A 142000-nucleotide genomic window follows, 5' to 3' on the forward strand; every position below is an offset into this window, starting at 1 on the left:
AATATAAGTATGGAGAACTTATAGGGGAATTCCCTGGTGGCCCATTGGTTAGAAATGGGCTTCCTGGGAAGAATTCTCAGTGGTAAAGAATCTGCCTGCCAATGCAGAAGGCTTGGGTTTGATTCCTAGTCTGGGAAGATCCCCTGGGGAAAGAAATGCCAACCCACTCCGGTATTCTTGCTTGGGAAATCCCATGGACAGAGGAGGCTGGCAGGCTACATACAGTCCACGGGGTCACAAAAGCCTTAGCAACATGGACAACAACAACCAGTGGTTAGGACTCTGTGCTTTCACTGCCCAGGGTCTGGGTTCCATCCCAGGTTGGGGAACTAACATTCCATGGGTCACAGTCACACAGCCAAAGGAAAAAAGTATGGGGAACTTTTAGATATTGATTTTTCTTGAACAGAAGCTTATCTGATTTAAATGTAAATGTATGTAGACTACATGAGAAGCGTGAGGTCATTTTCCTTATGTTTTATTTTGTCTTTACCCCCCTGTCGGTTGTGCCCTCTTTATGGTGCAAAATAAATAAATAAAAAGAATAATTTCTATTTACATTTATTCCCCATTTCATACTCTACAAAATGGTTCCCCATCTGCTATCTCCAGTCTCATCTTCACAGCAGCCTGGGGAGGGAGACAGAGCCAGACTTATCATCCCCATTTTGCGGTGTGGCCCAGTTTAAGGAAAGTGTCTTTTCTGAGCTCACAAAGCTGGTTAGTGTTGACACTGGTGAAGGAACCCCTGACTCCAGCCCCTTTTCTCTGCCTCTGACCAACTTCCAGTTGCTGCTTTTTTTTTCATTAATTAACTTATTCATTTAGCTTCCCTGATAGCTCAGTTGGTAAAGAATCCGCCTGCAATGAAGGAGATCTCAGTTCAATCCCTGTGTCAGGAAGATCCTCTGGAGAAGGGATAGGCTACCCACTCCAGGATTCTTGGGCTTCCCTGGTGGCTCAGCTGGTAAAGAATCCACCTGCAATGTGGGAGACCTGGGTTCAATCTCTGGGTTGGGAAGATCTCCTGGAGAAAGGAAAGGCTACCCACTCCAGTATTCTGGCCTGGAGAATTCCATGAACTGTATAGTCCATGGGGTCACAAAGAGTCACACACGACTGAGAGACTTTCACAACTTATTTATTTGACTGCAACGCGTTTTAGTTGCAGCCATCGGGATCTTCAGTCTTCGTTGGGGCATACAGGATCTTTAGTTTAGACATATGGGACCTAGTTCTTGACCAGGGATTGAACCTGGACCCCCTGCACTGGGAATACAGACATTTAGCCACTGGACCTCCAGGGAAGTCCTGAGGATTTTTCATTCTCTTTTTTTGTTTTTTAAACAAATGAAATTTTTTTTTTTTTTGGCTGTTCTGAGTCTTCATTGCAGCACTTCTCTCATTGTGACACATAGACTTAGCTGCCCTGTGGCACGTGGGGTCTTAATTCCAAGACCAGGGATGGAACCTAGGCCCGCTGCATTGGGCACTCGGAGTCTCAGCCACTGGACCACTTTGGAAAGTCCCAAAGTTGCAGCTTTTTGTTTTCATTTTGATCTCTCTCTCTTTCAGTATTTCTGAATTAGTCTCTCTGTTTTCCTCTATTTCAATTTTCCTCTCCCTCTTGCCTCAGACTATAGTCAGCTTTGCAAGTCCAAACTTTTTCTCACTTCTAAAATCCACCATCAATAGCCCAACCCCTGCCCCAGGCCACTTGGAGCTCAGCGTCTCTGCAGAAAACAAACCCTTTCTTGATGCCAGAGTACAGATTACCTCCGGGTGACACCTCCAGCTCTCCACCTGGCCTCAGATAAGATAAGGGTGGGGATCGGCACTATAAACAGGCCCCCATCAATCCCTGGCCCAGGCCCCAGCTCCCTCAGGCCACACAGCCCAGGATCAGCATGGCTGCCCGCCTGTGGATAGTTGCCCTGGCCTTGGCTGTTCTCTTCCTTGTGGACAGGGGTGAGTAGACAGAGCCTGGATTCTCTGTGGCTTGGTGTTGGTAGGTGAGCTTGGAGTAGGGCAGAGGCAGGACTTGGGTCACCTTGTGAGGCCTTGGCTTTCTGCATAAACCTTCTTTCTGCACCCTGGGCTAGGAGAAAAGAAACCCGAGTTCCAATCTTACCTCTGGCTCAGGATTGCGAAAGTCCTCTCCCCTCATGGCTCAGATGGTAAAGAATCCACTTGCAATATGGGAAACCTGGGTTCCATCCCTGGATTGGGAAGGTCTCCTGGAGGAGGGCATGGCAACCCACTCCAGTATTCTTGATGGGAGACTCCCATGGACAGAGGAGCCTGGAGGGCTACAGCCCATAAAATTGCAAAGAGTTGGACATAACTGAGCAACTAAGCACACACAGACACACACCCCTCCTCACTTGGGACCTCTGTTTCTCCAGTTGTGACATAGGAGGTTGTTCTAGTTCAAAGCGACCCTGAGCAGCTACTAGGCTAGAGATTGGGGAGGCAGAGGGAGACAGCCTGTCTCTAGGGAGATTGACAAGTCTACTGGCTGCAGGGTGCTGGGTGCTGAAGGAAGCCTGGCCAGGTCGTCTGGGCTCTCATCTACTCTGATAGGCTGTGGCTGTGGGGCTGAGGCAGTCATGTGAGCACAAGGGAGCCCTCGCTCTGGGCTGAACACATGCTGCTGGAGTGGGGCCTGCTCAGAGGCTGGGTACCTCTGCAGTCTCACTTCTGCTGGGTATCAGGCCTTGTTCTGGGCCCTTAAAACTTATCAGCAAGCAAAACAGAAAAAGAGCTGCCCTGATAGATATTAAGTTTAATGGGGTAGGACGGGGAGAATCAACAACCAATAAGATAGGTGCAATGTATGTTAAACAATATATATTAAACAGTATTTAGATGGTGATAAAGGCTAAGAAAAAAAATATTGGGCAGCGTGATAGGGATTGAGAGGGGGTTGAAATGTTAATGCAGGGGACTTCTCTCTGAGAGGCTGATGTCTGAGCAATACTTGAAGGAGGTGGAGGTGTGAGCCATGGGTATATCTGAGAGAAGTGGTTTCCAGGCAGAGGCAAGAGGCAGTGCAAAGGCCCTGAGGTAGAAGCATGTGTGGAATATGTGGAGTATGGCAAGGAAGCCAGTGGGACTCGAAAGGAGTGAGGTGCAGAGAGGGCAAGGTGCAGAGAGGGCAAGGTGCAGAGAGACAGGAGATGAGATGATACAGGCAACTGTGAACTGTAATGGATAAAGCCTTGAAAGTCAATGTAAGAACTTGGATTTTCCTGTGAGTGAAGTGGGAGGTACTAAAGGGTGATGAGCAGGGTCACATGTTAAAAGGATTGCTCAGGTTGCTACCCTGAGAACAGAGTCAAAGGAGAAGCAGGGAGACTCCTTAGGACATACCCAGACAAAGTCATGATGTTACAGGGTGGGTCTGAGCAGAACATCAGGAACACTGACATCAGAGTCAGTCTCACAACCACTTCCCTGGCTGGGGACATAGGCTAGAGACTGAAGCAATAGAGAATGGATCTGGAGACTCTGGCCCAGCAACAGCCAGGTTACTCCCAGCCTGGCATCAGTTCCCTGAGCAGTTCTGTTGTTGGGAACACTGAAGAGGCTGCCCTAAAGGGAGTCCTTTTGCCCATTTCAGATTCCTGCCTGGGCTATGAGGAAGGGAGAAGGAAACTTGGGCCAAGGTCAAGGGCAGTTGGGGGTAAATGCAACTTCCCACATCATCCAGAAAGAAACTGACACCACAGAGGGACCAGCATAAGCTGAGAGAGCCTGTTTCAGAAGAGTGAGCAGAGAGGAATGGCGGGGGCAGAGGGACAGAACAGGAGGTGGATGAGGAAGTGGCCCAGGGGAAGTTTGGGATCATCTCACACAGTGCCCGCAACATAAGATGAAGAGTCTTAGTGGTCATGACACGGAGCCCTGGAAGGGCTTTATTCATTTTTTTTAATGCTTTCCCCCACCAACAATTACATACCATGAAATGCACACATCTTATCACTCAGCAAATCCTATTCAATGAGTTTTGATGAGGCATATACCTGTGTAACCCAGACCCCTATCAACAAACAGAACATTTCCATCACTCCAGAAATTTCCCTCATGCCAGTTCATCCCTGCCCCCACCCCACTCCCACCCCAGAGGCAACCCTGGCTCTGACATTTTTCCACCATAGATTAGTTTGCCTCCTCTAGAATGTCGCACAGATGAAACCATACAGGATGCTGTCTTTTGTGTCTGGCTTCTTTGGCTCAGCGAGTTGTTGAGATTCAGCCATGTTGTTGCATGTTATCAGTTATTGCTTTGTTTTTACTGTTGAGTTGAGTCACACTGTATGTGTATATCAGGGTTCATTCACTCACCTGTTGGAGGACATTTGGACAATTTCCAGATTGGGTAATTATGACCTGGAGGCTTTTGAGCAGTGTGATGACAAGACTGGATTTGGATGTTGATGCCTAAACAGTGTACCAGTGGTCAATCTTGGTTCCCTTCTTCCTCTCCACCTTGAAAATCTCTTGTAATAGCATCTCCAGAAAAACCTAAAACCAAGGGATGGTCACCCACCTCCAGGGATGGAGAACTCTCCACTTCTGGAGACAGCTTCTTTCATTAATGCACAGCTCCCATTGAGAGAACATTCTGGAATCCACACCTGCCTCTTTGCAGCCTCTTAGTGCAGATGGGCTCTGCCTTGTGAAGTTAAGAAGAGTTCTCTCTCCTTGGGCCTCAGGACAGCCCTTTAGAGACTTCAGGAAGCAGCCTGCCCTTCTTGAGTTTTTATAGACTCTTTCCCTACACCTGTGGCCTTAGATCCAGCTCCATTCCATTCCCTCCTCCACCCGTCACGCTCACCAGTCACATCGAAATTTGCTGAGGTCTTGTAAACAGTTCATCCAGACCTCAAAGGGCTGTGGGGCACAACTGCATGTGTGGAGTGATAGAGCCATGGGAAAATCCCAGCTCTGCCCTTAACAAACTGTGTTGCCTTACCTATGAACCTTTTTCACAGATTGGCCGAGTTCTCCGGGAAGCAGACTCTGGGATCTGTGTGTAGTCTGCTGGAGAGTGCTCGGTGTGTGTGTGGGGGGGGGGGGGAACACCTGGGAGGGGAGAGGGACAGTGACTGCCCTGCAGAGGACCTGGGGTGGCCCTGGAGCATTGTTCTGAGACGAGGACTTCAGACCATTGTACCCAAATCACCCTGACATTGGATGTGGGTTGTTCCTGGGTAGGAAGGCCACTTTGGGCAAGGCAGCTCCATTCTCTGAGGGTAATTCCTAGGAAAGCACTCACTGTGAGCAGCCCATGCTCTTGGCAGCTGAGGAAATGTGTGCCTCAGTCCTGTGGTGGGATCCAGGTCATAGACCTCGGCCTCCTCTCCTCCCTGTTCCACAGCAGTGAGAAAGCTCTGAACAGTAGTCAAGATCATGTATTATCAAGGCCTGGTACATAGTAACTGAATTATTTTCTTTTTCTTCTTTTCAATATTTGTCCTTCGGTTAATTTATTTTTGGCTGTGCTGGGTTTTCATTGCTGTGCGTGGGTTTTCTCTAGGGAGGCCACCCTTCGTTGTGGTGGGCAGGCTTCTTGTTGCAGTAGCTTCTCTTGTTGCAGAGCACAGGCTCTAGGTGCGGAGCTCATTAGCATCAGCTTGCAGACTCTAGGGTGCACGGGCTTCAGTAGTTATGGTCCTCGGACAAGCCCATTGGGATCTTACTAATGAGAAACAGACTAGACTTTAATCTCCCTAATTCTAGGCTTTCTGTCCCAGTTCTGACAATGTCATGTGAGCTTTCTGGGAGCCCTGTCTGTGACTCACTCACTACCTTTCGCTGAGGAATTCCAGACTGGGTGGTGGCTGGGATAGGTCCCTGAAGAAAGTGTCCTCAGACTCTGGTACCTGGGGCCTAGAGCCAACATACCCTAATTCTTGCTTCTTTGCCTTTCAGAGGTGTCCGTGTCGGCAGAAAAGTTGGTTTTCTGGAGAATGGTAAGGCAGCTGCTCTTTCTGGCCTCAGGGCTGCTGTCCCGGCCTTCCTTCTCAAAGGGGAGCCCTCTCATTCATACTGGGAGACAAGGGATTTTCTTCTTTACGCTCCTTCTCAGACACCTTCAATGGTGCCACAGTGGCCAGGGCGGCCTCCTGAGGCTGCATGCTCCCTAGCTTAGCTCTTCCAGGCTGAGCAGGCCCAGCCAAAGTCTACACAGCTAATCAGTGCAGAATGCACGTCTCTCAGGCCTGGGGCCTTCACTGCTGCACAGCACTGCCCCCCTCACTCCCCACCCCTACCCAGGCCCCCATCCTAGTCCTGACCCTCAGGGCTGGCCTGAAACCCTTTTAGACAGAGCCTCAATTAGGCCTCCAGCCTCCTCATACCGGGGGCCTGATAGTCATGCAGGCCAGGGTGAGTTCAGGAGCCTCCAGGGAGGCAGGCTTCCTAGGAATGATGGCTGGTTCTCTTCTCAGGTCCTCAATAAGACCAGAATTTCTGTTAGACCCTGTGAAGAGTTGTGAGCCCATGAAGACAGGTATTCACCTGGCAGCCTGCATACTTGGGCTCAGCAGATACAGGTACATCCTTATGCACACAGCCACAGGCACACATGATCAGGCACACACACACATACACACACAAGCAAGCATGCCATGGGGCCCTGCATGCTTGGTTTCATGTTCTTTGGACCCATACTGGGGCCTTCTTGAATCTGGCTCCTCCCTGGAGCCCCCTCAGCCCTGTTCCAAGCAGAACCCCTTGGTACTTCCTGCCTCCGAATCCCTGAGTGTTTCTCTCTCCCACAGCCCATCTGTGAACACATGGCAGAGTCTCCAGCCTGCCCCCAGACATATGACCCGGTCTGTGGCACTGATGGGGTCACGTATGAGAGTGAATGCAAGCTCTGCTTGGCTCGGATGTAAGTCCACCCCTGCATTCCCCTGGGCTATCTTGGGTGGGCTCCATCTGTGGTGCATGCGAGTATGAAAGGAGCAGGACCTGACTTGTCTCCTCCTTTACTCATGCTTGGCCTGGGACAAGTCCTCCAACATTTGCTCGTAACAGAATGAGTGCAAGTAAAATCAAAAGAAGGCACGTGGTTCCAAGCAGAAAGCCCACTAGTGGGGCATTGGGGTAAGGGCGGAAACCCTGGGTCCTTTTCCTTGTTCTGCCCCCTGACTAGGTGACCTCACTTGTTCATTTATTCCTCCAGCCAACAATTATTTATTGAACACTTATTCTGCTCTAGGCACTGGGGATACAATAGGATATAAAAAGCTAGACAGCATTACCAGCTCCTGGGGGCAATGGTCAGTCTAAGGCAGAAGCCAAGCTGACATTCAGCCAATCGCAGCACAGAATGCTAAAGGCTCAGATGGGGGTGCACAGGGTACTGTGGGTGCCAGGCCAAGGGCAGGGAAGACTTCCTAGGACAAGGGACATCTCAGCTTGCCCCTGAGGGATAAGTAGGAACTAGGTTGGAGAAAGAATAAACAAGGAAAGGTAATTCCAAGTAGAAAAATGAGTTTGGAAAGATCTAGAAGAAAGTTTATATTGGAGGAAAAATAAGAAGTTGGATACGCTAGAGTATAGAAGAGATAAGAAATGAGTCTAGAGTGAGAAGGCCAGAACATGACCTTGGTCATCAGATCTCCTATTTGGTTTCATTTCTTCATTCATTGGAGAAGGCAGCAGCAAACTACTCCAATATTCTTGCCTTGAGAATCCCATGGACAAAGCATCCTGGCCAGCTACAGTCCGTGGGGTTGCAAAGAGTCAGACACGACTGAGCGACTAACGCACTTCATTCATAAGATCTTGTGCTGTCCAGCACTAAGTGAGATCACAGAAGAGAAGTTGCTGACAGTTGCAACACTCTAGAGAGATGGGCAGGAGAGCAGCAAGGACACTGTCCTAACTTAGAAAAAGATCATGATAATTAAAGACTCATGCTACCATTGGGAGTAGAACCCACAGGCTGTGAGATTGGATGTGAGGGGTCAGGGTGGGTGGTGGGCAGGAAGGAAGCAAGAGCAACATGCTGGTTTCTAACTTGTAGGCTGGGGCAGCTGGGGATGCTATGTTGGTGGGGGCTGGGGGTGTGCAGCAGGCTTGTGGGGCAATGATGTTTGTGGACAGTGGAGCCTCTGGGACATCCCAGAGGTGATACACAGTCAACAATTGCATGAACAGGCCTGAAGTTGAAGACAGAGGTCCAGGCCAGACAAGATATGCAGTCAGCAGCACGTAGAGTTGGTTGAAAGCCCAGGCAGCTGAAACCTCCCAGGGGGAGGGTTTACAGAGTGAGAAACAGTAGAAGGATATGCCCAGGGAGACCTGGGATCTCCCCTGCACTGTACACTGAGTGGGCAGAGCTCAGCAGGGAGTCGGGACAGACCGGGCCGGGGTTCCTGAAGGGTATGTTACGCGTCCTGAGGAGCTGACCTCATTCTCGTCTGCTGTGACCCTAGAAAAAACAGACAGGACATCCAGATCCTGAAGAATGGGAAATGCTGACCCCTCCAGAGCCTCTTAAGCCGTGAAGCTTCAGGCTAGAGAACCGTGGTGGGTGTGCAGGATGAGACATGAAATAAAGATTCAGTTCAACCCAGCCAATGGCTCAGTGTTTTGGGGGAGTGTTTTGGGGGATTCTGGGGAGGCGGAATTCTGGGGATTCTGGGAAGGCGGATCCTGTCTTCCCTACTCTGAATCTGATGTCCTCTCTATCTCTGATGCTCCTCAACCTTGTCACATGTTCCCCTGGAAGTCCCAGGTATCTTCTGCCTTCTTGAGGGGGTCAGGACGGTGTACAGTGCTCCTGTGAGCCCACTCTGGCCTGTCACTTAGGTCAAGAACCTAACTGAAATCTGTACTCTCTGCCACTGCAAGGCCCAGCCTCAGCCTTTGAGAGGCTCCTACACCCCTCACAGCTTTCTCCCTGGGCTATACCAGCACCCCGAATCTTACTCACACACATACATACCGACCCACACATGTCAACACTACCATGGCTGACATTCAGGTGGTGTTCACCATACACCTGACTGCTTATTACAGTATTGATCTAGGTCTATAACTGATGACAACAGATGCTCCCCAAGCCCTGGAGTGTCCTCCTGCTCCCTGACCACCCACAGCAAGAGGACTTCCAGACCCTGTCTGCTCTCTTGGTCAACACCCACTCTGACTGGTTGTTAAATATGTTGACACTGGACACACTGCACACAGGGCTCACAGGGACAAGCAGCTTTCAGGAATCCACCATAGACAGATCCCAGCCAGTGGGACATGTCAGGTACCCCCACTCTCTTGGCCAAAGCTTATAGGAGGAGCCTCTGGTAGAGGTGGTGGTGGTGGAAGAAGGGTCGAAAGGGGCTTGGTCAAGCAGGAGTAGCATCACACAGAACCTGATTCCTGCTCTAGGGTAGGCGGCAAGAGCAGGAAACGCTCAGTGGGAAATCCACACTGCGAGGAGAGTGGGGGCAGGGAAGACGGGACCCATCAATTCCTGGACCACTAAAATGGGCACCTAGGCAGGAATTGTTGATCGGTCTGCAGGGGCCGGGGCCCCAAGAGGCCATCTGTAAGGTCCTTCTACTGCTGGTAACATAAACTCATTTCCTACCTGCACAGGGATGGTATAGGATGAAGTTTGGCTGTGACAGACCAAAAAGCCAAAATAACAGTGGTTTCAACAGAGAGTTTTCTCTCACACACAGACCTAGGTAGTATGCTGATTTCATGTTGCTTGTATACTGTTACTCTGCCATCCGTATCAGTTTCCACCCCACTGCTCCAATTCCAGTAATCATGTCTACACACAGGCTGGAGAGGTGGGGAAGGGCACTCTATGCCTCTGACGATGCTTCCCATAAGATGCATGCTGGGGACTTCCCTGGTGGTCCAGTGGTTAAGACTCCACACTTCCAAAGCAGGCAGAGCAGGTTTGACCCCTGGTTGGCAAAATAAGATCCCTCATGTCAAGTGGTGCAGCCAAAACATCATTAAGAAAAAAAAAAAAAGATGCACACACTGTCTACAACCCACTGGGTCAAATGTACCCTCTTGGCCATACTAGTGCAAAAAAGACTGGGAAATACTATTTTCTCTGGTTGGCCATGTGCTAAGCTGAAAATTAGTTCCCTCAGTGTAGGAAGAGAGTGGATACTGTAAGTCTCTACCCTAAGTGACATGTAAGTCTCTACCCTAAGTGGGAAGCCCCTCTTACACTCAGGTGATGGATCTCAGCCAAGCTTCTCCCTAGTGACCCTCTCCTCCCTTAGGTTTCCACTCACAGGATGAGGAATCACAAAGGTTAAGCAATGTGCCAGGACATCACACAGAAAGACCTAACTCCCCGCTTTCAGTTCAGTTCAGTTCAGTCGCTCAGTCATGTTTGACTCTTTGTGACCCCATGAATCGCAGCACGCCAGGCCTCCCTGTCCATCACCAACTCCCGGAGTTCACTCAGACTCATGTCCATTGAGTCAGTGATGCCATCCAGCTATCTCATCCTCGGTCGTCCCCTTCTCCTCCTGCCCCCAATCCCTCCCAGCATCAGAGTCTTTGCCAATGAGTCAACTCTTCGCATGAGGTGGCCAAAGTACTGGAGTTTCAGCTTTAGCATCATTCCTTCCAAAGAAATCCTAGGGCTGATTTCCTTTAGAATGGACTGGTTGGATCTCCTTGCAGTCCAAGGGACTCTCAAGAGTCTTCTCCAACACCACAGTTCAAAAGCATCAGTTCTTCGGCACTCAGCCTTCTTCACAGTCCAACTCTCACATCCATACATGACCACTGGAAAAACCATAGCCTTGACTAGATGGACCTTTGTTGGCAAAGTAATGTCTCTGTTTTTCAATGTGCCATCTAGGTTGGTCATAACTTTCCTTCCAAGGAGTAAGCGTCTTTTAATTTCATGGCCGCAGTCACCATCTGCAGTGATTTTGGAGCCCCCCAAAATAAAGTCTGACACTGTTTCCACTGTTTCCCCATTTATTTCCCATGAAGTGATGGGACCAGAGGCCATGATCTTCGTTTTCTGAATGTTGAGCTTTAAGCCAACTTTTTCACTCTCCTCTTTCACTTTCATCAAGAGGCTTTTGAGTTCCTCTTCACTTTCTGCCATAAGGGTGGTGTCATCTGCATATCTGAGGTTATTGATATTTCTCCCGGCAATCTTGATTCCAGCTTGTGTTTCTTCCAGCCCAGCGTTTCTCATGATGTATTCTGCATATAAGTTAAATAAGCAGGGTGACAATATACAGCCTTGATGTACTCCTTTTCCTATTTGGAACCAGTCTGTTGTTCCATGTCCAGTTCTAACTGTTGCTTCCTGACCTGCATATAGGTTTCTCAAGAGGCAGGTCCGGTGCTCTGGTATTCCCATCTCTTTCAGAATTTTCCACAGTTTATTGTGATCCACACAGTCAAAGGCTTTGGCATAGTCAATAAAGCAGAATAGATGTTTTTCTGGAACTCTCTTGCTTTTTCCATGATCCAGCAGATGTTGGCAATTTGATCTCTGGTTCCTCTGCCTTTTCTAAAACAAGCTTGAACATCTGGAAGTTCATGGTTCACGTATTGCTGAAGTCTGGCTTGGAGAATTTTCAGCATTACTTTACTAGCATGTGAGATGAGTGCAATTGTGCGGTAGTTTGAGCATTCTTTGGCATTACCTTTCTTTGGGATTGGAATGAAAACTGACCTTTTCCAGTCCTGTGCCCACTGCTGAGTTTTCCAAACTTGCTGGCATATTGCAGCACTTTCACAGCATCATCTTTCAGGATTTGAAAAATAGCTCAACTGGAATTCCATCACCTCCACTAGCTTTGTTTGTAGTGATGCTTTCTAAGGCCCACTTCACTTCACATTCCAGGATGTCTGGCTCTAGGTGAGTGATCACACCATCGTGAATATCTTGGTCATGAAGATCTTTTTTGTACAGTTCTTCTGTGTATTCTTGCCACCTCTTCTTAATATCTTCTGCTTCTGTTAGGTCCATACCATTTGTCCTTTATTGAGCCCATCTTTGCATGAAATGTTCCCTTGGTATCTCTAATTTTCTTGAAGAGATCTCCAGTCCTTCCCATTCTGTTGTTTTCCTCTATTTCTTTGTATTGATTGCTGAGGAGGGCTTTCTTATCTCTTTTTGCTATTCTCTGGAACTCTGCATTCAGATGCTTATATCTTTCCTTTTCTCCTTGGCTTTTCGCTTCTCTTCTTTTCACAGCTATTTGTAAGGCCTCCTCAGACAGCCGTTTTACTTTTTTTGCATTTCTTTTCCATGGGGATGGTCTTGATCCCTGTCTCCTGTACAATGTCACGAACCTCCATCCATAGTTCATCAGGCACTCTGCCTATCACCCTTAAATCTATTTCTCACTTCCACTGTATAATCATAAGGGATTTGATTTAGATCATACCTGAATGGTCTAGTGTTTTTCCCTACTTTCTTCAATTTAAGTCTGAATTTGGCAATAAGGAGTTCATGAGCTGAGCCACAGTCAGCTCCTGGTCTTGTTTTTGTTGACTGTATAGAGTTTCTCCAGCTTTGGCTGCAAAGAATATAATCAATCTGATTTCGGTGTTGACCATCTGGTGATGTCCATGTGTAGAGTCTTCTCTTGTGTTGTTGGAAGAGGGTGTTTGCTATGACCAGTGCATTTTCTTGGCAAAACTCTATTAGTCTTTGCCCTGCTTCATTCCGCATTCCAAGGCCAAATTTGCCTGTTACTCCAGGTGTTTCTTGATGTCCTACTTTTGCATTCCAGTCCCCTATGATGAAAAGGATATCTTTTGTGGGAGTTAGTTCTAAAAGGTCTTGTAGGTCTTCACAGCACCGTTCAACTTCAGCTTCTTCAGTGTTACTGGTTGGGGCATAGACTTGGATAACTGTGATATTGAATGGTTTGCCTTGGAGACGAACAATCATTCTGTCGTTTTTGAGATTGCATCCAAGTACTGCATTTTGGACTCTTTTGTTGACCATGATGGCTACTCCATTTCTTCTAAGGGATTCCTGCCTGCAGTAGTAGATATAATGGTCATCTGAGTTAAATTCACCCATTCCAGTCCATTTTAGTTCGCTGATTCCTAGAACGTCGACGTTCACTCTTGCCATCTCCTGTTTGACCACTGCCAATTTGCCTTGATTCATGGACCTGACATTACAGGTTCCTATGCAATATTGCTCTTTACAGCATTGGGACCTTGCTTCTATCACCAGTCACATCCACACCTGGGTATTGTTTTTGCTTTGGCTCCATCCCTTCATTCTTTCTGGAGTTATTTCTCCACTGATCTCCAGTAGCATATTGGGCACCTACTGACCTGGGGAGTTCCTCTTTCAGTATCCTATCATTTTGCCTTTTCATACTGTTCATGGGGTTCTCAAGGCAAGAGTACTGAAGTGGTTTGCCATTCCCTTCTCCAGTGGACCACATTCTGTCAGACCTCTCCACCATGACCCGCCTGTCTTGGGTGGCCCCACATGGCATGGCTTAGTTTCATTGAGTTAGACAAGGCTGTGGTCCTAGTGTGATTAGACTAGTTTTCTGTGATTATGGTTTCAGTATGTCTGGCCTCTGATGCCCTCTTGCAACACCTACAGTCTCACTTCGGTTTCTCTTACCTTGGACGTGGGGTATCTCTTCATGGCTGCTCCAGCAAAGCGCAGCTGTTGCTCCTTACCTTGGATGAGGGGTATCTCCTCACTGCCACCCCTCCCGACCTTGAAAGTGGAATAGCTCCTCTAGGCCCTCCGGCGCCCTCGCAGCCACTGCTCCTTGGACTGCTCCTTGGACGCTGGGTCGCTCCTCCCAGCCGCCGCCCCTGGCCTCAGGCGTGGGGCAGCTCCTCCTGGCTGCCGCCCCTGGCCTCGGATGAGGGGTATCTCCTCACCGCCCCCCCCCCCAGACCTTGAATGTGGAATAGCTCCTCTAGGCCCTCTGGCGGCCTTGCAGCCACCGCTCCTTGGACGTGGGGTCGCTCCTCCCGGCTGCCACCCTTGGCCTCGGGCGGGGGTAGCTCCTCTCAGCTGCTCCTGCGATGTCGCTGTCGCAGCCTGGCACTCTCGGCCGCCGGCCCTGACCTCGGACGCCGGATAATTCCTCTCAGCTGCTGCCCCTGACCTCGGACGTGGGGTAGCTCCTCTCGGCCGCCACCCCTCGGGCATGGGGTCCTCCTGGCTTCTGCTTTACAGATGTGGAAACTGTGGGCCCGTCTCTGGGAACCACCCTGCAACCTAAGTGTGGACTCCTAAAGCCCCGTTTGCAGCATGTGACCCTGCTGCCCTGGCCACTGCTCACTGGCCAGATTCTTCTCTAGGTTTTTTAAGTCAGAAATCAGGGAACAGAGGCAGTTCCTCTCTGGTAGCGAAGTTGTAAAATACGCCAAGTGGGGACTGCTGGCAGCCATGTTTCCTACTTTGTGGGAGAAGCAGGACTGAGTGAATGATGCTGACGTGCAGAGAGATACAGACAAGGATTTCAGGCAGCATTTGTATTCCTGAAGTCCAGCCGCCCTTGAATTTTCCAAAGTTACATGAGATAACATCCTAGCAACACATTTTCTATTTCGACAATCTCTTTGGAACAGGTTTCTGGTATTTTCAACTATGGCTTCCCTGTGGGCTCAGTCAAGAATCCACCCGCCAATGCCAGAGACCCAGGTTCGATCTCTGCATCGGGAAGATTCCCCTGGAGAAGGAAATGGCAATCCACTTCAGTATTCCCTGGTAGCTCAGTTGGTAAAGAACCCGCCTGCAATGCAGGAGACCCAGGTTCAATTCCTGAGTTGGGAAGATCTACTGGAGAAGGGAAAGACTACTCACTCTAGTATTCTGGCCTAGAGAATTTCATGGACTGTATAGTCCATGGGGTCGCAAAGAGTCGGACATGACTGACTGACTGAACAACAGTTTTCAACTAAAAGAGTCCTGACTACCAGATGAAGGGCTTCTCACAGGGAGTAGCCTTTAAGCTGTGCCTTAAAGGATAAGTAGAAATAACTGACTGAATAATGTACAGGAGAATCCTTCCAACTCTGTGAGGCTGAACAATGTCCATGGGATCACAGAGCTGCATCTGTTTCCCTATAGCAGGACTGATCATGTCCTGGGGAAATGGGCAACTGACAAGTACTCTCCCTGGGCAGCGATGCCCTGCAGATGTGCAGGTCTATGTGAGTGGGCCATGTCAGTACCCTGCATGTCTGCTGGGCAGCTCATCCTCAAAGAATACAAGGACTACCGGATGCTGTAAATCCCTGTGCTGATGGAGCCTCAGTGGGCGAGTGCAGCAGTGGAAATGTCACTATTAATATGTGTGGTTAACATTCATTCAGTCTCCAAATATTTACTGAGCACCTAATATAAGCCTTGGAGAAGTCAATGGCACCCCACTCTAGTACTCTTGCCTGGAAAATCCCATGGATGGAGGAGCCTGGTGGGCTGCAGTCCATGGGGTTGTTAAGAGTCAGACACGACTGAGCGACTTCCCTTTCACTTTTCCCTTTCACGCATTGGAGAAGGAAATGGCAACCCACTCCAGTGTTCTTGCCTGGAGAATCCCAGGGACTGGGGAGCCTGGTGGGCTGCCGTCTATGGGGTCGCACAGAGTCGGACACGACTGAAGCGACTTAGCAGCAATATAAACCTAACAATGTGCTTGAAATACACTGTGAACAAACAAAGAAGTTCCTTAATCCAAGGAACTAGAGTTAAAAGGCAAATATTAATCAAATAATCCCACAAATAAATCATCATAGACCATGATAAATGCTGTTTAAATAAATAGTCACAAGCTGTGAGAGGACATCACCTGGGGGCTTGACATTCTCAGACAGACTATCAGAAACATCAGTAGGTGAGGTTTCTCTATGGAAGAGAGATTTACATTCTGAAGGATAAACAGCAGTCGCCTAGGACAGCGGCAGGGGTAGGGGTAAGGGAAGGATGGTGGGGAAATGTCCAAGCAGAAGAAGAGCGTGTGCGAAGACCCCAGGGCGAGAGAGGGCTCAGAGCACCTGAGGACCTGAACTAGCCCAGAGTGGCTGATGGCACAGAGTGACAGGAGAGCGGGTCAAGATGAAAAGGGCAAGGATCTTGGCCTTTATCCTATGAGAATGGGGGCCACTGAGATTTTTAGGCACAGGACTGACATGACGAGATCATCATCATGATCACTCAGCTGCTCTATGGAGAATGAATAGAGAGGACCAGAGAGGAAGCACACAGGCCAACCCAGGAGATAAACAGAAAGAGAAGAGAAAATGAGAAGGTGTGAGCAACCCCATGTCAGTTGGGACAAAAATCAGTAAAGATTAAGAACATTGGCTTGGAATCAAGCCGCCTAGTTTGTGTCCTGGCTTTGTCACTTACTCTATGATCCTGAGCAAATCACCTAAGCTCATCTCTAAAACAGGGGGAGTATCTATCTACCTCCTGGACTGTGTGAGGATTAAATGACTAACACACCTGAAGAACTTAGAATGGTATCTGGCACACAGGAACTTGCTGTGGCCCAAGACCACACAGCTACTACATATAAACAGGTAAATACTGAACTACTCTGGTTCAAAGTTGGGGGTGGGCCAATGGGACCCTGAGCCTCGGCCACTTGCTACCACTTTGTCCTAGGCCCCATCCACACAGCCCTAAATTACTGGGGTTTCACCGACTCCTTCTCTGCCAGATAAGACTGGCCTCAGAGTGGCCTTTAGGAGTTATTCTCCTGGGCACTGTGTGAAAAAATGGGGGTAACATCAGCTGACCCATTTAGGAGGCCATTGAAGTACACAGACCACCCCTGACTTCTAGACTAGACTCTCAGAAGGCTTCTGTTTTTCATACTTGATCAACAAAAAAAAGTTTAAACACTCTTCTGGGATTTCCCTGGTGGAGCAGTGGTTACAACTCCATGCAGGAGCATGGGTTAGATCCCTGGTCAGGAACTAAGATCCCACATGCTGTATGGTAAGTCCCAAAAAAAAAAAAAAAAAAGTTTTAACACTCTTCTGTTTGCTGATGTGTATATAAACTGCTTTATTTTTTAAATAACAAATGAAGGGGGAAAGGACCACAAAACAGACAAAAACAACCTCAAAGTAACTTGAAGAAAATGTAGATCTCAGAAGGGGATGGCTCGTAACGCCTTTGAAGGAACTCCTGAGAGGTTTATGGCTGCCCTCACTACCTGCCTGCTGCATTTACTCTGGCCCCCTCACTGCCCCTCGTAAGCCAGGGTCTGACCTGGTTGCAAGCAGAGATTTAGTCAACTCTGGGTTCTAACCTTCTAGAGGTGTGCTTGGGAGCAAGGCAGTCCATATATCAACCACAGGCCCCACTCCAGGAATGAATCAGAGATCTCATGACCTATGGCTGATCAGGGTCACTGGGAGCTGAGGACAGGGTCATGAACCCACAACCAGCCAGCTGTTTCAGAATCAGGTCACATGAGAGACACTCGGGCTACCTCTTCTGACCCATTCCCGACTTTCCTCACCAGACACGGGCTCCTGGTGATTCTGGTTTACACAGATAGGTTTATGGGATCATAAGCACAAAAAGGCCTCATGGATCTGAAGACCAAAATGGCCGATAAACTCAGAACTACTTCAGGATACATAAGAGCTCTCACCAGCCCAAAGAAAGCATCCAAAGGTCCACAGCTGGGAAGACTTGGTCATGGGGGCTCTCTCCAGACAAGGTGGGCTGCTGGACAGCACAGATCCACAGAGACAGAACGAGAAGCTGACAGGAGGCTAAAGATTGTACGGACGACACTTGTTCATTGAGAGCGGGTTGTAAAGAGAAGGAAAAGGCAACGGGCCGATTGCCCCCAGCAGCCCTGGGGAAGGCAAGTAACTTCTGTTCCAGAGATGGCAGAGCTGGTGGGGCTGTTCTTCAGCGCAGCATGGCCTTCTCCCCCCGACCTCAGTCAGCGAGGGCCAAGTTTGTGGACTGCAGTCGCTCTGTCTCCTGACAGATGTTCTGCTCCACTGTGTCACACTCAGCTAAGAAGTCCTAAAAGATAAATGCAGAGTAGTGAGGGCCACTGGAGGCCAGCCAACCCATGCCAACCTTAGCCACAAGAGGTTCTCTGCCAAGCCACTCTGGGGAACCCCTGGGTGACTGACTCAGGCTAAATGGGTGTGTGGGGATGGAGACAGCTCAGGCCCCAGACTCAGGAGAGGGAAGTGACAGCGCTCTCGGTTAACAACCTCCAAAGGGTGCTGAGAGGAGAGGAAGCCCTGCCACTGAAACGGCACGATTTCAGAGGACCCTGTTCCACAGGAATGGCACCTCCTAGAACTGCATAACATGTCAGCCCTGTCTGCTCCCCAGCAAACTTCTTTCCCGATCAGGTTAATCCAAATTCAATTACAGGGACATGAAAGGAGCTCTTGTGTTCTGGGTTCATACTGAGAAGTAACAACTGAACAGAACCCCCACCACACATGTACTCTGCCCTACTTTGAAGAGATACATGCACTTATGCACGACACTTTGTGATGCCCTACCACACAACTCACCTGAATCCTTTTCACCAAACCCTTCCTTTTCATTCTACTGTCTTTGAAATTTTCTGGCAGAATCTATGGAAGAATAAGTTGACATATAAATAATCTGAGTAAGTGAAAATGACATAGGAACACGTCAGAAACACCCATAGCACATCAAGCTGGCCACAGGTCACCAATGTGGATGAAAGGCATTTTCAGGAGTCACTTCCCTGGATCTCTGTCCTACACATCCCTTTCCATGGCTCTCACTCCATAAACTCTCCTTAGCTCTCAAGGTCTGGATCATAGACCTATAGCATGGACTTTGTCCTTTCATCGTTTTCTGTGCATGGATACTGTGTCCTGGCTGGGCCACAAGCTCACTGTGGCATGAAAAGCATAGTGCTTTTCTGCTCTTCTTTACCACCCCCTATACCACCTCCCCTCAAGAATCCCAAGCAAAATAGTTCACCCTAAGAATGAGGTATCAGGGGAGAGACATTATCTCTCAAAGGGAACATGGCATCAGTGATTCCTAACCTTACAGGAAACCTAATAGGAAACATCAATGATTCCTATTCCTAGCCTCCCAAGAGGTGGGTCTGACTGTTTTCTGTACAGGTAATGGGCCCAGTGGAATGTCAGACACAAGAGTGTCAGGAAAGTGACACCCTGTACTTCTCTGACCCTGAGACCATGGATCACTTCGGTCCCTGCTTTGGGAGGATTAGATGCTACTGTACGTGTGTGCTCAGTTATGCCCGGCTCTTTGTGTGCAACCCCATGGATTGTAGTCTACCAGGCTCCTCAGTCCATGGGAATTTCCAGGTAAGAATACTGGCATGGCTTGCTGTTTCCTAGAAAACTTGTCTCCTGCATTGGCAGGCAGATTCTTTACCACTGCACCACTTGGGAAGCCCCTTAGATGCTACTATTACACATAAATAAAAATGACAAAAGCCCCATGTCAGTGAGATAGGGGAAATCAGGAACTGTCTTATCTTTCTGCATATTCACCAAAGACTTAGCAGTGTCTGGTACACTGCCCAATAGGTGCCCAGTACCCTCAGGCAATGAGTGTGATACCGAGACAGTGAAACTGACTAAAAAGCCATCAAAGGAAATTAGCTCTTCTCAGCTGAGTATTTACTTACTAGTGTGTCAATCTCCTCCAAGATCTTCATAAACTGCTCGATCGTGGCTTTTACTCTCCTATCAAGTTTGCAGAGAGCTTCAGCTTGCAAATCCTTGGCCAGAAAACCCTGTGGAGGAATGATGCATTATTCCAAGTGTTTCTTTGAGGCTGACAGAAAACTCCAAGCCCAGGCACTGATGAAGCAGCCACACCCTGAGTCCACGTTCCCCAACAGGCTGGGCCAAATTGCAGGCCCATAACTCTACCTCTTGGGAAAACCGAAAAGCCAGCCCTGGGCCTCCTCAAGCACTGTAATAGGCTGCAGGCCCCTCTATCTCACGTGGCCTACTGGGGCCACAAATGCCTCCAGAGGCCTGGCTCTGCTAAAGCCCCCAGTCACCAGTGAATACCTGTACATAAGAGGCAGATATTAAGAGCACAGGGTTTAGAGTTTGATAGGCCTGGGCTTCAATTCTGACTGCTGTGTACTGGCTGGTAAGCTTGAGCAAGTTCCTTAACCTATCTGTGCCTTGCTGTCCTCATTTTTAAAATGGAGATCAAGGCATTTCCTTGGCAGTCCAGTAGTTAAGATTCCATGCTTCTGTGCAGGGGGCACGGGTTCCATCCCACATTGGGGAATAAGATCCCACATGCTGAGCAGGCTGGCCAAATTAAATAAATAAAATAATACAATGGAAGACTTCCCTGGCGGTCCAATGGTTAAGAATCTGCCTTGGGGAGGAAAAAAAAAAAAAAAAAAGAATCCACCTTGGGCTTCCCTATTGGCTCAGTGGTAAAGAATCCACCTGCCAATGCAGGAGACACAGGTTTGATCCCTGATCCCAGAAGATCCCACATGCCAGGGAGCAACGAAGCCCATGGGCTACAACTATTGAGACTGTGCTCTAGAGCTCGGGAGCCACAACTACTGAAGCCTGTGCTCCCTAGAGCCTATGCTCTGCAGCAAGAGAAGCCACTGCAATGAGAAGCTCAAGTACCGCAGCTAGAGAGCCACCTCCAAGCACCCAACTAGACAAAAGCCCACACAGCAACGAAGACCCAGCACAGACAAAAATACATAAAAAGAAATGTATATGTATATATAAAAAAGAATCCACCTTGCAATGCAGGGGACGAGGATTCCATTCCTGGTCAGGGAACTAAGATCCCACATGCTGCTGGGCAACAAAGCCCATGTGCTGTAACTACTGAGCCTTTGCACTCCAATTAGAGAGTCCATGCGCCCCAATGATAGATCCCACGTGATACAATGAGGATCCTGCGTGAGGCAACTAAGACCCAAATAAACAAGCAGCCAAATAAACAAAGGCAAAAAGAAAAAAGCAAAAAAAATAAAATAAAATGGAGACCATACATACACATCCCAAAGGGTTACCATGAGGATAAAGGGAAATATAAGACCTTTAATATGAGTCCTGACACAGACATATTGCTAACAAATGGCAGCACTTACTTAATTGTTTTTATTGAATTATCTGTTTATTCCTGTTACTTAGCCTAATGATCAGTTAGCTGGTGACAACAGGTGGACAGCAGGGATCTCTGAGGATGTTTTCATCAAAATCAAAAGCTACAGATGCAGATTTCACAACAAGTAATAAAATAAGCTACTGATTCCAACCGAAAGAATTTACTCTACCAAAAAATGAGAAATGGCCAAAAAAGATTTAAGAGGACATTCAAAGCAGCATTACGCATAATGTTAAATAACATTAGGTGATAAATAATAAATAATTGGTTAGGTAAACCATGATCCACTCATGTGATGCAATATTATACGAGTTTTGAAAAGGATGATCTTTTTTTTTTCCAGTCAAGACATTTTTTCTTTATTGAAGTATAGTTGATTTATAATACTGTGTTAGTTTCAGGTATACTAAGTATGATCATTTTTAATGACATGGGAAAGTGTTCAATTCCTTAAACCAAAGAAAGAACTATTTACAAAGTATACCTAACATTATACCAATTTTTTTAAGATTAAAAAAAACAGATTCCAGGTTTCAGTAATGGTTATCTTTGAGTTAGAGGTCTTAAAGGTAATTATTATTTTTCATATTGGCGCCCACATGTCTTCTTAAAAATTGTGTACAATCAGTATGCAGTACTTTAGTAATTAAAACACAATCATACATCCATTAATGTTATAAAATGAAGAGATCAAAAATAAATACATGGTTTGAGGCCATAAGTAATTCTAATTTGGTTTCAGTACTATAAGGAATTGAATAGGATGACCCCTCGCCAATATCATGCTCAACTTGGACATGCTATGAATCAGTGTTCTTTGCCTTGCCAAATACATTATAACTGACTAGACTGAGAGAAGCTATTTATTCTATTTAAGACAACACATTATCCTAGCATGGCAGGTGTTCTCATAGGAACACAAATGGATGCTGGCTGGGGTTTGTAAATAACAATGATGTGCTTACAAAGCACTTAGAATGTGTCAGCCTTAAACTATGTAATTGAATCCTCATAACAGCCCAAGAGGGAGTTACCATCATCACTCCCTTTATTACAGAAGAACTTGAGACAAAGGCAAACTTGCCCAGTTACAGAATGGGAAGTCAGGGTCTGAACCCAGCGGGGGCTGAAAACAAAGTTTGCCCTCAAAACCACGCATTTGTGTCTCTAGAGAATTCTTACAGAAGGCAGAAAGTCAAGTCTACCAGGAGAGTTACCTGCTGGATTCCAGCAAGGTCTTTATTCAGTTCTTCCAGCTGGTCAGCTATCTTCTCCACAGATTTCTCCAAATCTTTCAGCTTCTTTAGTTCAGCTTCTTCCTCCAGACTGTTCTAAAATGTTAAGAATAAAAATAAGTGAATAATCACCAAAAATAGTAGCTTCTGTCAGGAAAAAAAAAAAAAAAATCTGACCATAAGTGGCCAAACCACTCCCCTAGGAAAACATCATCTTAAACTTGCTGCTTCTTGGAAAGCAAGCTGGAGGATTATACACTAACGTTTTCTATCTACAAAGACACTAGAGGAGATAGAAGGTACCAGGTACATGTTCTGGTGAGAGAGCCCGACAGCTTGGGTTCAGAGAACAAAGCTGATCCATGAGCCAGATCTGACCTTAGCCTGGGGCTGACTACCAACTGCCTCCAGACTGAAGCCCAGAGTGTTAACTAATTATAGTGAACACCTAGCATGTGAGGAGTCCAGAAAGGTGAGACAGGCGGAATTTTATCCTTTCCTTAAGTGGAATTCCTGAGCTCTCTCATTCAATATGACCATGATGACGATGCATACTCTCATTGAGCATCCTCTTTATGCCGGGCATCATCCTAAGCACTCTACCTGCATTATTATTTAAGCCTTACCACAATCCAATGATGAAATTGAGGTAACTGTAAAGTAACCTAAGGTCACACAGCCCAAAGAGGTAAAGCTGAGACCTGAATGGGATTTGGCTTCTCACACCCCAGGACAACTCCAGCTGAGGGTCCTAAAGTTTCCTCAAACTCAGCCCTTGGGTTGCGCTCATTTTTCCATCACCGTTCTTCCTGGCCCTTGAGCAAGAAATCTATACTATTTCCCCTTCTTTCAGCTTCATTGGTAGCTAGCAGCTTTCTGCTTTTACACTGTCTCCCATTGTTCCTGCTGTCTCGCCTTGGTGGCCATATCCTGAGTGCCAGTCTCCTGGCAGTTCTAAGTCTGCACTAGACTTTCCTTGCCTCCACATTGCTAACCTGTGCCTTCTCTCCACTCCTGAATCAGCCACACCTAGCTTGAAGTAAGAGAACTTCATTTGACCAACAACTCCAATGTGTCACAATGTATTGCTGGCCCCAGGGTCTACTGTCAACAACCCTTTTTGTCACCAACTGACTCTTTTTCTCCCTCACTTCTAGTCTGAACCTTTCTTTCCAGCCAAAGAGGATTTAACCTCACGGGAGATTTTAGCAAAAAGAATGGTTAAAGGAAGAGAGGCTCCTGAAATTTGCAGAGTACTTATTTTTAAAATTTACAGGTCTGACAGTCTCTTGCAAATTCCTCTCCAAGTGAGCAGCGACTGCTTCAGACACCATTTTATCCAGACTGAAATTCCACCACCAGCACAAAACCCACATAATTGAGGCAATACAACCACTCCTAATTCCCAGGGTGAAAACCCTAAAGAACAGAAGCTGAAGGAAATGAGAACAATAAAACTGGTAACTCCACTAAACAAACAGTAACTACATTTGTGTGGCAAGCACTACTTCACCAGTGCCAAATCTGAGCCCCCAATTTGGCCTTCTAAACAGACACTCATGTATAACACCTTAGTCATTTGGCTCTGAGGTATTTCTGGTAGAAAAAGCAATCTACCTTTTTCCCAATTAACATAACCCGGCAACCATTTTGTATTCCAAGTGCTGACAATGGCATCTCCATTTCCTTCAGAGATTTTCCTGAAAAAAGAAGACAGTTATGTCAAATGTAACTTGTCTAACAGTGAAAATAGACTTCAGCAAGGGTATAGGAAATAGTATGTTCACTACTGAGAAGAGGATGAGTTGGTGTAACATTTTTAGAAGGTTTCTTGACCCAATAACTTCACTTCAGATATTGATCCTAACAAATAACTGGACATGTGCCTGAACAATAACTGTTACACAATTATTATTATTCCTAACAGTGAGAAACTGGAAAGTCAAAAACTCAGGAATAGGGTACTGATTACTATACATCATAACAACGGAAGACTTTGTAGGCACTAAAGCTCATTTTTCAGGAAACTTCAAAGCCACAATATGTGCTGATGACCAAGTGTTATAAGAAGATCACAAGAAATGATCCTAGTTTTATCCACTACAGAGACAAAAAAAAGCCACAAATGAGAACCCACACTTCAGGATGCCAGGACAAACAAACAAAGGCTGGACAGAAATATACTGAATTGTTATGAGGGGTTTTATCCAGGAGAACATTTTCTTTTTTGTGTTTTCCTCTATTTAGAAACATGAATTTCTATTGTCTTTATAATTGTAAAATGAAATGCTTTTAAAAAGAAAAGACAAGGAATTACAATATGAAGTATAAAAGTAAATGCTTCCCATCACTAAATTCTTCATGATTGGTACCAAATGGGATGAATTTAGCTTCATCAGATACAAAATAATGGGTTCTCATGGGAATGAGAAGACCAGAGAATGGGGATGGGAGTAGGTGTGTCCTGGCAGAAATCACCATATTCCACTGGGCCTGCTACATCCAGGTCCTTTAAACTAGTCTGCTCAGTACCTTCTGTGTCAGAACTAGGCCAAGCACTGAAAACACAAGTATCTCTGCCCTCATGTATTGTACCAGAGAAACCAGATGTTTGGTGACTATGGAAATAATTATTTAATAGTAGTTTCAATACAAGCTATGCAGAAGTGGAGGGAGTGCCACAAGAATATACACTGGGAAGAGGATCTAACTTAGCCAGGGAAGACTGCCCGTGTGCCTCATCAAAAATGGTAAGGTTTCCGCCACCCTCATGTGACTTCAACTCTAATACCTGTGCATGTGTTTACAAGTGTCCACTGCATAGTAGGTACTCAACAAATATTTGTTGAAGGAATGACAGAATTAACAAGCAAATAACTGTCCTAGATTGAAAACCTAACCTTACTGTTAGGTAAGGTTAAATAGTTTTAAATAGGCTCAGAGCTGGAAGAGAAAGGCTTACCCTTAAATATGAGTTTCTGAAAAGGCAGCGGAACCCCTGTAGCCTCTTCAACAACCTGGGCCAGGTCTTGGACAATTGGCTCGCTATTGCCTTCTTGTGGGGTAACTTGAAGATCGTGCTTCTCATTGCCTGGGAAGAGAAAAGTGTTGAAGAAAACACAAACCAATAAACAGAGGCTGACACTTCATTTTCCCAGCCTTTAAGACCTGCTCAAGGATTTTTGTTTCCTTGGGAATTGTTATAGGAACTAACAATATCAGTGATATCAGCTAACATTTTAAGCATTTAACATGTGTAAGGGGCTGACTAGACTTATTTTGGAGAAGGAAATGGCAACCCACTCCAGTATTCTTGCCTAGAGAATCCTGTGGACGGAGGAACCTAGTGGGCTGTTGTCCATAGGGTCGCACAGATTCAGACACAACTGAAGCAACTTAGCGTGCATGCATGCATTGGAAAAGGGAATGGCAACCCACTGCAGTATTCTTGCCTGGAGAATCTCAGGGACAGAGGAGCCTGGTGGGCTCCTGTCTATGGGGTCGCACAGAGTCAGACATGACTGAAAGGACTTAGCAGTAGCAGCAGCAGCAGGCTTATTTTATGCATAATCTTAATTAATCCTCAGAACAACCCCATGAAGTACCCATGAAGCCGGTATTACCTATTATTCCCCATTTCACAAATAAGCAAAATGTGAGATCAGTCCAGTTAAGACTTGCCTAGTGATACCCATCTCTACAATCAGAACTTAACCTCAGATCTATCTGATTTCAAATTCTGTGCTTTTCTTTACAAGCCATCTGCCTCCTCTGACCTGACTGTCCTTCTCCTCTGTGTTGTACTGGGCGAGGAACTGTTTCTATCTCCTTTGCTATAATGGGCAAGGAACTGCTTTTCTTCCAGGTCTCTCCCACTGGACACACCTGGACACATATGGTTGGTGCCCAGAAAATAAATAAGGGGGACTTCCCTGGTGGTGCTGTGGATAAGAATCTACCTGCCAAGGCAGGGGACACAGGTCCAATCCCCGGTCCTACAGGTCCAATCCCCAGTCCTGGATGATTCCACATGCCATGGAGCAACTAAGCTCATGTCCACAACTACTGAGGCTGTATGCTGCAACTACTGATACCCGCATGCCTAGAGCCACCCCAGTGAGAAGCCCGCACATCTCAAGGAAGAGTAGCCCCTGCACGCTGCAACTAGAAAAAGCCCGAGCAAAGCAATGAAGACCTAGTGTGGCCAATAAATAAACAAATGAGTGAAAAAACTCAAACAGCAGAAATTTCTTTTTGGAGCAGAGGTGCCAACGCTTTTCTGGACATGTGGACAGCAAGGGCGTGGCCTGTGTCCAGTGCATCACGCCAAGCCTTAAGCCTACTCAACAGCCATGAAGTCAGCGGGACAGGTGTTACCAACTCTATTTCGCATAGAAGAAACCAGATGCCTAGAAAGAAGACATCCCAAGGTCACCCAAATGTGCAGAATTCTGGTCTCCAGATTCTTGAGGCCCTGGGGTCTCCCCTAGTTGGTCCTGAGGAAACCTTATGGACTCAGCTCCCTGGAGAACCGTCTTTGCCTAGTTCTGTGTCAACTCCAACAGCAGACAGACCCCAGGGGTACCCAGAGTGTACGCTGGAACCCACGCCTCACTCAAACAGCACACATGAGTTTTGACTCCTGCACACAAGTAGATGTCCAGATACACAGCAGTCATAGACAACATGGCTAAATACAAGCCAGGCACAAAGGCCCACAACAACTGTGCAGGCACACCCTAAGACATACAACCAGGACCACGACGTGAAGCATCAAGGATCTAACAAATGGCCTGAGACAAAATACACCTGCCACGTGGAAAGGTGTGTTGACAGGAGACCAGCAAAAAAAAGAAAAAGCCGGTCCCACAAGATCCCACTCTTCTGGACTCCAAATACAAGGACATACACTTCGGGAGGGCACGCGACCAAACCCAGAGACCCCACCGGACTTTCGCGGCCCAGCACGGAGCCCACCCGGCAGCCCACGCTCACTGTGGGTGACGGTCACGCTGAGCCCGGCTGCCGCCATTTCCTCGCTCCGGGCCACCTCTTGGCTCCGGGCCACTTCTTCGCTCAGGACCACCTCTTCGCTCGGGGCCACTTCTTCGCTCAGGACCACCTCTTCGCTCGGGGCCACCTCTTCGCTCCGGGACACCTCTTCGCTCCGGGACACCTCTTCGCTCCGGGCCGAGCGAGGCCGTGCTTTCTTTTTCACCCGCGGCCTGCGAGCGCAGGCGGCGGCGCCTCTGGTGGATCCGGCATGCCCTCTGGTCACGCTCCGGACGGCTGATTTCTGGGAGGGAGGCGGACCTCGCTCGGCTGGGGGCACCGACTGGCGCGGCTCCCGGCCCGGCCGAGGCGCGCGCCGCCGGGGACCCAGCCGCTCCCGGTCGCCTCGCGGTCTTCGCGCGCCGCCGCGCTCCGCCAGACCCGCGCTTGTCGCCCGCCCAGCGATGGTAGCTAGCTTGGGGCCCTCCACCCCAGTTCGGCTACTTCCCCGCCCCTCCCGGGCCTACCGGCTCCGCCCCTTGGAGCAGCCCGGCTGCTGCCGGGCTCTATTCCTCTGAAGCCGCCCCCTACCCCACCCACTCAGCCGAGGCCCCGCCTGGCTTATCTGGGGCCACGCCCACGCCCGCCACCGGAGCCACGCCCCCTGCTGACTCTCTGTCCCTCACCTCCAACTTCCCGGAGCTCCCCTTCCCCGGAAGATCAGGCTGAAAATCCGGAAAAAGGATCGGGAAACGCCGATAGGCACATTGCGCTTGCGCATGGGGGGCCGGAAGTCAAGTCGGAGAGGGAGGTGACTCTGCTTCCGTTTCTGGTTTTGCTCCAGTGTTTAGGTTTTCTTAGTGGCCGCCCAAGATGAACCGATTCTTCGGGAAAGCGAAACCCAAGGCTCCGCCGCCCAGCTTGACTGACTGCATTGGCACGGTGGGCACTTAGACTTGCTAACTAGGCTCAGGAACCCTGACACCCCTTAACCCGTCCACCCCCGACTTCGGCGTCGACTCTTGGCTCCCGGGCCCATTACAGCTTAGCTCTCTCCCCCCGACTTTCGTTCCTGTTACCCAAGTCATTGCTGACGCCACAAACCAGGGACCCCTAACCCATCATTGTTTAACCCTACTTGCGCCCCACCCCCTCTGGTGCTCAGTGCCGCGTCCACTCGGCCTAGACACCCTTCCCACCTCATCCACCCCTACTCCTCCCTCCTCTTCCGTCCCTCATCCTTTTCCGACGTCAGGAATCTCGGCTTGATATCTTAGCTCAGTATATCTGTAACCCAATCCTGGATCTGTTACACAAAATTCAGAACTCTAGCCCCTGTCATTAGGCCACCACCTTCTAGCCAAGTGAATGGCGTTAGCTCTACAGCCCTAGCCGAGGTCCATTGGGCAGTAACTCATTTCACACACTTTCTGATTGAGCCCTCTGCTGGCCTAGTCTCCAATTCTTGGGAAATTGCGACTCAGTCGAGTGATTCTCAAATTCTTTTTCTGCTCAAACACTTGAAGACGCCCCTGGAATATTAGAATCTAGGGGGGTGGAATACAGTTTAAACCCCGCCCCCCCAGGATTTCTGAGAATCTCGCCTCCCCACAATTAGGAATTGCTGTTTTCAACCTTCACCATATGCTCTTTGTTTTTCCTTTCTTCCTCTATTCATTCCTCTCCTACCACTTTTCATGTCAATGTATTGCAATAACTTCCACTGCCTTTGATGTTTTTCCGCTGAAGGTGGACAGCAGAGCAGAATCCATTGACAAGAAGATTTCTCGGCTGGATGCTGAACTAGTGAAGTATAAGGATCAAATCAAGAAGATGAGGGAGGGACCTGCAAAGGTAAGGTAGACAGCTCCTGCAGAAGTTGTGACTCCTTGATTTGAGTACCTGTGGAAGTAGGGCCTGGTGGTAACAGCTGGTGAGAAATATAGAAGAGATGCTCACAGTCTGGTAAAGCGAAAACATATGTGATGGTGTGTCCTTCAGGGAGGAGAGTTTGCAGCCGGATATGAGAAGAAAACTGGGCCTTGACCTGGTGGAGAGATGTTGATCACACATCCAGAAACATGTATGTGGGAATTAGCATATTCTACTGAGAAGGTGGCAATCTGGACAGGACAGGCTGGGCCTGCTCAGGCTAATGAGTTGCTTGGCTGGTCAGGTTAGGTAAATATAATAGACTGGTTAAGGAATAGCATGTTGGGGAAAAGTACGAGTATTCTATTAATACCATCACTACCTACTAGCTGTGACCTTTATAAAGTTACTTAATTCCTTCCTTTCCTCTTCTGTTAGGAAGAAACATAGAGTGGTGTATGTATGTGCATGGATTTGAGCTGCTTTTTTTCTCCCACCCCATCTCTGTAACTTATTAGGCATTTAAGTGAGAGCAAGTTACTTAGCATCACTGAACCTCAGTTTTCCAATCTGTAAAATGATAATATCTACTTTATAGCGTGAGATTAAAGTAATTCATGCGACCTATGTCAAGGTAATTCATAGCACTATGTCTAGTACATAGAAGGAGTCAGTAAATGTTAGGTATTATTATCATCTGTGAAGTAATAATACCTGCTTTTCTGTCTTCATTGGAGGAGACAAAGTGATTTATGAAACAGTATAGAAAGCGAAGTGACCAGAGGATTTTCTCTGCCATCGTAGTTGGATGGCATGGAGTGAAGAGTGACCAGAGGCAGGACAGCCCACCTAGACTTGAGGAGATGAAAGCCTAAACCGTGGTGGTAGTCATGAGAATGACATGAGAGGAATCAATTTGAAAGTGAGTTCTGAAAATCTAACACGATGACAGTGCATGAGGAGACAACAGAGAGAGGAAAGGTAAGGTTGGTATAACAGTTTTCAGCCTAGAGAACTGAGAGACTGGTGGGGCCGTTGTTAGTCGTTTCCAAGGTGATAGCAGGTTGAAGAGATTGGGCATGTAAGTTTGAGTGGAGAGCAGACTGTCCAAATTTGGAATCTCTCTAAGGCACCTGAATATACAAAACTGGCCCTCTTGGAGTAGAAATAATATGCCCTAGAAAAGGAAATGTACTGAGATGTGGGATGAAAAGACAGACGGGCTGGAGCTTAGAGCCCGCTTGGGAGGTAAACCGTCCGGGAGCCACCATGTCTACTGCTTTGAAGATGAGAGGAAGTAGGTATGTGAGTTTGAGGATATGGGAGGTTTCTTTTACCATTTGTATATTTTCTACTTCCTTTCATTAAAATCTATTTTTCTTCCTAGAATATGGTCAAGCAGAAAGCCTTGAGGGTTTTAAAGCAAAAGCGGATGTAAGTTACATAAGTATAATCTCCTTTCCTCTAACAGGTTTAACCAAAAGGGAAATGGTCTTCCATTCCTTTAGATTTTCATACCGTTTTATAAGGGCTTCCCAAGTGGCACAGTAGTAAAGGACCCACCTGCCAGAGAGGTAAACATAAGAGATGGGGGTTCGATCCCTGGGTTGGGAAGATCCCCTGGAGGAGGGCACAGCAACTCACTGCGGTATCCTTGTCTGGAGGATCCCAGGTACAGAGGAGCCTGGCAGGCTATAGTCTATAAGGTTGCAAAGAGTTGGACACAGCTGAAGCAACTTAGCACATATGCACCACTTTATAAGCATTCTTCAGTTAATTACAAATTTCATTTACACAGTTAACTAGAATTTCTCCCCCTGCATGTTCAGCAACATCTGTTGCACCACTGTCCATTTAAATAGAACTTTTTGCTGTGATAGGAGATGTTTTCTGTCTGTGCTCATCAGTACAATAGCTGTTAGCCATGTGTGCCTATTGAGCACTTGAAACGTGGCTAGTATGACTAAGGAACTCAAAGTCCAGTTTTATTTAATTTTAACAATTTAAGTAGCCATGTATGTCTAGTGACTTCCGTATAGACTTCCCAGATCTGTAGAGGTTGATTCTCCCATTTATGTAATTAGAATGTGCCTTTTAAAGTTTCATTTGTTTGCCTGTAAAATTGGGAAACTTAAATATTTGTTCCCTCCCTTCAGAAGATTTAGCAGTCCTTAATTTGTTTTAGGTGACTATGTCCCAGTGTTTGAGCAGAAATCCAGCATTATCTTTGGTTCTTAACCTTGTGGGCTCTCCAGCTGATGAGACCTTCTGCAGGAGTGCAGAGGTCAGGTGGAATCAGCTGATAAAGAGCAGAAAGATTGTTGGTATCTCTATTCTTGTTTACAAAATGACTTCATATAAATCATCAGATACCATCTTACTCCTTTCAGATTAGACAGAGTTAGAAAATTATGATGCCTAGAGCAATGAGAGTGTGTAGTAAAACTGTTAACTCCTAAATTGGTAGCATCGCAATTTTTTAATTTAAAAATTTTTATTAAAAAAATAAAATTTATTTATTTTTGGCTGCACCAAAAATAAATAATAAAACAAACACCAGAAGGGTCTTTGTTACTTTGTGTGGGCTTTCTCTAGTTGCGGAGAGTGGGGGCTTCTTTTCCGTGCAGCGCGTGGGCTTCCCATTGCAGTGGCTTCTCTTGTTGTGGAGCACAGGCTCTAGGCATGAAGACTCAGTAGTTTCAGCTCACAGGTTCTATAGCAGTGGCTCAGTACTTGTGATGCATGGGCTTAGCTGCTCCACAGCATGTGGGATCTTCCTGGATCAGAGTTTAAACCCAAGTCCCCTGCATTGGCAGGTGGATTCTTATCCACTGGGCCACCAGGGAAGTCCAGCATTGCAATTTTTAAATAGCTTTTTTTTTTTAAAATAAAAGAATACATGTTCATTGTGGAAATTTGGCAAGTACATAAACCTGAGTAGAAGAGAAAATTCACCAAGATTCCTACTGCCAGAAATAACCACCTTTAAAATGCTAATGTCTTACAATTTCTTTCTCTGCTTGTGCATATAATCTTCTAGAAGAAAACAAATGGCATGTATTACATCAGTTATCCTTTTCTACTTAATGTTGTATCACAAGTATTTTTGTGTTTTTGGAAACAGATTTTTTTAATGGTGTGATAATATTCCACCACCATTTGCCTACATTATTGACCATTTTTCTTCTGGTTGAATGGTTAGATGGTTTTCAAAGATGGTATAAAGACTATTGTGATGTAAGTTTTTGAGACAGTATTATCAGTTGATATAAAACTTCATTAAAAAAAATAGTTGGAGTGCCAAACAATATATTAGTTTTAGATAAATTACCTATTTATGGATACAAGATTAATAAAATACCAGTCCTCAAGCAGTTCAGTCTACTGGAACAAGTTTCACCTTATATACAAAGAACCTTAAATAGAGTCTTGCTCCTTCCCCCTAAGAATTCTACTTCTGAGAATTTAGCATTGAAAATAATCTAAAACATAGAAACATATATTAAGACTTCTTAGCAATGTAGAAAACAGCAGTAATAATGTTAAGTGGAAAATAGTGTTATAGTTACAGTACATTCCAAGGAAGAAGATTGGAGGAACGTCAAATGGTATTTAAGATGGATTAAGTTGTTTTTCTCATTTTTTCTGTATATTTGTTAAGGTTTGTTGTTGTCTTTAAGAAGATTCTTTTATCTAGCATAAAAGATACTTTCTTCCTGAAGAGTTCTATCTGCTTCACATTACTGTTTTCATTTGACTGTGCAAAGGTACGAGCAACAGCGGGACAATCTTGCCCAACAGTCATTTAATATGGAGCAAGCCAACTACACCATCCAGTCATTGAAGGACACCAAGACCACGGTACTCCCAAAGCACTTTTTCCCATGGTTTCATTTTATTTTTGTACTCCTGTGCTCTTTTTCCTATAGTTTTTAAAAGACAGTTAAACTATCATGGCTTCTTAAGAAATGGTATGTTCTCTTTCCTTTTTTTAGGTTGATGCTATGAAATTGGGAGTAAAGGAAATGAAGAAAGCATACAAGCAAGTGAAAATTGACCAGATTGAGGTGAGATGTGTGCTGGTTTCTGTAAGGATGTACACTGGTTTCTCAAAGCATCCAAATGAATATGTATGTGATAGGAAGAGCCCAGGAAAGGGACAGAATCTTGGGCCTCCCGTTTACTAATGGAGCAACTTTGGGAAAGAGCATCAGAGGTCCTCACTGTTAACCTAAGGATCCTAATACCACATGCAGTTATTATGCTGCTGCTGCTAAGTTACTTCAGTCATGTCCAACTCTGTGCGACCCCATAGACGGCAGCCCACCAGGGTCCTCTGTCCCTGGGATTCTCCAGGCAAGAATACTGGAGTGGGTTGCCATTCCCTTCTCCAACGTATGCATGCATGCTAAGTCGCTTCAGTCGTGTCCGACTCTATGCTACCCTGTGGACAGCAGCCCACCAGGCTCCTCTTTCCACAGGATTCTCTAATCATTATGAGAGTGAAATAAATGAGCTGGTGTATCTAAATGCACAATGACTGGCACGTAATAAACACCCAATGAATAAACGCCCAGTTTCCTTTTACTACTAACTCATTTAATGATTTTTAGTCTTGTTGCCTCAATTATAAAGTAGTGATGTTGCTGCTCATCTCCCAGGATTGTCCCCAAGTAACACTTGGGACAATATATATATTGACAATATATGTAAAGTGCTTAGCATGGTTCCTGGTATAGAATTGGTTCCCTTTTCTAGTAATTCTCTCTAGATTCCCTGCCCACCCCCACCCCAAGTTTTATTGAGATACACTTGCTATAGAATATAGTGTAAGTTGAATGTGTACAGTGGGGTGATTTGAAATATATAGTGAAATGGTTACCACTGTAAAATCACCTCACATAATTACTATTACTTTTGTGATGAGAATATTTAAGGTTTACTCTCCTAGCAACTTTCAAGTATTATTAAAGATAGCCACCATACTGTACTTTAGATCCCCAGAACTTAGTCATCTTCTTTTTCAAGGTTATATTTCATTTATAGTTATTATAAAATATTGACTGTGTTCCCTGTGTTGTGCAATATATCCTGATAGCTTATTTATTTTATACATAGTAGTTTGTGCCTCTTGATCACCTCCCCCCAATCTCTTCAGGTTTTTAATAATAATGTCCCTAAAATTAACATTTCTTTTTTGAGATCATGTTTTAGCTGGGGTGGTGAACCCTAGGAGCTCGGCATCTCTTAACTCTGTCAGTTGAGCAGCCCAGATGGCAGACAGGATTAGCAGAGGGAGTGGTGATGGTCAGAGGAGAAGGCGTCTCTGCACATATGATAGTGGTCTTTCCCCCTAAACACTAAGTAGAATGTCTCTTTCTAAGAGGGCAGGGACTCAGTTTTGTTCACTATTCCCAAGTGCCCCAAACAGTACCTGGCCTTCAGTTTATTTAATGATTGGTGAACAAATGAAGGAGAGGCTATTCAGTGCCATAAAGCAGTTCTGCCCCATTTAATCAGGGTTTGTTAGTTGAGTTCTTAGTGTGTCTGCAGCATCTTACTGATTCTGCACGGTGTTCCCTGATAGTTCCTGTCTTCAGTAAGTGAAGGTGTTCTTCCCATCTTGCTGTTTTCCAGCACCCCTCCTTATACTGCTGGGACCCTCTCTAATCCTCCATCAGTTTCTGCTTCCAAGAATTCAGGCTTAGTGATAGAGATTCACTGAGAAAAATGTTCTGAGTATGCTTGCCTTATTTGTATCATATTATTTGATAATCAAACACAATGAACTGAATTTTATTTTCTACTTTCAGGGTTCCTTGTGTTTTAATTAGTGCTGTTTAATGAACAAAACAGAAATTTTGGTATTTCTAGTTTTCTCTATGTTTCTTCATCTTTCACTTGTGGTTGTCTGGCTGTTTTGCCACCTGATTTTCCTTCTCCTGTCCCCTAATACAGCAGTCCCCAACCTTTTTGGCACCAGGGACCGGTTTTGTGGAAGACAGTTTTTCCACAGACTGGGTGGTGGGCAGTGGTTTCAGGATGATACAAGCACATTAAATTTATTGTGCACTTTATTTCTATTATTATTACATTGTGATGTATGATGAAATAATTATACAGCTCACCATAATGCAGAATCCATGGGAGCCCTGAGCTTGTTTTCTGCAACTAGATGGTCCCATCTGGGGGTTTTGATATGAGTCTGCAAGCAATTGATTTATTATGGTCTCTGGGCAGTCAAACTTCTCTGCTAATGATACTCTGTATTTGAAGCCACTTGCCAGCCCTAGCATCACCACCTTAGCTCTACCTCAGATCATCAGGCATTAGATTGTCATAAGGAGCATGCAACCTAGATCCCTTGCATGCACGGTTCACAGTAGGGTTCATGCTCCTATGAGAATCTAATGCTGCTGCCACTGATCTGACAGGAGGTGGAGCTCAGGCAATAAAGTGAGTGATGGGGAACAACTAAAAATACAGATGAAACGTCGCTTACTCACAGCTCACCTACTGTGAGGCCCAGTTCCTAACAGGCCATGGACCAGTACTAGTCTGTAGCCTGAGGGTTGGGGACCCCTGCCCTAATAGACTTGCTTGCATAATAGGTGGAGAGCCTATTTCTTTCTTAACTTTTTTGATGTGTATGGGTGTGTGTCTTTGACTGGGCTGGATAGTTTGAATCCCATTTGTTTTCCTAAAATATTTCACTTGAAAAGCATTTTTATTGTTTTCTAGTGCTCATTTTGGAGAAGGAAATGGCAACCCACTCCAGTATTCTTGCCGGGAGAATCCCAGGGATGGAGGAGCCTGGTGGGCTGCTGTCTATGGGGTCGCACAGTCGGACACGACTAACGCGACTTAGCAGCAGCAGCAGCAGTGCTCATTTTAAAACTTTGCCTCTACATGTGTGTTCTCCTATTTCTTTTTTATTTCCCAATTTCTGTGGTCCAGTCTAGTGCTTGTATTTGTTTTGTATTGCTTTTGTTTTTGCAGAATTGAACCTCCTAATTCGTTGTGATGATTTTTTTCCTGTGCCTATCCTGGAGTCTTGCTAGAAATCCTACTCTTTCTAATAGGATTATAAGATCCTATTAGATATAAAAAAATTTCAGATCACTCTGAAATTTTGGGTGACTTATCTCGATATGTAAAAGTCTAAATAAGTTCAACTTGATTAGTTGTGTTATTTTCACCCTCTTAATTATTGTTTCAGCCAGTGCTTCTCTGTGTAGCAGACTGTTAAAGTATATGCAATGTGGTAGTTTGGTACTTGGAAACAGAAAGCATTTTCTTTTTAAAAAAGTATTTTCCTCCATTTTATTTTCTATCCCTTATATGGAAAAACAAACCTCTAATTTGGGGGTGAAGGAGTTTTAAAAATGTTTTGCATTGCTCTGGAAATTCTGAAGAATAAGCAATGTTATTTAGAACCTCTGCGTTATCAGCAAGAGTCCATTCCCCTCTGTGTGGAATTTTCAGCATATGAAAAAAAGATTGTTCTGCACATCCTAAACATAAGAGACAATATATAATATGAAGTGTTTAGTGTTTGACACATATTATGACATGTTATTACAATAAATCATTACCTATGAAGAATGACTATTAATAACCTCATTTTATAGATGAGCAAATTAAGCCTAAGAGACATTACTTTTTATTGCATATTAAATAAAACTTTTGAATATTGAATAAAACTTTAGCTTGGTTATGTTTAACCACAGTCTGCTCCTCTTACCATTGTACTAATTGTCCTTTATTACGTTGGACCACTTCTCAAATGGGTTTTACATTCTTTGTGGCCCTTTAGTTGGAGAAGGCAATGACACCCCACTCCAGTACTCTTGCCTGGAAAATCCCATGGACGGAGGAGCCTGGAAGGCTGCAGTCCATGGGGTCGCTGAGGGTCGGACATGACTGAGTGACTTCACTTTCACTTTTCACTTTCATGCATTGGAGAAGGAAATGGCAACCCACTCCAGTGTTCTTGCCTGGAGAATCCCAGGGATGGGGGAGCCTGGTGGGCTGCCGTCTCTGGGGTCGCACAGAATCGGACACAACTAAGTGACTTAGCAGCGGCCCTTTAGTAGTTTCCTAGTTAAGTACAGACAGATTATTCCCAGATGATTTATGCCCTCAGTTTTTTTCACCATCCTTGTCTCAGATACCAAGCCTATCCTGGCCCACTTTTGTTTCGCCACGTAGGGTGGGCCCAGCACAACTTGTTGCACTATCCAGTTGTTTCTGCTACTGATTCCCTACCCTCCACAGTGCAGTCAGTTTTTGGCTGACTCGAGAAGCATAATTTGCTTGTCTCAGTTACCTTCTTTTCTTTTAACTTGAAGATTTTTGATAATGTAAATGTGGCTTGATTTCCTGTTTCAAGCAAACTTTCTGTAAAGAGAGAGATGGGCATCTCTTCTTACAATAGCAGTTTGATTTTCCACGAAACATCTTAAATTCAAATGCAAGGTTAGTAATTCTGTTCTTTATTTTTCAAGTTTACACTTTTACCACCAAAAATAGGGGAAGATTATGTGGTCCCTGGCTTGTTTCTAAGATTCAGGGGAGAGAATAGAGATGGGGGTAGTTAGAGAAAAATGGTAATAGCAGTTTGATTTTCCACTAAACATCTTAAATTCAAATGCAAGGTTAGTAATTCTGTTCTTTATTTTTCAAGTTTACATTTTTACCACCAAAAATAGGGGAAGATTATGTGGTCCATGGCTTGTTTCTAAGATTCAGGGGAGAGAATAGAGACAGGGGTAGTTAGAGAAAAATGGTAAGAACTGAATAAAAATCTTGTCATCTATATTTTTGTAGGATCTACAAGACCAGCTAGAGGATATGATGGAAGATGCAAATGAAATCCAAGAAGCACTGAGTCGTAGTTACGGCACCCCAGAATTAGATGAAGATGACCTTGAAGCAGGTAAGTTACAGGAAAAGCAACGTATATGTAGCCTAGCATCTGAAAGGAACAACTGTCAGGGATTTTTTTCTCCCAAGCATTAGAGAAAATTTTTGTGAGGGTTCCCCGGAAGTTTGTCTGTGGTACAGGCTCTGGACACAGAGCTTGGGCGGCAGCCACATCAGACCGGCATACCTCACCAACTCTGAGGTGGACAAGCTCTGAAGGAACATCTGGGCAAAGGCCTCCGCTGACCTGGTGCTTGGTAACCAAACACTGTCATTCCCTGCCATTTTCCTTTTGATCTTTTTCTCTTCATTTTCCTGCTTGAGTCCTCTTCCTCCGAACAGTAAAGCCGATCAAGAAACAGTAGTTGGCAGATACTGATACTTAGTGTGCACCAGTTACTATATGCCAGGCCCTGTGTTAGATGCTGGGGATTCAGCATTGAAGAAAACAAACACCATCCCTGCACTCCTGAACCTTCTCCTCTAGTTTCTAGTAAGAAACTGCATGAGTTACAAGAGCACAGACTGACGGAAAGTAGTAGTATGGGGTACCATAGGAACATAGAGGAATCCAACCTAGTTGGGAGTCAGGGACAGGCATAGGACCCGAAGGATTAGCAGAGGTTAGCAAGATGAAATGGAAGGGGTTGTTAAGAAGTGGCCTCATGGAGAGTTGTTTAGAAACTGTTGCTGTAGTCCATTTAAGACATAATGGTGCCTGAGACTAAGGCGGTGGCAGCAAAGACAGGGAGAGGTGGACATACTGAAGAAATTTTAGAAGGTTGAATGGACCTAATGATTGATTGATTGGATGTGGAGAGAGAGGGAGATGTCAAAGATGTTTGTCAGTTTCTAGCACGAGTAACTGGGTTTTCTGTTGGATGATTGCCTGTCCCATTACTACCAATCTCCGTGTTCGTTTTGACTAGACCTCCCCTGCCCCTTCTCTCCCCCAATCCTGTTTATTTCTGTTTCCTTATTTCTCATCTTGGGTTTCCTCTGATGAGTTTCTGCCTGCTGTTGCTATTCCCCTGGTCACTTCCGACTTTGCCATGGACTTATTTTTAAAGCCTGATCTCATGGCATGGTCACTCCCTTTACAACAGTCTCATGCCTTCTCTCACTGGCTGTTTTCAAGTTCATCAGTAAATGGAAAAGAATTTTTTACATTTGTTATTGTCAGGATTTTCTAATTTGAATTGGCCTACTAATAACTATACAGTCTTCTCATGAATACTAGGGCCTTATAAACCTGTGGGAAATAGTTGTTTTATTTTTGTTTTTCATGGACTTTTACCATCCCAGTTTCCTTGAAATAGCCATCTTTTATTTTGAAAATAGAAATTAATAATCCCTTCTCTGTTTTTCCATTTTCATCTTATTTCCAATCATTTGGCTGACTTTCTTAACATTAACTGCCAATTTTCTTTTTTTCTTAAATTATTTATTTTTTTAATTAAAGAAATTTTTTTTTGGCTGCACTGTGTCTTCATTGCAGTGCACAGGCTCTTCATTGCTGAGCGTGGGCTTTCTCATTGTAGTGAACAGGAGCTACTCTGGTTGTGGTGCACGGGCTTCTCATCGTGGGGGCTTCTCATTGCTGGCCACGTGGGCTCAGTGGTTGTGGCGCATTGGCTTAGTTGCCCTGTGGCGTGTGGACTCTTAGTTCTGAGACCAGGGATCAAACCCGCGTCCTCTGCATTGGCAGACGAATTCTTAACCACTGGGCCACCAAGGAAGTCATCCCTAGCCTCCAATTTTTTGCTTACATTTTTTTGAAATGTTGACTGTTTTAACTTAGAGTTGGATGCACTGGGCGATGAGCTTCTGGCTGATGAAGACAGTTCTTATTTGGATGAAGCAGCAGCTGCGCCTGCAATTCCAGAAGGTGTTCCCACTGACACGAAGAACAAGGTGAAAGCTTTTTCTGTTCATATTTTCTATGCAAAATGGTAAAGACCTTATGCTTAACCATCGGCCTGGGAATCTAAAAGGTATTTAGAACAAGGAAAGACTCTGTCATTATTTTGGGAACCCTTTAAAGCCCAGTTTTCTATGTTGGACTGTGGTTAGTCTTACCCTACTTTACCTACCGTTCCTCCTTGAGCCTGGAGTTGTCTTAATTTTTTTCTACTGCCCATGCCATCCACACCACTCTGACCACTTCAAGGTGCCAGGTGCATAGGTTGTTTTTTCTCAGCATTCCTGAAATAGTTTTTATTAACACTACCATAGTTCATTTTTTTAAATCCCTGGTAACAGGTTCCTGAAGCATGTATGTTATTTCCATGTTTAGAAGATCACAGATTCCTGATTTAAATGTGCTATTGAGCTGTGGTTTCTGAATTGATAGTCACTGCCTGTGGGTGCATGCTTAGTCGCTCAGTCATGTTTGATTCTTTGCGACCCCATGGACTATGGCCCACCAGGCTCCTCTGTCCATGGGATTCTCCAGGCAAGAATACTGGAGTGGGTTGCCATTCCCTTCTCCAGAGGATCTTCCTGACCTGGGGTCAAACCTGGGTCTCCTGCACTGTAGGCCGATTCTGTCTGAGCTACCAGGGATGCCCAGTCACTGCCTAGAAGTCTGTAGTAAAGTATGATATGGCAGTGACTCCTGTCCTAGGGCACTACTCCTTCAAGGATTGGTGAGGCTACAAAAGGTATTGGTTCACTTTAGGGACCAGAGTGAAAGTGGGACTCTGGAGGCAAGTGCTCACTCCTCAGCCTTTACTCTGGACACTCCTTAACTCCTGGATACTCGCAGCCCCCTCTCCCCTTTCAAGGTTTACTCTGAAGTTTCTCTCTCTCTTCCCTTACCCTGCAGAGTCATCCCTTTTGATCGCTTCCATTTCTTTTCCTGGTTTATCACTTGCCACTTTACCTCTCTTGAAAAAGAGGTTGTTCTCATCTTCTCAGTGAGATTTTTGTTTTCATTGATTAACCACTTGGAAATGAATTTTGACCACTAAATGTTTAAAATCAATTTTTTTTTAAGTCAGTTGGAAAGTAATGACACTGAACAGTTCTTTCTTTTCACAGGATGGAGTCCTGGTGGATGAATTTGGATTGCCACAGATCCCTGCTTCGTAGACTTGCATCATTCAAGTACATCGTGTAAAATAAACACGTATTCTGGGACTGGGGAATATTTATCTTTCCAAGTTTGCCATAACAGAGTTAGGTTTCTTTCCTTTCCTTGGAAGAAAAGTTAATTATTTTGCCTTTTTTTTTTTCCTATAAAAGACTCATTGCTTGGAGGAGGCTTTCTTTATACTAAATTTTTATTCCTTTTCTCTTATGAAAGACTAACTTAAAATTATCATTGGATATGTCCGTCTTAATTCCTTAATAATAATTTTGAAATAAAACCAAGGAAATGGAAATCTTTTAAGTTCTATGACAGCATATCTCCACAATCTCAAACTGACCTGATAAATTGATGGCAAAGATGAGAATGATGGGACTGTCCATATTATGATTCAAAACCATTTTCTCTTGCGGTGTTATAGATTGGTTAAAGTGATGGCCTTTTTGGGTGAGTTTTGTTGTGTCTTGTGAGTAAATCGTTACTGTGTCCAGTATTGGAATGGAATTATCACTACTGTATCATGGGTGGATATTTTGATTCTGTGGTTCCTTCAGTATTACAGCTGACTTGTAATCAATAATGAATATTTCTTGATATTTAATGTATAGGACATTTATTTATACTCAATAAATATTTTTCAAAAGGATATTATTTTAATAATACTACCTTAGCTTGAAACCTCCACTACAGAAACCAAGTTTAATATAATTTTAATGTCAATTCAGCTTAAAAACTACAGAAATCAAATTTAACTGGCAGCATTGTGTTGCTGTGGTTGATCCCCAGCCTTTCTGACTCCAGGGGTTGGTTTGGTGGAAGACAGTTTTCCCATGGGGGCTGGGGTGCTGGGGTGGGGCGGTTTCAGGATGACTCAAGTGCTTTATATTTATTGTGCACGTGTACTCAGTCGTGTCTGACTCTTTGCAACCCCATGAACTGTAGCCCAACAGGTTCCTCTGTACAGAATTTTCCAGGCAAAGAATACTGGAATGAGTTGCCATTTCCTCCTACTCCAGGGGCTCTTCCACACCAGGATTTGAACCCGAGTCTCTAGCATCTCCTGCCTTAGCAGGTGGATTCTTTACCACTGCATCACCATTTATTGTGCCCTTCATTTTTATTATTAGTAAAGCAACTCCAGATCATCAAGCATTGGATCCCAGAGGTTGAGGACCCCTGGTGTAGAGGAAAGAGCAAGGAGCAATCCAGGCTTGGGCCTGGGGTCTGCATCTAATAACTCTAAGTAGCCTACTCACACCTCTCAACTTCTATTTCCTTACTAGTAAAATCATGCTTACTTCATGAGGCTTTTGTGAGTAATAATTTAGGTAATTGTCTTGAGTACTTTGTTAACTGCCAAAGATGTTATTAACAGTATGGGGAATTATTAATAATAATTATTAACATTAAAAAACAGGGGTTGGAAGTTCCCTGGTAGTCCAGTGGTTAGCACTCAGAGCTTTCACTACCACAGCCCTTGATACAGTCCCTGGTCAGAGAACTAAGATCCTGTGCAGCCAAAAAAAAAAAACAAACCCAGGGGCCTCATTCCTTTTGGGGAGGTGCCTGGAGTGCTGCAGCAAGTCCAAATTCTCACCAGATTTCAGGATCTTAAATGACCCATCCTCCCTTCTGCCAGCCTCCCTGGGGGCCTCACAATGTCACTTGCACCAGCCTTTGGTGTGTCAGCAAATCAATAAACATTTCTTGAACACCAGCTCTGCAGAGTATACCAACCCAAGGGATGCCAAGAACAGTCACAGCTCCTTTCTCACAACTTCACTGTCTTGTTATAGGTGAGAATGAAACACGGATGTAACCTTTCCCACCCCCACCAACCTCACACTTGCAGAAAGCTTCCAGTGGCACAAACATTACACTATTCATCATTACCTTCTTGAAACCTTCCTTGGCTTCCTGACAAGTTCTCACTCAGCCCTTTAGATATTTCTTCCATTGTCGTTCCTGTCTTGGACTTCTTAGTCTTCATAGTTTCCCTGAGATACCTCATGCCCATGATTTTAACTATTACCTATGAACTAATGACTCAGAATAACTCACTAACCCAGACCCCTTTATTTATTCTTATTTTCAATTCCGGGTATTCCTAATTAAATGTCCTACCACTACCTAGAGTCTAACATCCAAGTTAAGCTCATTTCCTTGAGTTCACAGTCAGCATTCCTGCTGTGTTTCATATCTTGGTACTGTTCAATCTCTGACCCATATATTGCCAGTTTTAATAAGTGATATTTAGTCCTCCAGCTAGACTTCTTTAGTACATTGGATACCAGTGAACAATCATTCTATCAAAATCACTCTTCCCTTGGCTTTTGTGATGGTACTCTCTCTGGTTCTCCTGTTCTGACTATTCCACTATTCCTTCTAAGACTGCTGGCTGAAATCCTCATCTCTCCAGCCCTGTAATGTTAGTGTTCTTCAGGAGTCTAGCCTTTATCCACCATACTTCTTTGTTTGCTCACTTATATTTAATAATAATCTCAATTATTCTCATGGCTTTAACTGTGGACTTAGAAGGCTATACAAATCTATACTTGTATCCCTGGTCTTGCCCCAGAGTTTCAGAATCCTATTTATATCCAGCTATCGCCTGACAGTTATTTGGATGTTCTAGAAGCCCACAGACATTTTACATTCAAATAGCCAAGACACCCATTGTCTCTCCCCCCAGACCTGACTCTCCTGTTTTGTGTGCCTCAGCTAATGGAACCATTATTCTCCAGCATTCAAAACAGAAAGCTCTTGAGTTGTCCTTGATGCCTACATTTTGCCTCATCCTCATATTCGATTATAATTATTAAACCCTGCTTTTAACCCCTTAATGTTTCTCAAATCCAACTCCTCCTTTCCTCTCACAGCTGTCTTTGGCTTAGACACCCCTCACATAGTCTTCCCAGATAAATGACCTGCTTTCTCCTCTTGCATGATTTCACTTCCTTGAGTCCATTCATCACACATAGCTGTACTGATCTTTCTAAAATACAAATCTGACCATATCATTCTTACTTAAAGTCATGGTTCCTGACACCTCCAACAAGATGTAAAAAGCTGAGTTGGCCCCCGTCTCTCTGTAATGGTTTATTGCGTAATCTCTTCAGAACAGAATTCTCTTTCATATAGAGCAGCAGTCCCCAACCTTTTTGGCACCAGAAACCAGTTTCATGGAAGACTACATCAGCTCCACGTCAGATCATCAGGTGTTATATCCCAAAGGCTGGGGACCCCTGATTTAAAGAACTGCCTCCCTGATTACAAATGAGTGATTATTGTGAAAATACCAATTAGAGTAGCCCTACTTTTATTTCTCTCCTATGGGAGTGGGCTTGTAACCTATTGAAGTTCATATCCCAAATTTTATAAATGGAAACTAGGGAAAATGCTTCCTTTTAAATGTATATCTATCTACCTACCTACCTATACATATATCAATCTGATAAGTTTGAGATATTGAGTCTAGAGAGTAGCCAAGAGGCAGAATGAAAGAATCCTCATGCCACTGAGCCCTGACGACTTGAGATTCTCAGATGGCTCCAAGTCTCTGCAGCTCTTCCTTTAGCTCTGTGAGCTGAGAATTCTGCCAACAAACCCCCTTTTCTATTTAAACTGATTGGACATGGGTTCCTGTCACTTGCTAGTAAGAGCCCTGAAAATTTTCTCTGTAGCATCTGCTTGTTAGGCTATTAATAACTGTTTCTAGTTCCCCTGCATCTGCCATACAGTCATGATTCTCTGCCTCTTCTCAGTTTCCCCGCCCTGGAGCTGTACGTGAGCAATGGGCTCATGTGCCCTTGGCACAGAAAGTCAAACTGACAGCAGGTATTGGCAGCAAAATCAGGGTTTATTGCAGGGCCAAGCAAGGGAGTGGGAGACAAGTCTCAGATCCACTCCAGCTTGATCTTTGAGTTCCTTTTTAAAGGAGAAGAACAAAGGAGCTGGGGTTAGTCATCATTTTGTGACTTTTTTTGGCTGTGCTGCACAGCATGTGGGATCCAGGAAGCATGATCTTAAGCACTGGACCACCAGGGAAGTCCCTTGTGACAGGTCTTAACTGTAGTTTCAAAAGTCAGGATGCCTATGGTTTATGAGTCTCTGGTCTGGTGGTCCATGACCTGGGGGGTTGGGGCGGTTGGGGTCTATTAGCTCATTTCGCCCTGGAAAAACAACCTGAGTCTGTATGTTAATGATGTTTTCGACAACATCAATTTTAGTCATCTGACTCTGGTTGAATAGTGTTCAGTTAGCACGGGATTGAGGTCAGAGGGAACAATACAGAAATAAGGTTTTGGATAGAGAGGTTAATCATAAACTCAGTAGGAGAACTGGACTCGGTTTCAGAGGTTCCTTAACACCTTTGTCATTCTGCTAATTCTTGCAGTACTGGAAAAGACCAAAAGTGAGGCCCTGGTCTTTGTCAATCCCAGTGAATTTATCTAAGTGGAGAGGATAAATGCTGTGGTGAGAATCCCAGGGACGGGGGAGCCTGGTGGGCTGCCGTCTGTGGGGTCGCACAGAGTTGGACACGCCTGAAGCGACTTAGCAGCAGCAGCAGCAGCAGAGGGCCCTCTGGTGGTCACTGCTGTAGTTCCCACCAATTTGCATCGCTGTCAGTATCTTACCTGTTAACCTTTACAAGCAGAACTGAGGGCAGATGGTCTCCTTACATTGTAATCTAGCAGCTCTGGGAGTTTAACAATGGTGGAGGAGATTGGAAGATCCAATAGAGAGAAGTTTGGCTCTTCTACCTTTATTATCCGTATCCCTTAGTTTTCTTTTTCTACATTCTCGTATCACCTAAGGCAGGCTTCCACGGTGGCTCAGTGGTAAAGGGTCCGCTCAGCAAGCAGGAGACTCGGGTTCAGTCCTTGGGTTGGGAAGATCCCCAGGAGAAGGAAATGGCATCCCGCTCCAGTATTCTTGCCTGGAGAATTCCATGGACAGAGGAGCCTGGTGGGCTATAGTCTGTAGGGGTGCAAAGAATCAGACATAACAGTGAGTAAACAGCAGCAGCAGCATATCACCTACGGCAGCGGTCCCCAACTTTTCTGGCACCAGGGACTGGTTTTATGGGAGACAGTTTTTCTGGGGAGGGGGGTGGGGGGAGGTGGAATAGTTTTGGTTTTAACCTGCTGCTTACCTCCTGCTGTGTGGCCTGGTTCCTGACAGGCCATGGACCAGTGGTGACTGGGGACCCAACCTAGGGAGCTTGTCCGTATGTTTTTATAGAGTCTCATGTAATACATCTTAGATACAGTGTGGGCACCTGAAGTTTTAAAAGCTCCCCAGGTGTTCTCGTGTGTAGTCAGTGAACCACTGCCCAAGGGTGCCTGATTAGGCTGAACCTGTTTTCAGCAGTCTGATGCCATAAATTTCTGCAACAAAGAAAGTGAAGTCACTCAGTTGTGTCTGACTCTTTGAGACCCCCATGGACTGTAGCCTACCAGGCTTCTCGGTCCATCAGATTTTCCAGGCAAGGGTACTGGAGTGGGTTGCCATTTCCTTCTCCCAGGAGATCTTCCCAACCCAGGGATTGAACCCGGGTCTCCTGCATTGTAGGTAGAGGCTTTACCGTCTGAGCCACCAGGGAACTTGTTAACAAAGAGATAGCCAGTAAATGATTGCCTTAAGGCAGAGTTTTCATCCAGAGAATGAGTTGGGAAGTATTACGTTCTCCTCTGTTCTTTGGAAGTTTTTGAAGGATTGGTATCAATTTTTTGAACATTTGGTAGAATTTACCTGTGAAGCCATCCGGGGATAGCTTTTGTGGAACATTTTTAAAATTATTACCAACTCAATCTCTGTGTCTCTTTTGCTGTCTCGCATACAGGGTTATCATTACCATCTTTCTAAATTATATATATATGTGTTAGTATACTGTATTGGTGTTTTTCGTTCTGGCTTACTTCACTCTATAATAGGCTCCAGTTTCATCCACCTCATTAGAACTGATTCAAATGTATTCTTTTTAATGGCTGAGTAATACTCCATTGTGTATATGTACCACAGCTTTCTTATCCATTCATCTGCCGATGGACATCTAGGTTGTTTCCATGTCCTGGCTATTATAAACAGTGCTGTGATGAACACTGGGGTACACGTGTCTCTTTCAGTTCTGGTTTCCTCGGTGTGTATGCCCAGCAGTGGGATTGCTGGGTCATAAAGCAGTTCTATTTGCAATTTTTTAAGGAATCTCCAAGCTGTTCTCCATAGTGGCTGTACTAGTTTGCATTCCCACCAACAGTGTAAGAGGGTTTTATAGGTGTCTTTAGATTTTTTTATTTGAATCTGTTTTGATAGTTTGTGTATTTCTAGGAATTTTTCTGTTTCATCTAGGTGATCTGATTAGCTAGCATGTGTGCGTGTGTGTGTGTGTGTGTGAGTCACTCAAATCATGTTTCTGTCAGTGGGGTTTCCCAGGCAAGAATACTGGAGTGGGTAGCCATTCCCTTCTCCCGGGGTTCTTGCCTACCCAGGGACCAAACCTGGGTCTCCTGCATTGCAGGTGGATTCTTGACCATCTGAGCCACAAGGGAAGCCCATTAGCTAGCATAACACTTGTTCATAGTATTACCTATGCTTCTTTTTACTTTCTTAAGCTGGGGAATAATGTCCCTTCTTTCATGCCTAATTTTAGTAATTTGAATTTTCTTTTTTTGTTTTTCTTGGTCAGTCTAGCTAAAAGTTGATCAATTTCTATGTTTTTGGTTAATGAGTCAACTTTGTTGATTTTTTGCCATTGTTTTTTGTGTTTATTTCATTAATTCCTGCTCTTTTATTCTTTCCTTGTACTTGTTTTGGTTTAGTTTGCTCTTCTTTTTCTAGATCCTTAAGGTAGAAGATTAGGCTTCTGATTTGAGATCTAATTTATTAATAAATTTTTTCAGAGCAGTTTAGGTTCACAACAGAATTGAGCAGGGAGTATGGGCAGTTCCAGTATATGCCCCTGTCCCCCTACACACACAACCCCCCCACTATAGACATCCTGCACCAGAGTGGTTGGTACATTTGTCCACCCATGGACCTACATTGACTCCTCATCACCCTCAGTCCATGGTTTACATTAGAGTTTGCTTTTGGTGTCTACCCTCTGTTGGTTTTGATAACGTATCCACTATTATAGTACCATGCAGAATTATTTCTCTTCCCTAAACATTCTCTGTGCTCTGTCTCTTCATCCTTTCCTGCCCTCTAATCCCTGGAAACCACTGCTTTGTTTTTTTTCACTGTCTCCATAGTTTTGTCTTTTCCAGAATGTCATATGTAGTAGTGGAAAACATACAGTATATGCTTTTTCACATTGCCTTCTTTCACTTATTATTTGCATTTAAGTTTCCTCTATGTGTTTTTCATGGCGTGATTGCTCATTTCTATTTAGTGCAGAATAATTTCCCATTGTTTGGATTTCTTTTTTAATGTAAGTATTTATAGCTATAAATTTCCATCTGAGTACTGCTTTCGTTGCTTGTCCTAACTTTGTATGCTGTGTGAAGCAGTGCCTGTATAGGAAAGGCAAGATAAATGCTTGCTTACTTCCATTTGTTTACGAGTTTGGGGAATAATGAGTGGGTTCTCTAGTATGCCAGTTATGAATTATTGACCTTCAGTTCCAAATTTATCCTTTTTGCCTGCTCTGTGAAATGGATTTGGGCACTTTAAATATTTATCCTTTACCAGCTGGCAGGTATTAAGCTTTGTCAGTAGAGGGCAATAGAGAGATACTGCGGGAGGAAAGGCTTTCCCTTCCTGTTCTAGTGTTTGGGTTGGACAGGCTAAGGTGCTGTGGGCAGCTTCCCCAGCATCTGGTTCCTGTAACTGGTTTCTTCAGTGTATAGTGGCCAAAAGCCAGCAACTTCTCCTGGCACCCTCCTCAAGTGGTTTCTAGGAGAGTGCCTCTTGTGAGACACCTCCCCATGAATGGCTTTCCCCAGCACCATCTAAGGTAGATTTCCGACCACTTCCATGCAGCACCACAGCAGCTTCCCTATGTAGGCATCACAGGCACATCCCTTCTAACAAAGTCCGCACCTCAGCTCCAGGATGATCTTCACTGGACAAAGTCTTCAAAAAAATTAAATAAAACCTTCCCTGTTCAAATTACTGTATGATTCCTTTCTTCTACTTGATTCAGACTAATACAACTGGTAATTTCTGTAGGAGACAGTAAGGTTTTTTGTTTGATGAACTGTCAAAATTAAGGATTTATGTTCAATAAAGGAATAAATGGATGTAAGAGAAGACAACTGAAATGTCTAAAACTGACAAAACATACAAGTCTTGTATATCTACAAAGTACGGAAAACCATCAGCAAGAAAAATCGAGCAACCCCAACAGAGAAACGGCAAAGGATTGTGACTAAGCAACCTAAAAAGAGAAACTCAAAAAGTCACTAAGAAATGTTCGGACTCAGTAATCAGATAAACTCAAATTAACAAAACAATGAGATAGCACGTCATGCCTTTTGGTTTAGAAAACATTTGGAAGCTGGATAAAGGTTGTCTCAAATATATCTTAGATCTGCTCTCTCCTCTCAATCACATTTGCTGTCGCTCTAGTTCAAAGCCACCATCATCTTCCATATTAGCATAATAGAAAAATGTAAATTTTCTCCCCACTTCTATTTTTGCTCCCCTACAATTCACTCTTCCCCTGAGAGTATGAGAAATCTTTAAGGGTAATTTAGATACTGAAACTGAGTGCCCCTAAAACCAAGTTCCCTTACCCAGTTTATGATTAATCTCTCTATCCAAAACTTTAGTTTCTTGTGTCCCCTCTGACCTCAATCCTGTGCTAACTGAACACTAATTAGCCAGAATCAGAGGACTAAAATTGCTGTTATCAATAACATTGTTAATGAACTAAAATTGCTATTATATATCATTAACATACAAACTCAGGACAAGCTGAGCTCCCCAAGCCGTGGACCACCAAGCCAGACACTTGTAAACCACAAATGTCTTTGACTCTGGAAACTACGATTAAGAAATGTCACAAGATGATTAATTCCAGCCTCTCTTATCTTTCCCTTTAAAAAACAAAAACTAACTCAAAGACCAGGTTGGAGTGGGTCTAAGGCTTGTCTCTCACATTCTTGCTTGGCGCCCTGCAGTAAGCACTGTACTTCACCAAAGCCTGGTGTCAGTGGACCGACTTTGCTTTACATTGCATGAGCAGACCTGTGTTCAGTTTGTTAACTACCATTTCTTTGCTTAGAACCTTTTAACTTCCTGTTGCTCTTGGAATAAAATCCATTATCACGTGATCTAATTACCTACCTCCAGTTTCATATTGTGCCACTCTCCTTGCTCATTGCTCTCCAGCAAATATTTCAATAACTTTAACACTTAGAGCCCTTTCCTTCCTCCACAGCTTTCGCACCTGCTTCCTTCTGCTCTTCCCTCTGAATCTTCACATAGTTGATCATTCTCATCTATCCTTCTACTCAAAGAAGGCTGGCCACCTTTTACAGAGCAGATCCTAGTAAGTCACTGTTACCCTGCTTATTTCTTTGACAACTCAAATCACCAGTTTGTAAATAAACTTAGTTTTAAAATAATTTTTAGTTATTTTTGGCCACAGGGCGTCTTTCCTTTCTGCACCTTCCATTGCCACACCTGGGCTTTCTGTTTGGGGGAGGGTGGGGCTGCTCTCTTCATTTGCTTGGGCTTCTCATTGCAGTGGCTTCTCTAGTTGTGGAGCACAGGCGAGTAGGGCACACCAGCTTCAGTGGGTGCCAGCACTCTGGTTCAGTAGTTGTGGTGCATCCGCTTAGTAGCCCAGAAGCATGTGGGATCTTCCTAGACCAGGGATCAAACCCATGTCCCCTGTGTTGGCAGGTGGATACTTAAGCACTGAACCACCAGGGAAGTCCCACCTTACTTAGTTTTAACCTTCCCTACTAGTCAATGCACTTCACTGAAGGCAGGAACCTTGTTTGTCTTTTTCACCTTAACCTCCAGCAGTTAAAGCAATGCCTAAAAGTATGTGAATGAATGACTCTTATTTTGTGTTCTTGGGGAAGTCTGGAGCAGTGAATTACTTTACAAATGCAGATGCTTCACACTTAAGTAGTGTTCTCTTTAGCAGAGCAACAGCAAAACACACAAATGAAAAAATTCCACACACTCAAAACATTTTGTACTTTAAAAATGATCGGTGCCCCCAAACTTACCCCCTCTCACACTGAGTCCCTCTGTATCTACTTTAGTATTATCATCTGCCCTTTCAGGTCCTTTATCATTTCTAATAAATGGGTTTTTGTTTCTAAACTGATTTGTAAGAGCCTTTTATCGTTTGTTTTGCAGACTTTTTTTTTCCCCTTTCTGCCTTTTGACTACTTCGTCTTTGTTTTAATCCTAAATCTGATCCACTCTAGTAAGGAGGTGCGGTCTGACCTGACTCCAGAAAAATCAGGCAAGGCTGGTTGGGTGGGAGGGTTAAAGGACACGGTAGCAGGAGAGAACAGTGACTCTCAAAAAGAAAACAACTATTGATTGTGCAAGACCGAGCATGCTTACCCTCCCGGGATCTTGGCTACCTACAGCTACTAGTACCCTGCTTGAGCCCGCCGCCGGGCGCGTCTGTTTGACGTCACCGACGCTCCGCACAGTTGACTCAGGCCGCGCAAACTCCGTGGCCGTCTACGGCGCGCGCAGAAGCGAATTTTCTCGCGGCGCCGGAAGTCCAGAGCACATGACCGGGTGACAGCGCTCGCTGGCCTGCAGGGCTCGCTTTAGGTGTTGCGGCACGGGATGGCGGAGGCGCCTCCTGTCTCAGGTACTGTACTGGCCCTCGCAGGACTGGGCCCCTCTCGGGGAGCGGAAATTGAGTCAGTGACGAGTCCTAGGGCACTGGCCATTCGTATCGCGAGAGTGGCACGTACAGGGGTTGGGGATAGTGGCTCGGAAGGGCCAAGCCACGCGCGTCGTGCGTACCGAGGTCTTAACCATCCTTGGCTGGTGGCGAAGGCCGGCAGCTGGGTTTCCAAGAAGAGTCGGTTTGTCCCGCTGAGTCGATGCGGGTGTCCCGGCCTTTCCAGGGCTCATCCCGGCCTTTCTGGGGCAGTGATATCCGACAGGCGGGCGTCGGCCCGTGACGGTGGCTCGCTCTCGACGCGCGGCGGGATTGCTCGCTGCGCTTAAGATGTATTCGTGCGTCCTGGGGCAGCAGCGCGGGCGCGAGCCGAACACTCGTGGTTTCCAGTCTCAGCTTGCCATGAGCTCGCAATGTGAAGGCTCGTTTTCCTCATCTGTGACTTGGGAGTAAATAAATCAATTACTGTGAAGGTTCCCGCCGCTACTGTACGTGTTACACAATTGTTAGCTTACTTCCCCTCCCAGAGTTGTCTCTGTGTAGAGACAACTACACATAGAGACAGCCTCATCTGGCTGTTAATGTAACACGATTTCCAGTTACTTCAGGGTAACTTGGATGTTTGTTTTCCCAACTCTTTGGACAGTGACGGAAAAGGAGCATTTTACATAGTGATCTCAGCGCACACAAATATAAAAACGAACCAGAAATTTCAGGAAGCAGTGGTTTTCCTTATTATCTCCAATACACTCTATACTACATATTTCGTTTGAAAAAATTCTTGTCACAACCCACTACATAATTTGATTTCATGATCCACTCTTTCTGAAAAACAGGGCAGCAGTTTGCAGCATGAGGTTCATGAACAGTCATTAATTTGAGTCTTAATTCTGCAACCTACCAGCTGTTGGGGCACCAAGAAGCCTATATATATATTTGTGTACTTGGTGGCAGGTAAAATGTATTTGTTACCGTGGATCTTGGTCAAAAACGTTGGCTAACACACTGCATTGGTGTACCCTAGTCCATTTTTTGTTTGTTTACCCTAGTCCTGATTTAGGTATTAATTCATCTTGGAGGGTAGGGACCACATTTTGTTTTTCTCCCACTCACTCTTCCCAGATCCCCTAAATTGGATCCCTTGATCTTCGTATCCTGCATCTGGCCCATTTCTGCACCATTCAGTGTTTGAAGCAGAAATAAGTGGGGCTAGTTGTGAATCTTATTTTTGGCCTCTCGTGTTGCTCTCCAGGTTACAACCTCTTGTCTCATCTATTGAGGCAAAGTCTGGTAATCCAAAGACCTCCCCACTTTGTCTCCTCTGCCTTAGTTTGCTTTGGCCTTAGTTCCTATTCCATGTTCTTATTTCAGCATTCTCTCTAGCCCACACCTCCATCCTCACTCCAGTGGAATTCTCTTACCTGCTGTTTTCGTGAAACACCAAGGGGTATCTTTTTACCCATGGATAGACTCTCCAGTGCCAACTTTGTCTCTGGACTTTATAATCTGCAGTGGGATTTTCCCTTACTCTGCTCCACCCACCTGTAGGTCACCCACCATGGTATTATCTTGGATCTCTAGTACCACTTGCACTATAGCCAAGCCTTGGGGATGAGATATCCTATTTAGTAACTTCAGCTGCTCAAAATAGTGAAAAAATAAAGGTGTCTCAGATTTTTGTGTCCAGTTTCCTGTGCCCTTTTCCCCTTCCTCATATCCCTGAGTGATCTGAGGGCTTTGTCCACTACTTCACATTTGGTGGAACACATACTTTATATGAATAGATGCTGCTCTGTCTAGATTCTCAAGTTGAGTCAACTCTTTGCTGGTTAACATGAAAACACCCTCTTCGTATCCTTTAACCTGGCTATTCTGGACCACTTTACTGACCTTTTTCTGCCCCTCTTACAACCTTGCTTCTTAGAGCAGGAGAAAACTACACAATACCTACTTGGTCTAATTTACCCATTCCCCCCTTAAGTTCTCTCTTACGTATCCGGAACACCTTCTCTGCTACCTTCTGAATTTGTCTAATCTTCTTGCCATTTTTTAAGGCTCTCCAACCCCATCCTCAGAATCCTGCCTGCGTGAAAGCTTTGCGGACAAATCCTGGATTGAGTGAGAGGTTACCTTTATGATCTCGCTCAGTTCTTAAGTATATGTTTCTATGATACCTGCTACCCAACTTCTGTCAATGGAGTGTAATTTAAGAGCGTGGTCTGTAGGGTCACATGGCCTGAATTCTGAATCTGCTCTGGAATACCCCTGTGGCCTTGGGGAAGTTACTCTTTACGAGTCTCAGTTTTCTCATCAGGAATGTAAGGATTAAATGAATTAACGTATGCAGAGTGCTTAGAATAGTGCAAGTACCTAATAAATGTTAGGGCTTATTATTAAACCTGAAACTTGCAGGCTGTGCACTGAAGCCTTTTGTGGTCAGGTCTATTTCAGATAGTCTGTAATCTTAACGGCAATAATAAAGCACTGTTTTAACCACTTTATACTTGTTACTAACCTTGCTTTAATCTTCATAGCAACTCTTTGATGTAGGGATTCTTACTATTCCATAACTGGGATTAAATAACTTGCATAAAAACACAAGTGATGGACAGGGACTTAAATCCATCTCCCAGGCCCTGCTGATTCAGAGAATATTCTATATACTAGGCATAGTCTGACTTTGCTACTATCTGGTTTTGTATCCTTAGGCAAATTGTTTCATCTTTGGACTTCAGGGACAAAATTGACTACAAGGAAGCATGTGGCCAGCGGAGGTGGGGGATGGATGAGTAGGTTGAAGGGGCATAGGCTTAATTTTTGAGACTCTGGGATTCTGACCGTATTAACAGAGGTTATGTATGGAAAACCTAAAATACATTCCAGGGGGGATGAGGTGGGATGTATTCTTCCTGCTAAGTACATCTATGTGAAATCTTCACTTAAATTCCACAATGACCCTTTGAAATAGTATTATCAGCTTTTGTCATGTATGTGGAAACTCAGGCTAAAAGCAAGCAAATGATTTTCCTGAGCTAATACTATATACTGGAGGGTCAGGCTTTAAACTGATTTTGGCTGACTCCAAAGCCTGTTAACTTAATATTATGCAATGCTACCTTAGAGTTTTGAAAGACCACATGGAACCTACCGATTGATGTCTCATCCCTGAACTGTTCGCTGACCTTACATTTCTCAACAGAAATAAACACATTTATAACTAATGCCTGATAGCCCAGGTGAACAGTTTTACTTAGCAGTTCAGCAGTGGCTGTTGGTAAGGCTGCCAATCAGTCTTCCACAAGCAACTTGAACCCACCACCTTCACAGAAAACACAAGCCTTGTGTGGAGACTATTTTATACAAAGTCCTTAGGAAGAGAACTGTTAGGTCTGGCTTTCAGTCTTTGGGGCTTCATGAGTGACCAATTAATTTCTTTACTTACGTGTCTATTTCTTACGTCCTAGGTGCTTTTAAATTCAATACGGATGCTGCTGAGTTCATTCCTCAGGAGAGAAAAAATTCTGGTCTGTACTGTGGGAGTCAAAGGAGACTAGATTCTAATAGAATTGGTAGAAGAAATTACAGTTCACCACCTCCCTGTCACCTTTCCAGGCAAATCTCTTATGATGACATCTCTGCTGTTCATCAGCACAGTTTTCATCCTTCGGGAAGCAAACCTAAGAGTCAGCAGACTTCTTTCCAGCCCTCTGTTACTAACAAATCTCTCAAGAACCATGGCCTTCAGAATCAACCTTGGCAGAAATTGAGGAGTGAAAAGCAGCATATCAGAGTCAAGAGAGCACAGGGCCTCACTGACCAGACCTCAGAGGCACCTGGCCTAGAAAGCGTGGCCAAGTCAGAGAGTGGGACAAACCTCAGAGAACACAGTCCTTCCGAGAGTGAGAAGGAAATTGTCGGTGCAGATCCAAGGGGAGCAAAACCCAAGAAAGCAACCCAATTTATATACAGCTATGGGAGAGGACCAAAAGTCAAGGGGAAACTCAAAAGTGAGTGGGGTCACAGAATGACTCCCAAACCTGAGGAGGCAGGACCTGAAAACACCAAACCAGCAGGGGTTATCCACCCTGAGTCTTCGGATGCTTCCTCTAGAAAAGTAGTAGCGGATGGGGCCAGACGCGGCGAGCAGAGAAGACACCCACAGAAAAGGTCTCCCTGGGAAGTGGAGGGAGCCAGGCCACGACCAGGCAGGAATCCACCAAAACAGGAGAGCCAACGACATACAAACGCAGGGTCCAGAGACAACATGGCCTCCGTTCCAAAGGATGATCTTAATGAAAGGCCAGCAGAGTCCGCCTGTGACAGTGGGAACTTGGCAGTCGTCAGCAGGTCTTCTAGAAGGGCTGACCCAGAGAAATGTGCTGTAAGGAGGCAAGATCCTCAGGTAGCATCTTTTCCCCGAGGCAGACAGAACCACATGCTAAAGAATGTGGAAACACACACAGGTAAGCCTACCTAAATGGGTGGAAATGTTTTCTTTCTTCCTTTTTTTTTTTAATTTTAATTTCTGAATTGGTAATACACTCATACAATTTAGAAACCAGAAAATATAAAAAGGTACACAGTAGAAAGTCTTTCTGTTCTTGTTCATCGTCTGCTTGGGTCCTGCCATCACCTGCTCCTCTTCCCAGGAGATAGCCACTTACTTAGTTTTTATATATCATAAAAGTGAAAGTGTTAGTTACTCCATTGTGTCCAATTCTTTGTGACCCATGGATTGTAGCCCACCAGACTCCTCTGTCCATGGGATCGCCCAGGCAAGAATACTGGAGTGGATTACCATTTCTTTCTCCATTATATATTATAGCAAATACAAATAAGGAATGTTTTTCTTAATAAATAAGGAAATTAGTAAGGGTTTTAAAAAGCACAGATACGAGTGATATAGATGTTTGGCTACAAGATTTTTTTGAATTGTCAAAAAACACAGGTAGGGATGGTAATGTCTCTACTACTTCTAGTTCCAGCCTGTGCATCATCTCTTGTCTGCTCGGTCGCAACAGTTCCTGACTAATCTTGTCATCTCCAGTTTCTTTTAGTTCACTCTTTACATTAGCATCAGAAAGTGGTATTTCTGGGACTTTCCTGTTGGTCCAATGGCTAAGACTTTGAGTTTCCACTGCAAGGGGCATGGGTTTGCTCCCTGGTTGGGGAACTAAGATCCTGGATGCCATGCTACACAGTACGCCCCCAAAAGTGATATTTCTAAAACACTTACGGAGCTGTGTCACTCCCCTGCTTGATTCTGTTCACTTTTTCTCATCACCTGCAGATTCTGCCTTACACAACAGCCTCATCTGCTGCTGCTTCAGCCCCCACCACATTTTATTCCCTGGACTCTGGTACTATCATCTTTCCACACGGTTACATATGTGGTCCCTTCTGTCTACACTGGCTACTAACTACTCAACTCACTGGTGAATTCATACTCATTATCCCTTTATTTACTTATGGCTGTACTGGGTCTTTGTTGCTGCTCAGGCTTTTCTCTGGTTGTGGAGAGCTGGGGCTGCTCTCTAGTTGCAGTGCTCAGGCTTCTCATTCCGGTAGCTTCTCTTGTTGCAGATCACAGGCTCTAAGGTGTGCAGGCTTCAGTAATTGCAGCTTCTGAGCTCTAGAGCACAGGCTCAACAGTTGTGGCACCTGGGCTTAGTTGTTCCAAGGCATGTGATAGCTTCCCAGACCAGGGATTGAACCCACGTCTCTTGCATTGACAGGCGGATTCTTTACCACTGAGCCATCAGGGAAGCCCCATACTCATTTTTCAAAAGCTATAGTTTAGTCACATGTCCAGAAAACTTTTTCTCACCTCCGCAGATAGCACTGATCTTTGCTTGCCGGGTGACACGTCTTCCCCATCCACATACATGCTTCTGTTGGAGCACTTAGCTTCACCACTGGAAACCATCATTTGTTCACGTGTCAGTGCCCTCCACCAGTTGACATGTTCCTTGAAGGCAAAGACTAGCTTTCCTTTCATTGTTATATCTCTGTTGCCTAACACAGGTCTTAGAACACAGTAGTTACTCAGCTCTGGCTGTTAGAGAGTTCTTCTTTACATTAAATTGAAAACTTCTTTCTGGTAAATCCCCTCGTTCAGCTTCTGTCCTCTGGAGCTACACAGCAACTAGTCTCTCTCCTCTCAGCTTCCCTCCCACTCATGGCAAGTCAGTTCTTTGCAGTATTGAAGACACTTCTCATTTGCCCTGCGTATATATTTTATCCAGGATAAGTAGGTTCATTCCTCCAGCTCTTCCTCACGGACCATGCTGGTCTCCCTCCAGTTTAATGTAACATACAGCCTAACACACGAAGCCGCCACCTGCCCAGGCCTGTTTTTACACAAGCGTAGTGATCTAGTTCTCATCTGCTTCACCAGGCACTCCTTCTTGGGACTTTGATGAGTGTGAACCAAGACAATATTATACCACATTTGTTTTTGAATTCTCAAGGCTGGTTAGCAGTTTCCTGTTGCTTCATAACGAGTTGCCACAAATGTCATGGCCTAAGGTAACACAACTTTACTGTGTCACAGTATCCATGGACCAGAAGTCTGGATGCAGGTTAGCTGAGTTTCTGCTCAGGGTCTTAGAGGACTGCAGTTTGGCTAGGGATGCAGTGTTTTCTGAAAGATGGGGTCTTCTTTGATGCTCACTGGTTGTTGATAGGATTTAGTTCTTTTTTTTTTAATATATTTTTTTAATTTATTTGACTGCATCATGTCTTGGTTGCAGCACATGGGATCTAGTTCCCTAAACAGGGATCAAACCCCAGACCCCTGCATTGGGAGTGTGGTATCTTAGCCACTGGACCATGAGGGAAGTCCCGATAGGATTTAGTTCTTTATGGGTACAGAATTGAGGTCCCCATTTCTTTTTTTTTTTGGCAGCACCACATGGCATGCAGGATCTTAGTTCCCTGACCAGGGATCAAATCTGTGTGCCCCCTTCAGTGGAAGTACAGAGTTTTAACGCTGGACTGCCAGGGAAGTCCCAAGGTTCCCATTTTCTTGCTGACTGTTGGCTGGGTGTCACTCTCAGCTCTGAGGGCCGACCTGCAGTTCCTTACCACGTGGTTCTTTTCACAACATGGTAGTTTATTTCTTCGGGGCCTGCAGGAAGCCATCTGCTCCAGATTCTTTACATGATTTCTGTCTTTGATCACTAGACTCTTTAAAAAGCACTCAGTTGATGAGATCAGCTCCTCCCGTGCTCAAGGGGAGATTATCCAGGGCACGCACACCAGGGCTGGGGGTCCTGGAGGCCGTGTCAGTTCTGCCTAACGAATCTCTTGTGGCATCACATACCGTCATTTTCTTGAGACCTCTTTATTCTTTTTTTTTTTTTTGAGTAAATGCTTTGTGCCAAGCACTGTTCTAGGTACTAGGAATACAGCACTGATGGCATTTACATTCCTGGCAGGGAAGACAGGCAGAAAGCACTTAAATGTTTTAGTCAGTCAGGTGATGATAAGAACTAAAATACAAGGCAGATTAAGAGGACAGAGTAACAGGGGTGCCAGTTTACATAGGTTGGTCTCTTTGATGAGGAGGCATTTGAACAGAGACGGGAAGGAATTGCAGAAGTGTGCCACATGGCTTTCTCGAGAAGAACACTTTAAGTAGAGAGAGAAGCAAGTGTAAATCGGGGTGGGAGGGACAGTGTCATGAGCAGTGAAGAGGTGGGTAGGAGAGGAGGTCAGAGAGACTGCACAGGCAGGGTTGTGTAAGGCTCTTAGATTTGGTTCTGAGTCAGAAGATGAGAAGCAGCTAGGAGGCTGGGAGGCTTTGCGGGAAAGATGATCTAAAATGATCACCCAGCTTGATGTATAGGGAGTAGGCGCTAAGGATGCAAACGGATGAGTTAGGAGGCTTTTGCAGGAATTCAGGTACTTGATGGAGACATGGATTAAGGTAGTAGTGGTAGAAGAGGTAAGAATTGGTTAGAGTCTAGGTGTGTTTGGAAGATGAAGTGGACAGGATTTACAGATAGATTGGATGTTGGATGGAGAAAAACGAGAGGAGTCCAGGATGTTGTGCCTGAGCAGCTCAGAAGGCGAGATACCACTCACTGCAGTGGTAACGCTTGGGGAGAGAAAGCGGTGTTTTGTTTTTAAAGTTTTTAGTTTGGAATAATTATAGACCTACAGAAAGATTGCAAAAGTAGTACAGAGTATTCCCATATAGTCTTCACCTAGCTTCCTCTAATGTTAACATCTTTGTCGAAACAAGAAATTAACACTAGTACCATGGTGTTAACTAAACTTCACACTTTGTGGGTGGTGGGTTTTTTTTTTCTTTTTCTTTGCAAGGCTTGCAGGAGCTTAGTTCCCCAACCAGGGATTGAACCCAAGCCTTGGGCAGTGAAGGCACAGAGTCCTAACCATTGGACTGCCAGGGGTTCCCCCAAACTTTATTTGGATTTCACCAGTTTTTCCTTTAATATCCTTTTTCTGCTCCAGGATCCAATCCAGGATACCACATTGCATTTAATCAGCATGTGTCCTTAGCCTCCTCCAATCTATGACAATTTCTTGTTGGAAAAGGTGTTTTTGCATATCTTTTGCTTTGTCTCCTCCTTGTTCAGGAAAGATAAAGAATTTGGTTAAATTTGTTAGAATTCAGTTGTCTACTGGACAATAGATCTGTTAAGTAGAGAGTTGGATATAAAATTCAGGGAAGAGATATGGACTAGAGACTTAAATTTGGGCATTGTCAGTGTACAGATGGTGTTTAACAGACTAGAGGAGGTCACCTAAGGTGTGAGTGCAGTTAGAAAAAGAGTGAGGGTGGAGCCTACTTCATCCTGGCTGTAAAATGAGCATCCACTAAGGGAAGTGGAAAAAGAGTAAACTGAACTAGGAGGTGAAACGTTCTAAACACCAAAGAAAGAAACTCAGAGGAGGGAGTGATCAGTTGTGCCAAATGCTATTGATCAGCACAGAAGGGTGACTGCATACTGACCGTTGTATTTGGCAATCTGAAGGTTGTTGGTCTTGCTAAGAGCAGTTTTAGTGGAGTAGTAGAGATGAAAGCTTGATTGGAATGGAGAGAGGCTCACCCTAGATATGCCTCCATGGCTCTTTGAGAGCCGCCTTTGTTCACCCTCACTCTGTACTGAGGGACCAGCACTGCCTGGTCCTCCCAGCTGTCTGGATCCCTCATTCTGCGGTAACGAAATCCCCTACGTCCTTAAATTGTTTCAGCTGTGCCCCCTCTTAAATGACCTGTGGCCTCCTCTCGGGTCACCCCTTTCCTTACAACTTTAGAGCCTGCTCTTTTCACTTATCCCACTCACCTTAGTTTCTGGAAGATGGGAAGAGCACACTCCTTCCCCACGGTCATTTCTACACTATTTTTGTTCTACCATTGTGTCATTTGAAGCTAATGCTACAGAACCTTTTCTCTCCATCACCTTCCATGTCTCATCTTTGTCATCTGTTAGCCTCCAAACCTCCCAACCCTCATTTATTAATGCATCTAGCCTCTATCTTTTCTCTGCCCCATTGGTTTTCAGGGTATAGTCCAGATTAGCAGCCGTCAGCAACACCTGGGAACTTGTTAGAAATGCAATTTTTAGGCCTCACCTCAGACTTCATAAACAGAAATTGTGGGTGTGGGGCCCAATAATCTCTTCTCTTAAGAAGCCTCCAGGTGATTCTCATGCAGTTTCAAGTTTGAGAACTACTGATTTACCATAAATCCTGCGGTTGTTCTGGGTGACTGGAATGGTCATGTGGGTTTTTTGATCTTGTCAACTGCAGTGACCTGCACTTCCATTCCTCCACCACATCCACTACCAGGGAAATGACCCTGGGGATGCCCCATCTCTGCAATCCCAACGTCCTGTGTGCTGCCTTCTGACCACAGCCTACTGTCCTTTTGGCTCTCCCAGTCTCTTCTATCCACTGCCAGTTCTGTCAGTCTCTTCTCCTTCCCTTCTTCATTCCCTGCTTCAGGCTGGACCTTGCTGTATGTCATTTGAAGTGTTGACCCTTCTGCCAGGACATTTTGAGGAATCCCAACCCTGGATGGTTGCTGCATCCAGCTTTTCTACCCTGTCTGGGTGACAGAACGCCATTCCAGGAAATTGTGTAACAGTACAGACTCGGTGTTCATTCACCCTCTGAGGGAGGCCTTCCTGATCACCCTATTTCAAACTCTTAATACTTCCCCCACCCACCTCTCACTAATCTCTTTGCCTGGCTTATTTTTCTCCATAGCACTTGTCACTATTTGTTGATACTGCTTATTTTCAATATTTATTTGTTTATTGGCTACCTTCCACCATAAGATGGCAAACTTCCTAAGGGGAGAAGATTCTTTTCTGTTTTGTTCACTGTATATCCTTAGTGTCTAGTATTGGGTTGGCCAAAAAGTTCATTTGGTTTTTTCATAACATGTTACAGAAAAACCCAAGCAAACTTTTTGGCCACCCCAATACATCGTTGGTTCTCAGTGAATATTTTAAAATAGTGGTCTCCAGTTTGGGCTTCCCCCAGTGGCTTGGTGATAAAGAATTCATCTGCAGTGCGGCAGCCACAGGAGATGTGGGTTCCATCGCTGGCTCAGGAAGATCCCCTGTAGGAGGGCACGGCAACCCACTCCAGTATTCTTGCCTCGAGAATCCCATGGACAGAGGAACCTTGCGGGCTACAGTCCATTTGGTTGCAAAGAGTCAGACACCAGTGAAGTGAAGGAACGTGCATGTACGCTTGCTCACTCCATCCAGCTCAGTTGGCTTTCATTGCCCACTTTCCCTTAAATGACCTTGGGCAGCTGTCCTTCCCATTTTCATTTAAGACTACTACAAACCCTTCCCACACTTATTCAGACCTTCTTGACATTCACTGATCTTCCGACCTCAGCAGACCTCCTTGCCTTTTACTTTGCTGAGGAAGGGGAGGTCATCACTTAGAAAGGACATACTTTTCTCAACTTTTTGCAACTTCAGAGACATCTATGCCTGTTCTTCCTTTTCTTTCATTCTGAGATCTCCTTATTTCCTTTCATCAACCTTTTTACATCTGCTCCTCCATGTTCTCTGCCTGAAGCTCTTCCCGAGTCTGGGGAGATTCCCAGGGAATCTTCCTGACCCAGCAATCGAACCCACGTCTCCTGCATTAGCACACAGATTCTTTATCACTGAGCCACTTGGGAAGCCCACCTGTGTGCTGTACTGACTTAAAAACTTTTACCTGCAGCGCCTAAACTCTGCCACAAGCCTTAGACTGACACAAATAAACGTGATGCCTGACATATACCTCAGACTCAGCAAGACCATCGTAAACACATTGATCATGCTTACATTGCTTTTTAAAAACAGCTGCTTTAAATAAGGTGGCTTGCTAAAGTTGATAGGTAAGTAATCTTACCTCTCTTTCCACCATCCAGATGTAATCAGCTTTGACCTTTTAATCTGTTTCCTTAAAGAATTTTTCAGTGCTCAGTTTTACATAGTTGAAATCATATAATAATCATAAGTTTAATCCTTTTTTGCTTATTATAAATATTTCCCACTCATTAAGAAATTTTGGTAAACTTTAATGTATATATGCCATAAATAGATATGCATTAATATTTAAACAGTCTCCCCCCTTTTTTCTGATATATTTTAAATTAAATTCCAGATATCAGATTATTTCACCTTCATGTATTTTAGGTTACATCTGTTTTAATAGTGTGACCATTTTCTTACATAATCACAGTGCCATTATTGTGCTTAACAAAGTTAGTGATAATTCCTTGAAATCATCTAATACCCAGTCTACAACTGAATTTCCCTGTTTGCCTCAAAAAATGTCTTTTTACAATTGGATTTTTCAAGTTAGGATTGTTTTAGGTATTTTGTTTTTAATAATTTATTGGTGTATCTGAAAAGTTTGTAGTCACTTCTACAGAGAGGTCTCTAGTCACTTCTACAGAGAGGTCTCTGTTCTGATTATTTCACTGGGTTGTCCCTTTCTGTACTGGCGTGCTGTCAAAGTGTAAGTATAAAGTAGACAGCAGCCATGACTGAGGAATGGTGGAGGAGCCCTAGTGGGAGAGGGTTTGGGAGTGAAGTGCCAGTGTCAGGATAGGGCTACACCCAGCCCGGACAAGAGTCTTACACCTGAAATGTGATAGTTCACTGGCACAGAGCTATTCTTGGTTAGTGCCCTGTTTTACATATGTTACACATTTTGATAAAACTGAAATGTTGGTGAAAGAATTATACTGTCTCCCTTTCTAGTGTCTTTCTAGAACCTTTTACTGTCATTTATTACTTTCTTTTATTCATACAGCAAGTATTATTGAGTGCCTTCTATGTATAGTTAGGAAATAAGGTAAAATAAGTGAAATATATGATATTAGACCTAAGTGATAGGAAGGAAGACTAGAGAGATATGGAATGCTTAGGGGAGTGGGTTCCAGGTTTTAAAGTGTGGCCAGAGACTGTCCTGTTGAGAAGATCATATTCTGAGTAAACACCTGAAGGGGCTGAGTAGCTGAGTTGTGCAAATATCTAGGCAGAGGGAAGGACAAATTGTAAAAATCTCCATGCAGGAATCTGCCTGCCAGTTTGGGGCTAGGAAGGAGGCTGGTGTTGTCTCAGAGTAGTGGCCTAAGGAAAGAGGAGTCACAGGTGAGGCCTGGAAGATGGTGAAGGGCATTGTAAAGATTTTGGCTTCCAGAGGCACCTGATGGAGGAACCTTTGACAAGTTCTGAACAGAAGAGTGTATCTTCTAATTTTCATTTGATGGGCTCCCTCTGGTGGCTGTGGTGAGAATAGCCTGAAGTGGGCAAGGGCAGAAGTAGACTAGTTGGGAGGCCATTGTAATAATCCAGGTGAGTGGATAGTGGCTTAGACCAGAGTGTTAGCAGCAGAGGTTGGATTCTGGATCTGTTTTGAAGGTAGAACCAGCAGGATTTGTGAACATACTGAACATGGGATGAAAGAGACATGGGAAAGGCTGGAATTTGTAGGATATTCAAAGTTGACAACTGTCACCACTTAACTAAATGTATGTGCATCCTAGTGGTCAGATTTCACTGTGACTGGACTTAGAAGCATCACAGCAGTGATTTCTTAACAAGCAATAAATTTAATGAATAAGAGAAACAGTAAAATAAAAAGACAGTCTTCAGGGTAAAAATTGTAGTGTTCTCAGATATGTTCCATACTTCACTTAACCTTTCTGCGTGCTTTAATTCTAACTCAGTGCTGTTCTGGAATGGTCACTAGGCATTTTCTATAAAAATCACCCCAAGTATAAGTCTTACTGGCCATTCCTCTGCCCCAGTCAGCTTCATATATAAATGTCTCAAACTTAAATCTTGCTCTCTTATGGGCTTTCTCTTACCTCCAGAATCTTTCAGAATCTTCCAAATGTAGCATGGTAACTGGTAGGAAATATAATTAACTTTGTTATTCAGAAATGTTAACCTATGCAAGGTAGAGTATCCCTACTTTTAAGAAAGAATCTGATTCCTTGGTTTTTATAATAGAATTCAGTTTTATAATGTATCCATCTGTGTCTAGAGCAGATCAATTTCCCTTTCATCAGTCACTCGCAGTATTTTCATTCCAGGCTTTCTCCAGAGGAAAAGCACTACCTCAGAAACTTTACTAAAGCCTAAAACTTTGCAAGGAGAGAGGTTATGGAACAGACTGGATGATACTCATTCATTCTCTTGACTCGTTCATTGAGAGATATCCCTGAGCACCTGGCATGGTCCAGGCAGTGGGAGTAGTATAGTCATCAGGGCCCTGGTCCTGCCTCCGGAGCTGACAGCATTGTGTTCTGTATTTCTTTTGACACTGAACTGGACAAACAGAGTACTCTTAGGAAGCTAATATTATGGAATGATTAAAATGTGAACTTTCGAGTTCACATTAATAGTGATGATTTGAATTTTGATTCTTAAATTTCTAGTTATGTGATCTTAGGTAAACGGTTTAACCACTCTGAGCCTTGCTTTCTTCATCTAAAAAATGGTACCTCTGTTATATCTTTGTTAAGAGAATTAAATATGTATAAAGTGCTTTAGCACAATAATCAGCATGATGTATTTAAGGTTAGTTGTTTTACTTTTTTAACTTAATTTGGACCTGATAACAGATAAAGTAGTATTGTGAAATAAATGTTCAAAATAAGGACTTAAAATAAGGAATACACAAACACTATGTACTCTCAGGTCTGGCTACACTTGGGATTTAGAAAGATTTCACTGAAGTCGTGTTTGAGGCAAAAGTCTGGGAGTGGGTGAAGGTATTGAGGAGTAGATCTGGGAGGATTCTTATGACATCATACCCTGGTCTCTCTCATAGATGCTGAGCTTCTGGAACCAGAGACTGTGTCTCCTTCAGTCTAGTAACCCTACCATGAGGCTTGTGGTAGGCACCAAACCTGTCTTTGTTGAGTGAACAACCAAAGACTTCCAGGGTATCTACTAGAACCGTCTCATGACCATGGGTTGTTGAAACCTGTCTAGGCTTAGTTTTCTTGCACCCGACCACTGCAGCTTCACGAGCTCCTCCCTAACGTCAATTCACGGATATGGTAAATTCGAAGAGGGCAAGGCATGGTGCCATGAGTCTCTCCTATGAACTGTCTAGCCATGTGTTAGGAGGAGATACTGGTGGGATCCTGGGCAGTTTCTTGGGAATGTTTCCTCAGATGGGTGAATCCCTTCCTGAGTCCCAGACCTGCTTCCTGAGTCCTCCATCTCAGCATACCCCTGCCCCTTCCCAGCCTGACACTCTGAACAACCACCGTGCTCAGAGCCAGACATCCCTTAAAATCTGTGTGTTTGCATTCTTCTCTCAGATGCCTTGCTGATCCTTGGTTGACTAAGGAATGTTTTTCTGTGTTTGAGTTTCTCTGTTTTGTTTTTAAACAGGTTCTCTGATTGAACAGCTCACCACAGAAAACTACGAGTGCATGGTGTGCTGTGAGTCGGTCCGTGTCACAGCCCCGGTGTGGAGCTGTCAGAGCTGTTACCATGTGTTTCATTTGAGCTGCATAAAGAAATGGGCCCGGTCTCCAGCTTCTCAGGCAGGTCAGTCATTTCTCTCTTCTGAGTAGTTTTCCTCATCCATTTGGTATGTTCAGGTTTAATTCTCCTTGAGTATTTTATCTGCAGGGAGAGTATGGTGTCCTGAGCACATATTTTGGATGACCACTATTAAGCTATAAATCTTAAACCAGCTAAACATAACACATTAAAATATACTTAAGGTACAACATAATTAGTGACTTTTACTGAAAATGGTTGTTTTATCCAAATAGCAACTATAGAGAACAGCTTTTAAAAAATTGAGGTATAGTTTATATACAATGTTACATAACTTTCAGGTGTACAGCATAGCTATTTGCAATTTTTAAAGGTTATATTCCGTTTATAGTTACTATGAAATATTGGCTATATTTCTTGTGTTGTACTGTAGATCCTTGTGTTGTACTATAGATCCTTGTAGCTTATTCATTAGAAAAGATTTCTTGTATAGTTTGCTTTAGAAAATTTATAGAAAGCAATATTTAATTTACTCTTAGGATTTTGAATTTGCTATAGCTTTAAGAGATCTTCTCCATAGTATTTTGTGGGCTTTTCCTGAAGTTATAGTAATATTTAGGGATAATGCAAATATTATCAATTATATATGGTTTCTGAACTTTGGCTCTCCTAATTTAAAACATTTGGATTTTCCTGCATGTATGCAAGTTTTTTTTGGCTTCCCTGGTAGCTCAGCTGGTAAAGAATAACGGGCCATGCAGGAGATCCCAGTTTGATTCCTGGGTCGGGAAGATCCCCTGGAAAAGGGATAGGCTACCCACTCTAGTATTCTTGGGCAGGATAATGTGAGTATTATTAATAATATATGTTTTCTGAACTTTGGTGCTTCTAATTGAAAACATTTGGGTTTTCCTGCATGTACTCAAGTATTTTATCCTACCTTTTTTTTCAAACCAAGGTTCAGATGATTACTTTGATACTGAAAATAATAGAACATTCTCCCGCAGAATAAAAAGTTAATCTCATGAAATGCTGGAAATGTTAACTAAGACCATGGTGATAATCATACTGTAATATATAAATGTGTCACATCAATGCGCTGTGCACCTTAAACTCACACAGTGTTATGTGTTGATTCGATCTCAATTTTTAAAAGTAGGATGAAATGCATACCTACTTTATTCACAGTATTTGAAGTCCTTATAAATGTAAGCCTAAATCCAATATTTAAGCAAAGCATTCAGTATTGTGAATTTTTTCTTTAAAGTCTGATCCTTAACATGGAAACTGCTACCACTGATTAGGTATTAATGACTTTCTATAGATTTAAAATGTTTTAAATTACATGTGCTTTTGTAAGGAAATTATTTTGATTTCCTGTCATTTTTCTTGACAGATGGCCAGAGCGGTTGGAGGTGCCCTGCATGTCAGAATGTTTCTGCACATGTTCCTAATACCTATACTTGCTTCTGTGGTGAGTTTTTTTTTATTTTTTAACATACAGTGATGTGTTTTGCTTTCACTTTGTGCATTGTGCCTTATTTCCCAGCACAGGAGAGGCGGTGTGCTGGGCATGCTTTAGAAGTTACTAATGAGACTTCAGAGCTACGGCATCTATAAGACGTCACATGCATGTGATCTGTACACAGCTAGAGTCACAGGCCTTTGTATTCTTGGCAGACTGTTCTGGAGATAGGCCTTCTCATCATGCCCACCAGATCGCCTTGGTCTTCTCTTTAGATCAGAGCTGATCAGATGGCAGAAGTAGGTACAGGTTGCTTCTCACCTCTAACTGTAACTCACTTTGAAATTCCAGATTTGAATAACATGAGTGAAGAGTAGTGTGAAGTGTACTTTATGTAATCCAAGAAGTCAGTCATTGGCCTTTGTAATAAAGAGAGATTTTCTGTAAACCAGTATTACAAACTCTGTATCCTTTTGCTCTTTCTCTTTATGGAATACTTCTTCCTGTTTTGGAATAGCTTGGTTCTTCCATGTGTTAGGAAAAACACTTTTTGTGATCCAGATGCTTGTATCTGTTGCTAACATATTTCCTACATGTCTTTTCTCTCTCTCTCTTTCCTGCCTGTCTTTTAATGGCTAGACTTTACCACCTGATGGATAGGGAAGCCTGGTGTGCTACAGTCCATGGGGTCGCAAAGAGTCAGACACAACTGAGCGATTGAACTGAACTTACCATCTGGCTGTTGATTTCTCAGATTATATTTCTTAACCATTTTTCTCCCTCCTTAAACTACTTCATTTTTACTTCTGTCCTCATTACCTCTCTGAAACTGTATTCAGAAGTCATCGATGACTCCCTTCCTAATAAAATTCAGGGCTGATTTTATAAATTCTTAAATTTTTTGGCCCTTATTACTTTTGACCATTCGCTTCTTGAAATGACTAGCTCTGTTTCTTTTCTGCTTGCTCTCCTTTTTCTAACTAATTTGCTCACATTTCTCCTTTCTTATTGGTTAACTGCCAGCTTCCACCAAGAGTTGGTCACTGACCATCAACAGTTTTTAACTTCTAGACTCAACCTCTTTGTGAACTCAGCTATCTTCTTTTCTTTAAATCCTCATCCACTGTTTCATTCAAGATCTTACCCCAACCGTCCTCTTCCAAAGAAAACCTCCCTTTCTCATCTCCACTCCTACTTTGGCCACTCTTATCCAAACTCTGCTGGTCTCAATATGTTTCATTGTGAAAATCTGAGGCTCAGTAGATACTGAATTAGTATTAGTTGAAGGAATGAATATTCTTGAATGTACTACCAGAAAGGCAGCAAGAGATCAATTGTAAATTGGACAATTAAGACCAATACCAAGGCTTAATTATTTTAAAGGATTTTTGAACATGAAGCACCAGATGAAATTTAAAATCTTGTTAAAGCCTTCACTGACAAACTGTATATGAGAACCTAAGAAGGTAAAAGAATGTGAGGGTGAAGGTCAAGATGATCTGAGTGAGGTAGAATGATGTGGGAATGCAAATAATGTCCTTGTTGTACCTGAGGACTTTGCCCTACGCTGCTCTTCAGGGAGACCATCAGTTTAATGTACTTTATTGAGAACTTATTAACGTACCAGGCACCATGAAGAAGCAGAGGAATTAGACTATTAATTGACTTCCCAGAGGTTAGAGGCTAAGATTTAAGACACAATTAACTTGCTGTTCTACTTGAAGTACAGAGCCTGTGACTTCTGGCTGGATGATAAAAGGGGCCTTCATGAAGGAGGTGAAATTGAAATGGGCTTGGAAACTAGGTTTAAAACCAACAAGGCTTAGAGTCTGTTGTGAGGAGTCATCCAGTTATGGAGCCCAGGGTCTATGAAGGTGGAGGAGTAAGAGATGACTGGAAAGGTAGGGGTGACTTCTTCATGCCAGGCCTAGATGTTGGGACTTCATTTGTCAGGCTGTGGGAAGCCACTGAGGACATTAAAGTGATTCTTTATGAAGATCAGTCTGGCAGCAATGAGTAAAGTATTTTGGGACCTAAAGAGTTTGGGGACTTATAATAACTCAGGTGAAGAATGGTGAAAGTCTGGAATGGGTTTTAGAGTGGGACAGAAAGGAAAGAGTGTAAAATTTCAAAGGTAAACAGGAATTAATGACAGTGGGAAAGGAAGGAACCCAAATGTGGCTCCAGAGTTTCACGCTTTTGGAAATGGTGATACCAAGAACAGAAATGGGCAGGTCAAGAGAACCAGGTTTGGTGGAGACAAGTGAATTCAATTTAGAAATGTTGAGTTGGAGGAGTAAGACAAGCAGTGAAAGGTGTTCTACAGGAAGTGAGGAATATTTGAAGACAGATCAGCATTTAGGGATGATAGTCACACTTGAGAGCAATAGGTGAGACGCTAGCAGGTGAAAGGGTAACGAGGGAAAAGAAGTTGATAATGCAGAACCCTGGCAGGTGAAGGGGAAAGAACCACCTTTTAGAGTCAGGGAAGGAGGTTGGGGCCAGTGGAAGATGGTAGGAGAAAACCTGGGCACCATGTTGAAGCAAGAAAGCACAGAGTCAGGGAGGTTTTTCTGATGGTGTGGAGATGAGGTTCTGGCCAGTAGAGGAGGAGCGGGAGCTGAGGTGGAGGGAGACGCGGTGTGAGGTACACTGTGTAGGAAAATTGACAAGATTTGGTGATTAAACAGAAAATAGAAGAAAAAGGAGGATGACTCTAGTTTTTGAGTTTGTGAGACTCTTGACCGTGATGGTGTCACTAACAGAAGCAGGGAACCCTGAAGAGGTTGGGGCCTAAGAAGAAAGATGCCAACTTAGTAGATACATAGGCAGTTTGAAGTGACTGAAACCTCAAGCACGGATGTTCAGCAGACAGTTAGACATGTGGGGCTGAAACTGCGGATTCAGGGCAACATAGAAAATAAAGATTTAGGACTCATTGGCCTTGAGGTGTATTGAACCTCACAGAAATGAACAAGATTTCTGAAAGAGACAGGCAAGAGAGAAAAGCAGAGGCCAGGGATCAGGAATTGGCTTCATTTAGGGTGTAAATTGCCCAAGTGAGAATGAATTCCTCAAGGTCGCGGGGCAGTCCCATGCCTCTCAGTTTTACTCTTCCTGCCCATGCACTGAGTTCATGAAAGAGGCTTACTAAAGATTTTTTTGAGTGACTTGATTATAAAACTGTAACCCTTTTATGCCTATATTACAACTTTAGAATAGACAAGTTCCTACTATGCAGGGGAGCCTCCGTCCTTTCCATCACTGCTGCCTCCCCGCCAGTGCTGTCTTCGCCTGTTTCCTCTCTCTGGTTCTTAAAGTAGATACTCCCCTGTCAATTCAAAGACCCATTTATAGAAGGGCTTATTTTACAGGATTATTTTTAAAATCTTAGATTAAATTAGTGAAAGTGACATATTCGTAAGTAAAAATGACTAGTTTGTCTTTTCCAGGTAATCCCAACTTTATCATACTTGGTAAAGCTTTTGACAAGTAACATTACATTCAACTTTTTATTTGAGGATAATGTGTTTATTGAACTAATGAAAACCTCACTTATGTTTCATACTGTCTGGTTATATTGTATGATTTCACTGAAGTCTACAGGATAACAGTTGAAATTAATACCATTAACTCTCTGATCTGATATGTTTTAGGCAAGGTAAAGAATCCTGAATGGAGCAGAAATGAAATTCCACATAGTTGTGGTGAAGTCTGTAGAAAGAAACAGCCTGGCCAGGACTGCCCACATTCCTGTAACCTGTAAGTTGGAACTCTAGACTCCTGGGGATGAGCACTTGCTGTGTGCCAAGTACTCTACAAAAGTTGACTCGCTGAATCCTAACCACAGCCCAGTGATGTATAGATATTTATCATCTCCATTTTACAGATGAGGAAAGAAATGAACCATAATAAACAGTTGATCAGTTACAAATAAATTTCTACAGACTGACTTCAGATGTAGGTTTAATTCCTGTGTTCATCACTTACAGTTATGTGATATTGGACAAATTACTTCTCTGAGCCTCAGTGTCTGAACCTGCAAGGTAATAATGATATGATCAAAACTAATTGCAGAGTTCTACGAATATTAAATTAACACACTTAAGAGACTTGGCCCAGAGCCTGGCACATGGTAAGTGGTCAAAAATGGTAACACTTGCTTTTATTACCCAAACCTAAGAGTAATACAGACACCAGAGTGTTATAGTTGCTTCTGCTGTTATCTAGTTTCTGTTGCAGGAACAGGAGTTGGATCAGAGGTCTTATGATCACCATGTGGGGGTGGTGCTGGGGACCGTCAGTGGGAGAGCTGTTCAGACTGGTCTAAACAGCATGGTCTGCCATCTGCTGGGCAGTCAGCCCCTCCTCTTCCTTTGACTGCTTTCCTAGATCAGAATCCAGAGACTCATCTATTCCTTCCCTCAATTGGCATTTTGAGTAAATTCAGTAATAAAAAATTAACCCTTGCATGAATTATCTTTCCGAAGCCTTCAATAGAAATGGGCCCCTGTTGTGACTATCAGAGGAGACCAGCTGTGATGCAGACCAGATGGTCAGTCACTGAAGGAGCATTTTAGAACACAAGCGCCCAGTCTCTGCCTCAGAGCAGTTAAATCAGAGTCTCCTGGGGTTGGGTCTAAGCTTTGTAGTGTTTTTTGTTTGTTTTTTTAAAAAATTTATTTAATTGAAGGATAATTGCTTTACAATATTGTGTTGGTTTCTGCCATACATCAACATGCATCAGTCACAGGTACACATATGTCCCCTCCCTCTTGAGCCTCCCTCCTGCCTCCCAACCCATCCGACCTCTCTAGATTGTCACAGAGCACTGGTGTGAGCTCCCTGGGTCATACAGCAAATTCCCGCTGGCTGGCCGTTTCTCTTGTGGTAGGGTATATATTTCCATGTTACCCTCTCTGTTTGTTCCACCCTCTCCTTCCCCCTCTGTCCACAAGTCTGGTCTCTGTCTGCATCTCCATTGCTGCCCTCTAAATAGGGTCATCAGTACCATCTTTCTAGATTCCATATATGCATTAATATACAGTATTTGTTTCTCTCTTTCTAACTTACTTCACTCTGTGTAATAGGCTCTGGGGTCATCCATCTCACTGGAACTGACTCAAATGCGTTCTAAGCATTGTAGTTGTAAAAGCTTTCCAAGTGATTCTAATACGTAGCAGTGTTGTGAACCATTACTCTTTAAGTCCAGGCCTCGGATGTTTGAAATAACCTGGAATCGTCCACACCTGACCAACAGTTTGTCTCTCAGTCTAAAGTTATGTAAATGTCCAGCCATGAAAATAATTTCATGAAAGTGTTGAGGCATATCATATGGAATGTAGCTATTGAATAATGATACTCATCCTTAAAGAAGCATGCTTAATCTTAATCTTCTGTGGTTCAGTCTGTCCAAATGGGTCACCTTAGGAGACTGGGCACATGTTTCTAGATTGTTTTCAGTGTTTAAAACTGATTTAGTAATTATTATTACTGATTTAGGAGTTACATAAAAAAATCCACTCAGGCACACCTGATGTTTATAGCAAATTCTGGTACCTACTTGATGAATTCAACTCGTCTCTGATTGGCTTGTAACTCCCAAAGGATTGTGATTTGCCATCACGTAGATGCTACCTCCCCCCACCTCCCCTGCCAAGTTCCCAAAATGTTTTAAATAGTGATATTTCTGTGTAATTACCAGGGGTGTCTGCTTTGAAGAGGGTAGTATTTGTTTAAATATATCCATTTTGTTATTTTTTTCCTTTGGTCTCTTTTTATCATAGCTCCTATAAAAAAAAGTTCTGTTCGGAGGCCTGATTCTGACCTATAGCGTATCATTGAGCCCAGTCCTTTCCACGAGTTCCTCTCCCCTTTGTTACTCACCAGCAGGCCTCCCCTCACCCCCACCTTCTTTTCACTGTTTGCATTGTTAGCCCATCACCTCTTAGCACTTCACTCGCGGATGAGAACATGTCTGTACTTCTCATGGACCTAGCAGATTTGAGGTCTGAACAGGGAAGCCTGCCATGCTGCAGTCCATGGGGCCGCAAAGAGTTGGACACGACTGAGTGACTAAACTGAATGGAACTGAACATTGATTGAGTTCTGATCTTCTAAAGGACTCTATTGACCATCCTGAGTGGCCACCTCTTTATCCCTACACACTGCACTAAGTGGGCCAAGACCATATTTAGAAATGCTTTCTTTGACTGGTCAGACCCAAATAAGACCAGTATTTTGACCTGGGCTTTTCTTTTCTGTTTAAATATTCTAAAATGGTTCTGCTATCAATCCTTTCTATATAAAAACATTGTTGGTGTCTTTGTTTAAATAGTTCATCAACTTTAGGTAAATACTAAAACATTTCATAGTAAGTTTATTTGCTGCCATATTCATGGTCAGGCTCAGTTGGGGCAGCTTTGTTCAGGGTTGGATACATAAATATGATTTATTCATCAAAACTTTTCTTTTTCAGTCTGTGCCATCCAGGACCTTGCCCACCCTGCCCTGCCTTTATGACTAAAACATGTGAATGTGGACGGACCAGGTAAAGTTAGACTTGTATTCCAAAAGAAGACTTCAGTTTCCACACTGATGGTTTATGTATGAATTTCTAAAATGAAAGATTAGTAGGTAGGTGCAAATAGTATTTATTTACTATCATTAATACATGGTAGGTGTAAATAGTACTTTTCTGTAAATAGTAAATCCTGTGCTGCCTTAATCCTGTTTTGCAGTCTTTTAAGTGATTAAAAAGTTATAAAAAGTGAGATTATCATTTTAAGTGAAATACTATGGGACTTTTTTCTTAATATCTTCAGTGGATGAAAGAACCAAGAGTTGAACCCCAGCCTGCTAAGGTTCAGGAGGCAAGGATCATTTATCTGTGCCTACTGTAGTATCTGGTGTCTAGGGGGTTTTCAGTGAATATTGTTGAAAGAAAGAATAAGTGGCCCCCAGAGCCCACCCTCTTTTCATTACAGTGCAAGTTATGCTCTATCAGAGCAGGGACCATTGGTAGCTGCATAGCTGCAGAGTGCCTCTGAGGTCCAGTGAAGACCAGACAGTGATTCCTGAACCACAAGATGAGATGGAAGAGTGCAGATTTTTCAATGATAAACATAAGTGTTTACTGAACTTACAAGAGTAGCAGTGTAGCCTGAGAGTCACATGCAAGGCCTTCTGGTCAGAAAGCCCAGGTCAGATTTGGGCTCTGCCACTAACTAGTTGTTGACCTGGGCAAGTTGCTTTCTCCTGCTGAGCCTCATTTTTCTTATCTTCTTATGGTAGAAATAATAATGTCTTCCTCAAGGGGTTGATATTAGCTGTGATGCTGAGCACTGGAAACTGACCATCTATGTATGTAACAGTGACTTTTTAAAACAAAATACATAGCTGAAGTGAGAGTAGTGGAATAGAGTAGAACTTTTTGTCGGAGAGTAGATTGCAAGCTCTAAACCATTGCCCTGAAAAGAAACCTGAAGACAATTGTGTAAGAGCAGTGGCCTCATATCCTTCTCTGGCTAATAGGTCAGCGAAATCAGGATGTTTATTAGAACAAAGCCAGAATTATTTCCCTTCCTGAATCAGTCACATACAGTATGTTCTTAAGTACAATATTAACAGCTGTTGAAAATGCCAGAGTGCAAGGTCCCAGGAGAAGGCCATTGTGCTTGCATTCCAGGAATATTCGTTAGAACTACATCTTCCAACTTCTCCACCCAGATCTGTAAGATACTGTGGGAGTGCCAGGCTCTTTACCGTCTGCATGCTGCTTCAACTCAGAGGAGAAATCACAGTGTAACAAATACTTAGGCCCTCAATTCCTCTCTGGCCAGAAAATAGGGGACAGAGAAGCAAAGGAGGAAAAAGAAAAGTGGAGAAAGGAAGAGTAATTGAGGGAGTGATTGGAGGAGGGAAACATAGAAGTCGGAGAAATGGGGCCCAGAGAGGTTTAGTAGATTTTGGGGAAGGGTTAGTTTAGCTGTCGAACAGGACCTCAATGTCCAACATTAGGCTGCTGCTGCTGCTAAGTCACTTCAGTCGTGCCCGACTCTGTGCGACCCCATAGACAGCAGCCCACCAGGCTAATGCCGTCTTTATGTTTTCTCTTTTTATAGGCACACAGTTCGCTGTGGTCAGGCTGTCTCAGTTCACTGTTCTAACCCTTGTGACAATATTTTGAATTGTGGTCAGCACCACTGTGCTGAGCTGTGCCATGGGGGTCCATGCCAGCCTTGTCGGGTCATATTGAACCAGGGTAAGTGGTGAGCACACCAGTCAGCCCTACTTAGGGACTTTTTTGGAACCTTATTTACAGTTGTATTGATGACATGGATTTTTCTCAAGCCTGTATTCACAAAGACTCTATTAGGTCTGTTATCTTGGGTAGAAAGAACTGGAGATATATGAATGATTGGATGGTTTTCATTATTTTGGTCACATAATACCAGTATAGGTCATTGTCCTGTAGAATTTGGACAGTAGGTTTTTTTTAATGCTGTTTAAAAGTAACTGCTTGGGAAATCTTTTTGCAGTAACTACTTGAAAAGGGCACAGAAAAGGCCAAAGAAATCTTGAAAGAGAACAAATTTGAAAGACCTGATTTTATGGCTGATAAAGTAATAGTAATAATGACATTGTGGTTATTGGTATAAAGGTAGGCTAGTAGATTCTAACAATAGAGTCCAGAAATAGACCTCAGTATATTATAGTCAGTTTATTTCAGCCAAGATATTAAGTTAATTCAGTGGGAAAAGGAGTCTTTTTACAAATGGTCCTAGAACAACTGGATGTTTATATGGGAAAAAAGTGATCCTCAACCCCTGTCTCACTCTTTACACAGACATTAATTCTATATGGATCTTGGACTTAAATGTAAAACCCAGGAACAGTTTCCAGAAGAAACTATAAAAGAATATTTTCATGACTTTGGGATCAGGCAGAGATTTCCTAGAGCAACAAAAAATGTTAAATTGAACTTTATCACATTAAGAAATTTCTGTTCAACAAAAGACAACATTAAGAAAATGAATAGATAAATCACAGATTGTATGCAGAATATTTAAAGTACCCCTTCTAAAGAAAAACAGAAAGATAGTCTCCTACAAATCAACTTGAAGAGGTACTTCACAAAAGAAAATAATTATAAATGGTCAATAAACACATAGAAGATGCTTAACACCTTTAAACACTAGGAAACTGTAAATTAAAGGCACAGTAAGAGTAGAATAGTATAACCACTTTAAAAAACAGTCTAAGGAATCTCCCCAGTGGCCTAGTGGTTAGGATTCTGCGCTTTCACTGCCGTGGCCCAGATTTAGTCCCTGGTCAGGGAACCTAGGTCTCACAAGCTGTGTGGTACAGCCGAAAGGAAAAAGAGAATAGTAGTTCCTTTAAAGGTTAAACATAGAGTTACCATGTGACTGTAGTTCTACTCTTTGGCATATACCCAAGGGAAATGAAAATATATGTCTATACAAAACTTCTAAATGGATGTTCATAGCAGCATTATTCATAATAGTCAAAATGTGGCAATAACGCAAATACCTATCAACTGATAAATGGAATAATGTGATATATCCATAAAAAGGTGTATTATTCAGCCATGAAAAGGATTGAAATATTGATACATGCTATGAAGTGGATGAACCTCCAAAATATTATACTAAGTGAAAGAAGTGAATCTCAAAAGACCACTTACTCTATGCTTTCTCTGTTTTTATGGCTATCTTAAATCTGCAGAGATCCTGGGTTGCAATGCATTGGTCCTATAGTTTTAGTTCATTATATTTTACTTTGATGTGACGCTGTTGATCAGTGTTGGCACTTAAAATAAGAAACAGCCCTGTGAAATGTTTTGTACATCCCTGTGAAATGTTTTGTGGTATGTACTATAAGGACTTTACATAGGGAATTGTGCTGTATATTATTTAGTGTTTTGCTTATGGGTCCTCTGAGAAGAAGGTCCTGTTTGTTCTTAGTTCCAAGAATAGTTGTTTTTCCTCAAAGATAATATCTTGGGAAGCTGGTAAACTGACCTAATGTCCATCTTTATAAGTGTGTACTTTTTAGCTACGATTCATTCTGTATCTTTACCATTATTTTCCTTTTTACTTTCACATCTTTTATGTTCTCTTCATTTATCTCATATATCCTTATATGCTACATTAAACCTATTTTGAGATAAGGCAGGAGTAAATATATACTGGCAGTTTGGTCTTAGCAGTATAGATTGTCTTTGATCTGGACCATTTTTAGCTCTTGATTCATATTGGACTAAATGACACTTTTTTGTCAGATTTGTATGGATCCCAGTCTCTTCCTTCCTGTTTTTGTGTATGTAGCTGATTTTTTCAAACCCAGTTGAAGACTTTTTGTTTGTCCATATTATATATCTAGCAAAGTATGTAGGCCATCAGCATAGTGGTTGTATCAACTTATATTCCCAGCAACAGTGTAGATGCATTCCATTTTCTCCACACCCTCTCCAGTATTTATTTGTAGACTTTTTGTCTCAAGGTGTTTTTTAGTTTCTGTTTTGTTGAGGTTTAGTTCCCTAGTATTGTCATCAGTCCTAGAGAATGTTCATGTGTGCTTGAAAAGAATTGTCAGTTTTCTGACCCTTGATTCTCCGGTTCATAGCTATCTTATACCTCTGGAAAAAAAGAAGTCTGTTCTATTTGAGCAGACATTTAGCAAAAAAAAAAAAAAAGCCTGCTTGCACAGTCTCCCTGTTGCTAGGGTTTTGTTTACCAATTTATTGATTCTGCCAATCTTGATTGCATATCCTGCACCTATAATTCATCTAATAAGTAAATCTTTATTTAATGAGTTTTAGAACAGGGAATGAAACTGCCCATGTATTTACTGGGAGAGTAAATATATATTTTAAAAATCAAGCATCTTGGTTAATATATTCATTGATAAAAAGTTTTCATTATAAACTAAAAATATAAAGTGACCCTTATCAGAAACATTATATAAATTGATGAAATTTAGTCCTTACCAGACTTTGTTACATATTAGTTAGAAACCAACTCTTTTCTTGTGGTGCTTTGAAAATAACTCCTTAAGTGCAGCACATAAAGCAACCCATTATTTCTTCAACTGACAGAAAAATCTATAGATATTAGGCTGAGTTCTCTGTATAGTCAATAAAAGTCTCAAGTTCTTTGAAACACTTTTTACTCAGTGTCAGGACTCAGACATGATTACTTCAAATTTAACAATAGTAGAATACAGATTAGTAAGGATTTTATATTGTATCTATCTTAAAGTTTCTTTTTAGCAGCAGACACTTTTCCTAAGCACTTTATGTGAACCCCAAGATATGAAGTATTAAATCCATGCTGCTTGGTTGAAATGAGAGTGGAATCCAGTCATCAGTGCCTCCATAATTACCCCATTTAGCTTCCATCTTCTGTGACATCTCCATAGGACCCCAGGGAGCCTCATGATCCATGGTTTCCAACCATGGCCTTATGGACCAGTCTGTTTCACTTTAATGCTCATGTTGAGGTGTGCTACAGGTGTACCATGAGATGTGTTAAAATTAACAAAACCTTCTAAATTTGTTTCCTATGGTAGAGCTCTTAGATGGGGCTTAGAGCTGCTGTATAAGCCACATTTACTTCTGAGCCAGGTCTGATCAACAGTAGTGAGTAGGATTTTGTGTCTTCTTATAGATTGCTTAGAGTATTTTAAGCACTTGTGCAGATTACTAATCTTTCATTTTTGAAATTGTGTCTTCAAGTGTGCTACTGTGGCAGCACCTCCCGAGATGTGTTATGTGGAACAGACATAGGAAAGTCTGATGGATTTGGGGACTTTGGCTGTTTAAAGATATGTGGCAAGTAAGGTTTTACGTTTTTCTCAGTTACAGTAAAGCTGTATTTAATGCAACAGTTCTGTAATAGTGTGTTATTTTTCTTAACAGGGACTTGAAATGTGGGAACCATACGTGTTCTCAAGTGTGTCACCCTCAGCCCTGCCAGCCGTGCCCACGGCTTCCCCAACTGGTGCGCTATTGCCCTTGTGGGCAAACTCCTCTCAGCCAGTTGCTTGAACTTGGAAGTAGTGGTCGGAAGACATGCATGGATCCTGTGCCTTCATGTGGAAAAGTGTGCGGCAAGCCTCTGCCTTGTGGTTCCCTAGGTAACTAGTGGGCGGAAAGTTGTCTTTAAAAATGTAAATGTAAATATTTGGCAGCAATGACTACTTAAAATAGTATTTAATTCCAGTTACAGTATCAGAGGTTTTTCTAAATAATATGATCAGATTTGTGTGGTTACTTTTTCTTTCCTTCTCAAAATATACTTGTGAAAGCTCACATTTGCCCGAATGATCTTTCTATTAATAATTCAGGTATTGCCAACTCAGGACAGTTGTGGTTAGAGACTGTTTTGTTGGGGGCGTGGGAGGGGGAGGTTGGGGTGTTTATGATTTCTCTTAGCAGCCTATATTAGTATGAATGCCAGGTATCCTTTTAGTAATTTAGGGTTCGGCAAGTATTTAGAAGCATTTTCGTATAATAGAAACACTTTAACTGGGTGAGGCGTTTTAAGAACTGAAATTTTAAGTGCACTTAAACTTTATTCATTTGAACCACTCAAGAAACATCTTTCTCTTCAGATAGGTTTCCCATCTAACAGAATAACACCTCCTGAAACTCATTTTGAAGAGACATTTTTCTAAAATTTACATTACCTTCTTTCTTTGAATAGAGGTTACCGAAGATAATTTCTTTCCCCTTATTTGACTGAGTCATCATTTCCCTGAACCTCAGTTATTGTATTCTACTGAATACACTGATTCCCTCTGGGCTTGCTGAGTTTTTTCAGGTATTTCCCCATAGCAAGGTGCAGTTTGACTGTTTTACTTAATTGTTAAACCTTTTGGTTGTTTATTTTCTTGTGAATGCTTTCAGTATGCCCATCTGCCTACCGTTAGTGACTCTCCGTTTCTTCTGACTTGTGGGCTTCTGATTACTTGGATATAGAAACCAGAAAAGTTTTGTTGAGATTAGCTATAAAGCAGTAGTCTGAGCTTCTGACTGATACTTTCTGAGGCAGTCCTTGGGATGTCCTTGGGATATGTGCATGTAGTTTTACAGTGAGTTGGCAAAAAGCTGCGTATTTAGAAAAATGAACCTGAGCCATTGAGTCTGTATAAAAGAGGTGTTCCTGTAACTATCTGTGGTAAAGATAGACTCTTCTAAGTTTGGCTTCCATTTTTCCAAGAAGAAAGATTTCACATTTCTTCCAAGTACCAGTAGGAGCACCCTCCCTAATTCCTTTTCTCAATCTGACTTTAAAATTACGTAGAGAGAAGAAATGCCCTTTTCTCTTATTTTAATACATTTCAACCTCGTCAGGAAAATCGGTTGTCTATTGCTTCTCTGTGCCTACCAGGAAAATGTATCTTCAGATAAGCCCTGTGAAACAGAGATCAAATGACTTGCAAATCCAGAGAGATGGTAAAGATCTTCCCATTTCAGAAAGCACATGGGTCAGTTTCGTAAGAGCTTCATATATGACTAGATATCCTGCCCTGATGCTCAGATAGCTCGTTGGCATGGAGAGAAAGAGGAAATGTGAAATGGGTACTGCAGAGGGCCTTGAGCAAGAGGAAGACGGTAACTGTCAGTATGAGCAGACCTGGGGGTGAGACAAGACCCGCTCATGAGTTTCAAGAGTAACTGCTAAACTTCAGGAGAGTTTTAATCATGGAAAGCTTTTAAGGAGCTAGGTGAGTTGGATTGAGAAGCTCAAAGAAAAGCCTATAACTAGCAGTAACAGTGGATCTCATGTTTATTCAGGCCTGGCTTATCTACAGAAATCTTGTTTAGGTCCATTAGTATCTCACCCAGTAGGAAATTTCCATCCTAGTCACATAGCTTTAGTACAAAAGACTAGGTGGTATTCTGCTTTCGGGATGGTAGCCTGAGGAGCAAAACAAGCAAAGCTGGGGAAAACTATTTTTTAAAAAAGCAAGCAACCATTTAAAGTCTCTGGAAACTGTCCTGCACACATAACTCCAATAAAGAAATTTGTATTGAAGAAAACCTACTAAAACTGAGTTAAGAACAGCAAGAGTCTGTGTTGTTTGAATCACAACCTACTCCTTCCTTCCCTCCCCCTTCCCAAATCAGCTCAACTAAAGGATGGGTGTGCCCAAGAAATCAGGGCTTCATCCACCCTCAGTTCCCAGTCAAGGGTTCCTTGCTAGGAGGAATAGACCATCAGCATTTCTTATCCCCCCAACTCCAAGTTGAAAAGGCTAAACTTCTGGTAAGCACAACTGCCAGGTTTGGGGTTCCCTTCCTCCATACTGGGCAATGGCACCCCACTCCAGTACTCTTGCCTGGAAAATCCCATGGACAGAGGAGCCTGGTAGGCTGCAGTCCATGGGGTCGCGAAGAGTCTGGCATGACTGAGCGACTTCATTTTCACTTTCACTCCTCCATACTGGTCACACATAGATTGGAGGCCCTGTTCCAGTCACAACAGGCAGGAGTACTGGGACCTCAGTCACCGTCACCCCCGTTCATTTGCAGGGCAGAGGTTTCACGAGCCAAGAAAACTAGAGGCTGTTGTCGCACCCAGCACCCAGTGACTGAGTGACCTTTTCCAGCGGGAGAGACAGTCCATAAGGAAAGAGAGCTCCAAAATATCCCCTAAAGGAACTCAGTTTAATTTGAAAGAGAGTGTGGAGAAGTCAGACCTAAAGGCCCTTTAGAAAACAGTAGTTCCTCTTAATTAAGAGCAACAAGCTCAACTATAGGCCACCTAGTTCACCAGAGAGAAGCAGGGAAGGAGGTACCAAGAGGAACCATCCTGGGGTCAGAACAAACTTCAAAGACTTGCCTCAAAGACTACCTCTGCCCAAATTTTATTGGATCAGACTGGTGAGCAATTTATGCCCCGGGATGCTGCTGTCAGCCAGCAATTAGTGAAGCCTCAGAACTGAATGTGATACTAAGAGAGGCGGCCAGCTTATCAGAAGGATCAGGGAAAGAAATGGTCAAAGAGAGTCCTGCTGACACCATTGTCTTCCCAAGGTGACAGTACACATGCCTAGGATTGTGCCATCAAAAGAATGACACCAGTGTCTTTGTATTGTGATAGACATAGACTTCACTAAAATAGCCTAGTGAGCAAGCAGACAGGCTGTGAAAAGAGGACGCAGTATCCAGAGTTACTGCAAACAGCAGATTGCCAAAAATGTTCAGTTTCCAACAAAAAAATCACAAAGTATGCAAACAGAAAAAAAAACCCACAGGTAACAGAAACTTTCAGTTTTCTGTGAGAGTGATCAGTGTCAGATTTAAAGCTGTCAGGGTAGCCGTTATGAATACATTCAAAGAACTAAAGGAAACCATGCTTGAAGAGTTAAAGGAAGGTACAAAGGCAGTGTTTCATCAAACAGAGTATCAGTAAAGAGATAGAAATTATAAAAATAGAACCCAAAGGAAAATCTGGAGTTGAAAAGTCCAGTAATTAAAATTAAAAATTCATCAAAGGTACTCAACAGTAAATTTGAGCTGGCAGAAGAAAGGATCAATAAATGTGAAGATAGATCTGTGTTATAGAGATAATATAATCCCAAAAACATAGAGAAAATGAATAAAAATGAATAGTGCCTCGGAGAAACATGGGACACCTTTAAGCACATCAGGAGAATGGTGAAGCACCAGGAGAGGAGAAAGGAGCAGACAGATATTCAAATACTGGTGGGAAACTTTTCACATTTATTGAAAGACATTAATTTGCACATCCAAGAAACTAAAAAACTCCATAGGATAAATTCCAAGGCACACAGTGAAAGTGCTGAAGGCCAAAGACAAGGACAAAAGGGAGGTTTGAAAGCAGCAAGAGAAAAATGACACATTACATACTAGGGAACCACTATAACATTCACAGGTGACTACTCATCAGAAACAGTGGAGAACACTATCACAAGAGGGAGCCGGTGAGACGCCCCATTCAAAGTGCTGAAAGAAAAAAATTACCAACCAAGAATCTTATACGCAGCAAGTCTTTCAAAAATGAAAAAACCGAGAGTTCTCTGCTAGCAGATCTGCTTTAGAGGAAACACTAAAGAGAGGTCTTCAGGCTGATACATGTAAATCCACAAGAAAAAACAAAGAGTAAAGTTAATTACATAATCATAAAAGAAAGTATAAGTGCATATTTCTTCTTTCTCAAGTGATTTTAAAAGCGATAGTATAAAATAATATATATATAATTGTGTCATTAGGCCTATAATGTATAGAAATATATCTGACAATAACAGCACAAAGGGAGTAGGTGGAATTAAGGTTGTATTGCAGTTAAAGAAGTGATATCAGATGGTAACTCAGATCTTCAGGAACAAATAAAACCAGTAGCAGTAAATAAGATAAATAGAACAAATTGTGTTATATACTTGCTCTCCTTTCTTTTTTCAGCTTCTTTAATAGGCATAACATTATAGAAAGCAATAATTTTAATATTGTACTGTTAAATTTGTAGCATATTTAGATGTAATATGTATAGCAGTAATAGCACAAGAGAGAAGAAAAAAGCTATATGGGTATAAGGCTTCTGTATCTCACAGGAATTAGGTTTGTACACATCTGAAGTCCACTCGGATGTGTACCACTGATAAGCTCTAGAGCAACCATTAAGAAGATAACTCAAAATATAGTGGAAAATGCCACTATTGGGGGAAAATGTTACAGTGGAGAATATTCACTTAATGTAAAAGAAAACAATGAAGGAAGATTATATTAACAAACAAGCCATGAGACATAAAACTAAAAGTAAAATGGCAGATATATATCCAACTATATCAATCATAACATTTATGTAAATGATTAAGCAATTAGACAAAAAGCAGAGATTATCAAAATGAATTATAAAAAGAAGCAACTATAATGCCATCTTCAGGAAACAGACTTTAGAATCAGAGATACAGTTAGGCTGAAGGTAAAGAGATGGAAAAAAAGCATCGTGTAAACAGCAGCCATGGAGAGAGACTATGGATGATCCCTGGGGAGTCCACGAAACAGGACTTGTTCTAAAGCCTAGCTTAACAGAACAAGTGGCAGGCCGCCTATCACCAGACATTCATAGAACTTAGTCAGTGAGATTATGGATTATGGTTCCTGGTTATTTATGATCCCTAGATGATTTTGACTCCCTAGAGTCAAGAGTACTTCAGCAAGTCACCCATGGCTACAATTTTAAGGAGATCCAAGTCTAATTTGGAGACTTGAGGCCTCAATAAAGAGTCAGAAGATCTTTTCTTTGACATACACAGAGTACCTTGTGTCCCAAAGCATATTCCTATGACTAATGCTGAGGCCTTTCCTTGCTGGAAAAGGCCGAGCTGGCCAGATGGGGGGAAGATAAGGCAAGAAACATTAACAGCATCCATCTTCCTTCAGCTCTGGTGATGCAGTTACAGGGCACAGAGGTGGAGAACCATTGTGGCTAGTGAATTTGGGAATCTGAAAATGAGCAGTTGCAATTTTCATCCCCAGCTCTTTTCATTTTTATTAAAGATTTCATTCATACCTGTGAAAAGCTCTGTCATGAAGGAGACTGTGGACCATGCTCTCGCACATCAGTTATTTCCTGCAGATGCTCTTTCAGAACAAAGGTAAATCCTACACGATGCTAGAGTTGTTGCCACCAGTGCTTTTTATTAATCAGTTGGTGATGATGGGAGGGAAGGAATCAAAATAACCTCAGGCTTATTCCTGTTACACTGTTTTTGATTCATTCAATCCAACCAGTATATACTGACATCTACTGTGGATCAGTTGTAGAATAGGTATGAAGGGGTCCAGCGTGCAAGACTCAGAGGCCACTGATAGGCTTAGGGCCCATATACAAGTAGCTCGACTAAATATAAGTGTGACAGTGCTAGATGCCAGAAGAGAAGAGCAGTAGCACCACTGAAAGCAATTAGCTCACGAAGAAGTTAGAGGGGACACAGTCCACAAGATCTCCCTCACTTCTGACTCATTGCAGGAGTTTAGACAATTGCCAAATTAGTCCACATGACCACCTTCACCTCTGATACCGGCTGCAGTCCAGTGGTCCCCAAGGCTACCCTCAAGGTTTATTTGCTGCAAGAAGTCACAGAACTCATTGAAAACTGGTATATGCTTGATTACAGTTTACTACAGGGAAAGATTACAGATTAACATCAATCAAAGGAAGAAGTATGTAGGGCTGAATGCAAGACAGCACCAAATATGAAGCTTCCAGTTGTCCTCTCCCTGTGGAGTTGGAACAGTGTTACTTTGTCACCACCAGTGTGTGACTGTATGTGTGGAGTATTGCCAACCAAGGAAGCTCACCCACCCAAGCATGGGTGTTCAGTTTTTATTGGGGCTCCATCGTGTATGTATGGTTGACCGTCCATGTAGCTAGTTTCAGCCTCCAGTCCCTCCAGAAGTCTGCTAACACTGTGTGACCCAAAGCCTACACCTGAAACCACATCATTGGTCTTATGGTATGGCCAGCCTACACCCTAACTCGTATCAGACTTTGTGGTGACCCAAGGCCCCAGGCAAACAGTGAGACTCCTGTCAAGCATGATATTCCAAGATTACCTCCCAGAAGCCAGTAGCAAAAGCCAAACCTCTCTTCAGGTAATGTTAATACTTCACCATACAACTGTTTTGTCAGTTTCTGCTTTCTGCCTGGGGCAACCTTGATTGGACCATGTGTTATAAAAAAGTCATCTTGCCGTTTTGGAATTGATGGACATTTCTGTTTCTGTAACCAGAAGAGGCAGGAAACTTTCCTGTGGAAGTCTTTGGGTACTTTTACTCATGGAACATACTGAGTGTTGATCTGCCCGGCTCTCTGACATACTTCTGGTCATTTCAGTGCATAATTAGCACCTGTCCCAGCAGAGCACAGGCTGGAGTAGAGACAGAATTCTGAGTCATTGATACCATTTGTTAAATACAGCCCACGGTCTGGATAGCAGCTGACTTGCAAATTGATTCTGAGGATATTGTCCATAAATTAGGAGCTAGCTTAATAAGTAAGTTTCCGAATTAAAGGAAAGAATGTCAGAGTAATTAGTGCCATTTACATGAGACTAAAGTTGTGTGAAGATGCATGGGGTTTTCTTCTGAATGAAATCATATTATATATAGGATAGTAAAGATATGTTGAATGTCAGGTACAGGACCACTTTATGCTTTGTAGATACCAGCTTGAAGGCTGTGAGATACTTTGATTTAGGAATCATACATTTTCTAATGCCTTGAGGTGCTCTTTGTGACCAAGAATTACAAACAGGATGCAGATGCACGACCTAGACGTGACCCCTGTCAGTTTGCTTTTCTCCCAGCAATCTCTTTCTCTGTCTGTGTGCTTTTTAGCTTCTCATTCACTCTGTGACCTCACTCCCTCAAATAGTGGACCCCATGGCAGTGAGTGTACTTTTGAAAGTTATGTGTAAATTAAATTTTTGCAAATAAAAGTCTTATTTTAAAATTACTGGAGGAGCTCATCTGTTAAACAATTTGACAAAGTGAAAGATCTCTTTGAAACACTAATAATCACCTCATTGTTCAGCCAGATTTTTCCTGAAGTGTCTTTTGTAATGGAATGGGCTTTTCCATGGAAGTGAGTTTTCTAGGTAAATAAAAACTTAATTTCTTAAAGCTTCAAAGGTTGTTTTCTTTTAACCCCTTTGGTAGGAGTCTTTAAGAAACGTATGCTGTATCTTACTACCTCTTAAGAAAGAATGCTGTATATAAGTTTTTATTGAAATTCATACATATTATAGGGAATTATGGGAGCTCTGCTTTTCCCTACAGGTGTAGATACCACTCCAGCATATCATTTCTTTTTTTTTTCTCAGCTCTAAAGAGCCTCATATCTTGGGGCGGCTATCATCTGTCAGGGAGAATCCCTTCCCATTCCCTGGAATGAATGAGCTCTGGCAGCTGCTGGGGTCTCAGGGTGGGGGCTACCTCTGGCCAGGGTCATTGCGCACCAGCACAGACTCCTAGGCTGGCTTCACCAAAATTGTTACCAAACACAAATTCACGTACCTGAGGCACAATGAGACCAAACAAATGAAACTTCGCAGTTTGGAGCAGAGGGAGGTTTATTGTAGGGTCAAGCAAGAAGGATGGCCTGTGCTCAAAAATTCCTAGCGTGTCATTTCTTAGCGTTTTTCAGTGTTCATGTTAACTAAAGCACTCGCTCAAGCAGTTTCCTGAGTCATCTTTGCATTATATCTCTAGAGAGCGTATGAGGAGTTTCTTTTTATCTTAGAACCCAGCCAACTCACTAATTTACTGAAAACGTTTTTCTAGCCAAGAAGCTTCAGTTTCTTAGACAGCTTCATGTCTGTTATCAACTCTAGCAGCTGCTCCTTTTTTTCGGGGTCATTTTCACAAAGAAGAAATGTTTTTATCATGTAACTTATTTCTGAGTATATAGCAGCCTGTCCGTGACATCAAAGCCAAATTTGGACAGAGATGCTGGGCAACCAGCCAGACACCGTCTCTCCCAAGTGACTGACTTGCTCTTCACACAGCAGCCTCACCATGCATGTTATTCAGGAACATGCATAAGTAAAATTACATGTGATAGACTTTTGAGGCTGTTCACACATACTTCAAACCAGGGTAATAAAATTTTGAATGGCCAAGGAGTTCTGCGTTCCACTTTGTTACAGTTCAGCAGCATTGCTGTGGTACTCCTGAGTGTGTAGAGCTGTTTGCCCCTGCATCTTATGGTACTGATGGTTACATGTTTTCAATTCTTATATCTTCTTTTTCTGTCGATACCCTTGCCAGACAGTTATTTCTCTTTGCTCTGCATACCCTTAGTAGTTTTTGTTTCCATTCAGATTTTATAATATGTAATCTACTTGTGAGTTTGGAGGTCAGACCACAAAGAATTTTACAATTATATTTTCATGAAAAGTTGTTAGACCTGGGGACTTGTTGTGAGTAAAGAATACAGGGACTGGGCTGACCCAGCTCTAGACAGTGACTGCCGGAGAGGTCCTGGGTATTTGGGATATGCATGTTAGATTCAGCATTGTACTGCAGTTGTGTTGTTTCGTTTATTCCTAAAATAGTTACTATTCCCTTTTCTTTTTCTGTAGGAGCTTCCATGTACCAGTCTCAAAAGTGAAGGTATGACTGGGAAAGGGTGTGATGGAACTTCTTGGGGTGAAGGTAATTTTTGCATCTTGATAGGGAGATGGGTTATCTGTTTGTTAGAATTCAGTGAAGGTACTTTGTACATGTATGTAACTTGTAGTTATTGTTGTTGTTTAGTCACTAAATCTTGTGGGACTCTGCAACTCCATGGACTATAGCCCACCAGGCTTCTCTGTCCATGGGATTTCCCAGGCAAGAATACTGGGTTGAGTTGCCATTTCTTTCTCTAAGAGATCTTCCCAGCCCAGGGATTGAACCTGCATCTCCTGCTTGGCAAGGACATATCTTTGCCACTGAGCCACCAGAGAAGCCCGTAAAACTTATCTCAAAAAAAACCCAACAACAAACAAACATGAGTTCTAGTTAAAGAAATGCTATAAAATATAAGGGAAATATATTCATGTATGTAGCTTGTTTTGAAAAACATCCAAAATTAAGATAAACTGATAGTTGAATAGAAGAATAAATGTGGAAAACTACGTGTAACTACTGGTAGAATCTAAGTAATAGGCATATATATAGGTGTTCACTATCAATTTGTTTCAACTTTCTTATATGTTTGAAAGTTTTCATAATAAAATGTTGGTATAGGAAGAGAAGGTAAATAGCACCTAATGAAGCAAGCTTTGTAAAAACTGACTCTGATGCTTGATCTTCTTGTGGTTTGATAGGCCTCTTGGATACTTAGAACAGGGTGACTCAGCCAGCAGCCTTCTCAGCCTTCAGACCTAGAATATTGTTTCTTCCTTTGTCTTTGATCCTGATATTCCACTTTATTATGGTTCTACTCTTGTTTTACTAACCATCATGTAATTTTTGTTTAAACCACCTTAGAACTGTTTTGGAAGTGATAGAAGATAAACTTACACAAAATAAAAGCTCTTTTTCTGGTCAAGAAGAAAGCTGTACTGGTTAGGGTGCTCCTGGCTATAGGTATCATAAAATCCAAGGAAAAATGACTTTAGCTCTAAAGAGGTTTTACTGTTTCTCGTAATAGGAAGTGTGGAGGCAGAACAAGTCCAAGGTTGGTTAATTCCAAACCCAATGATTCTAGGACTCTAGTTCAGCTTCTGATGATTTTCTTGGTTTTCCCCTCATAGGTATAAGTGAGCTACGGCAGTTTCACACATTGTGTCCTCTCCCAATGCATCTAAAGGAAAGAAAGAGAGATTCTTAACCTTCTTTTCCTTCTTGAGAGCAAAGAGGACAGCCCCAAAAGACCCTCAGTGTACTTTATCACATGTTTCTGCCTAAACCCTTCTGTCACAAAGGGAATGGAATTACCATGATAGGCTAGACTATTCAGTATAATGGAGGAACACATAGGTGCCTAGTTTCTGAACAAAATTAAGTATCTGTTAGCCTGGGGAAGGTGGGCAAGGGCTGAATATCTGCCTCAAATATCTGAATACTTGAAGTAACCAAAAGTAACTTCCTCAAAACCACAGTCAAAATTTTGGTGATTAAAAGGCATAATTTGAAAACTTACTATATTAGTACACTTTTTAGTAATTTAAAATATTTAATAAGATGTTAAATATATGAAGTCGGAATACACCCTCACCCCCATTTTCCCTTCCTAGTTCTGCTTCCGTGATAAAACTACCTCATTAATTTGTCAAGGATGGGTTCAGATCTTTTCTGTATTCATACCAATGTATACATGTGTTGGTATGGTTTTATTTTTCCCCTAAACTTAAGTTCTTAGTAAACATACTGTCTGGAACTTGCTCTTTTCCCCCTCCACAATATATCAAAGATATTCTTCCATGTCAGTATGTATAGCTCTCCCTCTTGAGGGCATTCTCTATGTGGATATGCCATTTAAAGAGTTGAGCGCCTGCAACATCTTTATTAAGATAAAATTCACAAAGCATACAATGAAACATTTTAAAGCGTATTATACAATTCAGTGGCATTTAGTGCCTTCACAGTGTTGTAAAACCATCACCTCTATCAATTCTAAAGTGTGTTCAGTATCCCAAACGGAAACCCTTTGTTTATTTTCACTCCCCCTTACCCCAACCCCAGCCCCAGGCAACTGCTAATCTGCTTCCTGAATCTGGATTTAATTCTGAATTTTTGATATAATATGTAACCTTTACATATTGTCTCTAGCTTCTTTCACTTAGCATGTTTTTTAGGTTCATCTGCCTTGTAGCGCATATCAATACTTCATTCCTCTTTATGACTGAATAATATTCTGTTGTATGTATATACCATAGTTTGTTTATCCATTCATCTGTTAATGGATGTTTAATTTTGTTTCCTTCTTTTGACTATTGCAACTAGTACTACTTTGCACATTTGTACATAAACTTTTATTTGAGTTGTTATTGTTGTTCAGTTACTAAGTCTTTGCGACCTCATGGACTGCAGCACGCCAGGCTCCTCTGTCCTCCACTCTCTCCCAGAGTTTGCTCAAATTCATGTTCATTGAGTCGGTGATGCTACCTAACCATTCGTTTCTCTGCTGCCCCCTTTACTTGAGTACCTGTTGTAAATTCTTTTGGGTATGTACCTAGGAGTGGAATTGCTGGATTATATGTTGATTAGAGGTAGAATTTTTAGAAGAACTGCCATCACACTATTTCACATTCCCACCAGTAATGTGTGAGGGTTTGTTTCTCCACATCCTCTCCAACACTTGGTATTTTCTGGTTGTTTTTTTTTTACTATTATTATTATTACTGTTACTGTCATCCTAAGTGCGTATGAAATGATAAATCATGGTGGTTCTGATTTGCATTCCCTAGTAGCTAATGATGTTGGACATCATTTCATGTATTTGGCCACTGGTATATCTTCTTTGGAAAAGTCTGTTCCTTTATTCCCTTTTTTATTGAGTTGTCTTTTTGTTATTCACTTGAAAGAGTTCTTGATACATTTTGGACCCTAGACCCTTGTGAGATAACTGATTTGCAAATATTTCCTCCCATTATATTGTTGTCTTTCCTTGATGGTGTCTTTTGATGCACAGTAGCTTTTAATTTTGGTCACGTTTATTTTTCTTTTGTTGCTTGTGCTTTTGGTGCCCTAGCTACTTTCAGAAGTGTATCTGTAGGGAGGACTCCTTAAAGTGGAATTACCACTTAAATCATTTTTTGGCTGCACCCAGCGGCCTGTGGTATCTGACCAGGAATTGAACCTGTGGCCCCTGCAGTGGAAGACAGAGTCTTAACCACTGGACCACCAGGGAAGTCCCACCATTTAAATTTTTGATAGATACATATGTAGTCCAAAAGTTTATCCTCCCATCCACTGCATGTACCTATTCTCTACACCTTCACCCAGTCTTCCTATTTCCTTTTTTCTTCCAATTTTATTAAGATATAATTGACATATAGCACTGTATAAATTTTAAGTATACAGCACAATAATTTGACTTACATACATCATGAAGTGATTATTATAATAAGTTTAGTGACTATTCATCATCTCATAGTTGCAAAATGAAAGAAATAGAAAACATTTTTTGTCTATGATGAGAACTCTTAGGATTTACTCTTTAACACCTTTTGTATATAATATACAGCAGTGTTAATTCTGTTTATCATGTTGTACATCACATCCCTAATCCTTAATGTGTCTTGTAACTGGCAGTTTGTACCTTTTGACTCCCTTCATCCAGTTCCACCTCCCTCACCTCCTGCCTCTGATAACCACAAATAGGATCTCTTCTATGAGTTTGTTTTTGAAATATAATTTACCTACAACACTACATTAGTGCCCATTACACACAACGTAGTGTTTTTTCTATACATTTCAAAATGACTGCCGCAAGAAGTTTAGTTTCAGTGTGCCCCCATACAAAGACATTACTTAGTTATTGACCGTATTCCCTACACTATACATTTAATACCCATGAATCATTGGTTTTGAAACTGGAAGTCTCTCTTAACCTCACTTGCCTGGTTTCTTTCTTCCCCCTACCCCTCTCTCGCAACCATCTGCTTTCTCTCTGTATCTAGACTATTCCTGTTTTGTTATGTTTGTCCATTAGTTTCCACATATAAGTGAAGTCATACAGCATTTGTCTTATTTCACTTAGTATAGCTATGTTCTAGAACCATCCATGTTGTCAAAAATGGCAAGATTTTTTTAATGACTGAGTAATATTCCACTGCATATATTCCACATCTTCTTTATCCATTCATCTATCAATGGACTCTTGAATAGTCTTCCTGTTTTCTATTTTTTTTGACTGACAAGTGAAAAATTATCTTTTTTAAGTATGCACTTTCACCATAACTAATTGTTTACATTGTTACATTTGTATTTCTTCAGCTTGTAGTCACACAGATACTTGTTGAATGAATGTTCATATCCTTTAACTTTTTTTTATTCTTAATTGTTCATAGCAGATGCTACATTTATGTGCGACAAGAGGTGTAACAAGAAACGGTTATGTGGACGGCATAAATGTAATGAGATATGCTGTGTGGTAAGTGGATCAATCATTAGGTACAGTCAGATTGCATTCATCTAGGGACTGGGCTTCTGGAAGCCTCAGCCGTCTAAGAATGCAGCCCAGATTTGGAAATCACTGGGAGAGGCCCCTGAGCAGCAGTCAGAATGCTGCCAGAGAGACAGGCTGGGCCTTTTTGGTCCTCAGCCAGGTCAGGAAGTCAGCCTATGGCACCATGGAGGAAGAAGAAGGAGGGCCTCAGGCCCCAGAGCCCAAGACCACTGGATGAGTGTGTAGGCATCTGCAAGAGACTGTGTACTGTTGCCGCACACAGACTCGCCTGGTCTTAGCAACTCAGGATTCAAGTTTTGTCTGTTCCTTGGGTCAGATCAGTGGGCACAATGAGAGTGGCAGTTTTTAAAGGAACAGGTTTCAGTTATCTGAAATATTCACGTCTGTGCAACTAAATAGAGGAAGCATTACCTGGCAGTGGGTGCTGTGTTATTTTGGGTGTGTGAACAAGGTAACACAGTATACTAATAGTAAAGTATGTATAGACACACATATGTATATATATGTAATACATAATTGTTATTTTTGGCATTTATATTGACAGTGTGAAGAGTGATAAAGACCTGTTTATAAGCCAGTGTTTGAAAGTTTAAAGACTTCTTATTGAATACTTCAGACATATATAAAAGCTGAGGGAAGTATGTGTCATATATGCCCAACATCTATCTTCAGTAGTGATCAGCTTATGACTAATCTTGTTTCATCCACATCCCCACCTACTACCCCTCCCCTGATTATTTTGAAGCTAATTGCAGACCTCATGCAATCTGTAATTGTGGAGAGCTTCTTTGTTAATCTTGTTTATGGAAAATATAAAATGGAGATAATTTTGTAAGCAAATATAAATAAATCTTTTAGGAATTCCCTGGCAGTCTAGTGGTCAGGACTCCACTTCAGGGGGCACAGGTTCTATCCCTGGTCGAGGAACTAAGATTCCAGCGTGCAAAAAATAATATATGTATAAACCTCTCTTCCTAGGATAAGGAGCACAAGTGTCCTTTGATTTGTGGGAGGAAACTCCGCTGTGGCCTTCATAGATGTGAAGAACCTTGTCATCGTGGAAACTGCCAGACGTGCTGGCAAGCTAGTGAGTGTCTTCACTGTATACTGTATCATGAGAGTTTTCTAGAAAGTCAGGCATGATAGATCCTGGGCAGTTGACTTTCTTAGATTCCTGAATTAATAAGCCTTAGTATTTCAGGACCTTGGTTTTTTTTAAAAAGGAGTATTAAATCTTTTATTGATTGCTCATGATAATGGATGGTGCACAAGCTTCATTCCCATCTAGAACTATCTGGTGCCGTAATTCAGTTTAGACATATTACATTGGATGTGCCAACAATCATATTAATAACAAAAAAAGTCCATTACTAACTCCAGATCACAAAACAGTAACTGTCAGTTCACCTACACCAATGTTTCTGAAGATAATGGCTTCTCCATCCAAGCCAGTTGTAAATAAATTTCTAATGAAACCTGGCATCACCCTAAAGGAATTCTAACTTCATGCTGTTTGGGAAATTTACCAAAATGGCTTCAGAATAGACTAACTTTACACACAGCATATTTTTTCAAAAGACATTTATTCAGCATCACGATCAGACTGTTATATTTAGCAATCAACAGCATGGGTGCAAAAAAAAAAAAAAAAATCTGCATTAAAATCCTTTGTTGGGATGCTTTACAGTTTCCACAGAACAGAAACTAAAATAACCTGTTATGCAATTAGTCACAAATACAGTCCTTGGGGGGTTTTTGCCCATATACATGAGTAGTATCTAAAACATGTTTTCTTTGTTGCAGCTAGGCCCTGTCACCACTATGCTTGGCTGAGCTCACAAATCTGTTGTAACTTGTAGCTTTCCTATCACTTCTTTGGCTCTGGCTCTCCTCCCCTGCTAAGGTTTGTTTCCTGGCAGTAATTAATACCTCCTGCCACTGTTATAGCTCCTGCTGCTGTTGAAACCACCATAGCCACCTTGGTTTCATGGTTTGGCTAAGTATTGGCTGCCACCCTCCGCAGGGGCCAGAACTTCTGCCTCCAAAGTTTCCTTCTTTCATGGGTCCAGACTTTGAAGATTGATCCTTGTAACTGCCAAAATCACTGTAGCCTGTACCACCTCCAGAATTGCTTCCATCATTATCAAATCTATTATAGCCATCCCCACTGCCACCATATCCACCACCAACACAGTTGCCACCAAAGCCACCTCCACCACTAAAGTGTCCTCCATGACCAGAGTTGTTCCCACCAAAACTGCCTCCAAAACTACTACCAAAGGCTCCAGAACCACATCAACCTTTGACTGGATGAAACACTAGCCATCTCTTGCTTAGATAGGGCTTTCCATACTTCACAGATGTGACCATTCACAGTGTAGTATTTCTGAATGACTATCTTGTCTACAGAGTCATGGTTATCAAAGGTTATAAAAGCAAAGCCTCTCTTTTTGCCACTGCCTCGGTCAGTCATGATTTCAGTCACTTCAGTTTTCCCATACTGTTCAAAATAATCTCTCAGGTGATGTTCTTCAGTGTCTTCTTCAATGCCACCAACAAAAATCTTTTTCACAGTTGAGTGGGCGCCAGGTCTTTGAGAATCTTCTCTCGAGACGGCCCTCTTGGGTTCCACAGCTCATCCATCCACCTTGTGCAGCCTTGCACTCATGGCTGCATCCACCCCCTCCACAGGCAAATGTGACAAACCAAAGCCTCTGGAGCACTTGGTATTTGGATCCCTCATTACCACACAGTCTGTGAGCGTTCCCTGTTGCTCAGAATGGCTCCTCAGTCATTGGTTGTTTCAAAGCTCAAAGCTCCGATGAAGAGCTTCCACAGCCGTTCAGGCTCTTTGGGAGACTCTGACTGAGAGTGATGGCAGTAGAAGGGGAGACGTCAACAGTGCTGACTCGTGGAATCTATGGGCAGAGAAGCAATTGAGACTTTAAAACAAGTAATTGCTATGTTGTCCCTTAATCTTGGGTTGTAGGCAGTGATTCTAAGATGGGTCTGTTTGTGTTATATTAAAAACTCACATTCCTTAATATACTACCAATCTCATCAGAAAAGTCTTGGGAACAGTATTAGGAAGTTGTCAAGCTCTTAGTGGTAAGTGCATATTTTCCAAAATTATGTTTTCACTTGAAAGCTTGAACGTTACCATTGGCAACAAAGTTGGTTTTCTTGAAATGACAGGCTCACTGTTAATTTTTGATTAAGTATCTGCCAAAATAACCAAGTCTAAATAATCATAGTTTGTTGGTTACTTTTTCAGGCAAAATGGTGTCTTATGAAAAAAAGTTAATTCAGCTCAGAACTCAAAAAAGTGCAGTTCTTTAAAACGACCAGTGGTCAGACAGCTGTCTATCTGTGGGCTCCACGTCCATAGACTCAACCAACCATGGGTTGAAAACATTCAAGGGGAAGAAATTCTAGAATGTTCCAAAAACAAAACTTGAATTTGCTTTCTGCTGGCATCTGTTTACATAGCATTTATATTGTATTGGATATTATAAGTAACCTAGAGATGATTTAAAATATACAGGGGAGCCATTATGCAACCTAAAAACTTAAATGTGGATTTCATCTACCTGTTTACACTTGACTATCCCGTGCTTTCTCCTGGAAAAAACTGGTGGAACATTTAAGTAGCTTTATAGTAGTAGTTTCTACACTACTATAGAAAACCATATATGTCATTAATCTGACATGTGTGTAAGCCAATTGTGCTTATGTTGAAATCCATAAAAATAATTCTGTGTTTATCTAGTCTTATAGGACATTTCTATTCAAGATTATACTTTAAGATGCATCCATATTTTTGTAAATAGCTGGGTCTCATACATCTTCACTGCTTTGTAATATTTGATTCAGTAAATATAACATCATTTATTGATCTGTTCCTTTATCAAAGGACATTTGTGTAGTTTCCAGCATTTTTTTACTGTTAGTGTTGCTGTTAAGAACCTTTTACATGTGTCTTCTTGTACACTTACATAATAATTTTTCTAAAATTTGTTCATAAGGGTAGAATTTTTGCTTTTCAGGGCATGTAGGCATTTAACTTTACAAGATAATGTCAACAGCTTTTCTGAAATAAATCCAAAATTATAGCCCCCCAAAAAAAGTATACAGGAGGATGTGCATAGGTCGTATGCAAATACTACATCATATTATATAAGGGACTTCAGCATTCTTAGATTTTGGTATCCATGGGAGTCCTGGAACCAGCCCTCCTCCCCACCCAGGACACTGAGGGATGACTGTATTTTTGTGTGCAACAAAAGTGCTTTAAGCAGATATCCTACTTTGTTCCACAGAATATTAGAAAGACCTGTATATAAAGGTTAAGATTTTTTTACTTCTTCATCAAGGACTTAAGTGAACCTTGCATTTTTTATCTACTATAAAGTGGTTACAGTTTGGTGCTACTGCCTTGATTTGCATGAATGCCTTTGGCAGTATTTCCATCAGTTGCTTTCGTACCATCAATGCAAATGTCAGCACAGTGAAAAAACGCAAATAGTATCTAAGTATTATTATGAAAATAACTGACCTCCTGGACTCCCTGAAAGGATCTCAGGGAGTCCTAGGGGTCAACAGAACACACTTTGAGAACTGCTCCATTAAAAGATCAGCCTGGATCACGGTTCCCCAACATACCTTCTCTGGAAAATACTAGATCTACCATATTTCAAAAAGGAGTTGAGTCAGTGCTTTGTTATAAATCCCACACATGGAGTTCCATAAAGATAAGTTATGTAGCCTCTTACTCTTCACCTGTTTCACATATATTAGCCCTTGCCCACAATATGCTTTCCAAGTAGGTAGGTCAAAGGTTGGTATCCCCTTTTGACCAAAAGGAAGAAATCTCAGAGGTGTTAAGTTACCTGCCTACAGTCCTTGTGCAAGTGAGAAGTAGGTTCGGGTCTGCTGCTGCTGCTAAGTCACTTCAGTCGTGTCCGACTCTGTGTGACCCCATAGATGGCAGCCCACCAGGCTCCTCCATCCATGGGGTTTTCCAGGCAAGAGTACTGGAGTGGGGTGCCATCACCTTCTCCAGGTTCGGATCTAGAAGCCTCAATTTCCCATTGTATTTACAGAACCCTTTTCATCACATTATATAGCCTCTGTTTGTTGGAGGTATTGACTGGAGAAAAGCATTGAATGGAGGAGTCCTGGAGGGCCTGGGCTTCTGACTCTTGGTCTCTAGTTGAGAACTATGGCTAAAGACCCGGCCTCCAACTTGGACCAGAGGGTTAGGAGAGCTCGGGACACAGTCAGCTGCTTGTTGGCAGTCCCCTGTGAGTTTGCTGAACTTAACTAGTTATCTGTGGCTTTCATAATCTCTATCCATTTTCCTAACCAAAAAGTTAGGGGGGAAAAAGGATCTGTATCTCTAGTGGAAGTCTTCTGTTCTGTAGGTCATTTGTTTATAAAATACATGTAAAACTGTCTCGGATTACTCATGGACTTAAAAGTTTGCTGCAAGTAAAAATTGAATGCTTTGCTACCAGACAACTTTAATAAAATAAAAACTTTTTTTTTTTTTTAAGAAAAGGCAGCCCCTAAAAATTAGCCTCTAAAAATACAAGCCTCCCCCCCAAAAAAAAGTGTGTTTGTAGTTATCTGTGTGCAAATCTCAAACTCATGAAGGTTTGTTTTACCTGCTGCTTCACCAGGTTTTGATGAATTAACCTGCCACTGTGGTGCATCGGTGATCTACCCTCCAGTTCCCTGTGGCACCAGGCCCCCTGAGTGTACCCGGACCTGTGCCAGAGTCCATGAATGTGACCACCCAGGTGGGTCCCATCTGCTTGCCTCCACACCTCACAGCCTGCCCACACTGTGTCACTTAGGGTATCGCATGGTGGTCTTCAGGGCTTCCCTGGTAGCTCAACAGCAAAGAATCTATCTGCAGTGCAGGAGCCACGGGTTCCATCCCCGGCTGGGGAAGATCCCCTGGAGGAGAGCATGGCAACCCACTCCAGTATTCTTGCCTGGAGAGGCCCACAGACAGAAAAGCCTGGCAGGCTACGGTCCCTGGGGTAACAGAGAGTCAGACACGACTGAGGGACTCAGCACAGCACAGGATAGCTTTCACTGCTTTCAGGTCACACCGTCGTGGCTGCTGCTTGTTCCCTGTGCTCAGGCTGCTTCTGTGAAGAGGGGTCTGTGATCTGGGCCACAGCTGGGAATGACAGTGCGTTTCATTGCTTTACCATGTGGGCGTCAAACACACCCAGAATGTCGGGAGAAGCCCCAGCTAGTCTTGTCTTCCTTTTTGTGGCCTCCACTTTCGGTGCATATTTCAAAGTGAAGCATCTTTTTATAAAATTAAAAGTAATTTCAGTTTTGTTGTAGATGCAACATATATAAAAAGAAAAAAGTAAAATCAAAGATTGAAATTAAATCTTATGTAACCTTTTAAGAATTATGCCTTCCTATGTATTTTTCGGACTTCCCTGGTGGCTCAGACGGTAAAGAATCTGCAATGCGGTAAATCCACCTGCAGTGCGGGAGACCTGGGTTCAGTCTCTGGGTCAGGAAGATCCCCTGGAGAAAGGGCATGGCAACCCACTCTAGTATTCTTGCCTGGTGATTTTTCAGGGCCTTTTTCCATGGGCAAAAATATATATTTGCATTTTTTCCCTAAAATAAAAGTGGAATTTTATTGAACTTATTTTAAGTAATAGATTTTTTTCTCTCTTATTACTGTAATTTTAATCTGTCTCCTTATCAATAAATATTTTTCTAGATGATAGTGGGGTGTGCCGTTACATGGATAGTCCATAACTGATTCAGTCAGTCTCATATTGCTGGACATTTGTTTCCAGTTTTCCTGTGATAGACTGCTGTAGACACCAGACCAGTAGCTACCTGACATCACCCACTTTCTTTCCAGTGTAGTCACTGGCTTTCCCCTCGGACTGTATCTGGCCCATCATTTCCTTTTTTGTCACGTCCCAGAGGCAAACCTGATATAACTTAAGTCATCAGATTTGATCCTTACAGTAAATCTGGCCATATGATTGAGACTGATGAAACAACCAGTTCTTAATTTTTTTAAGAGTGAAGAAGAATTAAGTAAATTCCTTATGAAGTGAGAAGTCCCTCCTTCCCTGGAGACCTTAAGATGACCCTCCCAGCTTAGCTTGTGAGTGGTGTCCATGCCACTGTGAAGTTAATATTCAAGCAGACGCTCAGCACACTCACTCACACTCACTTCTTTATAGTCACTTGTAGATGTTGAGATGAAGTCCAGATCCTGCTGATGAATGTCCATAGTGAGAACTTAGCCATTTGTGATTTGTTTTGTTTTAGCCTGCTTTCATTCAGCATTCACTTTTCTTGAGCATTTGTTGTATATGCAGCATGCTGTCAGACATAGAGGGAAGTTCAGAGGAAGAAAACAATAACCCAGGACCTGAAGGGGGCTCTGTTGTTTCTGGGAGGAAGAAGATGGTAGTTGAGTACATTTGCCACAACCAGCCATTGCATGAAGATGGGCAGATAGCATTGCAGCAAGCCATCTGCCTCAGAACCAAGAGGTCAGGGAGAGCAAGAGAGCTCAGGGCAGGGAGGGGTCAGCCACAGAAGGCTGCGTTGTAGGGGATGAGTTTGAATGAACTGCCTCTTTCAGGCAGTAAAGACATTGAAAGGAGTCAGAGGAAGCATGTTAGATGAGGTAAGTAACCAAGATGTCTGAACAGAGGGGAGCTGTGTACGGGAGGACCACAAGCATGACTGAGTAATGTGCACAGGCCATGTGGCCGTGCCTCAGGACATGGGGTGGGCCAGCTGCCCCCTTCTCTGCTTCTGTGTCTCTCCCCCCTCAGCTGGGTTTCTTTTTCCCATGCTCATCTTTCAGCCCTTTAATATAAAGCCAACTACTTTTACTTTCCAGTGACCATTTTAAAAAGTACTTTTAGCTCCTAAATATAAAAGTTCCATGTCAAATGCTATTATAATATGTATAATAGTTTGTGTGGTGTTATTTGAACATAATTCCCGATTTTACCTTTCTCTTTCTCCAGTGTATCATTCTTGCCATAGTGAGGACAAGTGCCCTCCTTGTACTTTCCTCACTCAGAAGTGGTGCATGGGTAAACATGAGGTAAGCTTTCTCTAAAGTGGTTCATTGTTCCAACCAGAGGTTTATTGTTGGATTTCGTTAAGAGGATTAGCCTCATTGTTTCTCAAAGTAAATAGGCTCCAAAGCAGCAGAGATTTGCTATTGCCACTTTTTTTTTTCTTTTTTTTTTTTTATCATTGAGGTATAGTTTGCATAAAATAAAATTTACCCTTTTTTAGCATGCAGGTCTATGAGTTTTGACACAAGCAGTCATATAGTCATGTCACCACCACCACAGTCAAGATGTGGAACAGGTCATTCACCCCCACATACTCCTTCATGTCCCTTCAGAATTACTCTCCCCTTTCCTCCAGCGCCGGTAATCAGTTATCTGTTACCTGTCCTAACAAAGTCTGTTGCCTTTTCATGAGGTCACATAAATGGAACCATGCAGTCAGCATTCTTAGACTATTCTGCTCTCATTTTTAATCTGGTTACAGTGAAATGAGACTCAGCTAGTAGGCCCTGAGAACATGAGCTGTGTTCAGAGATAGCGTCCAGGTTAGCTAGCATGGGTAGGGGTTGCCAGTCTAGGGAAAAGTGTTACAGTGAGAACATCCCAAGAGTGCACGTGGGCTCCCTGCCAGTTACCACCAATCCTTCTCTCTACTCCTTTCACAAATTTCCATCCTGCTTACGGGCCAAATGCCTTCCTCCCCACTAACCTCCCCTTCCCCACTGCCACCACCATGAAGGATTGTCATGCTTATTCTTAGCATCTAAGCTGTATTTGGCACTGCTGACTATAGACCCTTTGAAACAATTTTTAAATTTCTTTAATTTTAAAAAGGCATATTCACTGTAGACTGTTAATATAGTTTTGCTACCCAGAAATACTCTTATTAAACATTCCGGTGTGTAGATTTCAGGCATGTGTATCACATATTATCCTCTACTGTATGAAGATTATACTGTTTTGTAACCTGCTTTTTTTACTTCATAACATGTTGGCCAACATTTCTTGAAACTCTTGACAACTGTGACAACATGCTTTCAGTATTCTTATCTTGATGGACATATTTTTCTCCACTTATTTCCTGTCAGAGGTTCTCAAGTCATAATCCTTAGTATTTATTCTTCCTCTGAAAAATCTTACTTCCTCTGAGAGTAACCATTCTGAGAGATCCATGTGTTACCATTGTGTTGTTGGACTTCAGTCAGCAAATATTTACTGCATGCCTGCTCTGTACTAGGCAGCTGGCTGGGTTCAGGTGAATGAGAAGTGAACCATGGGGGCTGGCCCTGCCCTGGTGGAGCCTTCATTGTGGGGCAGAAAGCAGATGAATGAGCAGTCGATTATAGGTACAGCCGTGTGGGAAGTACAGAGTACTGAAGGGACCCCTACCCAGGGAATGTCTTCCTGGAGGAAGTAACATAAGTAACCTGAAGGACGATGAGAAGATAGGCAGGTGATGTGGGCAGGAGCAGCACAGGGCACAGCGTGTGCGCGGATTAGCCCAGTGGTAAAGTAACGGAGCGTTTAGTGACTGGGAATACCTTCCGCCAAAATACCGAATCCACAGCAGGGATGTGCTAGGCTCTGGGGCCCTAAGACTTTGAGCGGATACATGAGAGTAATCTTTGGTCCCGCAGGAGTAAAATCCCAGCATCTTTCTCCTAGAGTGAGGAATCCTGGGTGGAAGGCAATTTCTCAAGAAAAAATGACTTGGTGGTTCCATGGCCTGTTGCCTCTAAATTTTTTTTAATGATGGAGCTATTTAAAACTATGGAGACCAGGAGTTGGGAGATGTGAGGAGAGCTGAGTATTTAATTACATAAAACTGCCCTCCAGCAGTCCGGAAACCATGAGCCAGGGTGCCCCCACCCCCAGGGTTTCTGTCAACTCAATACCCTAGCTGTTTACAGAGTTAGAAGATCCCTGACCCTCCCAGTGAGTCATAGCATTTTCAGATACTCCCTAGTTATCTGGTTGCACATGCTTGTTACTCACCTTGGGAAGTTTATGTTGCAAGTCACACACTCAGCTGCTAAAACAAATCCTTTCAAACCGTAACAAGCATTATTAAATAAAGCTCAGGTTTATTTTCTTTTCAAACTAACCTTTCAGACTTTGAAAATCAGCCTGATTTTAAAAAAAAATTTTTTTTTTAAATATACTGATTATGAACATTCAGAAATGTTTAAATAGGAAGTTAAAACCCACCCCAGATCCTGAATGGAGATGAGAACCCGGCTACTTCTCTCCTAGTTACGAAGCAACATTCCCTGTCACCTGGTTGATATCTCTTGTGGACTACCCTGCGGGGCCGCGCTGCCGTGTGGGATGCACAAGTGTCAGAGGCTCTGTCACAAAGGAGGATGCCTGGGGGACGAGATCTGCAAGCAGCCCTGCACCGCCTCCAGAGCCGACTGTGGCCACCCGTGCATGGCGCCCTGCCACCGCAGCCTGCCTTGCCCCGTCACCGCCTGCAAGGCCAAGGTGCGGAGTCCTGGCTCCAGTGGGGTGTTGGCTGTGGTCCTGGCGCTGCTAGTGAGTCTAGAACTGCCTGCAGAGGCACCTCGGCACACATCCTAATCGGGGGTCGTTGGTTACAAGGAACTGCAGGTTAACAAAGAGAAAGGTGGACTTCTGTCTCCCAAGCTTGAGATGGCCTTTTAGTTCAGAAAGTACCCACTGCCACCTGACCAGTCTCTGCCTCCCTTTGATCGAATTCTCAGGAGAGACTTTTGATTGCCCACTCCATTCATTCAGCAAGTATTTTAAGTGTCTGTTTTGTATAAGATGTTATGCTGTATAGATGCTGGAGCTCTACCAGTGAACAGGAGACACATGGTTCCATTAATCAGATGGACAGATACTAACTAGTTACTCAGGTAGTTACCCGTGACTCTGCTAAGGATTGTGAAATAGTTACACCCTTGCAGGGGTTGCACAGGAACATGTGAGTGGGGGACTTAACTGTTCTAAGGGATGAAGCAAGGTCTCCCCTGAGGAAGTGAAAGTGGAGGGATGAAGTGGAGTCGATCAGACGTCAGCTGGTCCTGGGTCAAGTGTCTACCTCTGCTTTGGTGGTAGAAGCTTCATTCTAGGCCTGCCCCTTCAGGCTGGATTAAGGACAGGAATAATCCCCAATAAGGGGCACTGTACACCTGGCGCTTCCTCCTAGCATGTCAGCCACCGCCTTGTTAGTTTGCATGTGTGGTTAGCGCCTCCATCCTGGAGAGGAGCCTTTCCCTGTCTCTGTGTTCTCTGCCAAGGTTTGATTCGAGAGAGGCTTTAAAAACAAACCTGCCCATTCACATGTTTTCCGTGGGCTGAAAGCTGCTCCATGTTCATCTTATTTCAGATAGAGCTGCAGTGTGAATGTGGACGAAGAAAAGAAATCATGGTTTGCTCAGAAGCATCCAGTACTTATCAAAGGTTAGTGCTACTTAAATGTTAACAATTGGTAGGCCTAGGTAAAGGATATACAGGAGTTTATTATAGGATCTTTGCAACTTTTAAGGAAAGTTTTTAAAATAAATTTTGAATCTAGTTTTTCAGGTTCAAAGAAAAAGTACTGGTTTTTGTACCTTATTACCTTCCCTAACCTTAATTTGTAAACCATTTTATTTCTCCTCCTCCTTCCTCTCTCTCTACCTCTGGTCTTATTTCACCATGAGATCAGAAGGGAAGATGTCCTGAGGTTGCATGAATTGCTTTCATGTCCCACCATTTGTGGTGGCACAGCCAGGCCCTGTGCTCCTACTGGAGTGTGGGGGTTTCTGGCTGTTCTGTGGGTTGTCTTTACAGCCTCCTGAAATCTTGGGATCTGTGTGGTCACATAGGGATCTGAATACAGGGGTGGAGATGATAGGATGGATGGATGAATAGGTGCAGAGATATCATCTTGGAGATGCAGAGATGCATAGATGTGTCATAGAGGTGGGACTTCAGGAGTATGCAACATGAGATTGACTGTGAATACCCACTGAGTGCCCGGATTGGCCCAGATGTTCAAGGGGGTGCTAAGGAATTGATTACCTCATTTCCTATGGAGCTGTTTAGACTGAGATACCACGTAAATGTGTGGATAGTTACAATAAATGGGCTTCCAAGGCTACACAGATTGTCAAGAGGCAGATTTTTCTTGAAAGACATATTTTGTGTTCCTGGTGTGAGGAGATTCTTGTGAAACTGCAGTGCCTTTCTTCCCTTTCTTTTTTGTACTTCAGAATAGCTGCTATTTCCATGGCCTCCAAAATAACAGACATGCAGCTTGGAGATTCAGTGGAGATCAGCAAGTTGATTACTAAGAAGGAAATTCACCAAGCCAGGTAATTTAAAAAATGTGTAGCTGTGCCTTCTTTCTCGCATTAGACTTAATTTCCAGAGGGCAGGAACCATTCACTTGTGTCAGTCCCTACAGTAAAGCCTTGTACACACAGTATTCAACAGACCTCTGACATTAAGAGGCCACACCCACTCCAGTGCAGTGAATCCTACTCAGGACACAGCTAAGACCAGAGGAAGCATTTCTGGGCCTCACTCCAGATAGTAGCCAGAGAAAGCAGAGACCTGGGCATGTACATTTTAACCTGCAAGAGAACAGAAAGGTGGCTGTGTCAAGAGAGGGAGAGGGGGCTGTCAGAGGGCTGCTGGGAGCATGTGGGGAGCTGAGCAGCCTCGGGACACTGAAGTCCTTCTAAGGCCTGCCCACCTGTCCTTGAGAGGGACCTCATCCAGCCATTGTTTGACCATCCAAGAGTTTATTGCTGAGTGGTGACAGTGGTTTAGTCACTAAGTCGCGTCCCACTCTTGTGACCCCATGGACTGTAGCCTGCCAGGCTTCTCTGTCCTTGGGATTCACCAGGCAAGAATACTGGAGTGGATTGCCATTTCCTTCTCCAGGGGATCTTTCTGACCCAGGAATCGAACCCCAGTCTCCTGCATTGCAGGCAGATTCTTTACCAGCTGAGCTACTCAGAGTAGGAGCTGTGAAACCTGCAGTCTCACTTAATTTTTTCTTTGTTTCTCAAGGCTGGAGTGTGATGAGGAATGTTCAGCCTTGGAAAGGAAAAAGTAAGTAGTTTGAACTACGATTTATCTAATTGTCTTTGAGCTCTGTGAAGTTAGTGGGAGGGAGGAACCCTTCAAGCATTCATTCAGCACCTGCTCTGAGTCTTTTGCTGCTATTGGGGAGCAGAAGAAATTCAATCATCAAGAATTGAAGTGCCTAAGGATAAACCAGTTGGGTGATCTCAGCATGTTTCTGAAACATGAGCTTAAGTGGTTTCGGGCAAGTATAAACATTACATGCCCCACAGCGTACTAATTCAGGGACTGGCAGACTTCCTGATTCCAATGGAGATAAGAGGCTTAAAATTTTTTAATGAACCTTTATGTTGAAGTATAACATACATATAGATCAAAACTATCCAGATCAGTGAGTCATCACAAATTGAATACATTGGTGTAATCAGCAATGAGGTCAAGATATAGAAAGTTTCCAGAAGCTGTTCTTACACTCCACTGAGATAGAACCTGTATCCTGACTTCTGACAGTTTAGATTATTTTGTCTGTTTTTGGACTTTAATGAAATCATGTGGGTGGTATTTTTGTCTGGTTTCTTTCATTATATTTGTGATATTTGTTGCATATAGCAGTATTTTGTTTGTTTTCATTCCTGAACAATATTTATTTTATTTTAATATATCATCACTTATCTATTCTATAGTTAATAGATTACATGTATTGTTATTGGTATTGGGCTCTGTAAAGAACATCCTTGTACTAGCTTTGCTGTATATATGTACTCATTCCTACTGGATAATAAACTCAGGAGTAGAATTGCTGATTAATAAGGTACATGTATTTTCAGCTTCTGTTGATTCAGCCAGTGTTAAAAATGGTTGTAACAAGTTACACTCCCATGAACAGGGTCGTATTTCCCATGGGTCTCTGCTTGTGTCAGCACTTGGAATTGTCAGTCTCTTAAACTTTAATCCATTTTTGTAGATGTATAACTGGATATCACTGAGCTTTTAATTTATGTTTCTCTGATGACTGGTGAGGTTGAACACCTTTTCGTATGTTTATTGGCCATTTGGATATCCTCTTTTGTGAAGTACCAGTTCAGGTCTTTGCTTATTTTTTAATTGTATCATCTGTCTTCTTCATATCGATTACTAGGAATTCTTTATATATTTTGGATATGAGTCCTTTGTTTTATTTGAGAAGGAAATGGTAACCCTCTCCAGTATTCTTGCTTGGGAAATCCCATGGACAGAGGAGCCTGGTGGGCTACAGTCCGTGGGGTCGCAAGAGTCAGTCGTGACTTAGCAACTAAACCACCACCTTTATATTTTTAAGACCCAGCACAACCAAAAATAAATAAATTTTTTAAAGGAGAATAAATTTATTTATTTTTGGTTGTGCTGGGTCTTCACTGTTGCTTGTGAGCTTTGAGCGGTGGCTAGCAGGGGCCACTCTACATTGAATAAGAATCAGTTTGTTGCAGTGCATGTATTTCTCATTGCACTAGCTTCTCTTACGGAACACAGGCTCTAGGCACGTGGCTTCAGTAGTTGCAGCTCACAGGCTTTAGAGCACAGGCTTGGTAATTGTGGCTCAAGGGCTTAGTTGCTCTGACGCATGTGGAATCTTCCTAGACCAAGGATTGAACCCATGTCCCCTGCATTATCAGGCAAATTCCTATCTTCTGTACCATCAGGGAAGTCCTGTTTTGTATATTGTTGTTTCTCACACTCTGTGCATTCACTTTTCACTCTCCAAATGGTGTCTTAATAAATAGAAATTTCTAATTTTAATGTAGTTCAGTTTATCAATCTTTTCCTTAGTTAATAGTACATTTTATAGCTTGTTCAAGAAGTATTTGTCTATCCTGAGGTCATATTGGTATTCTGTGTTATTGTCTAGGAACCTTATTTTACCTTTCACATTTAGAACTATAGTTGACTTGGACCAATTTTTTTTTTTTAATCATAGTATAAGGAGGGTTCATGATTCCATTATTTTTTTTTCAAACAAATGTTCACTTGACTAATATCATTTATCAAGAAATCCTTTTCTTAGTTTGCTGCAGTGCCACCTTTGTCTTAAAGCAAGTAGTCATGTTGCATATGGATTATTTCTGAGTTCATTCTGTTCCATTGTGTTAGTATCACATTATCTGAATTATTGTACCTTTATAACAAGTCTTAAAAAGTGGTAGCATGTCTCTTCAAACATGGTCCTTCTTCAAGATTGTCTTGGCTATTCTTGGCCATTTGCATTTCCATTTAAATTTTAGAAATAGGTTATCAATATCTGCAAAAAAAAAAAAAAAAAACTGGGATTTTAATTGAGCTGGTATTTATAGATCAGTCTGGGAAGATTTGGTACTTTTGTAATATTGAGGCCTCTCGTCCTTGAGCAAAGTATATCCTTATATTTAGTCATGTTTTCTTTTAATGATATTTTTATAGTGTTCTGTATATAGATTTTGTACATCTTTAAGTAGATTTGTTCTTTGCTGTTTGATGTTTTTTGACGCTATTATAAATGGTATTTTTTTCTTGTTATCACTTTAAAATTTTAATTCTCTAATTGCTTGTTGCTGGCATGTAGGAATACAGTTGATATTTGTTGACCAGTATTCACAACCTTGCTAAATTACTTATTTCTAATAGTTCATCTGTAGCTTCTTTTGGATTTTGCATGTGCACAATCATGTCCTCTTCTAATTTATTTCTGATTCTTAACTTTTTTCTTTTTCTTGGCATATCACACTGGCTAGGCCTCCAGTACAGTATTGAATAGAAGGTAGTGATAATAGATATTTCACTACTGTCTATAATGTTTGTTGTAAGTTATTTGAGTATATTCTTTATCAGATTAAGGGGCATTTATTCAGTGCCTGACAAACTTTCTAGTTCCAACAGAGATTAAAGGTATAGTTCTGTGAAAATGTTTATATTTGGAGAATTTAGGTGAAGAGTATGTAGGAGTTTATTGTAATTTTTTTTGGCTGCACTGGGTCTTTGTTGCTGTCTGTGGGCTTTCTCTAGTGTGGCAAGCAGTGGCCTCTCTTGTTGCAGAGCATGGACTCTATAGAGTGTGCACGCTTCAGTAGTTGTGGTCCACAAGCTTAGTTGCCCCGCAGTGGCATCTTCCCAGACCAGATTCGAAGCTGCTCTGGACCACTAAGGAAGTCCCATTGTAATATTCTTGTAACTTAACCATTCTTTGAAATTTTTTCAAGATAGAGTTAAGCAGAAACAAATAAATGCAGACAAGTGCAGTCTTGTTTTACCTAGAAGTGCAACTTTGAACAATTGTTAACAATACCTTTTTAGATGACTAAATGTGTAGATGGTAATATGATTAATAGCACTGCCCACATTTCCTTTGGTTTGACCCTTATGGTAACTTTGTAATAATTTCTATTCACAACTCTTGTCCTTTAAGAACTGTCACATTGTTCTCTGCTGCAGTCCAGAGATTTCAAAAATGCTGTAGTGAATGCATAGAAGGCCTCCAAAACACAGAGATGCACCTTTGTGTAGTTGAGACAGTATTGTACAGCAGTTAGAGCAAACCATAGCTCTAGAGTTAGACTGCCCAGAATTGAATCTTAGCTTCACATACATAGCTGTGTGACTTTGGACAAAACACATTATCCCTCTAAGCTTTAATTTTCCCATGTATGTGTGAATAGTGAGTGATAATAATAGTATCTACCTCCCTGAGTTGTTATGAGGGTTAATACAGTAAAACTAATGATATACATAAAACTCTTGGCACAAGCCTAACACATAGTAGATGCTCAGTAAATGAAAGTTATTGATTAGAACTAGCTATTTCTGGAAGCCTTTTGAATTTCTCTTCAATCTTCGAACAATGACATAATGACCCTCACTATATAAGGATTCTTTCTTACTCACAGACCTGAAAAAAAAAAAAAGACATGTGGATTTGAAAAGGAAAATGCCATCTAAAGTTGCAAATACATGATCCATTGTAGAAATAGAAAACTGCCAGACCAAATTCATCCCACAGTTATGTTTTATTGGTGTATACGTTTGAATTAGTGGCCAACTAATCAAAACATTAAAAGATCTCCCCCTCTAGGAATTCTCTTGAAAATATGAAAACTAAACCACTGGTAAAAAATTAGAAAACCACCCCACTCCAGTACTCTTGCCTGGAAAATCCCATGGATGGAGGAGCCTGGTAGGCTGCAGTCCATGGGGTCGCTAAGAGTCGGACACGACTGAGCGACTTCACTTTCACTTTTCACTTTCATGCACTGGAGAAGGAAATGGCAACCCACTCCAGTGCTCTTGTCTGGAGAATCGCAGGGACCGGGGAGCCTGGTGGGCTGCCATCTATGGGGTCACACAGAGTTGGACACAACTGAAGCGACTTAGCAGCAGCAGCAACAATAAACCAAATTCTTATGGGCATTAAGCTTGTAAGAGATCCCTGTCTCCTTGTAAAGGAAAACTGTATAAATGCTAAACTGAATTTTAACTATCTTTAAAAAAAAAAAGGACATAACCAGGTGTTGGTGAGATGCCATAAGACTCATACAACTGCCGGTCAAAGCACAAACAGCGTTCTGGAACTCTTGGACCATGATGATCTGGGTCTCAGGTCCATACTATTAATGCAGTTATTGCCACACCTGGAAACATTTTCCAGAGAAATAATCTTAAAAGATTTTTGCTCAGAGATATTGTGTTACTTATCATATTGAAAAACTGGGGGAGTGTTCTAGGAACCTAAATGGGGAATGCTTATGTAAATTGTGGGACATATAAAATTAGAAGATTATGCAGCTGTTAATACAGGGAGTGTGAAAATCAAACAGTAATATGAGAAAAGCTAAAAAAGATTCAGAGTTTCATGTACTGCTTAAAATTATAGAAGAAAAGTATGAAAGGAAGTACATTAAAATTAACTTAGCGCTTATGTTGTTAATGGAATTCTTTATTTTGTAGACTTTCTGTAGAGTGATGTTAATTTTAGTATTCTCTTTCTACTTTATTCATCTGATGTTCAGGTGAAACCTCAGGAAATCTTTCCCACTGACCATCCCCAGTGCGCGCCCTCCCTCACCCTTCTCTTCACCAGACGATGAGTCTCCAGTGTCAGCCTACAGCTTGCTCAGAACCATCTAGATGTATCTTACTTACTTTGTTCTCTGAAGACAATTCAGTGTCTTGTCCCAAGTTGTTCTTATTCTCCTGAATAATCAGGTTTACTGAAATGAGATGATTAATGTATAAAAAACAGAACCTGGTGGGCACTCTGTTACTATGAGATAATTTTCCTCCCCCTCCTTTCCTTTCATTTATACACTTCACTCTCTTTCAGGAGGTTAGCAGAGGCATTTCATATCAGTGATGATTCTGATCCTTTCAACGTACGTTCTTCGGCGTCAAAATTCAGTGACAGTTTGAAAGAAGATGCTAGGTATGTGACTTGATACCTACTTTCTTAAGTGTGGCTTACCAGATGTTTGCTCTTTTAAGATATGCAGTCCTCTGTGGTTGAGCCAGTTTATATATTTATATATCTATTATAAGAAATTATATGGTACTTAATAAGTCATTCTCTTGGTTTCTCAAAATGTCCCATTGAAGAGTTGAACTCGGGAGGGGTGTGTGTGTGTGTGTTTGGCCCCTGTGATAGGAGCTGGGGCCCTTCAAGGGTTGGACTAGCTTGCAGTGAAGGGCCTCTGGGCACGTTCCACCTCTGCCCATCCAGGTCTCTGTCACGTGGGTGGTCCTCACTTGGGTGATAACAGGTCTTATTTTCCTCTTGTCTCCTGGCCCTCTGATGACTGTTTCTCTTTCTGTCTTCTCTCTTCTCATAATTGTTTTCTTATTACTTTCTCTTCCTTTGCTCCATCACATTCAGCCTTCTGTTATCTGACAGTTCCTGCCTGGCCTCTGCAATTTTCCTGCCCACATTGTCCATTTTCTGCACTGTATAGGCAGAGGGTGGATGGAAGGGATCTCAAAAGAGCAGAAACAAAATTAACTGTGACTATTTCTCATTTCAGGAAGGACTTAAAGTTTGTCAGCGACATTGAGAAGGAAATGGAAGCCCTCGTGGAGGCCGTGAATAAGGTTGAAATCAAAATATCCAGCTCTACATGTTTCTAAGGCCAACTTGATTAAAAAAAAAAAATCATTAAAAATAAATAAATAAATTAAAAAATAAAAAAATAATAAAAAAAATCAAGTCCCAGAAACACTGTCAGTGTAAAGTAGTTGTAGGAAAAAGTCACAGCTGCCTTGAGGATCCTTACCTTTCTCCAAAGCCCAGCCATTATAGCATTCATGGAAGCTCTAGCCTGGTTCAGGAAAGATACTTGCAATAATATTAAATGTAAATACACATCCTAGCCCTGTGCCTAAGAATGGGAGGAGACACTCTGGATGAAGGGGATTCAGTAGGGATACTTAGGAAGACATGCTAACTCCTCAGATCTCTGATGAGCTTCCATGGTGGCTCAGTGGTAAAGAACCCGCCTGCCAGTGCAGGAGATGCAGGTTCTCCCTGGGTCGGGCAGAGCCCCTGGAGGAGGAAATGGCCACCCATTTTATTCTTGCCTGGGAAATCCTATGGACTGAGGATCCTGGTGGGCTACAGTCCATGGGGTTACAAGAGAGTCCGACGTGACTGAGTACGCACACACAGAGATCTCTGAAGGACTGTTGTATGATTGGACTCACTGGTTCTTATTACCCCAAAGGCAGGAAAGAATATGTTGGGCAAAGATATAAAGTTGAAGGAGTAGAGTTGAACAGTAATGGTATCAGTTCCTTCAAGAGAGGGAAGCCTGTCCTGGAGACAGCCGGAGATGTCGAGGAGGTGGCTTTAAGCGAAAAAGCCCCTCATGTAGTCAGCAGCAGCCAGCCCTGCGGTGACTGCCTCTTCATTCAGAGGGCATGTGAGTGAGGCAGAGATGGCTCCTTTGGCTCCACATCTAATGAAAATAGGTTTCCCTCCCGCTGTCTACTCGCCCTGTGCCCTGCCTCCCTTCTGTTCCCACTTCCCAGCAGGATACTAGCACAAGGGAGAAAATGGAATCATTGTTCCCCTCCTAATTAGGAAACCTGAGCAGATGCAGTTCTCTGCTAGCATGTCTCTGTAAATTCAGAATTTTTAGTGTGGAGTGTACAAGTGTTTTGTAACTCTTCGGTTTACTTAGTCGTTTCTTGAGAACATCACTCCCCAGTTAGAGGCCCTGTGGGAGCAACCATTGCGCTGCCCATGCTCAGTTCACTTGCCCGCTGTCCCCCCGGCTCCAGCCAGCTGCTGCCACGTGGCTCACAGAGGAGATGCAGGAGTACATCCCGTGCCCTTCCCCGCCCCTGACCCTTGCCCCGCAGGCAGTGAATTGCTGTGTGCCATGGGCCTCCCATCCCAAACTCAGTCACCTCTTTATTGACCCAGGCTGTTCCAGGACAGTGGGAAGGACCTCTGTAGGCATAGCCTGTTTTCAAAATGCTGTTTACCAGTCAGTCTTCTTTTCCCTCCATACAGGGGAAAAATAGTAAGAAGAGCCACTGCTTCCCTCCCATGAACAGAGACCACCGCCGGATCATCCACGACCTGGCCCAGGTGTACGGCCTGGAGAGCGTGAGCTATGACAGTGAGCCGAAGCGCAACGTTGTGGTCACTGCGGTCAGGTGGGTGGATCTCGCCGTCACGGGAAACTGCTCGGTGGGGCGCACTGGACCTGAGAAGCTGGGCTGGTCAGTGACGAGGGCAGGAGGGCTGCACTAGTCATTGGTGCCTCCTTGGTCCTGGCCTTGGGCTGTTGTTTTTCTTACTTCCTTCTTTGGAAGATTAGGTGAAAAGTCTGCTTCTGGGCAAGCCATTCTGACTGATCTAAGGCTCTGAACCAGAGAGTAAAGCCCATGCCTCAGACCTCAGAGCAGACATACCTAGAGCATATTTCACATCAGATCCATCCCTTGTTCCCTTGTATCCTCCTGGCATCGTGGAAACAGAAAGAGTACTGGCCTGGGACTCAGGGCATCCTCTGTGAAGAGTGTTTGCCATTAGAGGAGACTGAAGCAGGAGTGTGGGCAAGGAGGGGACTGCAGGACCTAGGATCACTGTCTGAATCTGGAGGAGTTGGAAGAACCTCCCAATAAAGAAGACTCAAGTGAGATTAGAAGAAGAAGGTAGTGGGCCCAGCAGAGGTAGATGAAAGGGATGAGGATTAATCAAAGGTGACAGGTCATATCAGAGAGAGCCCTGCAGCGTCACATTAAGAGTCATGGATTCAAGACAGCTGGATTTCTAGCTGTCTGCCTGTCTCTACAAACAGTTCTCACTTTTCAATACTTTGTGTTCTGACTTCACAGAGGGAAGTCCATTTGTCCTCCTACCACACTGACAGGTGTACTCGAAAAGGAGAATCAGTCACGGCCTCCACCACCGATTGCTCATCACAGACAGACAGACAAGTAAGGATTCTTTAGCTGCTTCCCCAAAGGGCCCTGTCTGTTCAGAGATGCCAGCGAGGAGTGAACTGCCCTGGGCTTCACTAGTCATTGGTGCCTCCTTGGGTCTGGCCTTGGGGTGTTGCATTCAGATATATGATGTTTGACTGGGATGCCGGACACATTTGTTCATGCCAGAGGGGTCCCAGGTTTGCTGTTGGTAATGCCTGCTTGCCCTCCAGGGAGCAAAGTCACTAGCCGTGATTTCCATGGTATAGATGGTGACACTGGGAAATGGATTCAGTCTGCCACACCAGGTGATGTGGGAACATCTCACAGTTCACAACAGTTACTCTGGAGATGGAAGTGGGATTCTAGGGGGCCATTGGCAGTGAAGGGGGAAACTTTCGTGTTTTGCTCTGCTTACATATGGTTTGAACCATTTTTCCATATGCTCGTGATTAAAGAGAAAAGAAAACCGCATGAGCAAGCAGCAGGTCTGGCAGGTGTTTTCTCAGCCAGGAGCAGAGAGGGGTCGTCATCCTGCCTTCCCTTCCCAGGAGGGGACCAGCTGCCCTACGGGACAAGGCCACCTAGCTGGCAGCTGTTGGGAACCCAGTGGGGTCTCTCCTCCTGCTCTGGCCTTCCACACAGAAGCTCTCCAGAGCCTCCTACACCTCTGGAAGGGTGGGTAGGGAAATGTACAAGGTCACCAGGAGGGTCCTAGCCATGTCTGTTCCCTTGGAACTGATCGGGACAGCTCAGTGTTGCCCACTGGGCACAGCGTCAGCCAGGAGCTCCTGGGGCCAAGTAGCTCTCAGGACCAGCCCCACTCCCACCCTGGGGAAAGACTTTATTATGGAAAAATTTTAGAATAGAAAGAATAGTGTTAATATATTAATATAAACTCCTGTGTACCCTTCACCAAATTCTAACAGTTACTTGTTCATATGGACCTCACTGTCTTAGCAGAGTCTCACACATGGTAAAGAAGCTGACCCTTCACTTACTGAAACCTGCCTGAATTGGTCTCCCTCAAGCAAGAAAAGATTGCTCATTCTGTGTTTGCTTTTCAGGAATCCTGGGAGCAGCAATTTACAGAAGATAGCGAAGGAGCCAGTAATTGACTACTTTGATGTCCAGGACTGAGGAGATCATGACACACTTAGGAAAAAAAAAATGATTGGGTGTGATGGAGATTTTTTCCCCGCAGATAAATCATGCTTGTTCCCAACTGCCTGGTGGACTCACACAGCTCACCTACTGTCTTGACCTTGATACATGCAAACCACGATTGTGTCAGAAATCCCCTTGTCCTCTCTGCTGTGTGTAAAGTGTCTCACTGTCTCACTATTGCCAGATCTCTGACTGGATGATCACTAGCGATTCAGCTGAATTTGCACAGGCTCCTCACACCATCACCGTAGTCAAACCGGAATTTTAACCTGAAAATGTCACTTAGTCATGGCCTCAGATGTCCATCCAGTTACCCATCCTCCTCCTGACAATGCCTTGCATTTTTAATCCAAAGTGATCACTATCTTCTGAAAGACAAAGGCTAACTTCTCAGTCCAAAATTCCAAAAAATGGCTTGGTACACCATATCTGAAGTCAGGTGTGCGGTTAAACCCAGCTGTCTTTTGCCAAAAGCTCTGCCTGGTCTACCTAGCTAAACTTATCTGAGCGGTGTTCAGTAGCATCAGTTCAGACCTAGGAGAGGGTTCGGGGGACCTGTCTTCCAGAATCTACAGGGGCCTCTTAGCATTGAGCCTGTGCAGTGACAGGTTCCCTCTCTACCATGATGATGGAGGACATAGCATGAGCTCTTCCTCCCACTGGTTCACACCGCGGCCTCTGTGCACTGACCTGTGCAGGCATAACCCCTCCTCTCTGGTTGAGAAGGAGTCTCCTGGGCACCTACCTTTCCCATGTCACTTTCTCCCAGGCCTGCAGCGACTGTATTGGTTTTCCCTATCTCTGAGCTCTGGACTTCTGTTTGCATATTCCAAAAACTATGTGAATGGTCCAGGGCTTATGCCAGCATGCCCCCAGAGGCATTCTTCAGGCTCCTATAAGGCAGGTGTGGCGACAGTCACATTAGTTCAGCCCTCTTTGCGTTGGTACATCTTCAACATGGAGGCCAGACTTCCAGCAGCTTCATTCTGCTCCAGAAAAGCCACAAACCCCGAGCAACAGAAGGAGAAATGAGAAGTGATGTCACAAAACTGGCACTTAGTTTTACCAGGAAAAGCAGGGCTGCCCTTTGGTGCTGACCCAGGCACTCTGCCTTGAAAGACATCAGGTCCAGCAGGAGGGGTGGGAGGGTGGGGACAGGTGACTGGAGGGAGGAGACAGGGCCACACCTCTCCTTGAGCCCGTTTAGCAGAGAGTCAGTGGCCCCACACCCAATAGGGGCCTCATAAGCATCTGTTTCATCTTGCAAGCAGTGGGTTGAGTGGCTGAGCTGTGCTGCGAGAGCATCTCCACACCTGCAGGAGGTGGAGACCTGATCTCAGCTCCAGCTCTGCCATGGGGCACCCTGCTGCTGCCTGATGGAGTCGAGCTACCGCCTTCCTCACCAGAGTCCTGAGGATCAAGTGAGATAATGTACATGGAGGTGCCTGAGCTGTTACACGTGCTGAAACTAGTATTTGGAAAATAGTTAGGCCTCTTTCTCCATCATTCCAGCCAAGTAAAGGATTAGAATGCTAGCCACCCACTTATGGTGAACACATGTGTCCCTGCCCATGCCGGGCTGTGCTTGGCTATGGGGAACAGACATGGCCTGCTCTTTTGCACTTAGTAATTCAGAGGGGCCCTCATACCAGAGGAAATAAGGTGAGAGTGTTTGGTCTGGCACAGATTGGTCATCTGTTTATTAAAAGCTGAGGAGCCGTGCAAGGAGTTTTTTGTGGCATGCTAGGAGGGAGTCAGCCCTCATGTCTGGGGGAGCGACCCCTGGATGGGGAAGGAAAACAGAAGAAAGCATTTGAGCTGAGTCTTGAGATGGCAGACTGCCATTTGGAGGAGAGAGGCATTCCAAGTGAAGGTAAAGGGCCTGAGACAAGCCCAGGGCTGTGGTTTGTGGGAGTTTTGAGGAAGGGTTGGTTGTCCAGAGTGGGCAGACGACTGGAGGGACAGGTGATGAAGCTGGAGAGGTGGACGGGAGTCAGTTTGTGGGGAGCCATTGAGGGATTCTCAGCAGAACATCACAGCTGGACTTAAAACTGAGGGCAGGAAGTGGCAGAGGTCTTTTGTAAAGGCCCGGATACTGTAGGCTTTGTGAGTTTCTGGTGTGGCTACCCCAAGTCTGCCTTGGTAGTGTGGACTAGCCCCAGACAGTAAGTATGGGCATGAGTGTGACCCTGGTCTTGACACTTCATAGACATTAAATCAGAACTTTATAGAATTCTAACATGTCAGAAAATAATATTTTTATATTTTTCCAACCATTTAGAAATGAAAGAACTATAACTCGTGGGTTGTATTCAGTATAGAAGTAGGCAGCAGGCTGGCTTTGGCCAGGACCTTAGTTTGTCTACTCTGTTCTGGAGCAGCCACTCAGAGGGTGTCAAAGGGTTTAGAGGGCTAATTGAGGCAAGAAAGCAGCCCAAAGCTGCCAGAGTGATGCAGATGAGGGGAGGAGGTGGTGGGAGCTGGTGCTGCAGAGGGGAGAAGTCAGGAGATCTAGGAGGGAGCACAGGCTGCTGGTTAGCAGGGAGCCAGACCCCCTCAGCATAGGGGGGCTGGTTCTCATGGGTTTGGTGGATTCCCCACTAAGCAGTGCCCTTAGACCAAATCTTGCAAATCTAAGTAAATTACGCTGTGTGGGCTAAAAGGAAAAACACCTCTACTTCGTACATGAAGGAGGGGACTGTGGGCACCAGGACCCCACTTTTGCTCCCTGAGAATCCAATGGTATCTTCCTGCCCCTCCAGCTCCAGTCTCCAATGGGAGTTTGCTCTTGGGATCAGAGCTTTCCAGAGGCCAAGTTCTTAACTCTAGAATTCGTCTGGCAGGGCTGGTTCCACTCAGCAGTGGTACCAATCTGGTGTGCTGTGAGAGGCTGTGTGCAGAATGGAGATGAAAGCAGTCCTCCTGATTGCAGGGTCTGGGATTGCTCCTGGCCGGGCCAGAGGGGGACAGGCCAGGGGAAAAAGGAATGTCAGTCTTAGGGGTGCTGCTGCTGCTAAGTTGCTTCAGTCGTGTCCAACTGTGCGACCCGATAGACTGGAGCCCACTAGGCTCCGCCGTCCCTGGGATTCTCCAAACACTGGAGTGGACTGCCATTTCCTTCTCCAATGCATGGGGGAGGCTGAAACAGTGGCCCTGAGGTTTAGGTTTGGGGGGTCCGTCCCAAGTGGTACCAGCGTTGCTTCATGCCTGGAGACCTTCTTCTCTAAGGAAGGCCTGCCAGTTTGCCCTCTCTCCCAGAACTGATGGGGCAAGGAAGGACAGGCCAGAACTGCTTCATTGTCACAGACCTGCCTTCCTTCCTCAGTCACCTCAAGTGCCCTGCCACACCCATTGGGAAAGTTCCGCAGGTGTCCCATAGTGTCTCCCGTGGCCTTTTAGCGCTCACATATCCCAGGGTGTTCTCCAAGCCAGACCCACCCCAGTCTGAAAAGACCCAGCCAGAAGGGACAGGGCTCCAAGGGCTGGGTGCCAGACCAAAACAGGAATCCAGGCCTGGGGTTCCCAAGCTAGGCCAGCAGAGGGAGCTAGTCCTCAGAAGATCTGTCTTCCTGGAACAGAGTTCCCGTGGAGTCCTGCCCTCAGCCCCAGCTTCACGCGCACAGCCTCCCGGGACACCCAGTGCAGAGAACTCGGCTGGACCACCGGACCCAGTTGTCTTCCTCTGCTCACTCTGTTCCTGGGCAGTTTGCTTCCAGTGTCCAGGCACTGACTTTCCCACCTGTCAGCTGAGTAGTAGTAGTTCCTGCCTGTGTACTGCCCTGGGCCTTTGGGAGGAGAGTGGGTTGGCAGGGTCTGAGGGGTCGGGAGGGTCTCCCAGTGTCACGTGGCAGCTCAACAGGGTCAAGCCTCTGGAGCCTGTCCCGGGACTGTCTCTGGGCATAGGGAGGGAAGGGACAGCCATCATGAGGCTGCTCTGGCAAGGGCTGGGGTTTTCAGTCACCTGCCCCCTTATACCACTACCACCGCCTGCCACATGGGTGAGGGAATCGGGAGTCTTTACCCACCCATACTTTCCCAAGAGTCTCTTCTAATAGTGAAGAACTATTAGTTTCTAATAGCGGAAGCTTCTAAGTGAAAGCTGCTAATAGCTATTGAGCACTTGTAATAGCTTTCAAGCACTTTTGATACACCAGGCTCTATGCTCATATCTTTTACTCCTCAAAGCCCCATGAAGTGTGTATCGTTATTTTCTGTTTTACCTATGAGGAAACTGAAGGTTGGAAAAGTTAGAGGTCACTTGCCCAAGATCACTCAGTGAATTGGAGATCTGAAATTCCTACTAGCTCTGACTCCAAAACCTGTGTCTCCTGGTTCTACGGACAGAACAGCGGCTGTTCACACAGCTCACTCTGAAGTCCCTGAGACTGCACAGCCCAGCAGATCAGATCAAGTGGGAGGGATGAGGCCTTTTCATGGCCATGAGGGGGCAGTGTGTATCCCCAAACCTGGGCCAGGGGATTACTTACACTTTGCCTTAAGTGAAGTCGCTCAGTTGTGTCCGACTCTTTTCGACCCCATGGGCTGTAGCCTACCAGGCTCCTCTGTCCATGGGATTTTCCAGGCAATAGTCCTGGTGTGGGTTGCCATTTCCTTCTCCAGGGGATCTCCCCAACCCAGGGATCGAACCCGGGTCTCCCTCATTGTAGACAGACGCTTTACCGTCTGAGCCACCAGGGAAGTCTTTGCCTTAGGAAAACACTAAAACTTTTTAGATGAGTTTATAACTGGTATCTTTTAAGTTAATCACCTTTTCATTTCTTTTCTTTAAAATGCTGTTTCTCTCTGCTTATTGGTATACATAGTATAAGCACAGGAGAAAAAAACATGACTGTAGCCCGCCAGGCTCCTCGGTCCCTAGAAATTTCCAGGCAAGAGTACTGGAGTGGGCTGCCATTTCCTCCTCCAGGAGAATCTTCCTGACCCAGGGATTGAACGCATGTCTCTTGCGTCTCCTGCATTCGCATTGGGATTCTTCACCACCGCACCACCTGGGACTTGGAGAAGGCAACGGCACCCCACTCCAGTACTCTTGCCTGGAAAATCCCATGGATGGAGGAGCCTGGTGGGCTGCAGTCCATGGGGTCGCTAAGAGTCAGATACGACTGAGTGACTTCACTCTCAATTTTTACTTTCCTGCATTGGAGAAGGAAATGGCAACCCACTCCAGTATTCTTGCCTGGAGAATCCCAGGGACGCAGGAGCCTGTTGGGCTGCCGTCTATGGGGTCGCATAGAGTTGCACACGACTGAAGCAACTTAGCAGCAGGAGCAGCACCTGGGACTAGACTGTAGGGCTGAGTCAGAACCAGAGAAGGGGCTGGGAAAAGTCAGAAGGCCACTGCTGTAATCCAAGAGCAAGGTAACAGTGGCTCAAACCGAGGACTCAGAGAAGTGGTTGGATTCTAGACACAATTTGCAGGTCACACCTAAAGGATCTGTGGACAGATGGGATGTGGAGTATGAGAGGAGGAGCCGAGATGACTTCAAAGTTTGGGGCCTGAGAAATGGGAAGATTGAATGTGCCTTTTACTGGGATAGGAAAGTCTAGGAGGAGCAGGCTTATGAGAGGAAAATCTGACTGGGAGGCAGTTGTCCATAAGACTTTGAAATCTGGAGCAGGATTGAGCTGGAGATCTAATTTGGGGAGCTGTTGGCATCCAGTGGTATTTAAAAAGCCGGTGAAGTCATTTTGGGAGGGAAGGTGAAACAGAAGAGTCCAAGGATTTTGCCCTGGGCACTCTGTCATCTGGAGGGCAGGGAGCTGAGGACAGGGCGAGAAACAGAGACTGCCAGAGCCAGAGCTGGGCCCGAGCTGTGTGACTCAGTGCTACAGGGCAGTCCTGTAAGGCAAGCGTCTCTGGGGCATTTTTCCAGTTGCCCAGGAGGGTATGGGCTTCCCTCATTTGCCCTTACTTGTTTGAACTGCCTGAGGGAAGGGACTGGCCCCAAAGCACAAGTCGGGTAAGGCCCCATAGAGTTGAGGTTCCTGGAGTTAGGGGAGATCACAGACCTTGGCCACCTCCTCCCCTTCAGCCATCTCTGAAACACCATTTTCAGAGGGGCTCCACAGTCTCTCCCTGGGCCACCTCATCCACCTGCAAGCTCTTACCTGCCTGCCTAGGCTTAAAAGACCCTCTCTAGCCCGGGACCAGGCCTTTCCCTAGATATCCCACAAGTACCTCTAATTCAGCACACCCCACCTCCAGACTGCCCCCTGGTGTCTCCACCAACCGGTGTCTCCACCAACCGGTGTCTCCACCAACCAGTCTCCCCTGCCCTGGCGCTGGGCCTCCATTAGGAGTTCATCTTCTCGTTAATGTCCCCTGACCTGGGACCAGAGGAACCAGGGCATATGTGGAGGAAGGTGGGGGGCAGCAAGGGCAAGAACATGTCCTTCCAATAGGAGTCCCCTTCTGAGGAATCCTCTTTATCAGCCAGCAAGGGTTTTGCCGGGTCCCTGGAGGACTCAAAGGCTCAGCCTTGGACATATGACCTCAGCTATGTGCCTGGGTGTGCCTGCCTCTGAACTGTATGTCTCAGCCTCTGAGCCTCCACCACTCACTCAGGCGCTCCCCCACCCCTGAGCCAGAGCTTCCCCTCACACACCCTCTGGTATTCGCCCGCTGCCACCTTGGCTTCTGAACACAGACACAGGGGGAGACCATGAACTCTGATAAACTCTGCTCCAACAATGCCAATGGCAAACCTGAAACCTAAAGCACCTCACTCCTCTGGGCCACATGACCCCCACTTTGCAGATAAGGAAACTGAGACACAGAGAGTTTCAATAACCTGCCAGAGCTTGGTAAGGGCACTTGAATGTTTGGGCTTTTCGCTTATATACACTGTACTTGTTTGTGTTTTTTTTCAGTGCTTCACTGTTACTTTAACTGTGTTTTAAAAATAGTTTTATTTTTGGCTGTTCTGGGTCTTTGCTGCTCGGCTTTTCCCTAGTTGCAGTGAGTTGGGACTCACTCTGTAGTTGTGGTGGCGTGCTTCTCATTGTGGTGGCTTCTTTTGTGGCTCCTGGGCTCTCTAGAGCAGAGGAACTCAGTAGCTGGGGCTCACAGGCTTAGCTCCTATGCAGCATGTGGGATCTTCCCAGATCAGGCATCTAACCCTTGTTTCTTGCGTTGGCAGGCAGATTCTTGACCACTGAGCCACCAGGGAAGCCCTTAACTGTATGTTCTATTCACACATCTATAGAATATATTTCACAGTTTAAAGACCAAACAAAGCCCAGTAGAGATCATATCAACAAAGGACTGGAATCGCTACTCTGTGCCCCTTGCTGAGCCAGCCTCCCCAGGGCCCAGATTCCTCGGGTGTCAGATGGGTGTGATGACATGAGGACCGTGAGACAGTGTGGAGTGGTGACAGCATGCTCCCTCCCCACGTGCCAGGCTGAGCTCTTTCCATCATCCCAGCAGCCTGGGAGGTGAGTGCCATTACAACCTGTCCTACCTAAGCTCATACAGCCAGTGAGCGGCAGAGCAGCCATTTGGACCAGGAGGGCTGGCCTCATTGTCTGTGTTCTTAGATGCCATAGTTATGAGTCCTGCACATGGGAGGGTGGGTACAGAGCTCTAGACCCGCTCTGGGTTCCGCACAAGGGTGGGTACGGAGCCAGGGCAGGCTGTGTGGCCACAGTCTTCTCTCTCTGCAGTTGCCAGCATCAAGGTTCAGCCCAAGATGGCTCCTCCCACCTCTCCTAGATCTGCAGAACCTCATCTGAGGAGGAGACAGTGAGAGCAGGCAGACCGAGGTGCCACCTGAGTGCGAGTGGGAGAGCGGCAGGCCAGGCAAGGAGTAAGAAGAGCCTCTTCCCAAAGCCAGGCCCACCAAACTGAGGACCAGACCTTCATTGGCAAAGCCCTGGAGAAGCTTGGCCTGGAGCTGATGGCGCTGAGTGGGGGGCGGTGTTCCTTCTTGTCCCATCCCTATGCCCCTCTCAAACAGAGCCTCAGCCAGCCTGAGGCAGGGGCCAGTAACGGGGTTGTGATATGAAGCTTTAAGTGCTGTAAGAAGTCAGAGCAGGTAGGCTCCTCAGATGCCAGGAGGTCCCAGCCTCACTATACAGACAGGGAAGCTGAGGCCCAGAGCAGGGAAGGGTCCTGTGTGGGTCACACAGCCAGTCCACGCCGGCCTGGGACTGGAGGAACAGGAGAGGAGCTAGAGCTCCTGTAGCTCACGTCCCAGCCCGGCTCCCAGAGCTGAGCACATGTCCCTCGGGAGTCCAGCCAGGGAGTGCTTACAGGAGGGGCTGTGTGAGCAGAGCCAAGAGCAGGGATAAGGCACCATGACACCCGCCCCACCTCATCTTCCTGCTTCCCTCCCTCTCTTCCTTCTTTCCCTCCTGCCGCGTCACCTGCCTCTCTCCTCCAGAGACCTCCCACACCTCTGGCTCGAGTCTTGGCCTCACTTCTCTCCAGGCATGGGCTCCATTCAGCCTCCCCACTGACTTCTCTGGCCTTGTCTTCTGCTGCTCCCCGACTCTTGCCATCCCAGCAAAGGCCCTTCCATGCTCAAACCTTCAGACCTTGGCACTGGCCATTCCCTCAGCCTGGCACACTCTTCCCCAACATGTCCGCATGGCTCACTCCTTCACCATCTTCAAGTCTTTACTTTACCTCCAGTCTTCACACACACACACACTTCCTATCCTCTTCCGCTTTTCCTGCTTAGCATGTATCACAAACACATGTTTTGCACAGAATATCGGCTCCAGGAGAACAAAGACTTTTTTTTAATGTTTATATCCTTAGCTCTAGGATGGTATCTGGTTCTCTGCCAAGAGAACGAAGGGGTCTGCACCGTGTGCCCAGAAGTGCTGTGACCAGGAGGTTCCAGGCAGTGGGCCGAGTATAGGTCTAAGGCATAGCTCCAGACTGCTGGAGGGGTTCTGGGGGGACCCCCTAGCTGGCCTGCCTCCAAAGCCACCTCCCGGACACCTGAGGATGCCAGAAGGCTGCAGTGGTCAGTGGGGCAGAGGAGGGTCTGTATATGCCCCTCTCATCTGTGACTGAGGCCTTAGGGTCACACTGCTCGGAAGGAACACCAGGGAAGAAAGTGGCCACCCTCCTTGTGTTCACAGGGTCACCGAGGCTGAGAGGGGAAGAGACGGGTCCAGGGTCACAGAGGGAGGCAGCTGACTAACACTTCCAGCTGTGGGGCCCTCCCCAGACGCTCCCAGGCCCAGTCCCTGGCTCGGTTCCTCCCACGTGGGATGTCAGACTCACTCACGTCTCTCCTTCACCCTGTGCCCCCAGCCCGCTAATCTCAGTGACCCTCATACCTGGCACTCTTCCTATCACCTGTTCTCATGCTATTGCTATTTCTTCATCTTTTAAAATAAATGATACCTTTGAATGAATATGTATCACAGTTGTATAAGCACAATCACATAATGAACCCCCAAATTTACCCCAGCCCCAGAACTGGAAAATCATTACTAGCTTTCCCTACTCCCATGCTCCTCCCCATCTTGGCACTGTTTCTGTCTCCATGAAGGAAGTATGCCTTTTCTTTTTAGTGAAAAGTTGGTCCCTTCTCTCAAGGAGTTTACTATCTTTTTTAAAAAATCTTGGCTGTGCTGGGTCTTCGTTGCTGCGTGTAGGCTTCCTATAGTTGCGGCAAGCAGGACTACTCTTTAGTTGCCGTGTGCGGCCTTCTCTTTGCAATGGCTTCTCTTGTTGCGGAGCCTGAGCTTCAGGGCACTCGGGCTTCAGTGGTTGCACCTGCCTACGGGCTTAGTTGTCCCGCAGCATTTGGAATCTTCTTGGACCAGGGATTGAACCCATGTTCTTTGCATTGGCAGGTGGATTCTCAACCATTGGCCCACCAGGAAAGCCCCCTTCTTTTTTTTTTAAAGTAGTTTCATCACATGGGTGCATGCTCAGTTGTGTCTGACTCTTTGAGACCCCATGGACTGTAGCCCACCAGGCTCCTCTGTTCATGGGATTCTCCAGGCAAGAACACTGGAGTAGGTTGCCATTCCCTTCTCCAGTGGATCTTCCCAACCCAGGGATCAAACCTGGGAGTTTTATCACATATGTACACCCAAAGAATATATTGCTGTTTGCTTGTTTTTAATGGTATAATGTACGACATCACTCTTTATGCCTGCACACTTTCTCCGTGTCATTACAGGTAGCTCCTGTACCTCACTTTTCACTGATGTATTGTATTCTGCCTTATGTGACTGGACTGCAATGTAAGTATGTCCCCTGTTGATGGACATCTGGGGTGTTTCCAGTGTCCCTTGACCTTGTGCCCCTTGTCAGCCAAACCTCTTGAGAGACCCATTCCACCTCACCAGGACCCTGCTCGCTGGCCCTTCCTTCCCTCTTCCTCTGCCCCAGCTCTGTCCACACAACTGCAGTCTCCCCAGTCTCTACTTCAGCTCTTCTGAGCTCTAGACCACACGAAAGGCGTAATCATTTATTGAGCACTGACTCTGTGCCAAGCACCATCCTCAGCATTGTACATGTTTTGTTTCATCTGATATTCACATCAACACAAATGGTAGGTATTTTGATAGTATTAGACCAACTTTACAAATGAGAAAACCGAGGCCCAGCAAGGCAGAGTAACTTGTCCAGGACTACACACCTATTGCCCACGTCCCATAGGCAACTCAGAGTCGATGTGTCTCCAGTATAAATTATCATCTTCCTCTTCAAACCAGTGCCTTCCCATTCTCCATGTTCAGTGGGGACATCTCCAACACCCCAGGCCCAAGCCAGAAACTGGAAGGCAGCCCTGGGCCCTGGCCGCGGTCCTCACCCACTCCTCCCTCCAGTCTGAGCCTAGCCTGAGGCTTTTACCTCCTTGGTGTCAGGCGAATCCTTTCTCTTCTGTCCACCCTCCAGCGCTGACCTGAGCTGTCCCGCCGCCCCTTCTGGAACAGCCTTGCCCCACACTTCCTTACAGGCTCCAGTCTTCCCCTTTTCCAGCATCCTGCAAACTGCAGCTCAGGTGGGCTTTCTAAATCTCATCTTACCAGGTCCCGACCTCCAGAAGGAAAACCAGTGTCCTCTACCCACCCCCACCCCGCCCCGCCCTATCTCCTCAAACCATGAAGTTCGGCATCCAGCCCCAGAAAGGACCACCCCCTGTCTCTGCTCTGTCTCGTTCTCTAGGAAGCCATCTGTGGCCTCAGATCAAGACTGAGCTATGAGGCCCCTCTGAGCCCTGCATGCAGCCCCTTCTTCACCCCTCAGCTCTTTCCTGTGATCACCTGTTCCCACTAGGGGCTGTGCTCCTTGAAGACAGAGACCCAAACTTACCCGCAGAGCCTGTACACAGGAGGTGCTCAGTGGCTGTTGAAAGGCTAAAAGCAGAAGCAGGGACAAAAGCCATGGGTGTTGCTACCTTCTGAGTCCCAGAAGCAGGATGATCCTCCCAGCCTGGGATCAGTGGGCCCTGGCCGCCCTGCCTCTGCACATGTTCCCCGGAACCTCATGAGACCATTTCCTGCCCCCTGCCTTTTGACAGGATTTTCCTCTCTGCTTCTTCCTTTCCAATTCTGCAATTCCCCACGATGGGAGAGCTCTGCCCTCACGAAGAAGGCAGAGCCTGCCTCTTACCTCTCAGTCTACTTCAGGCATTTTCAGGGGTGGGGTGATTATGCTCCCATGGGGGAAAAAATTGGATCCTTGAAAGGGAGAGATTTTTTAAAATCTTACTTTTTTTGTATAAAGCAAAGATATATGTACAGTACACAAACAGATATACAGTATATCTGTGGTATTAAAAATATCATGCAAGTAAAGGGAAAGAATGCCTAAAAGGCTCCTGAGGAGGGGAGACTAAGGGAAAAAAAAATGTTGAGAAACTGATCCACACACTGGGGCCTTACCTTGCCTGGTCCAAGGACTGGCCAGGACTGAAGGAGAGTCCAGAGTCTTCTCCCAGGGCAGCTCAAGGTTGACCCCCCCAACTGCCAGCTGGAATCCCTCCCCCATGCCATCCCCTCCCTGCCCTGTGCCTGGCAGCCCACCCTTCTGTGTCCGGACTCCTCTAATCTAGTCCTGTCTTTACTGAGGCCACTGATCGGCCCTTCCACTCAGTCCCCTGGGGGCCACCCAGCTCCCAGGGCTGGCAGGAGTTGGAGGCCCCTCAGCTCCTGCCCAGCCTTGGACTATAGCATAACCTGGGAGCTTCTGAGAAGAACCCAGGAGGTAAGCCCCACCACAGGAGGCCCCCAAGAAGTGGGGTTGCCACTGTGGGACAAGGCTTTCTTTATTGGGGTGGATGCAGGGTCACAAATAGTCTTAGAGGGGCTCTAGGCAGATGGAGTCACTTAAGGGTGGTACAAGACTGAGGATCTATCTTCGGGGTACACAGAGACAGGGGTGAGGGAAGCGACCCCATGCTGGTGAGACACAGTCTTGGGCAACACAGATATTCTGTGGTCTTCAGTCGTCAAGGGATTCTCCAGGACATGGGGCTCCTGTTGGTTGTTGGACCCAATGAAGAACAGGTAGATGATGGCACCACAGTAGGCACCCAGGGGTGGTGCCACCACTGGCACCCACCACCAGTCCTTGGTTCTGCAGGCAAAAGGCAGAGCCCTGCTTAGGGGGCCAGCACCCAGCATGGCACCTGTGTCTACCTTAGGCCAAGATGAGGGAAGGGGTGGCAGGGGGTGGAGAGTAGAGGAGGAACCCCCATCCTAGCCCAGGAGTTGGCCCTGAACCTGGGACACTGATCAGCTTCAGCCTGATTCAGGGACAGCAGCGGGTCTGGGGCAGGGCTGACATTCAGTCTAGGAGCAGGGTCTGGAGGAAGGTCAGGACCCGTTCTGCCTCCCAGGCCACTGCGAGGGGTGGCAAGGCAGTGGAGGGGGTGGATCTCCAGGATGCTTCCGGGGCTGTTCCACCCTCCACATGCAGGGAACCCACAGGAAACTCCCAGGAGTGGGCTGGACCACGCAGTACCTGAAGACCTGTGAGCCCCAGCCAGCGAGGAAGGTGAAGAAGCGGGGAGGCAGGTCCCGGGATGGGTTGATGGCATATCCCGAGTTCATGCCCAGGGATATTCCGATGATGACAATAAGGATGCCGGTCACAATGGCCTGTGTCCCCAACAGCGTTGGGTTGTTCCCCTTGTCTGTGATGGCTAAGAGACATAGCTGAAGCATCCCAGTCACCACCACCTGGGGAGAGACACCGTGGCAGCACCTGGGGCCCCCGGCCAAGCCCCAGGGCTTCGGCAGCGGCCCCCACCCACCCCCCACCGTGGCAGAGCCATGACTCTATCGTCCCATCCAGGGTTCTTGTCCGCTCCACCACAGGGGCTGCCTGCTGGCCCCTTCTTGAGTGGGGGAGGGCCTGAGGAGGACCACCCGTGCCTGGACCACTGACCTCATCTAGGAATCCTCTCCACAGTGTCATGTGGTCAGGAAGGTAGGTGGCAAAAATGTTAGCAGTGGCTGTGGGGCCGGTCACCATCAGCTTTCCCCCCGAGAAGTCAATAATAGCGGCTGTGGGAATACAGACTGAGTGTGAACCTGCCCCTTGACTGAACCCCACCACTGTCCCAGAGATGAGGTGGTAGGATGGAGGGCAGGGAGTGCCTCCGAGACTCTTCTACCCCAGCATTTTCACAGGGGAGGACACGCTCAGATCTGCCCACATTTCAGGGGAGGAGGCCGAGTCCAGAGGTGGGCTGCCCGGGGCAGGACACTCACTGTAGAAGAGGCCGTAGATGGTGGCCGCTGCCACGAAGGAGCCCAGGAACTGACCCAGAACGTACACAGGAAACTTCTTCCAGGACATGCGGCCTAGTGCACAGCTGGTGAAGGTCACGGCCGCATTCATGTGGGCCCCTGCAGGGAGGGCCAAGGGTGTCGGCAAAGAAACACACGACAATCAGTAATACCAGGAGCAATGACAGCTGCGATGATAATAGCGAGCATCTGTAAAGGGACGGTCCTCACAGGGACGCTGCGGGGCAGAAACCGCCGTCTCCATCTCCCCATGAAGCAAAGCAATGGGTGGAGAGTTCAGTTGCTTGCCTGAGAGAACCCAGCTTGTAAAAATGGTGGGTCAAGGGGGCTCGTGAAGCGTCTGGGCAGAGGAAAGTGGCCCGTGAGGGCAAGGCACCCGCTGACTTGGAGAAGGGGCTGGCTGGAAGGGGGCCGGAGGAGCCCGTGGGGGACACCCGGCCAGGCTTGTCGGCTGGGGCCCGGCCTACTCACCAGAGATGTTCCCTGCCATGTGTATTCCTATGGTGACTCCGAAGCCAAAACCCAAATTGACAGCGAGGTAGCTCCCCAGTTTACCTCCTAGAACCATGTGGGCCACGGCACCGAGACCGAACACCTGTAGGAGAGGGCCTTGAGGGGACCGCCCGCCCAGACAGCCCAGCCTCAGAGGAGGGCTCGGAGCTCAGCTGGGGCTCCTTGCCTCCATGCGCTAGGTCTCCTTGACATTGCCCTTGGGGACCCCCTTCTGCCGTACCCTCCTCCTCCAGAGACACGCCTCCTCGTGACCTCGTCCTGTTGCCCCTGACAAGGCCTGTCACACTGACCAGTGGGAGCTGGGTGTATGCTAGAGAAGGAGTCGGGTGAGGAGAGAGAGTCAGGCTCCCATGGACCTAGCCAGGTACCTAGACTCCAAGTCCACCCGAAGGGCTTCCAGAAGGACAGGGCTGGTGTGGATTGGATCCCTCAGAGCTTCTCAATCGTCAGCATAGTCCAAAGGAAATTTCTTCAGGGACTCTGCAAACTTCCTTCTGGACTCTCCCAGGACCCACCGGCAACCCTCACCACGTCCACACGCATCAGCCCTGGAAGCCCACCCTCAGGCATCACCTCTGAACTTCTCACCCATCCCTAACCACCAGATCTCAGATGACTCTCCCCACTGAACCCCTTCACAGGGAGGTTAGAGACCTAAAAGGAGGCCCTTACTCATCCTCCCCCTAGCCACTAACACCCCCCTCCCACTGCGTCTGTGCTGCCTTCCCCTCCAGCTCTGGCTCCTGTGCCCTCCTCTGGCTCCTTCTGCAGAGGCCTTCCTCCCTCTTGCCTGTGTCTTCTGCCCTCCCTTCGACTGGCTCCTGCAGACTTGGGTCTCTTCTTTCCTTAAAGTAGAGCTTCCATCTGATCCCGGCCTCCCTGTCCAGCTGTGGACTCCTGGATGCCTCCTCCCATGTCAGTCAGGCTCTAGGAAGGACCTGCTCAGTTTCAGTTTAGTTGCTAAGTCATGTCCGACTCTTTTCAACCCCATAGACTGCAGCCACCAGGCTTCCCTGGCCTTCCCCATCTCCTGGAGTTGACTGATACTCATGTCCGTTGAGTTGGTGATGCCATCCCACAGTCTCAGGTCCTTTGCCCCTTCCCCTGTCCTCCCTCCCAGCCTGGCTTCTGCTTCCCCCATCACAGACACCAGTTCCCTTGTCCGAAAGCTCCAGCCTCTGGATTTCCCAGTGGTCCCTTCAGGCATCGTCTCACTTGACTGTGCTGACTTTCACTCTCCTCACCACTCTGCTTCCAGAAAGGACCTCCTCGCTGGCTTCCGTGACATGCCTCTCTCCTGGTTTCCCTCTTTGCTCTGTAGTCTTTCCCTCTGCACAGTTCCTTCCCACATTCTTCTTCATTCATCTGCCTCATAAATACAGATGATCCCTGTGTTCTATCCCTGGCCCTTTTCATAACCCACCTCAGTCACTCCTGGGTTTTCTTACCAGCTTCAGATACACCTGATGGACTAATTCCCAAAACCTGCACTTGAAAGCCAGATCTCTTTTTCCAAATACCTCCAAGAAGTCTCCAGAGTGTTCCACAGGCATCTCAAGCTCTAAAGCTCACCATCTCTCAGAAAATGTGATCTTCGTTCCATGTTCCCCCATCCCAGCCAAGTCAGAAACTTGTATGTTCTCCACCGCACACAGTCATCTCTGGTTACAGTCTCCCCAGATCTTACCCAGTCTCCTTGCAGCCAGAGTGACCTAACACAAAAATCTGACCATGTCTGTCTGCCTTTGGTCCAAACATTCCTGGCTCCCTTCCATTTCTAGGATAAACTCCAAACTCGGTAAGTCACCATTTAAGATCCTTGATTTTCATGCCTTCTGCCTCTCAGTTTCATGTCGGGTCTAGTATTCTCTATGTTGAACACTAGTGTTACCAATAATAGCATTATATATGTTCTCAGTCACTCAGTGATGTCCGATTCTTTGTGACCCCATGGACCATAGCCTGCCAGGCTCCTCTGTCCATGGAATTTTTCAGGCAAAAATACTGGAGCAAGTTGCCATTTCCTACTCCAGGGGATCTTCCCTATCTGGGGATTGAATCTGCATCTCTTGCGCCTCTTGCATTGGCAGGCAGCTTCTTTACCACTGTGCCACCTGGGAAGTCAAATAAATTACTACTGTAAAAATAATAACCATTTGGGCTTCCTCGGCTGTCGGTTAAGACTCTGCTCTTCCATGGCAGGGGGCATGGGTTCCATCCTTGGTCAGAGAACTAAGGTCCCACATATCATGTGGTGGGCCAAAAATAAACAAAGGAAAAAAGAATAATAACCATTTATTGAGGCCTTACTATGTGCCAGGCACTGGTAAGCAAGTTCTACCTCTCACCTCCTTTAACCCTTAAACCTGTTTACACATTAGGTATTATTATTCTCCCCATTTGACGGATGGGCAACCAGAGGTTTAGAGAAGTTGAGTGGCTTGTCTCAAGTACACATCTTGGGGCTTCCCTGGTGGTCTAGTGGTTAGGAATCCACCTGCCAATGCAGGGGACAGGGGTTCGATCCCTGGGTTGGGAATATCCCACATGCTGCAGGGCAACTAAGCCTGTGTGCTACAACTACTGAGCCCACACGCAGCAACTACCAAAGCCCACGTGCCCTAGAGTCTGCTCCCCTGAGAACACCTTGCTTGCCTCAACTAGAGAAAGAAATGAGGACTCAGTGTGCCAAAAATAATAAATAAATAAATAAATCTTCTAGAAATGAAATAAAACCTGAAAACAACAAACACATCTTGCACATGGGAAGCCAGTTTTCGAATCTAGGCAGTTGCCTATGCCAGTCTCGGAGAAAACGACTGGATTGCTCCCTTCATGCCTGGCTTTCTCGTGCCTCGGTGTTTTGCGTATGTCACTCCCTTCCTCTGGAATACCTGATCCTAGATCCTGAAAAATTGATACTCTACTTTAAGGCCACATTCAGATGGCACCTCCTCTGAATACTCTATGTTTTGGATGTGTTGTCTTTGAGAGACCTCTAGATGTCCAGACTGCTGGAAATCAGAGTCTAGATCTACCATCCTATATGATGGCCATGAGCCACACATGGCTATTATGTACTTGAAACTGAGATCTGTTAAGTGTAAAGTACACAGCAGATTTCAAAGGCTTAGGAGGAAAAAGAAAATGTAAATCTTAAATAATTGTATATTGATTACATGTTGAACTGGTAACATTATGGACATGTGGGTTAAATACAGTAACTATTAAAACTAACTTCACCTGTCACTTTTTACCTTTTTAATGTGGCTACTGGAAAATTTTTACATTACATATGAGGCTCATATTGTATTTCCCTTGAAGAGTTCTGGAGTTTTTGAAAAAAGAAATACCTGAAGAATTGTGGACATGAGTTGAAGCCATCAGGGAGGATATGAAGATCCCTGGGAGAGGATAAACCTAGGGCTGAATGTCAGGTCAGCTCTCAGGGGTGGGTGTTAGAAACCCCAGCAGGAGCTGCCGTTGAAATGGAAGAACAAGATTTCCCTGGTGGCAGTGGATAGGAATCCGCCTGCCAATGCAGGGGACAGGGGTTCAATTCCTGGTCCAGGAAGATTCCACATGCCTTGGAGCAACTAAGCCCATGCCCCACAACTACTGAGCCCGTTTGCTGCAATTACTGAAGTCCAAGCGCCTAGAGCCCATGTTCTGCAACAAGAGAAGTCTCCGCAATGAGAAGCCTATTCACCACAACTAGAGAAAGCCCACATACAGCAGCAAAGACCCAGCACAATAAAAAATTAATAAATTTTAAAAAATAAAGAAATGGAAGAACAAAGACAATGTGCCCTGTACCCCAGAAAGAAGCAGTTTCCCAAGGAGGGTGTGGCCCACATGGTCACGTGCTGCCTCTGGGTCAAGCGTGAGAAGGCCTGGAAAGCATCCCATTGGATGGGACAACCCAGGGTTCTTGAGTAGGTGGGGAACACTGTCTCATCAGGGCATGGGGTCAGAAGTCAGGTGCAGAGAGCGGGAGGGGAGGAGGTGGTAAGGAACAGCTGAAGAGACCAGTGGAGACATCTCTTTGAGAGCTTGCCTGAGAAGGGAGGGAGACCAAGTGTGGTAAATGAAGGGGCTCCCAGAGAGAAGGGGGGAGTGTTCTGTGTTCTGCTGTTTTAGGAAGGGAGTCTTGAGTGTGCTAAGGTCAAGAGAGGGAGGAGCTGGAGATACAGAAGAGAGGAAAGAAGCAAAGTGCCTGAGGAGCCTGGGAGGTGGAGGATGAAAAGGAGTGGAGGCTCCTGCCTGGGGGAGGGGGCGTTTGTGGACCCACAGGGAGGGGAGGTCTGATGGGTGAGGAGCCAGACACACCTGGCAGTTCTCTGTCAGGCTGGAGCCCAAGCCATTTGCTGATGACAAATGGCCGGTGAGTGCATTAGATCCGGGACAGTCTGAGAACCAGTGCACTAGCCTAGATAGGGGAAGGGAGAGGCCGCTGAGCAGGGCCTGCTGGGTCCCGCAGGAGCCCCAGGACAGGTGCAGGGGAGCCCAGACACAGGCCGGCTTCGGGCCAAGGGTGGGGTGAGGGTAGAGGACAGGGGCAGAGGGGGCATGGAGGTGGGGAGTGAGGCCAGGCCAGGCTGACAGATTCGGGGTAAAGAGATCCAGGCACTGGAGCAGCCATGGAGGGTTTGAAGAGCAAGGTCCCCATTTACAAGTAGGAGCTTAAAACCATTTACTAAAAACAATGAATGAGTGAATAAACCCCCTATGCTCCCCTGTATGTCAAGGTTGCCAGCTGGCAGCCCCTGGACCTCATCTGTTCAGCAAACGTTTTGTTTGATTAATTTGGTTTTGATGCACAGAAGTTTCAGCTTCTCTTGCAAAATCAGAATCTCTGTCAACAGCAGCCTGCATTCCAGGTGATGTGGTGATAGTCAGCCAGAGTGGTGGCAGCCACGTCCCCACACAGGTCAGCACTCTGCCGTTAGCCACAGTCCCCACCTCCCTCAATGATTCTCTCAGGCTCCAACAACGTGAGTTTTGCAGACCCTGCCTTATTGCTCACAACCCCAGCTGGGTTTCCAGGGCACTGATAGCCCAGCTCCTCCCCTCTCTGGCCAGTGAATGTGGCCCAGCCTGTCCAGGTGTCTCCAATAGCCACAGGCCCAGCCTGGAGGACAGCAACCCCAGAGGCTAGAGTGAAACGGAGTAGAACAGTCTGCTTCCTTCATGTTGCTGCAATAAATGGGGCCCAAGGTCACTCTAGCTTTTCTGGCGAAACCTTCACGCTGATGACTCATTGAGCTTCCTATCACCTGAGAAAGCCCCTACTTGGCACAGGCCTGACACCTAAAAATAACAACAACACAATGTCCCCTGTGAGCTTAAATCTCACAAAGTTCTTTTACACATTACTTCCCTTCAATCCTCACGGCAACTGAGTGGCAAATGTTTGTGTTCCCAGGGAAAACAAAGACCTGGAGAGGGGTCTTGAACTTTCCAAAGCCTGGACCTGAGGGCCTTCCCTCGGCTGGGAAAGAGTTAGAAATCCAGCTAAGGTAAGAGACAGAGCATGGAGATCAAAGGTCAAGACCAGGATATTAGGCTAGACTGGATTTAATCTTAACTTAAAATGTGACCTTGGACAAGTGACTTTGTCTCACAAAGCCTCGGTTTCCCCATCTGTGAAATGGGGATAATAATAGCATCTCCCTTATAGGGCTGTTACGAGGATTTGGGAAGAAGCTGCACAGGAGGGCTTAGCATTATAGTGCCTGATATGCAGTAGGTGCTCAATAACAACCTCAATAAAAGGAGGAGAACTGCCAACATGGGCAGTGGGCAGGCAGGAATGCATGTGGGTGGTGCCTGCTTTCCCTAGGAGCTCTCCCAGGAGGCACCCTCCCACCCCCACAGTGCCAAGGTCTAACAACCCTCATGGGGCTGGAATGTCTTGTCAGCAATTAATTACCTTGCCCTGGATTAAGGCAAGAGAGGGTCCAGACGCTGTCTTTGCGGCTCAGGAGGGCAGGTAACGGAGGAGAGGGAAACGGCGAGAGGCAGGGAGGGGAAGGCAGCTGAGAGAGTTTGTCAGCTTGAGAATCAACCAACACATATGAGCCACGTGTGTGCTGGGTGTCCCGCTCCAAATCTTCTTCACACAAGTCAGCCAGCTCAATATTAGCGTCGCACTCACCAGTGAGAAAGCTCAAGTTCTGAACAGTTAAGATATTTATGTAAGATCATACAGCTAGAAGACAGCAGAGCCAGCATTCAGACCCAGCTCCAAAGCTCATGGAGGCCCAGTTTCACACTGTTAATAATGTCTGGGGCCAGATTTGACATCAAGCCAGTTAATCCTAAAGGAAATCAACCCTGAATATTCATGGGAAGGACTGACGCTGAAGCTGAAGCTCAGTATTTTGGCCACCTGATGCGAAGAGCTGACTCACTGGAAACGACCCTGATGCTGGGAATGAGTGTGTGGAAGACAGAAGGAGAAGAGGGCGACAGAGGATGAGATGGTTGGATGGCATCACCGATGCGATGGACATGAGTTCGAGCAAACTCCGGGAGATGGTGAAGGCCAGGGAAGCCTGGTGTGCTGCAGCCCATGGGTCGCAAAGAGTCAGACACAACTGAGCGACCAAAAACAACAATAATGTCTGAGAAGACAGGCTCTGAGCACAGGGAGACCTGCCCAAGGCCAGCTGATGACTCAGTGGCAGAATGATCAGGATACGAACCCAGGTGTCCAGAGTCCCCGGGGCAATGTGGGTCCCACTATCTCTCCTACACTGTGACTCAGTGCACAGACACTCACACGCACACACACGCTCATCCTCTCCCCTCCCCCCACCACCTCTGTTGTGCCCCCGAAGCCATTGTTCCCCTTCCCAGAGGCTAACCCTTCTTGTCACAGACCCAGGCCTTCATAAGGTACAAACAAGAGTGGCCACAGCTCAAGGCAGAGGCTGGATGGGTGAGTGACTGGGCTGAGGCAGGACAGGGAGTCCCCAAGAAACCCCACATCCCACTTGCATCTGGATTCTCCCCTGTTATCACCTTAAAGAGCCCTCCCCAGCTCCCCCAGGACCTCCCAGGTTGCCATACCCTACTACTCTGGGCCATCCACAGCCCCCCACCCTGCTGACTGCTCCCCTTTCTTCCGTAACCTGGTCTCCCCCCACCTTCTACTCCCACCCCTCTGGTCACCCAGGCCCTTCTGTGTGCTCTCTTCATTCTTCAGGCTCTGTCCTCAACTCAGTTCGTTTTTCTTTCTATACGTTCTCATTGTACAAATTTTATAACCACTATTCATGTTCTGATGAAGTCTAACTATTTATGTCAGCCCAGACCACATTGCAGAGTTCCAGGCCTCTATACCCAGCCATCCCCCCCCCCGAGGTTGCCCCCCCCCCCAGCAGCTCACCTGATCGCAGGAAAGCTGACCTCACGCTGAAATGGCCCCCTCAGCATCTACCCCACATCTGTTGCTCGCAGTTTCCTTTGTTCCGTCTCCTCTAACTCCCCTGGATGTGTGCTTTCTTCTCCATCCCTGGACTAGACTGACCCTGGACTGATCCCTGGACCTCCACACTCTCTCTCTGTCCTAGGCCATCCCAACAGCTTCTTCTTGGGCTCCCCTCCCTGCAACATTGCCCACTCTGCTTAGGCTCCACAGGGAGCCCAGAATTTCTTCCTAAAACCCACCACTGGCCATATCACTCCCCTCCTGGAAAACCTTCAGTGTCTCCCCATCACCCTCAGGATTAATTCTCAAAGCCTCCACATCCTCTCCAATCTCTTTACTCTTTGTTTCCCTTCTCCTCACTCCCAGTCATGCCCACAATGCACCCAGCCACCTGTAACTCAGGATTTCACTTTGCCCCACATATTGTGAGCCCTTTCTCTCCCAAAAAGACTTGGTGAGAAAGACAAGTCCTTGTTTTCCTATGCTTCTCCCTCAGAGGCTGGGGAAGGGACAGTGTGATCCAGGGCCCAGAGGTGGGGAGCAGGTCATGGGTTGCCCTTACGGAGCCCCACCTTTCTGAGGCCCCACTTTCCTGAGACCCCTTCCTCAGAGTCTGCTCACCCTGTACCCACTGCCCACTCACCATCATGACATACGTGCTGATGAACTCCGCCAGGAACTCTCGAACATTCTCATTCTGCCATATGACTTTCATCTTTGTTGCTGTAGGTGTCGAGACCACCTTGGACATGCGGGTGGACCTGAAACAGCAGCCGGAGAAGCCCATGGGCAGAAATGAGATCAGGTGCACTTATTGTCACAGCTGAGTTAATGGGTAACCCAGTGGCCTCTCCACACATGACTGCTCTTGCCCAGGGCAGCTGGTACCTCGGGGGTCAGAGGCATGAGAGCCCAGGGACGTGGAGAGGGACTAGGGTTGGACATCCAGGTCACATCCCTTCTTCCTCCTGCCAGAGACTAGACCACTGGGAAAGTGCACCCATGAGGTCAGGGTGCAGAGGGGGCAGTTGGGGAGCCTGTAAGTGCCGTCTATGGTGCCAAAGAGCCTTGGGGGAGAAGCAGGTGGGAGAGAGCAGGCGGGAGAGTAGAGCTCAGCTGTCTGCCTGCCTGCCTGCCTGCCTGTTTGCTGGGGCCAGAGCTCTGGGGACACAGGCAAGGCATCAGGCAAGATCTGGCAACTGCAAGGCTCTGCAAACAGCACAGGGTGTGGCAGAGTTGGCTCCCGGGCTCTGTGAACAGCACTGAGTCCCGAAGCACACACCAGGTTCTGTTTCTGCAGCAAGGTCAGCATGAACAGATGCTTGTGAGTGAATGAGTGAGTGAATGAATGAACCAATGAAAGGGAAGGAGGGAGGAAAAGATGGACTGTGTCTTACTCCCCAGTGTATTCTCAGTGTCCAGCATAGTGCCGGGCACGTAGTACATGTGCAGAGTACACTCAAATGAAAAAACTGAGACTTCGTCTGTTCAGTTCAGTTCAGTTCAGTTCAGTTCAGTTGCTCAGTCATGTCTGACTCTTTGTGACCCCATGAACCGCAGCAGGCCTGTTACTCTCCCCTAGATCCCCAGCACTCCCACAGTGCCTGACGCACGGTAGAAAGTTGATAAATATTTGTTTGGTAAATGGATGATTGGATGGACAAATGAAAGAGTGAGTTAGAGGCTCTATCTTCTGTTGGGGCTGGGGGGACAAGACTTGAGTTTGGGGAAGGAGACAGCCCGGAGGCTCTGGAGGAGGAGGAAGAGATACCTGTTTGCAGCCTTAGTGCTTATTCAGACTGGTGACCCTCCCCTCTCCCATGCTGCCCGTCCCTCGACTTCCTCACCCTGCTGGGGACTGCCACAGCACCCCCACCCCGCCACAGCTTCCTGACTTTCCCCAGCCTCACAGCAGCAAAGAGTGAGCCCTGAGAGTGAGAAATGTAAGCCGGGCATGGACAAAGCACAATCTACGTTTCTGGCTGAGAACCCAAGTTCATTTCTCACCCACCCTAGTCCTTGTTCTGTTCTTACTTCAGGGAAACAAACCCAGGACTGAGCATATGGAGGGGGATGCAGCGCTGCCTGGACAGTCAGTCCACTAGCGTCCACCCAACTGCCGCTGCCATGCGGCATCCCATAGGTGTTCCCGTGCCCCTGTGACTGGCCTCCTTGGTGCTGAGGAAGAGCCTGAGGCAGCAGAAATTCAAGAACAGTGCTGGGGGCTTCCCTGGTGGCTCAGTGGTCAAGAATCCACCTGCCAATGCCGGTTCGATCCCTGGTCCGGAAGATCCCACATGCTGCTGAGCAGCTAAGCCCATGTGTCACAGCTACTGAACCTGTGCTCTAGAGCCCAGGAGCCGCAGTTACCAAAGGCTTTGTATCATAGAGCCCGTGCTCTGCAGCAAGAGAAGCCACCACCATGAGAAGCCCACAGACCGCAACTAGAGAGTAGCCCCCTGCTTGCTGCAACTAGAGAAGAGCCTGTGCACCACGAAGACCCAGCACAACCAAAAGTGAATACGTAAACAAATATTATTTTTAAAAAATAGAATAACAGTCCCAGAAGGTTACACAGGAGGCAGAGGAGAGGCAGACAAAGCAGGAAGTCAATGACACCAAGGGAGCCCTGGGACCCTGGCCTCTTCCTCCTCACCACACAGCAAGCACCAACAAACCAACGAACCAAAGATGCAGTGAATGCCTAGAGTGCCAACTGTGTTCAACGCACACGTGCTCAGTCGCTCACTCTTGTCCAACTCTGCAACCCCATGGACTGTTACCCGTCAGGCTCCTCTATCCATGGGATTTCCCAGGCAGGAACATGGGATTGGGCTGCCATTTCCTTCTCCAATGTGTTTGGGGACTGTAGTAAAGAACATTGGCATGATCCCTGCTCTTAGAAAGATGAACAATTTACTAAGCAATTACTGACAGCGTAAGAAGTGTTGCAACGCAAGGAGGACGGAGGAGCCTGGTGGGCTACAGTCCATGTGGTCACAAAGAGCTGGACATGACTTAGCAGCTGAACAACAAGGAGTGCTGCCACAAGTGAATGCTGGACGCTATGGGGTTGCAGGGAGGAAGCAAATGACCCAGCAGAGGGAGTAGGAGGCTCTCCCAGAGGAAGGGAGATCTAGGTCGAGAATAGATGGCTGGTCAGATGAAGGAGCATCAGGGAGGTGGGGGAAAGTCCTGGGCGTTGGAATGGTTTGGACAAAGGCTTGCAATGATGACAATGTATGAAGTGTAGAGGAATTCTGCAAGGACGGGCTGCAGAGAGAGGAGACAAAGCAGCGTGAGAGGGGCAGAGAGGGCAGAGGGAGTCTGATCCCAGAGGGTCTTGGGGTGGAGGAGTTAGGCAGGAGC

General features: G+C 44.8%; 5 protein-coding genes and 1 long non-coding RNA gene across 16 annotated transcripts in view; 3 read left to right on the forward strand and 3 right to left on the reverse strand.

Annotated features, from left to right (window-relative positions):
* Positions 1-1858: 1858 nt before the first annotated feature.
* Positions 1859-8593, forward strand: LOC120866202 (serine protease inhibitor Kazal-type 4-like). The gene is made up of 4 exons (XM_040243765.1): positions 1859-1968; positions 5938-5978; positions 6789-6901; positions 8454-8593. Exons 1-4 carry the CDS (start codon positions 1908-1910, stop codon positions 8497-8499), a joined length of 261 nt encoding a protein of 86 aa, XP_040099699.1. The 5' UTR covers positions 1859-1907; the 3' UTR covers positions 8500-8593.
* Positions 8594-15744: 7151 nt separating this feature from the next.
* Positions 15745-27879, reverse strand: LOC120866209 (BAG family molecular chaperone regulator 1). 2 transcript variants are annotated; one of them, XM_040243784.1, is made up of 8 exons: positions 27470-27488; positions 27343-27397; positions 25310-25438; positions 23965-24047; positions 22330-22443; positions 19641-19748; positions 18517-18579; positions 17007-18007 (listed from the first exon to the last, which is right to left on the reverse strand). In XM_040243784.1, exons 2-8 carry the CDS (start codon positions 27377-27379, stop codon positions 17918-17920), a joined length of 624 nt encoding a protein of 207 aa, XP_040099718.1. In that variant the 5' UTR covers positions 27380-27397; positions 27470-27488; the 3' UTR covers positions 17007-17917. The 2 variants fall into 2 exon arrangements, with proteins under 2 accessions (XP_040099711.1, XP_040099718.1); XM_040243777.1 differs by having other exon boundaries at positions 15745-18007; positions 27343-27879.
* A 170-nt stretch (positions 27880-28049) lies between these two features.
* Positions 28050-41828, forward strand: LOC120866222 (charged multivesicular body protein 5). The gene is made up of 8 exons (XM_040243795.1): positions 28050-28281; positions 29089-29193; positions 30599-30645; positions 32979-33072; positions 33207-33278; positions 38041-38149; positions 39938-40050; positions 41179-41828. The coding sequence occupies exons 1-8, from the start codon at positions 28213-28215 to the stop codon at positions 41227-41229; spliced, it is 660 nt and encodes a 219-aa protein (XP_040099729.1). The 5' UTR covers positions 28050-28212; the 3' UTR covers positions 41230-41828.
* Positions 37477-46071, reverse strand: LOC120866232. 2 transcript variants are annotated; one of them, XR_005721618.1, is made up of 2 exons: positions 45865-46071; positions 37477-37611 (listed from the first exon to the last, which is right to left on the reverse strand). It is a non-coding gene; the product is annotated as an uncharacterized LOC120866232 (long non-coding RNA). The 2 variants fall into 2 exon arrangements; XR_005721616.1 differs by lacking the exon at positions 45865-46071 and adding an exon at positions 39906-39993.
* Positions 46072-51880: 5809 nt separating this feature from the next.
* Positions 51881-117110, forward strand: LOC120866238 (transcriptional repressor NF-X1). 2 transcript variants are annotated; one of them, XM_040243819.1, is made up of 24 exons: positions 51881-52019; positions 55520-56518; positions 66956-67114; positions 68466-68543; positions 72191-72296; positions 75013-75084; positions 76658-76797; positions 80293-80392; positions 80476-80693; positions 86086-86183; positions 89673-89703; positions 94092-94174; positions 95189-95297; positions 99892-100011; positions 102247-102326; positions 104554-104784; positions 105653-105726; positions 106521-106622; positions 107326-107367; positions 112667-112765; positions 113358-113424; positions 114848-114993; positions 115678-115779; positions 116832-117110. In XM_040243819.1, the coding sequence occupies exons 1-24, from the start codon at positions 51995-51997 to the stop codon at positions 116902-116904; spliced, it is 3354 nt and encodes a 1117-aa protein (XP_040099753.1). In that variant the 5' UTR covers positions 51881-51994; the 3' UTR covers positions 116905-117110. The 2 variants fall into 2 exon arrangements, with proteins under 2 accessions (XP_040099753.1, XP_040099762.1); XM_040243828.1 differs by having other exon boundaries at positions 94095-94174.
* Positions 117111-127377: 10267 nt separating this feature from the next.
* LOC120866250 (aquaporin-7-like) overlaps positions 127378-142000 on the reverse strand; it is an 18261-nt gene continuing 3638 nt past the window's right edge. For 5 of the 8 annotated variants that reach the window (XM_040243855.1, XM_040243841.1, XM_040243863.1 and 2 more), the window contains 5 exons: positions 139275-139392; positions 131155-131278; positions 130645-130782; positions 129893-130437; positions 127378-129505 (listed from right to left, as the gene is read on the reverse strand). In XM_040243855.1, the coding sequence (XP_040099789.1) occupies positions 129371-129505; positions 129893-130437; positions 130645-130782; positions 131155-131278; positions 139275-139382 (1050 nt within the window). In that variant the 5' untranslated portion in view covers positions 139383-139392 and the 3' untranslated portion in view covers positions 127378-129370. The other 3 variants (XM_040243882.1, XM_040243899.1, XM_040243891.1) reach the window with 3 other exon arrangements.

This window comes from Oryx dammah, unplaced genomic scaffold, assembly GCF_014754425.2.
Source record: "Oryx dammah isolate SB20612 unplaced genomic scaffold, SCBI_Odam_1.1 HiC_scaffold_1, whole genome shotgun sequence".
Taxonomy (NCBI): domain Eukaryota; kingdom Metazoa; phylum Chordata; class Mammalia; order Artiodactyla; family Bovidae; genus Oryx; species Oryx dammah.

What these genes read in the sequence shown, in the direction of transcription:
- LOC120866202 (XM_040243765.1), top strand. Translation starts at nt 1,908, where the DNA reads ATGGCTGCCCGCCTGTGGATAGTTGCCCTGGCCTTGGCTGTTCTCTTC. An exon ending in TCTCTTCCTTGTGGACAGGG is followed by an intron (nt 1,969 to 5,937) that starts GTGAGTAGACAG and finishes TTTGCCTTTCAG; the next exon opens with AGGTGTCCGTGTCGGCAGAA. An exon ending in AGTTGGTTTTCTGGAGAATG is followed by an intron (nt 5,979 to 6,788) that starts GTAAGGCAGCTG and finishes TCTCTCCCACAG; the next exon opens with CCCATCTGTGAACACATGGC.
- LOC120866209 (XM_040243777.1), bottom strand. Translation starts at nt 27,379, where the DNA reads ATGGCGGCAGCCGGGCTCAGCGTGACCGTCACCCACA. An exon ending in ACCTTGCTGGAATCCAGCAG is followed by an intron (nt 19,749 to 22,329) that starts GTAACTCTCCTG and finishes ATTCCTCCACAG; the next exon opens with GGTTTTCTGGCCAAGGATTT. An exon ending in GTTTGGTGAAAAGGATTCAG is followed by an intron (nt 18,008 to 18,516) that starts GTGAGTTGTGTG and finishes TTTATCTTTTAG; the next exon opens with GACTTCTTAGCTGAGTGTGA.
- LOC120866222 (XM_040243795.1), top strand. Translation starts at nt 28,213, where the DNA reads ATGAACCGATTCTTCGGGAAAGCGAAACCCAAGGCTCCGCCGCCCAGC. An exon ending in TGACTGACTGCATTGGCACG is followed by an intron (nt 28,282 to 29,088) that starts GTGGGCACTTAG and finishes TTTCCGCTGAAG; the next exon opens with GTGGACAGCAGAGCAGAATC. An exon ending in TGAAAATTGACCAGATTGAG is followed by an intron (nt 33,279 to 38,040) that starts GTGAGATGTGTG and finishes ATATTTTTGTAG; the next exon opens with GATCTACAAGACCAGCTAGA.
- LOC120866238 (XM_040243819.1), top strand. Translation starts at nt 51,995, where the DNA reads ATGGCGGAGGCGCCTCCTGTCTCAG. An exon ending in TCTGCCTTGTGGTTCCCTAG is followed by an intron (nt 80,694 to 86,085) that starts GTAACTAGTGGG and finishes TTTTTATTAAAG; the next exon opens with ATTTCATTCATACCTGTGAA. An exon ending in GTAATGAGATATGCTGTGTG is followed by an intron (nt 94,175 to 95,188) that starts GTAAGTGGATCA and finishes CTCTCTTCCTAG; the next exon opens with GATAAGGAGCACAAGTGTCC.